The 109,795-nt window shown below is 40.9% G+C and overlaps 8 protein-coding genes and 2 pseudogenes across 9 annotated transcripts; 7 read left to right on the top strand and 3 right to left on the bottom strand.

The window, feature by feature from the left end:
- Window positions 1-7,608: 7,608 nt before the first annotated feature.
- LOC115798447 (proton channel OTOP3-like) lies at window positions 7,609-13,212 on the top strand. The gene is made up of 7 exons (XM_030755293.1): window positions 7,609-7,987; window positions 8,073-8,209; window positions 11,232-11,290; window positions 11,391-11,530; window positions 11,641-12,311; window positions 12,487-12,657; window positions 12,740-13,212. Exons 1-7 carry the CDS (start codon window positions 7,609-7,611, stop codon window positions 12,908-12,910), a joined length of 1,728 nt encoding a protein of 575 aa, XP_030611153.1. The 3' UTR covers window positions 12,911-13,212.
- Window positions 13,213-13,309: 97 nt separating this feature from the next.
- On the bottom strand, window positions 13,310-28,073 carry LOC115798187 (protein HID1-like). Its single transcript, XM_030754939.1, has 19 exons — window positions 27,941-28,073; window positions 25,412-25,561; window positions 23,210-23,374; window positions 22,028-22,147; window positions 19,692-19,795; window positions 18,898-19,014; window positions 18,557-18,788; window positions 18,415-18,471; window positions 18,188-18,328; window positions 17,385-17,475; window positions 17,117-17,268; window positions 16,670-16,748; window positions 16,419-16,583; window positions 16,111-16,332; window positions 14,528-14,676; window positions 14,345-14,428; window positions 14,171-14,262; window positions 13,610-13,768; window positions 13,310-13,490 (listed from the first exon to the last, which is right to left on the bottom strand). The coding sequence occupies exons 1-19, from the start codon at window positions 28,004-28,006 to the stop codon at window positions 13,427-13,429; spliced, it is 2,409 nt and encodes an 802-aa protein (XP_030610799.1). The 5' UTR covers window positions 28,007-28,073; the 3' UTR covers window positions 13,310-13,426.
- A 2,158-nt stretch (window positions 28,074-30,231) lies between these two features.
- Window positions 30,232-37,176, top strand: plaub (plasminogen activator, urokinase b). The gene is made up of 11 exons (XM_030755390.1): window positions 30,232-30,339; window positions 30,416-30,512; window positions 32,088-32,192; window positions 32,279-32,432; window positions 32,802-32,899; window positions 33,155-33,196; window positions 33,269-33,470; window positions 33,556-33,707; window positions 34,771-34,911; window positions 35,287-35,435; window positions 35,518-37,176. The coding sequence occupies exons 1-11, from the start codon at window positions 30,247-30,249 to the stop codon at window positions 35,710-35,712; spliced, it is 1,428 nt and encodes a 475-aa protein (XP_030611250.1). The 5' UTR covers window positions 30,232-30,246; the 3' UTR covers window positions 35,713-37,176.
- Window positions 37,177-42,958: 5,782 nt separating this feature from the next.
- LOC115798663 (DELTA-sagatoxin-Srs1a-like) lies at window positions 42,959-44,746 on the top strand. Its single transcript, XM_030755589.1, has 3 exons — window positions 42,959-43,050; window positions 43,332-43,456; window positions 44,191-44,746. Exons 2-3 carry the CDS (start codon window positions 43,353-43,355, stop codon window positions 44,615-44,617), a joined length of 531 nt encoding a protein of 176 aa, XP_030611449.1. The 5' UTR covers window positions 42,959-43,050; window positions 43,332-43,352; the 3' UTR covers window positions 44,618-44,746.
- Window positions 44,747-46,043: 1,297 nt separating this feature from the next.
- Window positions 46,044-47,128, top strand: LOC115798712 (DELTA-stichotoxin-Hcr4a-like). Of its 2 annotated transcripts, XM_030755659.1 has the most exons (3): window positions 46,044-46,128; window positions 46,274-46,387; window positions 46,561-47,128. In XM_030755659.1, exons 2-3 carry the CDS (start codon window positions 46,290-46,292, stop codon window positions 47,009-47,011), a joined length of 549 nt encoding a protein of 182 aa, XP_030611519.1. In that variant the 5' UTR covers window positions 46,044-46,128; window positions 46,274-46,289; the 3' UTR covers window positions 47,012-47,128. The 2 variants fall into 2 exon arrangements, with proteins under 2 accessions (XP_030611519.1, XP_030611520.1); XM_030755660.1 differs by lacking the exon at window positions 46,044-46,128 and having other exon boundaries at window positions 46,255-46,387.
- A 363-nt stretch (window positions 47,129-47,491) lies between these two features.
- Window positions 47,492-52,024, bottom strand: LOC115798731 (endonuclease domain-containing 1 protein-like). Its single transcript, XM_030755682.1, has 2 exons — window positions 51,673-52,024; window positions 47,492-48,919 (listed from the first exon to the last, which is right to left on the bottom strand). The coding sequence occupies exons 1-2, from the start codon at window positions 51,994-51,996 to the stop codon at window positions 48,299-48,301; spliced, it is 945 nt and encodes a 314-aa protein (XP_030611542.1). The 5' UTR covers window positions 51,997-52,024; the 3' UTR covers window positions 47,492-48,298.
- Window positions 52,025-55,137: 3,113 nt separating this feature from the next.
- On the top strand, window positions 55,138-58,600 carry LOC115798730 (UDP-glucuronosyltransferase 2B15 pseudogene; annotated as a pseudogene).
- A 3,098-nt stretch (window positions 58,601-61,698) lies between these two features.
- Window positions 61,699-68,910, top strand: LOC115798557 (UDP-glucuronosyltransferase 2B15 pseudogene; annotated as a pseudogene).
- Window positions 68,911-74,765: 5,855 nt separating this feature from the next.
- On the bottom strand, window positions 74,766-80,814 carry LOC115798670 (receptor activity-modifying protein 3). Its single transcript, XM_030755598.1, has 5 exons — window positions 80,685-80,814; window positions 80,370-80,444; window positions 78,518-78,622; window positions 78,080-78,233; window positions 74,766-75,324 (listed from the first exon to the last, which is right to left on the bottom strand). Exons 1-5 carry the CDS (start codon window positions 80,719-80,721, stop codon window positions 75,090-75,092), a joined length of 606 nt encoding a protein of 201 aa, XP_030611458.1. The 5' UTR covers window positions 80,722-80,814; the 3' UTR covers window positions 74,766-75,089.
- A 14,760-nt stretch (window positions 80,815-95,574) lies between these two features.
- Window positions 95,575-97,217, top strand: LOC115798754 (C-C chemokine receptor type 7). Its single transcript, XM_075074456.1, is given in 1 exon segment — window positions 95,575-97,217. A coding segment is annotated over 1 exon segment (1,131 nt). The 3' UTR covers window positions 96,706-97,217.
- The last annotated feature ends 12,578 nt before the right edge of the window (window positions 97,218-109,795 follow it).

Below are 109,795 nucleotides of genomic sequence, written 5' to 3'. Positions count from 1 at the left end.
TAGAGATAACTCCTAATATCCACAGCATGAAGAATGGTGTGTGAGAATTGACTTTTATACCATGAAACATGACGAGTAGTGACATTTGTGCAGCAAAGTCTAAAGAGTTTTGTCTATTCTAGAGTCGCGCCGTAAGCGGTGGCGTGCTGAAACCGCTGCAGACAAAATAGAGCTAATCTTTATGTCGGGCTTGACCGGGAGCATGATGCCGGATTAAAGACTTGAGAACAATGACTTGCTTGTTTGATACAGACTCATGGCTGTTTTTAGATAAAATTGAACGTAACAAATATTTCGGGCGATCTTTTCGTTGGCAGAAAATAAAAATTCTAACAAAAGTGTTGTGAATCAGAATCAGAATCAGAATCAGAATCTTTATTGTCATTGTACACAGAAGTTGCACAACGAAATTTAAAATGCATTCCTTTCTAGGTGCCTCAGACAATAAGTAATAAAATAATAAAAATATGAGTGATAAAAATGATTACTAAAATACTGTGCACAATAGTAAATTAACAGACGAATCTAGCCCCAATACACACACCAACGCACGCACACAGTCAGCACTACCACCCCACATCACTGTCCAAACCACACAGAGTTCAGTTCAATGATAGCCCTGGCATAAAAGCTGTTCCTCAGTCTGTTTGTTCTGGCCTTCATTGTCCTGAAACGTCTGCCTGATGGCAGTAGCTGAAACAAGGAGTGTCCAGGGTGTGAGGGGTCCTGGAGGATGTTCTGTGCCCTCCTCTGGCAGCGGGCATTGAACAGTTCCTGGAGGGAGGGCAGGGGACAGCCTATGATCTTTTGAGCCGTGTTGATGATTCGCTGGAGTGTTTTCCTGTCTGCTGCTGTGCAGCTGTTGAACCACACGCACAGACAGTAGGTCAGGATGCTCTCTACAGAGCAACGGTAGAAGGACACCAGCAGATTCTGGGTCAGATGGTTGCTCCTAAGAACCCTCAGGAAATGCAGTCTCTGTTGGGCCTTCCTGACAATGCTGGTCGTATTGATACTCCAGGTCAAATCATCCTGCAGATGTACTCCCAGGAACCTAAAATCTGAAACCAGCTCCACTTCATCCCCCTCGATGAACAGAGGTTGAATGACATGTGTTGTCCTCCTAAAGTCTACTACCATCTCCTTTGTCTTAGTGGTGTTCAGGATCAAGTTATTCTCACTGCACCACCTTGACAGCCGCTGCACCTCGTCCCGGTATGCTGACTCATCCCCGCCTGATATGAGCCCCACCACAGTGGTGTCATCCGCAAACTTAATGATGCAGTTACTGGCATGTATGGAGGTGCAGTCATGTGTGTAGAGGGTGAAGAGTAGGGGACTCAGCACACAGCCCTGTGGAGAGCCGGTGCTGAGGCTGATGGCTGAAGAGAGGTGGGGACCTACTCTTACCCTCTGGGAACGGTCTGTCAGGAAGTCCTTGATCCAAAGACAGGTGGAGCGTGGTATCCCCAGATCTGACAGTTTAGTCACCAGTCTGCCAGGAAGGATGGTGTTAAACGCCGAGCTGAAGTCCACAAAGAGCAGCCGAGCGTAGTTCCCCCCCTGCTCCAGGTGAGAGAAGGCAGAGTGGAGGGCCGTGGCTATGGCGTCCTCTGTGGACCGGTTGGCTCTGTAGGCAAACTGGTGGGGGTCTAGTCTGGGGGAGAGACTGGAGATGACGTGAGCCCGGACAAGCTTTTCAAAGCACTTCATAACAATTGGTGTGAGTGCTACTGGCCTGTAGTCATTCAAACCTCTATAGAATAAATAGAGACTAATAAATTGGCATGAAATTGTTAGTAAAAGTTGCGACTAAAAGTGTGAATGAAGAGGCCTCTGTGTGTATATGTGTGTATCTGTGTATGGGGGAACAAGTGGGCTGGAACTGCAGTGAAAAAAAAGGGGATGAAATCCTAAAGAAACCGGTGAAGACAAAATTAAGGGTGAATAAAGTCCAGAGGACAAATATCAAGGTTGCAGTAAATATAAACAATTATGAGGGAGACGTCCCCCGCTAATTTATTAGATAAAGCAAAAGCTTAAATAAACTCTTTGTTTTAAACTATGCAACTGAAAAACAAAAAGTCAGGAATCTGGGAAAAACTCTAAAGCTGAATCACACAGGAAAAGGAAACATGTGTCTGTTACTATCTGTCTGTGTGTGTATCTGAGTCAGTGTGTGTGCACCTTGCAGAGAAAGAAAACAACTGGAGTCGGTGTGTGAGAACGGGACGCAGAGAGTTGCTGTGTGTTTGTATTTGCATCTGTGTGAGTGTGTGTGGCTCAGAGACAGACACAGAGAGAAAGAGAGAAAGGAAAAATGATTGTAATGTTTAGCAACTGAAGTGTGTGTGCGTCTCTCTGAGCAGTGCGGTATGTGTGCAGTATGTGTGAGTGTCACTTACAGCGTTGCTGTGTGTGCGTGCGTGTGAATCTAAGTTTGTGTGTCAGAGAGACACAGAGCTTGTGTGTGTCTGTGAGAGACAAATGAGTTATGAGTGCTATAAATTGTTGTTTTGTTTTTCCCTTTTTGTTTTTGTTTGTTTGTTTGTTTTTGGCATGGATGGTAGAGTTAGGGAGTGGGAGTCAAGAGCACTCAGGGATAAGGTTTACCCCTGATACAAAGTGAATATTGCCTACCATTGAAGGAAAAAAAAGGGGGGGGCAGTCAGGAGTTCATTGTTTTTAGAGAATATCATATACTTATTTTATTTTTTAAAAAATTTCATTTTCAGTTTTATTTTTATTCCTTTTTCTCTCTTGATTTTTGGGTTGTCTAGGGCTTTGCTTAGTTATTTTGTTCCCCTGGGGAGCAAAATATTATTATTTCACCCTCATTGCTTTTCTTTTTATTTTTTGCACATTCTTAACAGAGTAGTTTGATAAATAATCCTGAATAAAATTTGGGGTGGGGATATATATATATATATATATATATATATATATATATATATATATATATATATATATATATATATATATATATATATATATATATATATATATATATATATATGTGTGTGTGTGTGTGTGTGTGTGTGCCTACATAAACATATGTGTGTCTACATGCATATATGCACATAAATATATAGAACAATGATCTCATTGATTGCAAGCATTGACATAAACCCCTTATAAACATGGATAAGCAGATATTTTTTCCCTTTATTTTTCCTTTATTTAATTATTTCTTCTTATTGTTTTATTTGACTTAATTTCAACGTTACTCTATAAATTTTATTTCTTTTATTTTAAAGGGGAAGCACACTCGTGGGTCCCTGGCTCTATCAGATTAGAGACAATTAGTGGAGAAAAGCTAAACTTAATTGCTTTTCCTAAAATAAAAGCCAGTATAACAGATTAATGCCTTAGTCATCCCAAATTGAGGTATTTTATGTTAAGTTGTTGTTAAATTTCAAGAAACAGTTTCCATGAGGAACACAGTTTTAGTGAAAGCTTAAGAAGAAAGGTTAAACAAATCAGTGCGTGTGAACACTTTGTGACACACAGCTGAATCAAAGACGCAAAACAAAGTGCCAAACCTTGAGCTGCCGCTCTGTTACAAAGCAAAACACAGAGAACTAAAAAACCTATTTATGAAAATTTAGGATAAAATAAAATCACCCGATTTACACTTTTGTGCATTTACATTTATTTGTTTGGCAGATTTGTTTAAAGCTAAGATTATAAGAGAGAAGCAGAGAATATTTGGATTTTGAATGTCTGAACAATTTGATATTAAATCAAGCATTAAAGAAAAAAATCCAAAAAGCTAATAATATAAAAATCAGTATGCCCTTTAGATAAATAAGGTAAATTAAGGTAAATTATTGAGACACAAACAGAGTTTATGTCTCAAAAGGAGGGATATAGACTGGGAGAAAATTAAAGATTTAACTAATAAAGTTTTCTCAGTTTCATTGTAACAGGAGATTGGACTGATCAGTTACCAATAAAGAAACTGGTGCAGATCGAGGTGTTCAAGATCATACCAAGCTCTCCTGAACAGCCTGACAGCTCTAAAGACTCAGGAAAAAGGCTCCTGGTTCCACACGACCTCAATAAGAAGGCCCAACATCAGACGAACAGGTAAACTGTAAGTTCCTTGACCCATGACCTCTGTGTAAAGTCTGAGCCCAGGAGGAGGATCATCAACAGGAGACCTCTTTGACGTGGGGAGCGTTAGGCCTTAAGCACGCTCAGTCACAGGTCTCAGTGAAGAACTAAAACACATTAGTGGTCAAAGGTCAAGGAACTGCAGGAAAAATAACAACTGACTGCAATGTTTCAATTCCAGTCTGAACATTCTCAGTAGTCTGACTCATAATTTGTTTCAATAATTTATCATTGGAAGGCCACAGGAATATAATCTGCTTTGTTTCTGGTAACACTAATGATTGTTTTTTCTTGACATGAAGTCTAAGGAGGGACACGTCTTGATTTCAGTTAGATGATCAAAGAAAATAATTTTGCTGTGAGCTCTGTGTAAAAGATCGACAAAGGAGGGAAGTGTGAGTATGACCTCTGACCCGAGAATTACCATAACATTTCAGACTCACCTGACTTTGATTTTGCCTGACTGCACTACATGGTGTTATATTCAGAACAAGACCAATAAAGATACACAAATTACACAAAATACAAAATAAACAAATGAATGAAGTTATGAAAGTAAAATGATAAATGGACTAGTTCTTACATAGCGCTTTTCTACTCTGTTTTGAGCACTCAAAGTGCTTATACAACATGTTTACATTTACCCCATTCACACAAGCACTTCCATGATTAACTGAGCTAAGTGCTTTTTATTATCTAACATTCACTACTAATGTTGCTTTCCAACGCTTGCGTCAGAGAGCAACTTGAGGTTAAGTATCTTGCCCAAGGATACATTGGCATGCAGTCTGGAGTAGCCAGAAATCGAACCGCCGATCTTCTGATCAGTGGGTGACCTGCTCTACCTCCTGAGCTACAGCCACCCCAGTCAAATAAATACCAGGCATGTTTTCCAAGTTATGACAGCTGAACAACAAGATTATTGCATCATTGGGGTCTGGGTCTGTCAAGGTTCTTGTTTAGGACATATTTTCACGGCTGAGCGCCGAGATTAATGCCTCTTTTTGTAGCTGTGAGAACATTCTGACCTCTGGAACACTTGTTTATGTGCGATGGGAAAAATGTCGTTATATCTGGTCATTGAATGCTGCTTTTTCAGGTGCTCAGTGACAGATATGACAGCGTTTTCCTAAATTATGCAATGCCCCCTCCATGGTTGTCTCATACACTTAATTTAAATTTCAATCACCCAGTCAAAAAGACGAAGTTCAGACCACACTAATTCATCACAGATTCACTTGCAAAGTGATTGCTTGATTTGGCCTGCATTATGATCTATTCTGTAGTTATCCTTGCCACAGTCTTTACTTATGTATTAATCCCACTATGCATTTTGACATTTTTCTAAGTATAATAAAGAAAACAAAATACTGAGCACTCTAGGTCAGATAATGTAGGTCAGAAGTTATAAAATTAATAATACTGTTTCTTGGTTATGTCCAGATGACTTCTTTCTGAAATGGGCTACAGTGTGTATTATCTTGACAAAATTATAACACAGTGAACCCTTCAATGTGATGTAGTGGAGGAGTACAAGTATGCAGGCACCCACATACACATACACAACAGATTGAACTGGATGATCAAAACAGAGGCAGTATATAAAAAAAAGGTCAAGACTTTGGAGGTTTTCTTCGGTCAGCTGATCAGGAAAGCCGGCTCTGTGATTGGCTGCACTGCTGAAGCTGCGGTGGAGAGGAAGGCACTGAACAAACTGTCACCCATCATGGATACTCCTGACCACCTTCTGCAGCACTTAATTCTCTAGCAGACTGATTCAGCTCTGCAGCCACAGAAAAAGACACCGGAAAGCTTTCATGCGATCACCCTCTATAATCCAAACCCAGGTCTGAAAACGTTGGACTGCTGTGAAAAACATAACAACAGAGTTGATTTGTAAATTTAATAAACTCGTATTTTATTCACAGCAGAACACAGAAAACATAAAATGTTTAATGTCACAATGATCACAGTCTAACACAAGTTTAGTGAATGATGGTGCAGTCAGTCTCTTTCAGTTTTCTTCAGTCATGAGTTGTCTAAAATTATTATATATTTTTTAATAGATGTTTACCAGTGTGCCATTATATTATGTATGAATTACTCCTAACGTGCATTTTAATTATCAAACACAAGGAATTATTTCAAGCACAGAAATCATCCAATGTTGCTCCACACACGCGTCAGTAGATGGCAGCACAGGACTGTGGATTAACTTTGTAAGGTCACGCAGAAGCACGTGCTCCTGGGCGTTCTGTCAGGTCATGGATAATTCGACACAGGTGCGCCCATCTCCCCATCGCTGAAAACAGGACGTCTTCTTCATGTCCTGCTTATCTATAAATTTCAGTTAGTTTTATAAACTCACAATACAGTTTTAGTTAGTTAGTTTTTTCCTTTTAAATATGGTTTTCATTTATTTCAGTTAACGAAAATGTTTCAATTTCAGTTTTCGGTATTTTGTTCGTTTTCGTTAACTATAATAACCCTGATGTCTGCTTACCTGTTCCTCATGGATCACAGGCTGCTACACCTGTTTGATTTCTAATAATACTTTTCTTTGTCTCGTTCACTCACCCACTGAGGTATTATAGTCAGACTCACTTATGTTCTTTGGGTTGAGTTAAATGCCTTCTGCTCACGTTGGATTCTCCGTGTTCCAGGTTCCTTGATAATTTAAGTGGGAAGAAAATTAACTCACCTTTAGCTGCTTCAAGTAAAGAGTGGGAGGGAGTGCAGTCCTTATGTGTGACAGGTGCATTAAGGGAAAAGGGCCAAATAAAATATATCTATTGACCAGTCATGGCCATTCTATGCACTCAAGTTTCAATTGAGTACACTAGTTGACATGTGGGTGTCTTCTAGAAACTAAGAAATATACATCGCTCATGCAGGTCTGATATCAAACTGTATAGCTGCTATTTACATGTGCATGTGGAAAGAGAATACAGAATAGATAAATTCAGATCAATTTGAAGCGACTTGCTCATGATTTTGTTTTTTTCTTGCTCGTGACCTTTGGCAAAAATATAATACCTGACAGCAGCAGCAGGTTACCACGTCTCACTGAACTACTTGCTGCTACTCAAAGCAGAGAAGTGAAAAGAACAATTTCATGCTTAAGTTCCTGTTGCAACTTGTTTGTAAATTGGGATATTTCCTGATACCTTTAAGCTAAAGTAAAATAACTCTGGTGATTTCAGTGCTGCAGGCTGACATACACTCCTTAGAGGCTTATAGTGTGTTTGTTTTTTTTAAATTAAGCAGACTTTGACCGATTAGTGGTGAATAAAAGGTCAAATTGCAAACATGATGCATTTCCCGTGAAGGTGTGTTATATTAATAGCCACACCTACAGCAGCGTGGGAAGGCAGATCAGACAAGTGCCAGGGCTTTTCAGACACTGAACTTAGGGATTTCAACTAAAAGGAAAGAAAAAGTGAGTAAAAAAGACAGAAAAAAAGGGAACTAAAAAAAAGAAAAAGCATGAACATGGATACTGATGTTAGACTCTCAGTGCTGGACTCTTCCTGTGAGACCCCTCAAAATCCCACTACTGAAGAACCGCTCAGCAGTTCAGAGCATCATCAGATCCATGACCAGGAGGTGGAACCAGTGCTGGTGTGGGTTCCCAGTGGGAGACGCATAATGTCTGGTTTACTGGGTCTCAATGTGATGGTGCTGGGGGCCGCTCTGGTGGCCGGCCAAGCCTTCAACCCAGAGGGCCTGACCCACCAGGAGCCTGAGGTGTTCCTGCTGGTGCTGATGGGGGTCAGCCTGGTCTGGATGCTCTGGTACCTGCTGTGGGCCAGGAAACAGTCGGGTATATCCCCACATAAAGACCATCATGCTGGGGGAATCCCTGTCATCTGTAAGTTCCTGTGCTTGATCATTAAAGCCGACTGTTCACGGGGTTTGTTTGTTTCTAACATCTTCATCTTCATGCTGTGTCACAGTGGCCCTCGTGCTCTTTTCTGCCTTCAGCCTGCTGCTGTTCATCTGCAGGGTTGGTTATTTGATGAGTATGAAGGAGTGCAAGCCAGCTGTCACACTGCTTTCTCCGTTCATAGAGGCTCTTTTTCTCACTGTACAGGTAACGCTATTTGATTTCTGGTAAATTGTCACACACCGTAAAGTCTGAAGGTAGAGTAGAGAACTATTTAACAAAATTGTAAAACTCTAAATTTATTGCCATTTTGTAGTCTCACCTCACAGTACCAAAGAGTACTGCAGTTACTACACCATAAGAGAGTGCAGGAAAATGCTGGATCTAAAACACAAAATGTAGTTTTCATTTAGGCTTTTGAATGAACAAACTTATTAACTTATACTAAGACAAGAGACTGCAGCTCCTTCAGTGAGCAGATGGAAATGTGTGTCAAAGACAGCAGATATTGGCAGTAACTATCTGTCATCTCATAATTTCCACGTTCCCAGTTATACCAGTGAATATTTATTTGAATACTATCCTGAGACCTATCCTGTTCATTTCTAGCTCCATATTTTCATTCTTGAATCCTACTATAGTAGCTTTGCATGATTCTAGGTTCAAAATAATCCTTATATGTCTTATAATGAGCCATATAATGAGCTATATTAGGGATATCTGCAGTCACTGACATCACAGAGAGCCAAGAGCTGGATGAACTGTCACACACTGAGTATTTAGGGCTGTCATGGTCCTGGGCCGTGTGCCCAGCATTTTGTGTTTAGTTCTGTTTTCACTGAGTTTTATTATTTCCTAGTTTATTTGGGTTTTCATTGTTCATCTTAGTTCTGGCTGTGTTATCAGTTGTGCTTTTCTAGTTCCCTTTGTCCCCGTCTCCCCTGCGTCTGTGTTCTTGTGTCTGTTTTGTCCTTTTGTCAGGTCCCGGACCTCCTGTGTTTTCGTATTCTCAGTCTTGTGACTAGTCGGCATCTCTGTCCTGTGTGTGTGTTTCTCTTTGTTTCCCTGTGCCTTGGTCCCTGTTTAGTTTTCTCTGTGTGCCAGTCCCCTGTGTTAAGTCTGCGTGTACCTTGTTAGGTGTTTCCTGTTTTATTTTGACAGTCTCGTGTTCCCTGTACTTTGTGTTTAGTTTTGCTTCCCCTGTGTTATTAGTTTCATTTGTTCCACCTGTCATGTCCTGCTGTTTCCTCTTGCCCTGATTACCTGATGTGTATTTAAGCCTTCAGTTTTCTTCTGTTCTTTGTTGTGTTGTCGTCTATGATTTCTGCTGTGTGTCTATCTAGTTCATGTGTCCCTTAGTTTTGACACCTGACCAGCCCAGTTATATGTATTCTCTGTCACACTGCTCAATAAACCACCCTTTGTTCAGTTTGTTTGTAAGTCCTGTGTTTTGGGGTCTGCCTTCATTTGCCACACAGCACACCATGACAGGAGCAGCCTGAAACCTGAGCTTTTAGCACACAGGGATTGCTTGTACATACATGGACTTATTATTTGAAACTTTGAGCATCAGAGCAGGACAAACAGGAAATAAGGAAAAGCATTTAGGTTCACTCAGGACTCAAGAAGACAGATTTGACTTTGACAGGAGGCATTTTTAATAAAGCCTGATAGAGAGCCTTGCATACTGTCACTTAAGTACACAGCTGTGCCTTCAGTGACCGCTGATTTACAGAATCACTGGTTATTGATGAAGATACAGATTTACAAAAGCAACCTTAACAGGTTACACCACAAATTAAATGATAAACAGCATCCTTCATGGCACACTAGCAATGCATAGTTACACAGTTATGTTCGCTCAGCCAGAACATGATAAAAACACAAACAATACCTCTGTTTGAACAGCGTACTGTAAAAAGTGGGTGTGGCACTTTTTCCGGGTGTACAAGAGGTTTTCTGAACTCACCACACACACGTGAGCACAAAGACTCCTCATCACAACATCTTTCTTTGGCATTCTTCCTCATAATTTTTTAAGCTTATGATTTACCTAGTTAATCCCAAATTTGTCTTTAGTATACATTACTAATGGCCTTAAAACTGATTAGTAAAACTACTCTAACCCTTATATAGACTTTTCTACTAGCACTCAAAGCGCTTTATACAACATGCCTCATTCACCCATTCACAATCCAATGAACGCATCAGAGAACAACTTAGGGTTCAGTATCTTGCACACTGGAACGGCCAGGGATTGAACCACCAACCTTCTGATTAGTAGGTGACCTACCACCTGAACTACAGGAGGTAGGTCAACTGACATGTATCTCTTTGGGCTGTGTGAGGAACATTCAAACTCCACACAGGGCCAGGATGTGAACCAGAAATTTTCTTGCTGTGAGCCGACAGCCTTAAATTCCCCACCACCTATTTTCTGATCGTGTGTCTGTGTCAAGGCAGCATCTAACCTCACACAGAGGTATTATTTCTTATTTGCACCATATAAGATCACTGATATGCTGTTTTACTCTCAGACTCTGGAGGTTCGCTCACGATCCTTCAAACACCAGCAGGAGCTTCTCTCTGCAGGAACCTGAGCAAATGTGATGTGAACACGGATGGTTCTTGTGACAGTGTCAGAGTTCCCCTTGAACTCCGTCACCACTGCCCCATAAAAAAAACACACAGACATGGCACGTACAGTTTCCTAGTTTCAAGATTCCTTAAAACCACCATTTTCCTTGATTAGACCCCCACTGGTGGATCTAAACATCATCTCAATACATTTGAGTCAAATTTGACGTGGAATAGCCTCAGAGTAGTAAAATCTGTACAACAGTGTAAAAATTTTTAAATATTTTCATTTTTGTGTATATTGGGACACTTTAGAAAAAGTCAAATTTGAAGCTAAATTAATGAAATTTATGATATTTTTGCTCCTGTCAAACATCAAAACATGTCAAATTTGACCCGAGCAGAATGGAAGGGTTTAGGAAGTCAAAATAAACTTTTCACCTTAAAAGTTTCTTCCACTCTAAATGAGGTGCTTTTCCTCAACCTGATCACGGTTGCTTTTACTCCAAGATTTCAGATCATATGTCAGCTATGTTAAATAACTTTACCTCTCCTCCTCAGTCTCCGCCCTCTCCACTCTACCTGACTTAAAAACAGGCTTGTAATGTTTCAGGTGTGTCCTCATTGAATAACACTTTTGTTCCTTTTGTAGACATATTTAGTGTGGAGTCACTCCAAAGACTGCATTCACACACACAAGATATCCACCAGGTGCACACTGCTATATTATATATTATATAGTTCATGCATGACTTTCATGCATAAATACATGTTGTTTTTTAGAAAGAGATCTCTAACTTCAGCTTTGCAGGTCTGGGTTGATGGCGATCCTCTCCACTGACCTGCTGCTGTGGCTGAATGTGGTGACAGAGGACAGCATCCACATGGAGATTGAGATGGAAAAAACAAACACCACAAGCTCATCTGAAGATGACAGCTTGGAGTTAATCGGTAGGTACTGCAAGAAACACTCACTGAACATCCTGAGGTTTTATGTTTGAGCTCGTTCTCCTGCAGCAGGAGGAATTTAAAGAATACTGTATTTATTTTCCTTCCTGCAGGGAATTTAACTTTGTGTCGGTGCAGTGTGAGTACAGCCTGCCTCGCCTTCAGGAAGGGCTTTGAGATCCTTTATCCCTTCAACATTGAGTACTACCTGATGGCAGGCGGGATGATCTATGTGATGTGGAAGAACGTGGGCCGCAGGATAAGTCCAGGTCACCACCACGCTGCTCAGAAGCTGACTCTACGCATCTTCTACAGAGGTGGGATCACATTCGGCCTCGTGTTTGGGGGCCTGGTCCTTGTTGCAGGAGTGACTGCCTTCATTCTCTATCAGGTCTGGGTGACCCAGCCGGACCTTCGCCTCACCGCCTTCCTCGTATTTTATGGCTACCATGTAGTGGTCATGCCCCTCATGTCTCTTTGCTGTCTGATCGGGATACTAATTTACAGACTAGAGGCGAGGGCACACGAAGGGGGGCACAACCCCACCCGTAGTCTGGATGTGATCCTCCTGTTGGCAGCGTCCCTGGGCCAGCTTGTACTGTCCTATTTTTCCCTTGTAGCGGGTCTAGCTATGGGAAACCACGATCTTCTGGGGGACCTGGATCTGTCCTACTCCCTCTTGAGCCTGCTGGAGGTCGTCCTCCAGAACATCTTCATCATCGATGGCCTCCACAGGCACCCGAACCTCATCAGGAAGGAAAAGCATTGGAGCAGGAATGTAAAGGTACCTGCATCTCTTCTCGTGCAGTTTCAATGAGATGCAAAACACAATCCAGAAATACTGTCGTTTTCTGAAATATTGTTGCCTTGTGCTAAATAAAAGTATTGCACTGTATATATATGAATGGTGTGCAAAGAGACATTAAAAAGTTTTGTTTACATTAAAAACTGCTCAACAGCTGAAGATGAAGGTCGCTGTGCCAGCGCAAGAGAACAAGAAGCCAGAGATTTCATTCCTGGAGATCAAAACATCAGCATCCCCCACTGTTGAAGAGCATGATGGGAAGAATTCCTGGACCAGAAGAGCAACACAAGAGATCTGTGCTTTCCTCATTCTCTCAAACATCATGGTAGTACCGTGAGTTTGTTTTGAAGGAATATTCATAGCTGATCTGTATTTATATAATGTGTAACTGTTCCCTCTTCTTACAGCTGTGGGTGATTCCTGCGTTCGGAGTCCATCCACAGTTCGAGAACAGCCCGGGAAAACAGTTTTTCGGCTTCAGCGCTTGGCTCGTTATGGTGAATCTGGGTCAGCCGCTCGGTGTCTTCTACAGGATGCACTCTGTGGGAGCTTTAATGGAGCTGCTCATCTCTGCATAAAGAGCACAGACTCATCCCGGTTACACTAGACTGGTTCACATTAAAAAAGTGGATTTAATGTGAAGTTATTTTTAGGTCAGACCTTTTTGATAATGTTCCAGGAGACTGGTGATGTATGTGTGTGTAAGGATTTTTAAAAAAGTGTGAGCATTTGACATCTTCTGGATGAACTGGAATCAAGTCACCATCAGTGAGGCTCTTGCAGCCATCATCCGAGCAGTGTGAGCGGCAGATTAAGGTCCAAAGTGTCTATGATGACACTTTCCCTGCGGTCACTCACTGGAGCACCAAACACTGATATTTTTGGGCAAAATGAATAAATGTTCAATAAAAAAAATAAGTATGAATAAATCAGATTTTGGCATTTTCCTTTTTATGGACACATTTAAAGATTCTCCATCTTTATACAATTTGGCATTAAGACTGAGCTGTCCTCTGATTTTCAAGCACAGTTCAGGTGTGAGGAGGATAAAGTGTCAGAGCCTTTTTGTTGTTGTTGGATCCTCAGCAGCTCCTCTAAATCCTCTGGATCTCAAACAGCCGTATGTCAGTGTCGTACCAGATTGGAGGATCGATGTTGCTGAAGTAAGAAGAAAAAAAACAAAAAGCCCAAAGATGAACCCACCGAATGAAAAGATGTTCACATGTTTAGCTATGTGCACACTTCATGCTCCAAATAATAAAGACGGGTTTATTTACCGTAAGTAGATGACGCCCCAGATATAGGTGCGGAACCACATGGCCGTGCCGGCGTTGGCTTGGTACTTCCTGATGAGGATGGGGTGAGGGACGGGCAGGAGGCCCACAAGTGTGCCGTGCTGCAGGAACTTGAGGATTTCAGACTCGTCAGTCAGACCCCTGAGGACGACAACAACTCTCAATACCCAATAAACTGAGTCCCACTGAAGTCTGAGTTATTAAACCTGTATGCTACAAATATTGCTGTTTTTTAATTATTAAAAGTGTATTTCAGTCCATTTTTTTCCAGAGAAATTTTTGTCCTGTTTGCACTATTAAAATTTTATTTAACTTTTTTGGAAACTACCATTTTTTTGTTTTCAGGAAACGTTTTACTAATCTGGACCTGCAGTGTGAGATTCCCAAAACATTCCAGGTCACAGATCAGGACTTTGCATTAAGAAACCATGTTTAGTCGTGTTTTTAATTGATGAAAATTAACCCTGCCTGGTGTTGCTTATTGCCTAACACAGACCATCATTAATTAATTATTTTGAGTTTAAAATTTGCATGATTTCCTACTTGTCAATGCAAATCTTCTCCACCTGAGGAACCAGCACCTGCAGCAGCCGCATGATTGTCTGCAGAGGAAGTTTGGCCTTCCAGGAAGAGATCTGAGAGCAGGTAGATGATGTCACATGTCAGAAAACAGAGAACAGATGGTAGAAGGTAAACAGATCAAAGACTTGTTCTGACCCAGTCTGAGTTAGCGCTCCACGCAGCCATCGATGAAACACTCGACAGTCGGCTCCTCGCTGACTCTGATTGTGTGCGGTTGGCCTGATGACAGAATAATAAAACACTTTAACTGCAGCAGGAAACAACTAAATTTGTGTGTTTGTGTGCTGTGTGTGTGTGTGAGACAAGCCATCTGCTCACCTCCTTATCTCTCTCTGAGTGAGACTCAGTGTCGCTGGCTCCAGCTGTGCTGCAGCTTTCAGTCGGCGTCTGTGGAGAGTCTGAATGTGGCACAGCAACCATCGTTCCATCCTGACTCACCTGAGACTTCTCGGTGATCTTATCGATTCCTACAGCACACAACACAATCTCACTTTACAAGGATGAATTTCACTGGAAGCACTGAAGCACAATGAAGTGATGAACAGGTTTAAAGGAATATTTTGATGTTTTTGGGAAATTTGTATTTCACTTTCCCACTGAGAGTTAAATGAAGGCACTCACAGTATTTTCACATCTGTATTGTAGACATGAACTATAGATATAGAGTGGTAATAAGTCCATAACACTCCAAAGGGGGAAAAACAAACTCATTCATTTAGACAGACTTTGTATTGTATGAAAAAGTCAGTGTTAGTCTCCTATATAACACCTATATAACATAAAAATTCCTGGATAATCCAGGAAGTAATGAGTCAGCCTATATAGATGAAAGTATTGGGCCATACAGTCTGTTTACAGTCCCGCTGCCACAGGTGTATAAATCCAGCACTTGGCCATGCAGTCTGTGGAAAGCAGGTCGTTCTAAACAGCTCACTGAAATTGAGTGTGGCCTGTAACAGGAAACCACTGTTGCAACAGTGTCACTTTATGCAATGCCTTCCCTCCAAGATATTCCAGCATTAACTGTAAGTGGTATTATTGCAAAGTGGAAGCATTTAGGAACCACTGCAACACAGCCAGTCACAGAGCAGGGTTGCTGAGGGCTGAGGCGATGCTCTGGAAGCTTCATGGCATGGATTTCCATGGCTGAGCTGCTCCTGTAGGTATAACAAGTACGTGACCCAGTGCTTTTGTCCATATACTGTATGTTATTATGTTTGCAAGCAGAGGCTTGCCACCATGCAGGGCAGGCAGCTCAAGAGCCCGCAGTCACCGTCCTATCCGAATGTGCTAACTATTACTGCATTCCTTTGGAAGCAGATATCCTGGCTTCCCAGTCTGAATTTTTAGCTGCAACAGCACCTGAAGTCAGACTTCCTGCACAGGAAGTCGGACCACCAAAACCAATCGTGTCTTCGCAAATCAAGATGGCAGCAGCTCGTGTAAAGAGCAGTAAGGCTGTTGAATCTGTTTTACCACTGTTGTGTATTTGTGAAAGAGCACTGAATAGGCACCATATGTGGAGATGCAGTATGTTTTAGGTGCAAACAGGTAGTACTGCAATGTACTGCAGGTATTGCCAGTGATGCATGAATGACTCCACCTGGCTAGGGAGCAAACCACTGCTTCTTTATCCAACTCCAAGCAGTCAACTTGGGTGTGATGTCATTCCCAGCTCCAAAATCCAACTTCAGAGGTAAAAGGAACACATGAATATAAAGATTTGAGGCAGAGTGAAACAGCCTGCCTGTTTCAGGTAATAGAAGCAGAGGGCCCTGGACTCCAACATGCAGAAGAGCAAAAGAGCCACATCTACTTAACATCTACTAAAAAGCAAAAATAAAATGAGTTAGAGTTCCATCATGAACCCTTTGCTGGTTTGCAGTAATCTTACTTCCTACCTGGAGTGGCCTCTAAGCTGGCTTTAAGTGTGCCGGGCTCAGCAGGCACAGCAGGTCTGGAGCCCTCCATGGACTCATGCTCTATAGAGTTAGTCCTGGAGATCCCGGTCTTCTTCTTGTTTTGCAGGACCTTCGGAATAGACGCCGTGTCAGACGGCAGGTTGGCCAGCTGGTGGAAGATATTTCGCTTACGGATGACGGCGTAAACCAGGTTGTAGTTACCTGTAAAAGGAGATTTCAGATTTTCCTTTGGGCAAAGTAATGGCCTGCAAAGTGTTAAGTTGATGAGCTGATATCTGCATTCTCACCATCAAACTGATACTGAATGATGTTGTTGAAGACCTCCAGCAGGAAGAAGACCAGGTGGTGGTTCTGAGGGGAGGAGAAGAGGAACCAGGGTGTGGAGAAAGCCTCCAGAAGGTGGAGCAGTTTGCTGGCAGCCACCATGGACAGGCTCTTCAGGTAAGGTGAAACTGTGAACGTGTGAAAGGTAAGTCCAAGGCTCGAGCAGCTCTCCTGCTCTTCCACCAGGGGGCAGCATTTGAGCTGTAATACTCACTGTTCACGATGATGGTGAGCAGGCAGTCAAACAGAGGCTGGAGACGCTGGTGTCCACTGGAGATGATTTTGTGGAAGATCTAAAAATGATGAAGTACAAGGAGTGGACTGAGTGAAAGCTGCTGATGTGAAGAAACAAATGAGTGAATTTAGTATCTTATTATTCTGTTAATTATCACCAACTAAATATCTGCAAATGTACACTTTTTGGATGCTTCTTGCCAACTGGGCAGTGGCCAAAACGCTGTAAATGTCTGACCAGTTTACTGAAGTGTTATTGCATGCTTTCCCCATAATGACATGAATCACATTGATGCTCTAAAATAACTACCAAACATAGATACCTACACACAGAATTTTGTGTATTCATTTGCCCGTAAATTTAAAGAAAAGAAAATAAGATTAAAATACAGCTACTGAGCATTTGCTTCACCCTCTAACTTCTCACCACTATGAGCAGGTCAGCGTGGGTTCCCGTGAACACAGGAATGTCCATGGGGACACGGAGGGCGTACGGTTTGTTCAGGCGAACGCCGAAGTTTCTTTCTCCGCTTAACAGCAGCAGGATGAAGACACCGATGTGCATGAGGCCCAGCCGAGCTGCAGACGGACACAGGTGGAGAGGGAACGATGTTGTAAGTGTGGATCTGTGACCGTTTACTCACGGATTTATATTTAATCTGTCACCTACACATACACATGCCGAAGTGACTCACACTGATCTGCTCGGGCATCGTTCAAGTAAAAGAGGATGGGAACCAACATGTCCAAGACGTCGCTGCTCTTCAGGACAAAGAAGAGGAATTTCTAAACCGCAGAAACACAATGAAGTCAGATTTAACTCGTTTGATCCACTTCACTCAATCACACAGATCATTTAATCAGTGTTTGCTCTTCTTTTAAGCCTACAAAACATGCATTTACTATGTGGTTTCCTGCAGCCACTGTCTGTTGTCTTATCTGCTGATTCAAATTACAAATGACTGCATTTATGTAAAACCCACAAATGAGCATTCTGCATTTGAAAGCTAAAAATAGAAATCATATTTATGGTGACATGCACATTAATGATTAAATAATTACGATCCAATAGCATAATAATAACATGTAATTACATATTTATGACTAAGTGGCAATTCTAAATATTTGTTTTACCACTTTTTATTCAATGCAAAATCACTTTCAGGCTCTTGTGCAGGGCCAGTTTTCATGTAACACATTGGTAACAGGGCTGCACACAGGTTGAGCAGGTTTTCCACTTTATGTGGGACCGTGCCTCAGAACAAACTTCTATTAAAAAGGTATTTTTGTAAAGTTTAGCTAAAACATTCACCACCAGGGGGCAGCCTGCCACCATGCCTAATATTTTCTACTCTTAATTTTCTTCACTTTTTTTTTTATTGATTAAATATTCTCACTTCCTGTGGGTCCCTTGGCTTCCTCTCGATCCTCCCTGCTCCATCCCACTTTTAAAAATAAACAAATAAAATCCTGGAGTCGCTGCACTCTGTGCTCGCACCTTGTTGTAGTCGCAGCATTTCCAGAAGAGGATCAGCAGCTCCTGGTGGAACTGGATCTTCTTGGTAGATCGAGGCAGATAAGTCTGAATCAAAGGGTTGTTGAGCAGCCGAGCCAGACCTTTAAGGACGAAGCTCAAGTCCTGAGGAGCAAACAAAGAAAAGACACACTTAAAAACATCCCACAGTATCACTCTCCTGCTGATTGCCTGTCTGTGTCTCAGAGTACCTCCTCTCTGTGTATCCTGGAGAGATAATTCACAAACAGGTTGTCAGGTCCACCAGGCTGCAAAACAAATCACCATCAGTTTTGCTATCATAAATTTAAAAAATATACAATTGTTCATTTATTAATTACCCACTGTATGTACCTCTTGGTCCTCCTCAGCTGAGGGGGATACAGAGGGGTCCAGGGCCTGGAGGGCGATGCTGGCGGCCGAGCCAGCCTCGTGCTCCAGGGTGACGATAAGGATCTGGACCGCCTGCTCCACCAGCTGCTCCCGGTAGTCTGAGAACAGCAGGTGGTTGTACGGGATGCCGTAGCCCACGGGGTCATAGGCACACACCACATTGAGCAGGGAGGTGAACAGGGGCAGAGCGTGTCTGTGAAAAACAGGTGGAGGTGAGTTCACATGAGCTGCTATCTTCACCGACAAATAAACACTGTTAAATAAATGGAGCGAAGTAAAAGTGCTGTGAAGCATAAAGTCACCTGTTCTCTGTGGAGCAGAAGAAGGAGATCCATGGATTGAGGACTTTGCTTTCAGGGGAAGGAGGAAGGTACATGGCTTCAGAGAAGCAGGTGAGGAGTAACTTCAGCAGCTCCGTCCTGGAAACGGCATCGGCACAGCATCAATAAAAGAGTTCATTCAATTCAGTTTGAAACAGAAAAAAATCTGAATGACTAAGAAGGAGTTCAAATTAGGAATGTACGCAGCCAATAAGGTTACTGGTTTCAAAAAATAAGTTCACATCTGTTTATTACTGCATATAAAAGGCAAGCAAATCATTTCATCTATAAACAGTGACTAATAAAACCTCCGCAGAGGCCGATCTACCAGCTAAACATAAAACAGCTGTTAGGAATGAACTTTGTACCCGTTTCTGAATCACCGAGCATGCATCAGCGCTCAATTCAAATCAGATTTGATTTTTCTTATTTGGCTGGTCACATTAATCTTTTCAATTTATGTTTATGGGCTGCTGAATCCAATAAATCTGGAGCAGATGGCAGAAAAAGAGTATAAATATGGATTTTTTTTTCTTTTTCAAAGCAATGGTATCTACTGCTGTTCAGGTGAATGTGGATGCAGAGGTGGAGCTCAGTGGGATGTGAGTGGGTCACTGGAAAACATTTCATCCAAAATGTCATCAAACTGCTCCCAGCTGAACTAAGACACTCGGGTCAGGCAGGTAAAAAGTCTTTTACTTTTTTTCCCTGGCAGCGCAAATGCATCCTCAGATAACTCTCCAATAAACAGCACTGAAAAGATGCTGCAGTCTCACCTGTTCAGGTCGTGGATATAGTTCAGAGGAGGCGCCTGAGCGAAGCCCACGCCGGCCTCCCAGATGTACTCACAGCTGTCTATGGCTCTCATGTCATCTGTATCCTGCAGCAGAGGGAGCAGGTGAATAATTCACTGATTCACCTCTAGAACTGAAATTAGTATTAAGTTGAAAAGTTTGATAACCGATTCATGGCTGAGACCTTTTTATTTAAGTTCTCTGGTATCAGCTTTTCAAACGTGACCTCTGCAGGAATCTTTCTTTCTTTAGGTGGAGCTTTACTTATAGGAATGTATTGTCTCAGTGTGTGTTTGTGACACCAAGGAAGTAAAGAGTTTCTCTCACACACTCAGCATTCCTCCCCCCCTCCTTAGGCCTGGAGGGAGAGGTGTGTTAGCCTTATTTACTCTCAGAGGTGGATACTTGTGCACAGCTGAAGCTAGAGGTCTAAACAGAGCACCGGGACTGTGGTCACACCTCCTTCTACCACGTGATTCAACAAATGGATTAAGCTGAGTACTCCGCTGACAATATCTGCATTCAACACCTCCACAAAGATAATGACAGCTTTATGAATAGCTGATACAAGGTGCTACCATCGTTCCTCATAAATAAACTGACAGCAAAGGGCACCGTGCCACGGACGCCAAGCAGCAAAGTTCACTGGGGTCAAACCCCAGCTTTAATGCGCTGTTTCAAGCCTGACACACTCTTTAAAAGCAAAACCTTCTCACAGCCTTTCAGCACAGATGATATTCTCTATTTTAGATCTTTGAAGAAAGTATGTGACATGGAGCGGACCACAGCAGAGATGATTAATCATGCTAAATCCAAACACTCCAAACATCTGAAAGTGTAACAAAGGTGAAGCTTTCCCTCTGATAAGCAGAGGGTACACCAGACTGTATCTAAAAGATGGATGTGGCAACCGTGACATCACCCACTGATTAGTGAGTTTTGTTGAAGCCTTAAGCTAAGGATTTCTGCCATCACCATCTTGTTGAAACCAGACAGTGAAACCGAGGAAAACTGCATGCTCATTGGCTAACAGCTTGTCAATGAGACATTAACACATATCCTCCGTTATTGCCTTTATTTACTCTAAATGGGACCAAGAAACATTAAGCTTTAATAAATAAAACTTAAATCTAGTGATCGAGTCCATTAACTCATCAGGAAAGTTTATACTGAGGTAATAAATCAAGTGAGGAGAAGGGACATTTTCCTATAGACATCTGTACAATTTCTGCAACCACAGGTGTCTCCCCCTGCAGGCCATTAAACAAAATGCAGGTCTTCTGCATTGGTTTCACTTTCAAACCTGAAAGTAGTGAAAGCAGTCGGCCTACAGGAAAATCTTAACATGCACTGGAACCAAAATCCACCAGCATTAGTTGTAATTCTTACAAAGCTTCAAATAAAAGCTTTCTGCATGACTAGACCTTCTACAGAGGCATCATTTGAAAGCTGTGCAGATTTCATACAGTTACAGTTATACCCTCATCGTTACATTTAACAGTAAGCATTCTCCAACATGCTTCAGGCATGTCAAACTATAGCCACTTGTAGATCATATCAAATCATCCGATAAAACATTAGAATCAGGAGATAATACTTGATGAGGTGTTACTGTGCAGCCAGCCATGTCACCAAAGGAGGTGCCGTAGATGCCAGCAGGGGGAGGGTAATATATATTTTGTATGTCAACAAAGACAGCTTTCAGATTCAGATTTTGACCTCCACATCACTAAATCCTTACCAGGAAGTGAAAGCTGAAATTTAAAGTCTGAATGAGGTTTCCCTCCAGTCATGTGTTCCTTTGTGCACATGCCTGCTTCACGCTTCAGAGGTCACAGAGGCAGGTGGGAACAAACAGCAGCCTCTGGCTATTTTCCACCTTCTCCTGCACAATTTCCCCGACTTTAACGTTTCCTCATGTGGTAGTGGGGCATAAGGAGTCATCTGATCAGATCACCTCCTAGTCTCTCAAGTGTTTGAGTGTTTGCTGAGCACAATAAAGACGTGTCCACCCTTTTCAAACAGGGCCTCTCCCCATGTCCCACAGAGTCACTCATTAACTCGAGCTACTGCCCGAGAAGGTTGTGTGAAGAGATAACGGAGCTAAGTGGTGCTGCCACAGGGCCAAATAACAGGCTCTTTTATTTGAGCTGTAAAGTGTTGATGCTGCTGTAGTTTAAGGGGTAAAACAAAGCAAACACTGCACTATGTTTTCCTTCAAACCGTGACTCTTTAAGGCATAACTCCAATACTTTAGCAAGCAGGAGCTGATCCCAGCTCCCATCGGGTCAATACCTGCAATCTTCCGACAGACTCACCGGGCTGCTTTTCTTGTGGCTCTGGATGGTGAAATCTGGACAGAAGAGCAGGTCAGCGATGGCCAGCAGCAGGGACTCAGCCAGAGGACGGCCTTCATCATCAGCATCTTTGTCCAGATGCTGGGAAGAGAAGAGCTGTGGTTTTAAATTGTATAAGACATTTATTGTATCATTGTTGGTAAGTTGATCTGTTGTCTTTGTGTTGCTCTGTATCCCTTTCAGCATTGATTTTTATGTATTTTGGGTCCTATTGAGTAGCTGTAAATCACAGACTGTATATGCATGTGGCTTCTGGGTCTTTGAAGCCAATATGTCATCACTTTAAATCTGATTTTAAATGATGACTACTACAACTCGCTGGATTATCCTCAAATACAAAGCTGTATCCAGTCAACTGCTGGCTTATGCACACCACCCAAAAGAAACAAAAAGTCTTTATTACACTTCATTTTGTGCCCTTGCAAGCAAAAGTATGAGTGAACCTGGTGATTTCCCCTTGTTTCCAGTCTTTATCCAGGGCAAATCTACTCAGCTGCTGGTTTTAGCTTCATACTGAGCAAAAAGACAAGAAAATGACATTAAATGATCATTTAACTCTGCACTAAAACAAATACGTGTGCTTCCCCAAACTCTCCCAACTGTATCTTTAAACATTACTAGCCCAAGTATCAAGTATAAGAGCTCAACCACCCATCAGCCATACACCTATCCAAGTCATACAATACAAACTAATCAGCCTGCTCCAAACTGTGCCTGCTCTGCACTTTATTTCAGTCCCACACTTTCATTAAGAGACATTCAATCCCTTCTAAATTCAGTCACTGGCCAGAAGGAGCAGGAGATACAATATGGGCAGTGTTTGGACCGTGGTCCCCTGCCGACCAGGTAACCAGAGACCCAGCAGCTCCAGATGGGAAAGAGGGGGAGAGATATCTGCAGAGCTGACAGATTAAACTCAAACTGTCTGTAGACTGATAGATTTCCAAACTTTCAGCTTTTTTCCTCTCTAACCACAAATCGCAGTCCTCCTTTGAAACAGATAACAGCCCTCAGAAGCTCTTTCAGCAGCTTCAGTGTGACATAATCAGCGAACTGATGCTGATTCTTGCTTCGCGCTGTCTGAGCAGAAGGAGGCGGACCGAGTGTCGGGACCTCCTGTGACAGGCTGTGCCAGAGTCATACCCCTGCTCTGCCGGGGACGGTGGACCAGAAGAAGCCCCTCCAGTCGGCATCCTCAAAGATGTAGGGCAGGATGCGGGTGAGCAGGCGCGTGCAGTTCAGCACGATCTGACGCTCCTTCTCTGAGGGGCAGCCGGAGTCTGCTCCCTGGACCAGCCTCTCCACTGCCTGGGGGAGAAAAAAGCAACACAACTATAATGCAAATATGAGATTAAATTATTAAAACAGAAAAATAAATCGGTATGTTCTCATTTATTTATCAGAAGTGCTGATTTTTTTCCCCCTTTGCCAATAACAATTTTATTTTGTGTGGCAACTAAAGACCACAAAAAGTGTTGGAAAATTGTTCAGTATTCACCAGCCTGGTGCAAAGTCTTCCTTTAATACCACAAACTGTCCAAAACCCCAAAATATGAATGGTAAAAATAGGGTTTTTATAATCTCAAAGTGCCACACTACAAGCCACATTCATCCAGTGTCTTTACTATCATAGGACTTCACCCAAAGACCCCTCAACGTGGGGACTGGAGGAACTGGGGATTGAATCATCAATCTTCTGATTAGTGAAAGACCCATTCTACCATCTGAGCTACAGTCGCCCAGAAATATGCTCTTTGCCATCATCAGAATTGGCACAAAAGCACAAAGCTTGGACGAGCAGCAAATGTTAACAGTGTGATTTGGCTCCCTGCACGTTGCAGTTTCATAAAACAAATAAACTATCAGAGCAGCAACAATCAAACTGCCCACAAACCAGAGCTCAGACCCTGAGGTGCACATTATCGAAGCTCAACTGCAAGATGCAGCTCCCTGTAATAAATAAACCTGTAAGCAGGGACACGTTTACAGGCTACACAACAAATTCAAGAACAAACAACCTGCTGCAAACCACTTCATGAGGAGATGTAGGGAAAATTACACAAGAGCAAACAACACCTGTCTGAGAAAGCAGGAGAGACAGTTTCCTAAGGTGCACAGTGGATTCATGAACTCCCTGCACAGTGGGGGTGGCTGCATTCACCAGCTGTGAAGGCACAAGCTGATCACTTCTAGGTCCAAAAAAAGATGTGAGAGATATTTCCCATAAATGGCTCAGGCTCATCTGCTCCAAATTCATCGAGCTAGACCTCAAACTCCATCACTGCAGATGCACCAGGCCACTGCTATGGAAATCAGAAGTCTGAGCTTTGCTGTTGTTGCAGCGGCTTATTGCTAAACGCTTTTATTACCAACCTATGTGACGTCATTTTAAACTGGGTCTGGATCCCAACCCTAACCAGTGATCAGTCTATGACAAAATAAATGAGTAAAATTGTCACCAATAACCAGATAATATGATGAGCTTTATAGCACTTTTACATAAAAAAAAGATCCACAAAATCAATCAAAATGTATTTTTTCTGACCAGCTGAACTGTATACATTTATATTTGCAGCCATTTCTGTCCAGCAGCATATAAGCAGGAGCTTATCATGTCACAGTGGGGGTAAAAACACTGCTCTACAGCACCACAAGCAGGGGTATGCAGACTTCTCTACTGCAGACAAAAACCACCTGCATGGATAAACAGCACTACAGTCCAAACATATACCTGTGATTTTAAGTAGAACTGTCCCTTTAAGATAAAAGCCACATTTAGCTGCTTTCAGGTTGTAGTGAGAAGGATGGAGGCAACTTTTTTAAATAAACTTAAAAAAAAAAGACAAAAGTTTGACTGAAACTAAAACACTTCAAAAAATACAATAAAATCAAATTATGTTCAGACTTCGTTTCTCACTTCTTCTGTTCTGGCTTTTTATAAATGACATTTAACCTTTGCTGGCACATTGTGGGAACAACAAACAGCTGCATTCCTTTGTCTCTGACTGTAACCAGGATGAACAAAAGCTGCTCTAAAGTAATGCACAGGAGTCCTTGCTGTCTGTGGCAACTAACACCAGACACAAGATGTCCTATGGAGCCTTAATCATGAGACAAGGCCAACACAGAGCAGTGTGATTTAGTTTTTCCAATCCATTTAGGAGTAAAACTGATTCACACAGACGAAGACTCAGACACAGAAACTCCAGAGCAAAAACCCTAAACTGACTCAGAAACAAGAAGGTTACGCTCAGACCTGATGCTGATCTAAAAAAAAAAAAAAAAACAGAGTGATGAGTCATGTTTGACTTTCTCAACTGCCCAGTCCTGAGGAAGTCAGGTTACCTTGTAGCAGAGGGTTGCCAGGTTTGATGGAGACTCCTCTCTGACGGCTCTGATCTCTGCTGCCGGCACCAGAGCGAAAACATCTTGAACGGTGGTGGAGGAGTCCACCCAGAACTGATCCCAGAACACGTCATCTGAGGCTTCAACAGGCTGCGGGACAGGAAACACACCAACATCAGCACGTGTGTGTTTTTAATGTGATGAGAAAACCGCCACTGGGTTAAGGTTACCCTAACCCTAACCCTAATCCAGCTACAGCCATGAGGGTTAGGGTTATCCAGCTGTTTCACATATGATTCACCTGTTGCTAAACACGTTGAATGAAAGCAGGATGCATCACAGGCCAAAAAAATTACCTAAGAGCCTTACTACTCCACGGGCCACACTTTAAAACCTTGGCTTCAAAATCTTATTTAATTGAACTGAATTTAATCTTATTTAATCCTCAGTTTTTTAAATCTTTAAATGGCAAGTTTGATGAAAAAAAAAAAAGCACCAAATATTCATTAATATGAAAGTATTATCAATAGTTTTGATTGAAAACAAATCAGTCATTCACACAACACTTTTAATTTTCTGTTCATCAACTGAATAATAAACTAATCATTCAGATTTAAATACATTGCTTAAAAATGAAAGGAAAACCTTTTAATCAGAGTTTAGCATCAAGTTGATCAAACTTCTGTGATATTGATCTGGTCAGCAAGTAGCGGAGGGGGCTGTTAATCAGTTTCACCTGCTTTGGTGCTCATGAAATTAATAACAGGTGCACTAGAGGGGCAAAAATGAGACAACCCCCCCAAACAGGAATGGTTTTGTAGGTGGCGGCCACTCACATTTTTCCCCTCCTCATCTTTTCTGACTGTTTCTCACTAGTCCTGCATTTGGCTAGGGTCAGTGTCACTGCTGGTAGCATGAGTCCATACCTGGACCCTACAGAGGTTGCACAGAAGGTTCTTAACCCATCAGCAGGACCGCTATCTGCTCCTTTGTGCAAGGAGGAACAGGATGAGCACTGCCAGAGCTACAAAATGACCTCCAGGAGCCACTGGTGTGAATGTCTCTAACCAAACAATCAGAACCAGACTTCATGAGGGTGGCCTGAGGACCCGATGTCCTCTAGTGGGCCCTGTGCTCACTGCCCAGCACCGTGGAGCCTGATTGGCATTTGCCATAGAATAGCAGAATTGGCAGATCCACCACTGGCGCCCTGTGCTTTTCACAGATGAGAGCAGGTTCACCCTGAGCACACGTGACAGATGTGAAAGGGTCTGGAGAAGCTGTGGAGAAGGTTACGCTGCCTGTAACATTGTTCAGCATGACCGGTTTGATGGTGGGTCAGTGATGGTCTGGGGAGGCGAATCCATGGAGGGATGCACAGATTTCTACAGGCTAGGCAACGGCACCCTGACTGCCATTAGGTATCAGATCCCACTCTGGTGCAGTGGGTCATGGGTTCCTCCTGGTGCACGACAATGCCCGGCCTTGTAAAATTGTAGAATACAAAAAATAAATCCACATTTGTGCTGTGGCTTACTATTACTTTCATTATTGATTACATCGTCATTTAGTAACTCAGTCAGTTAGAGTGAAACTTTAAGTAAACCTGCCCAAAGTTACTTTAAATACCTTGTTTGATCCAACTGAAGATCACATTTATAGTCATATAAAAGTCTTCAATCTTTATTATTTTAAAATCACAAAGGTATCAAACATTAATCTTTTTTTTACTTATTAACTGATTAATCAGGTAGATCTGAAAGTCACATACGAAAACCTGCTCCAATGTCAACATAAAAAGTTTAAATATGACATAAAAGCTCAGGGCTGCAGCTATCGCCTACTTCTGTTATTGAATCACGTGCGTCTGAATGTATCTTGTTTGATATGTGCAATAGTGAAAACTAAAACAAAGAAAACAGGTTTATCGTCATAAACGCATGCTAAATGTTGTTGAAAATTGATTCTAATGTGTCGATTTATTTATCAGTTAATTATCTAATTTCGGGTTCAAATATAAGAGTCTACGCCCGATATGAGCCCATTAAAACACAGATTTCAACATAAAGAATCAGCTATACCAGCTGCTGACCTAACATCTGTTTCATGCAGCACAGCAGCTGGTCCAGTGACTCCTGCTGTGACTCTCGGCAGCACTGAGGCGACACCTGTCCTGTTACTTCCAGCTTAAACACACTTTCCAGCCAGAGAAACGGCTGCTGCCCCCAAACTGGCGCAAAGTTTAATATTTCCATGTTCAGGGTTCGTCGTCCCCAAAATTGCATAAATTGAAAAGAAAAAATAAATATTTTGAAAGGCATGTTTGTGTTTCGTTTGTAAACCCTCATTCATTAAAGTTTTTTAAAATTCCTACATGTTTTTCTCTCCACTTTGTAGGATCCGGGGTGCACTGCACGCTGCCATCTGGCGCTCCAACTTATCTTCTCATCTCCACTAACATTACGTTTAACGCTCAGCGGAAGTTTCCTCATGTCACCTCTAACCGTAAAAAACAGAACAACCCCTGACCTGAGTTTTGGTTGTCAGCTGAACCACCGCTTTCCTGAAGTGAAGTTTGCTGGCTGCGTTTCCCATTTTCTGTCTCCAGCCACCTGCTACCTGCCTGGATCCAGAGGGAGGATGACCTGCCTCATCCACGGCGCTGCGGGGCCGCTGCGTTCAGGCGCTGCCCGGAAAACTCATACTGTGCGCGACACGTAAATGTACAATTTCATGGTCCTCTTCCAAATATTTAATAAACCATCTAAAAAGGAGAGCTTGTGTAGGACAAGAAGCCAAAATCTTTTAAAAGTCATCTCGAAAAAAACTTGGAAAATTAAATTCAATGAAAAAAAAAAAACACATAAAAATGATAATGAAAAGGTGTTTTGTGGTGAAAAAATGAAAAGGCTACGAAAGCGTTTTAAGCACAATAATAATAATTATTATTATAAAAAAATAACTAAATGGTATTACACTAAGAAAAAAACGAGAATAAAATAACAGAAAACCAACAAAATATCACAAAATCAAATAACAGCAGACAAAAAATATTAAACAACACTGGAAAAAATATAAATGTGTAAAATCAAATTATTGTTTATTATTTCCATAGTGAATAATAAGACAAATAATGATCTCTTTAAATTAATACGTCTCAACAGGAAATCTAGCAATTACCCTAAGGTACGTGAAGGCATCAGCAGCACAACAGGATCCTGACTGGGACACTTCCGGGATCCTAATGTACATATTTGCTATCGTGCTTTTCACATTGTTCTTCAGTCTGCTTTCATTTACATACAAGGCAAAGATTCAGGTGCGGGTATGACCAATGAAACACGTCACCCTGATGTAACAATCACCTGTGTCTTCATATCACCTGAAGTCAGTAAAATGATGCTTGTTAATGTGCAAAGTTAGAGAGCCCTTCAGTTCCAGTCAGGATAAATGAGCTCTGGGGCAACAGTGACATCCAGTGACTTCACTGCGAAAAGATGGCAATTACACACTCAGAATGAATCTCAGTGCCTATTATATATTTCTTGATTTATGTTAAGTTAAAGTAAATCATAAACAAATAAAAATGATTACGTTTCAGAACAAAAATATGCGTTTCTTGAATTATTTGTCCAAAATTAAAGTTGTTTTAGCTTTTGAGCAAATCTGTCCTAAAAAGCCATCACATTTCCAAATAATGACGTCAGTGGTCTAAATGATTAACAAACTAGCTGAAGGTTGCACTGGAGCCTTTTATGGTTCTAGTTTATTTGAACCCAGAACCTGCTGGTTCAGTGTCAGCCTCTGTGGCACTTTTTAATCTGCTTTTAATATTTTTTTCCTGTCTATATGAGGGCATTTTATCATGTGTATTTTGTGTTTTTATAAATGGCTTTGCAGCGCTAGTTTTGTTAAGTGCTACATAAGTAAAATTTATTCATTTAACAGGAGTCACCACCTGCTGGCCACTAGAAATAATGCAGGTTTTAACTTTGTAACATGGGGCAAAGTTGAGCATTTTGCATGATCTGTGGCCCTGAGCTGCACAGTGGCTATGTCCATCTTTTACATACAGTCTGTGGTATGCACCAAGGGTTCCTGATGAAAGTCATGCAGCTGATTTTCTCTTTCAAATAAAGGAAGGAGCATAAAAACTATCAAACATCAGCCTGTTCATGCACATAGAGTACTCAAAATAAAGTCTTGAGCCACACTTTATTTCTTTATATTTTTCTAGGAAACTGGAAGAAGTTATTAAAACAAACATACACAGAAATACAGTATATGAGGCAGAGTGGCCACCTTTATGACCTCCTTGATTCTTCAGTACAGCCTGACTATTTCTCCAGGCTTCTCGAAGGACGTTCGGAGCTCTTCTTTGGATGTTTCTTCCTTTTGTTCCATTCTGTCAAAATGATCTCCAACAGTACTGGCTGAAATGTATCCTCAAACCATGACGGAGCTGAGACAGAGCGGCTGTAGACACGCACTGTTGTGCCTCTCTCCTGACCTGTATTTGTATTAATGACGATTTGAACCAGACAAATATGAACAGGTTTAATGTGATCACTCATTCTCATTAACGCAAATCCAAACTAGGTCAAATACAGCAACCTGTGGTTCTACAGTGGCTGACATACTCGAGTTGGTATTGGTATGATTCCTGAAAATGAATGGTGTGGATTACCTGTGATGATTCAGTCACACGCACTGTAAACAGCTATTTCTTCACCTTAAATCCAGTAGGTCAGCCAGCCAGCTGTCAGCCAATCAGGACTCCTCCCTCCACAGACCAGAATAAACCCGGAGGAGGCTTCCACTGTGCAAGCACACTCATGCAGAGTCTTCAAACCGAGCAGAGAAGCAACACGAAAACAATGAGAAGCTTTTTCATCTGCACGCTGGCCTTCCTGTCAGCAGCTCAGGCTGTAAGCACATTTTATCTTAAATTTTATATTTATCTTCTTTCATGGGAGTTTATTTGACTTTTTGAAATTTTTCCAGGGCCTGCAGGATGAAAGAAGAAGCCACGAATTAACTTTCCACCCCTCCTCCTCCTCCTCCTCCTCATCTTCGTTCTCCTCGTCCCTTGAACGTTCAGGTGAGAGGCCTCAATTTCTTTATATTTTTCTAGGATAATGAGAAATAGATGTATTCAATCCTGTGCTAACACAAATGGAAATACAGTATATGCAATACTAACGAGCTTGAAAATCAATATTTGGTATGACCATCTTTATTCTTCAGCACAGCCTAAGCTCTCTGAGGCTGCTTCCTGTCCTTTCCTTATGTATTCTTCAGGAAAAGTTTTCTCTTGAAGGACATTCAAAGCTTTTCTTTGGATGCTGGCTGCCTTTTGTTGCATTCTCTGTCAAGATGATCCCACACTGCTTCAACAATGTTACTGATTCATAGATTAGCTTCAGAAACAAAAGGATTCCTGTGAAAACTGGTCAGGTTCAAGGACTGGACTGAAAATGAGTTAAAAAACAGCCAAAGTCCAAAGAAAAACTTTGAAAGAGCTTCAGAAAGGTTGAAGAACTTTTGCTTAAGATCACTTAGAAAATGACAAGAAGGTGTGGCTCCTTGGAAACAAAGTATAAAGATATGAGGGGTGGCTCAAGACTTTTGCACAGTACTGTATGTAAATAAATAAATTATTAAAATAATTAAGAAAAACAATCACTGATAAAAACAAACAAAAAGGTAACAATAGGATAGTAAAAAAAACAAAACAAAACAGTAAAATCCACCAATTAAATCCATTGAAGACTGAAAAATTCAATAATGTAATTATGAAAACCACCAATAATTCAGTAAAATTGAGAACCAAGAAGTAAAAGCAGTAAAATGCATGGAAATAAAAAAGCCGAATAAAACTGAAATAAAACAAAACTTCAGCGTAATAAAATGATCATTCAGACCATAAACCAGACCGCTGAAAGCTGTCGGTCCACAGGAATGTTTTTAGCTCGGTTTAAACACTTCTAATCTTGGAGCGTGTCTGAGTCACCAGGTTGTTCCTGCGGTTTGGAGCATAAAGCAGCTTCACCTGTATTTACCTGGGAATATCCCGGCAGCCTGTTCCAGATTACCGCTTACTCATGTCAGAGAGATATTAACATCCACCAGGTCACGCCCTGAGTCAGGTTAGGGTTACCCCCCCTCTATGAAACACTCAGCTGGCACTTTATCAGGTACACCGTGAGGCTGCCGACAAAGTGCTGGGTCCATGTTCCGCCACAACGGTGGTGTATTGGATTGAGATCTGGTGACTGTGGCAGCTATTTGAGTACAGTGAGCTCACTGTTCCAGAAACCAGTTTGAGATGATTTAAGCTTTGTGACACAGCTGGATCCTGCTGGAAGCATCCATAGGAAGATGGTCTACCCAGGAAGGCTGTGGCACTTAAATGATGCTCAGTTGCACTGATTTGATATTCTCTCAAAGAGCAGTTGAGCAGATGTACCCAATAAAGAATAATATCAATACCTTGTAGCAATGTTAGACTTTTTTTTTTCGTCAGTTCATGAAACCAACCAACAAAAAAATAAAAGGATGGACGAGTCGGGATAAAAAGGCTCCTAACCTTTACAACATTCTTCAAATGATAGAAACTGTGTTATGTTGCTGATGTGCGTCTGGAAAGTGACGTCAGCTTCCACTTTGTTTGTAGGTGAGATCTGTCTCAATGGAGGCAGCTCTATCCGAGCGCTGATCTCCGGCCAGCACATGTTCTGTCTCTGTGCTGACGGCTTTGAGGGGACACACTGTGAAACAGGTGAGCAGCTCAACAAAAAAAAAAAAACAAACTTCACTGATATTTTTTGGATTTTTAATCACCCTCACATCGTGCTGTTGTCCCAGTCAAACAAAGTCACTGCTACGAGGGCATTGGATTGTACTACAAAGGCACGGCGTCTAAAACAGTCAGCGGGCAAACGTGTGCGGAGTGGGACGAGGAGACCAGAAAGCAGTACCTGTCCTCAGACATCAACTCAGGGAGGCACAACTACTGCAGGTCTGTTGAAGTGAAGAGCAGCGGTTCTGATTCCTGTTGCTACAGATTTGCATCCTGGATGATTAGAAAAAAAACTTATGTGAAACCAGAGTTTAGTAATCAGCTGCTTCAGCACGCTCGGGATCACATTTTTAACGGATTTTCCCACAGCTCAATTTTTCTTTTCATCTCTGGAAAACATAAATAAAAACTGTGGAAAAAAAAAAAAATTCAGGCAGGCATGTTAGAGTAATTTACATTATACAAGAGCGATTTAGAAAATGTTTTCAGTTTTGTTTCATCCAGTAATCATTTGCATGTTGTTTCATGTCAAATGCAGTGAGCTGGACTGTTTGTTTACTTGGGTGAGTGGGCTGTTTCTTTCTGCAGAAATCTTCACTACAGACGCCACCCGTGGTGTCGTGTTTGGAAAAACCAGCAGCTTGTGTGGGAATACTGTGATATGCCACTTTGCACCTTTAAGCCATGTAAGTGCATTCTGTGGTGTGACTGTTATTAAAGTCAGTAGAACATTTTTGAGCCTCTTTTCTTTTGCATCAAAAGATGCATTTGAGAAGTGCTGTGAGTCCATGTTTGTTCTCATAGCTGTGGAGTGTTTGCTGACTGGATTTGGGGAATTTTTTTTTTACTGCTGGAAACTAAAAAAAAAAAAAACCCAAAGGGGTTAAATGTTCCTGTGAAATCTAATCCAGTGTGCTTAAAAAAATATTTCTGTCTTGTAGCTCCACCTGCACCTTCAACTGGCTCCACAGAGTCAGAGCCAGGTGAGTCCTCACTAACAGCCTTGTTATTCCTTCTCCCTGCCACACCTTTCAGCTTGTTTTCTTTCCCCCCAGCTGCAGAGACGATGGCATGTGGCCATCGCAGCAGAAGAAAGCAGATGAAGATTGTGGGTGGAAGAGTTGCCACTGTCGAATCCCACCCGTGGATCGCCACCATATTTTGGCATAGCAAATCCCAAGAGGAAGTTTTCCGCTGCGGGGGCAGCCTGATCTCCGCCTGCTGGGTCCTCACAGCCGCCCACTGCTTCCCTGATGGGTAAGAAGAGAGATGACTTACAGGAGCCACAGCAGGTGCTGAGAAATAGCTGTGACTAAACTTATTTTGTGAACTTTTGTTTCAGAAGTAAGAGCGATGCGCAGCGCTTCTCCGTCATCTTGGGGAAAAATGCCCTGAATGAGAGCGACCCCACTGTGGAGCAAAAATTCAGGGTGGAAAAAATCTTCATCCATGAAGGGTTTGATGACAGCGAGGGGAACTTCAACAATGATATTGGTGCGAGCACTAAATCTTTTGTAACTAAGTTTTTAATCGAGCAGAGCGTTACTTAAAGCTCAGTGTTTAAACCGCTTTAGCCTGCACACAGTCACTGTACATCTGCAAGCCTCTTTACAACCCACCTCCACCCCAGCTGGTGTTCTGTACTGGGATTTCCCACCAGGACCCAGAACATACATATGCGAACTCCTACATTTACAGCAAACAGCAGAAAACACTCATTACCTCCTTTTTACATTCACTCTTCTTACTTTAGCAAGAAAAAACAAGGAAAACAAAATGAGATCTTGTACTAAATCTGCTAAATTAAACAAAAGAAGAAGAAGAAAGGGGCTCTGCAAAGACCTGACCAATTAGAGGGTCAAAACCAAATCACTGGGCTCCTCATTCACACACCTTCCTTCTTCTATCTGTGTTCTGTCTCTCTGCCTGTTGAAAGTTGAGCATCTGTAACATCAGTGTCTGTCTGTGTCTGCCACAGTTATGACCATATTTTTAAAAAATTCTTTGAAATCTCCAATCAGATCAAAATTGAGTACGTTTTCTTGAAAATCTGGGAAGGAAAGCTCAGATTTGAGCATGTGTAGCTCTGTAAGCAATCGGGTAACAAAAATTCAAGACAAAGATGTTTGAAACTGAATGTAAAAAACTTGGTTTCATCGCCCATAAGTTGGTTGAGGGTGAATATTTCAGGTTGTGGCTGTGTAGGTAAATCTCTGTCATGTCTTTTTACAGCCTCACTTCCTGTTAAAAGGGCGATCTTCCTCCCCACTCTCACTAAACACCGCTCACAGGGGATCATGTGATCACTGGGATTTTCTCTCTAATATTGTATCAAAAAGCACCTTGAGGCAACTATTGTTGTGAATTCACCAACAAAACTACATTGAACCGAAACCGCTGAATAACCTTGAATCCAGTCAGTGAAGAATGTTAAACTTGTTAATTTAACTCGCCTGACAAACTGAATCATCCTGTAATAAGATTTGAGGAGTTTCTTGAATTTCAGTCATAAAGCTGTAATCAATCAAAGCAGTGATTCTTGTTAACTGTCTTGCAGCCCTGGTGAAGCTGAAGCCCAAACTTGGGAAGTGTGCCACGGAGAGCGACTCGGTGAAGACGGTCTGCCTGCCGCCGCCTCAGCAGAGCCTCCAGCCAGGATTCACCTGCGAGATCGCTGGATACGGGAAAGAAAGTCACGGTGAGGAGAATCCTCTGAGTAATGTTGTTACATCTGACTAAAGGAGATGTTTATCAAGTATGTCCACACTGAAAAATTACAACCTGTAAGTGAAAACTGAACCCAAACCATGAGCATTAACAGGTACCATATTCATAAGAACTTCCTGTCATCACAGTGGAAGCTGACTACATGCAAAATAATCCTTTTGATCAAATAATTATATTTCTTCTGTTTCAGAGAAGTTCAGCTAATCTTTTACATGCCGACCACAAAGCTGGGAATCACTGACACACTGAACTTTGTGCTCATTTTGTTTCCTTTTGTTATGATATCTGAAACATCTCCATCTCCACGTTCAGCCTTCAGGGGTCTAACGGCCTTTCTTCTCTCCAGCTTTGTGGTACAGGTCTCAGTACCTCAGAGAGGCTCAGGTGAGCCTCCTCGCTGACGACGTGTGCCGACAGAAGGATTATTATGAAAACATGATTACTGATAACATGTTTTGTGCTGCTCGTCCAGACTGGAGTCAGGATGCTTGTGAGGTATTTGCACATGTCCGGGCTCGACTTCACTCCCACAGATCGGTTTGTCCTTCAGCGCTGCTCGTCTTTTCTTTCCCTGCAGGGAGACTCAGGAGGACCTCTGGTGTGCGAGGTCGGCAACAGGCTCTTCCTGTTTGGAATAATCAGCTGGGGCGAAGACTGCGCGAAAAAGTTGCGCCCCGGTGTTTACACCAGAGTGACCAACTACAACAAATGGATAGAAAAGAAGACTGGCTTGGAGTCCATCACTGCTGGAGCCATGTTCCCTCATAAATGACCTTTGAGGCCTGCACACGTGGAGAACCATTTGCTCATCACTCATACTGTAGGCTGGTTGCTGGTTGTTTTGTGTTGGTAAACCTCTGTAAAGTCATGCTGTGTATCCTCTGGTATTTGTGTAATTTCATTTTCATTCCACATCCTCCGGCCGCTACACTGCTTCTTGTTACTGGTGCTGTTTTTTTATTGCTGCAGTGGCTGCAAAGGAAAGATATTTTTATTTTTTATTATCTTAACAAATCCCAAGACAGGAACAAAAGCTGGCAGTGATTGTAGCACACAGTGTGTGCATTTAAGCCTGACATATGGCAGAAAGCCACAATATTAGAACAACAGTGAAGCACAGAATCTGTGAAGCCATCATTTGTTATCAGGCCCTGAGGTGCATAGCAGCAGATTTTTAATCCCAGAAGTTGTGAGATTGGGCCTCATGGACTGAATCTGTTTTTCCATCTCACACACGTTCAGTCAGAATGAGATCTGGCAAACTCAGAGGACCAGCCAGCAGCTTGAATTCTTTGTTTTCTTTTTCAAACCGTACTTGTGAGTCATCTCAAAATGAATTTCTGTTATTACTGACGCTCTTCTGCCCATTGGAGGTGCATTCTTTGGTGAACAGGAGTCAAGCTTACTTCTGAATTTATGTAACAGCACTTTGAGCCCCCATTACGAATTCAAAACAGCTGAGCGCTGGCACACATTCAGCGGTGCTCTTGTTCTTATATCAAACAACTGGCTCTTTACCTTTTACCTGGTATATTCCTCCTCTTCAAAGGTGCTAAGATAATCGATACGCAACATTACTTATTCAACAGTGTTATTCTTGTCTTAAGGACCATATAGCATCAGTGATTTTGCCATTTTTATCATCTTCCAGTCAGGTTTACTTTAGCTCAAAGTTAAAGCCGCTCTCATGTTTGTGCTATTAAAGGTAGACACACTGAGATTGTACAGGACTTATTTTTTCTTATTTTTTTTTGCAGAAACTTTCAAGAATAAAAGTATTGTGCTTAGCTGAAATGTTGATATTCTTACATACAGAATAATGTGTGTCATGCTGTGTGATAGTTACTTCTATCTGGTCTCCATGCAGTCACGTCCACACCTACTTATTCACCGGTTTCACTGTGAAAATTAAGAAAACAAAACGATGAAATCACACACATACCTGTGACAGATTGGGACATCATCATCAGTTTCATGAGGTCATACCTGGGATGATTTTTTAACAAATCATCCCAGGTATGTTTACAGTTTATTGCAGGCTGCATTCATATTTTATACTTTATAGTTCCAAAATTTTCAGTTTTGTTCCACACGAGCCTGGAATAAGCTGGTGTGTCCAAACTTGTGACTAGTACGGTATCATTGTGAGACCTTTTTTTTTTTTTTTTATATATTTTTGTGGATTATTCTGTAGCTTTTCTTCAGATGTTTTCTTCTTTAAATGAAATAAACTTTATTTTACTGGCTTTATAACTTTATTCATTGGATGTTTGTATTGGAGGGTCCATGGTCAGGGAGGAGGCCACAAATCAGTGTACTGATAAATGAGGAGGGTTATGTCAGAAAGATTTCCATTCCAGATTGGTTGGAGCCCGGTTTAACATCGACCACCTCCAGTGTTGTTGGCCAACAGGCTGCCGGTGAAAACTGTGCTACTGTTGTCTTAAGGCAAAGGAAGAGGAGAGGGGGAAGATGTATTTGGAACCAGACAGAAGAAAGGGAAGGCAGGAGTGAGAAGGTGAGAGCAGGGACTGGCAGAGCTGGCTGATATGGAGAGGAGGACGGTAGATACATCTGTGTTAGGGAAGGTGGGAGGGAAGGGCAGCATGGCCAGGAGCACTGGAAGCATGAAGATGCTAAGATTTGTGATCAGGATTTTACAGTGGATGCTCTTCCTGATGCAACTCTTCCCATTTATCCCATCTCAGGACTGGCATTAGAGTACACTGATTGTAGTGTGTAGAAAAAGCTGATGAAAGAATGTATAAATGTGAGTTGTAGTCTGAAGCACTTTGAGTGGTGTTACAGTGGATTGCCATTTCAGTGTAGCCCTTCATCAGTGGATGACCGGGACATGTGCCACTTATCATGGCAGCCTTTTAACGACTTCAGTCAGACTTTATGCTCGGATCAAAACAAGACAGATCAACAAAGACAATAAATCAATTTTCAGTACTTTAAAATAAGAAAGTCAAGGTCAAACTGGACAGCACAGTGGCATGGTGGTTAGCACTGGTGCCTCACAGTTAGAATAACATCTAGGAGGTCTGGGTTTGATTCCACCTTGGCCCAGGCCTCTCTCTCTTTCTGTGTGGAGTTTGCATGTTCTCCCCGTGTCTGCGTGGGTTTCCTCCAGGTACTCCGGTTTCCTCCCACAGTCCAAAAACATGCACTTACTGGGGTTAGGTTGATTGGCCACTCTAAATCGCCCATAGGTGTGAATGAGAGTGTGGATGGTTGTCTGTCTCTCTGTGTTGGTCCTGTGACAGGCTGGATGTACCCTGCCTCTCGCCCTATGATAGCTGGGATGGGATAGGCTGTTGGAACCATGTGTCTTCAGGAACACAAGTGAAGCTGTCAGAAAGTGATTGTAAACACAATAAAAATATCATTAAAATATCCAAACATGCTTCAGGACTTTTAAATTTTATACACACAGTGACCACAGGAGGGTGCTACACACACACACACACACACACACACACACACTCAAACATACACACAGAGGTGAGAAAATGAGACCTTGCATAGTCTTTTTATTATATAGTTTCAGTGGTTTCCAAACCATTACTGATCTTAATAGAGAGCTCTATTTTAGTAGTTTCGTTATAACTTCTTCTTTGGGAGTACTAAAACTGGGAAAGGAGCAACAAAGCTGCTTTTATTTGACCACTATCTGTGTAGATTCTCAGTCATCCAGGTCATAGTAGTCTCTGGAGCTTGAAAAAGGCGACTGGACTTCTTTTTGTTTCTTGAAGACGTTTCACCTCTCATCCGAAAGGCTTCTTCAGTTCTCAACCAAATGGTGGAGAGACCCAGGTATTTAAACCCCTGTGGGCGTAGTCCCCTGGAGGTGGTTATGACCCTCTATTGATCATGTGCTTGAACACATGTGCCCAGGTGTGAAGGGGGCGTGGGTCATATTTAATCAGTGGTTTCAGTTGAAACCAATTTAGGACTCCGCTCCATTGTTTCCTGTGGCCTATTGAGGTCACTGGAACAAAGGTGTGAACGGGGGTTGAGACGTCTGGGAAGGGAGCTCAGGACAGCACTGTAAGCGGGGGAAAGTTGGTGACGTAATCCACCTCCTCTGTTCAATGATGGTTGTTCACAGTGGACATAGATGGCTTCTTTCACTCCTCTTTCAAACCATCTGTTTTCCCTGTCCAAAATGTGAACATTGGCATCCTCAAAAGAGTGCCCTTTTTCCTTCAGATGCAGATGTACTGCTGAATCTTGTCCTGTCGAGGTGGCTCTTCTATGTTGTGCCATTCGTTTGTGAAGAGGCTGTTTGGTTTCACCAATGTAGAGGTCCGAGCACTCTTCACTGCACTGAACAGCATACACTACATCGCTGATCTTGTGTTTGGCGGGTTTGTCCTTGGGATGAACCAGTTTTTGTCTTAGGGTGTGACTTGGTTTGAAGTATACTGAGATGTCATGCTTGGAGAAAATTCTTCTGAGTTTCTCTGACAAGCCTGACACATATGGGATGACAATGTTGTTCCTCTTGTCCTTCCTATTCTCTGTAGTTTGTGTTTGGCCTTCATTCCTGTGCTGATTTGATGAAGGCCCAGTTCACACCTGGGCACATGTGTTCACACACATGATCAATAGAGGGTCATAACCACCTTCAGGGGACTACGCCTGGGTCTCTCCACCAATTGGTTGAGAACTGAAGAAGCCTTTCGGATGAGAGGTGAAACGTCTTCAAGAAACAAAAAGAAGTCCAGTCGCCTTTTTCAAGCTCCAGAGACTATTTGACCACTAGATGGTGCTAAAGTGATAAAAGACCAATACACATATGACTACTGGATCCTGATATGATAAGACATGGTTTAAAGTTCAGTGGTCGGGTAGGATGCCTTGTGCACATCATAAACTAAAATGTAGATAAAAAAAGGGTTTCTAACATAAAATAAGGTCCATAAAACTGCTCGTCCCTGGGTGGAGTTTGTCATGATCACTAGTCTGACCTCTCCTTTAGGGTATGTTTGTATCCTCCTTGTTCAGTGCCTGCATGTTGGGGTTTTTCCCAGTGGAAAAGTGGGTTGCTTCCCTGCACCTTTAGACCCTGATGTTCAGAGGTCACTGCCTTTTTTGTGTTCCTGAGTGGGGTACACAAAAAAGGCAGTGACCTCTGAAATAACAAAACCTGAAATTAAAAAAAACATTTTTGTTAACTATAATAAAGAAAAACAATAATTAAAAGGAAAAAGCGATAAGTAGAACTATATGGTGAGTTTACAAAACTAACTAAAACCAAATGAAATTTTAGATAAAATGCGCTTCATTTTCATGTTTTTCAGTTTATTTTAAAGCCTTGTAGATTGATATGAAATTATTTTTTTCCACCCTCGCAGTTTTAGCTGGGGGCATTCGGCACACGTGCACACTGTTGCACCTCTGTAGAAATATAGCTACTTGCCCGGTCTACGCACCTCCCAACGATTGTGATCAACCTGTTTAGCACTGTTGAGTCCACTTGTGCGTTTTTGGTGACTTCACCACAGTGTTTGAATTTATCAGTGAGAGAACAATCAGGAATAATAATCAAGACATCAATATAATTCCTGGAGGGAGATTGCTCAAACTATTAGAATGGACGTGAGGGACTGAACAAAGTGAAAAATAGAGGGACAAATATGTTTGCAGCAAAAAACTAATCACAAAGAGCGAGGACCAAAAATAAGTCCCAGCCAGCACCACATATAAACACGAGCACATGACCGGAAGATAATTAGCACACACAATCCAGCCACACAAGCATAAATGCAGACATGAGGTCGGCCACTTGTGTAGGTTGTGTACAGAGGCCACAAAGACCCAGCACTGAAGTCTAAAGCCGAGTTTCAATTAGTACCTACGCAGCGGGGGTCGACTCAACTCAGCACTACTCGCCACCTCAATGTGGGTGGAGTCAATATAGCAACACGGGCAGAAGTCTCCTGACATAATTTGTGTGCTACTTGAAACACAACACAATAACAAATGAGATAGAGGCAAGCTAACATAGCTAATGGCAGTTTACTATTGTCATCATGCATAAGTCTCCCATACAATGTTTTAATGGATGTTATCATTGTTGAGTATTAACCCTATACCACTGAACATGTTGTAATCAGCTTAGTGTACTTCAAAAGTGCTGCCATTCACCTCATGCTGAGGTGGATTTATTGCTTGTGTCAACGGGCCAAAAATAGCACATGTATGGGCTTGCAGGACTTTTGCAGCTATATAAATGATCACAAATAATGGTATATCTCTTACAGTTTACAACCATTTGTTACAGTGTGCATACAGTCAGGAAAATAAGGATGTTTCAATCACTTCCATGGCCACAGGTGTATAAACCAAACACCTAGGCATGCAGACTGCTTCTACAAACATTTGTATAGAGAATGAGTCGCCCTCAGGAGCTCAGTGAATTCCAGCATGGTACTGTGATAGGATGCCACCAGTGCAACAAGTCCAGTTGTGAGACTACTGAATATTCCACAGTCAGCTGTTAGTGATATTATAACAAAGTGGAAGTGATTGGGAATGACAACAACTCAGCCATGCAGTGATAGGCCACGTAAAATCACAGAGTGGGGTCAGTGGATGCTAAGGGTCATAGTGTGCAGAGATCACCAGCTTTCTGCAGAATCAATCACTACAGACCTCCAAACTTCATGTGGTCTTCATGTGGCTGTTAGAGCTGCAAAAGGTGGGTCGACGTCATGTTAAACCCCATGGATTGAGAATGGGATGTCACTCAAGTTTGTTAGCAAATACTTTTAGCAGTAGTATAGTGTATAATCTCTCCAGCGTGTCTGGATCTGCCTCGGGATGTCCTTCCAGTAGGACATGCCCGGAACACCTTATCCGAGAAGCACCCAGGAGGAAATAAGGATATATATATTCCACTGACTCAGTAATTAAATTAGTCAAACAAATGTGTTTGCAGGAAGCACTCGAAGTCTTTACTGAAGTCAAGGTACCACCCTACAGATGAAAGCTGTCCGTTGTTTGCTCCACCTTAACACTCAGTCTCAGTCACGCAAGACACTGGAACCCACCTCACTCGTTCACAGCAAATGCAAGATAACTGGAAAAAAAACCCCACAAATTAGAATTCTAAATTAACAATCTAAAATTATTTTAAAAATATATAGGCATCTTTTTGTGGTCATTGCATATTTTTCAACATGTTGCGCCTCTTTCCCCTTGTATGCAATTAGTAAACTTTGCCTCTGATTCACTCGTGCAGCGCTGTGGCTCAGTGGTCCTGTAAGCAAGCTGAACATCAGTCTGCATGAATAACTCTGCAAAGAGATGAAAGCATTTATTGAAAGTTTACTAATTAATTAATGAATTAACTAATGCTTAAGTTAAAAATAAGATAAAATAAAAAAAAAACAAAAAATCATTTTGTAGAATATGTTCTTGATCGTACTGGATTCAAAGAATTTCATCTTTAATGTGCCTATAAATTTAATATGTAATCTATCTATCCATCTATCCATCTATCCATCTATCTATCCTCTCTTGCTCTCGGACAGAGACGAACACATTTTTCTTCTCTCCCTAACCCTTCCTTATTTACCCTGCTTGCTGCTTTGCTGCTTTAGAGCCTCTCTTGACACATCTTCCGAATCATGAATCATGAAACTATTACAAAACTGTTAAGCCCTTTGTGAACAGAGGGATTGTGCAAGTAGGAAAAAAACTGAAAACCAGAATTTAACAGCAGCTGCAATGATGGACCGGTTTCGGTGGTTTAGGCATCGTGGGACGTTTTTGGGTCCAGCCCTAGTTACCAGACTTTCACATACTTTCACCTGGTATCTGTCACATGCTGTCTCTGAGTTGTTTCAAATGTCCTTGGAGGAAATATCAAATATTTCCACCCTCCAGTTGTAGAGTTAAAGTGATCATGTACTCTTTAAGTGACATCACCTGTGCATTGGTGCAAATGCCTGAAAACAGAGCAGAGGCACACCCACTTCCTTTATGCTCAGGTGTGAGGTGTGACTGAGTGGGTGTGACTTTAAACTTGTCTCTAAATCAAAGTTCAGCCTGTTTCCAGAGGACTCTCTGCCAGCCTGTGCGTGTCACCTAAAGCGAAGTAAGTGCTCTAATTTGGAGATACTTCTGCAAGTGTTTTTGTCAGTTTGTTGATTTTAGTCTATAAACATATTTAATAATGGCTGCTAGAGACAACTTTAAATCCTTTCTTTGGTTATATGTAATGTTTACTTTGCTTCATCCTCATATCAAATCCTCAAATGAGCATCTAGCAGCATTTTTCAGGTGTTTATTTCAGCTGGGAGTTAAATGCATTTCCTGGCAGAGCTTCAGAACACTTTGCATGGTTCACATCTGGTTTTCCTCATCCCTGTCTCGCAGCCATTTCCAGCAGCTGCCACCATGCCTGAGAACGCAGAGGCACACTCCGCCACGCTCACCACCAACCGCAACTGCACCATTGAGATCACCAATGTCAGCTCTGTCTACTGCCTCGTCAACCCAAAGTAACGGACGTCAAACTGTTCCTGTTGTATTTCAGTATTTCTCTCTGATGTAACTGTGAAGAAGTTCATATTTTGCTTCATTGCACGTGTTTTCATGCTGTGCCATGTAGGAAAGCATTTGTTGTTAGCAGTCAAACCAAAAAAGACATTTATCTTCTAAAATGCCCGTGAGATGCACAATTATCAAAAATTAGACAAAAGCTCTTGTGTATTTTTTTTCTGTGTTCTTCCACCCCCACCCCCCCCCACCCCACCCCACCCAACACCCCAGATCCATCTAACACCTGAGATTAGACTGAATTAGTTCTGAAACAATGGGCCCACATATCTTTGTTCATTCATCCTTTTTCAGCAGACTAAAGCTACGGGAAACGCAGCTGTTTCTTTTTGGATTTTAATTATTGTGAATTATTGTGTCTATTAGTACTATTTTTTTAATTTTTGTGTCACCTTTTAGTTGTATTTAATACTTTATTTAATACTTGATGTTTTGTGGTTCTTTTTGGTCACTAGACAAAAAGACATTTCCATTTCTATTGATATTTAATCCTGTTGAGTCTGATTTAAGAGACATTACAGTGGCTCTGACCTAGTCACCTCTAACCCCTTTGGACCCTATGTTCTAATCTAGCTCAACCTCCAGCAGGGCCAGTATTAAATATCTAATAACATAATCAGTCAGGGGGATATTATAAGTTGACTAAGTGCACTGACTTCCTCCCCCCGTCTTTCAGGATCCACATGGAAAGTGGCTTCTCCCACAGCCCTCCGCAGCCCACCGTGCGCACCAATAAGACAGAGGTGTGCTCTTTCACCAAGGATGACAACACAGCATCAGGCGCTGTGGGTGTCCTGACCTACGAGCTGTTCGACATGCGCAACCGCCGCTGCGATGGCATCATGGCCGTCATGTTCTCTGTGCCATTCGACTACAACTTCTACAAGAACTGGCTGGGTGTGGGCATCTTTGAGCAGTCACGAGCTGTCGACAGTAAGCTGTTCAACTACATGTACAACGACAAGAACTGCAGCGACTTTGTTCGCTACGAGGCCAACGGCTCAGGGGTGGCGTACAGGGGGAAGGCGCTGGACGTGAGGGCCTGCATGTCTGATGAGGGCAAGGCTATCGTTAAACTGGAGCTGTACGACAGGATGGGCTGAAGAGTCTGTTTGTGTTGGGTGTGAGAACAAAATGCTCAGAAATGATTGAGTGTATTTGCAGATATTCCTGAAAACTAAAGTGCAAGTTGTCATCCTTGTCCACATGTAGGTGAATAAAAAAAACAGTTCAACTGCTTTCTCGTCTTCTGTGTTTCTTTGTTTGATCTAAAAATAAAACTTCAGACATGACTGCAAATGCAGAAGTAAATGAAAAACTTCATTATTAATCATATTAGAAGTACTTAGCACTTCAGCATAAAGCCTGTGACTTATTCAGTTTTGCCATATAATATTTTTCTGAGTTTGGGCTTCAATTTTCACTACCTAAAATACTTTCTAGTTACTAATGGCACACTGGAACAAAAGAGTACAAACTTGCAATTTGGGAATCAAAGAGAAACAAATAAGTTTAAAAATAAGTATTTTAAAAATATTTAGTGTCTTTGGAGTATTTGAAAAGAAATGAAAAGGGAGTTCTTTCTCCCATGCTCACCAAATGCTGCAAACAGGGGATCATGTAAACTTAATATATAACATGGCTTTGGATCCTGCAGTTGTTGGGAGCTGTTGCTCTGAAGCAAATAGAAAAGCTTTGAAATTTAATGAAACGGAATCCGTGCACTCTCCTTCTAAGTGTTAGGGGTGCATACTGTATTATTAAGCACTCTAATCTCTAACTATTGCCGACTTATTTTTTTGGAGGTCACATCAAACTTTGCAGAGCAGATGACAGAAACAGCATGTCAGAAATACTTAGAAGGTAATCTTTGTCATAATTGTGTTTAATGCTTTGGTTGCTGTTTTTACAGCACAGTGTCTCATATTTTTTCTTATATTGAAAATCATAAAACTCTTCTTCTTCTTCCAGTATAATAACACAATACTATTACAGGTGCAGGATCACTTATAACACATCCGGACCTCCCCTTCTTCTTCTTCTTCTTCTTCTTCTTTTTTAGGTTTAATGTTCCTTCTCTTGTTTTTTAGTTTGGTGTGGGTTGTTAATTGCTCAAGACACTTTGTCCATTCATTTTTAGTTTTTCAGACCATAAGTAATTATCTGTTTATTAACCTTTTATTGATCATCAACCTTTCAATAGACATGACCTTAACCCTAAGAGTGTCTAAACCCTCAACAGAGGTGCTGTGTATTCCTTTCTCCGTGCAGGCAATGAAAAAGAAAATCACAGACCCAGAAACTGAAGGTGTGGCGCACACAAAATCCCTAAAGCTCAAACCAGTTCCCATCTTGACAAATATCCAGCAGAGGGAGAACAAAAGACTACAGTTACTCTGTTCTGTTAGCTGCACCCTCCGAGCTACGCCTCTGCACACATGCTTGAGGCAAAGATGGCACAGCACACAGGGAGTGACAGAGAATTGGGTGGATGGATATGGGTGGAGACACCTTTGGGTGCCACACATTCCCCAACAAGTCCCGTGTGAAGGTTGAACTCAGTGTCTCAAATCTGCCCAAGCACGAGCCAGCAACACACAGGTGATCCACACAGGTAAGCTGCTCCTTTCCTGCTCTGTTATTTAAGAGTTTGCAGACAAATATTTTTGTTGTAGATGTGGATTTAGCTCTAAGCATTTTTATTACAGTCTGTTAAACTCATTAACGGAGCTGCAGGTTGCATTTCTGCTCTGTTGCAGCTTTACAAGTGCCACTATGAGTGAATCCGCAGAGGCTCTGGCCGTCGAAAGCCGAAGGAATGTCACCATTGAGATCACCAACCTCACTAGCAACTACTGTCTGGTTGACCCTAAGTAAGTCCAAAATGAGTACATGTCTGTTCCCTTTGTCTGTACAGATTGAAGTTCAAATGTTCTGCAGGTACTGCTTGACAAATAATAATTGCTTGACAATTTATCTTCTAATTTTTCTTCCTTCTACCTTCTTTATTTTTCTTGTCTTTGTTACTGTGGGGGAAAAAAAAAAGGGTTTTCCTGGAAAGCGGCAACTGCCACAGCCCCCCCCAACCTACTGTGCGCCCACAAAACACTGAAGTGTGCAACTTCAGCAAAGGCAAAGGCAAAGCCAAAGGTGCAGTGGGCGTGCTGACCTATGATCTGTTTAAGAGGGAAAATAACAGAGCTGACGAAACCCTCGCTATCATGTTCTCCGTGCCATTTGACTATAACATGTACAAGAACTCATTTGCCTTGGGAATCTACAAGAAGGGCAAAGAGTGCAATGAGAGTCTGTACAAGGAGATGTATTACAACAAAGAGAAGGTGGGATTCGTGCGGGAGGAACCCAAGGGCAGCGGCCTCACCTTTGAGGGCTCGTGCCTGGACATCAAGGGAACCATGTGCCCACTGGGCAGGGCCATCATGAAGGTGGAGATCTGGGACAAGCTCTTCAGTCCCCAGATGCAGCAATCTTACTGAGCTATTGATTTATATCTGTCAAATTCATCCTTTCTGACACATCATTGTGTAGCCATGTGTACAACTGTGCTGCCGCATTACCTCTAAATGCAATAAATTCTTAAAAGTCTGATGTGACAAAATATGAGTGTTTGTGATCATTTGAAATGAAAAACATAAACCAAGAAATTTTAACTTGTGGAGTAAGATTGTGAGTCTTTCCTATGTTTCATCAGTTTGTTCTGGGTATTAAGAACAAAACTAGGAGGCGTGGAAAGTAATTAACTGCAATAACTCAAGAACTGTATTAGAATATATTTTCAAGATTCAGAATTTAAATATTTAATCACCTGTAGAAATTGTGTTTGTGCTTTCTGATCATTTTACATCATTTTGATTCAGAGAGTAGAGACCATTTTATGATACACACACAACGGCAACTGTAGATCTTTTATTCATTTTGCAACTTATGTCATTTGTCGGTTCACATATTGAATCACTGTGCTGTAGAATAAGACAAAATATCCTTTATTCAGCCCAAAAGTGCATTACAGCAGCCAAAACACAGTCTATTAGAAAATACCTCAACCAGCAATACAATCAAGTCAAATTTAAAAAGACTAAACAGCTCAGTAGTAAAAATATAACAGAAGGCTCTGTAAGAATATGTCTATAAGGTGTAAAAGTCAGAATCATTGTCACTCATAATTCATTTAATGTTCAGAGGCAAAATTAGATTGTCAACATTAAAAAAAAAAACAGATAATAGATTTTTTTTCCTTACTAACATGCAGTCACTGCAGGACCCCCCTCTATCCAGGGATCCTCTACTACAGGAAGTAGTAGGACTAATTTACCTGCATATAAAGTAGTTAAAACTAGATATTAAGCAGCTACAATTCTGTTCACTTTTCTGGAGAAAAAAAAATGATTTGACTCTTCCACTATATTTAGCTAGGCATCATTTGGTTACATATTTAGTGAATCAACAAAATAAAAATAAAAAAGATGTTTCTTTGAATCAGTATATACAGATACAGCTTCAGCTGAAATGTGCAATTAAGAACACCCGTTTCCTACCTGCTACATTCATTGCACAAGGTCACCACCTAGTGGTTCACAGTGTTTGTACTTCAACTCAGTGGCAGCATTTCTGTAGTGGTCATAAATATTTCATCTTTTTGGGTGGGAGGCAGCACACAAACTGTTGCACATGTTGCATCATTCTCCTCACAGAAGTGTTGTCATATGTTTTGTCCTGAATTTAATATGTATTTATTATGCATTCACAGTGAGGTCAGTGCGGGATCAGTCTGATCCACTGCACTGCTCATTAAACACACTGATGACAGTACTGAGCCTGTCCTTCAGGTACATCTCAAGTGTTTGCAGGGACATCTTTCTCACATCGTATCCCCTGAATTGTTTCTTAGCCGTCTTATTCACAGGCACAATCTCCTCGCTGCTGTTGGGATCATTGCGTCCGATGGCGGCGTATGTGGGAAAGGTGTTCTCCAGCTCTTTCGGAAGACTTTGATTGTATTTTGGGCAGCAGTAGGCAGACCACAGGTACTCTGGCACTGCTACGCGGTGATTGTTGAGCCAGTGATCGTCACTCTGGTAAGGGATGATGCCAGTCACTACGTAGGCCTCTCCGAGACAGTAGGTTGCCAAGGTATGGTTCACACTCTGCTCCAGGAACACCCAAGGCCCGTCGTTAGAGCCCGTCTTTTGGGGGACCACGTTGGTGAGGGTGAAGGTGGCATCGCGGGTGTCGTGGCTCTTGTGGTGAAGGCTGGGGTTCAAGTGACCGCGGGAATAGGTGGAGTTGATGTAGTCATGCTCCACAGCCTGGCTCTCCACGATGTTCTGGTCCAGGGGGGGTCTAGGGAAGGGTTTCATGGTGCCATCTGCTTGTGGGTAGGCTAACTGTTTATAAGCAGAGGAAGAAACCAGGAAGGAAGTTTATTACAGATTTTGCACTTCACTGAGTCAATAAATGAAAGTTCTTTAAACTGTATGGCCAAAGTTCTGTGGAAACTCCTAAAGATGGATTGATACTATTATTAGCACAGCTCCAATGGGGGTACCTGGTGGGGAGTATAAGAACACCACCAGGTCATCACCAACCCATGTAGGGTTATGGGATTTGTTTAAGCCTCAAGCAAAATAAGGAAATTTCATACAATAAAATATGTTAGTTTTCAGATGAAGTTTATTTTGGCGTTACAGTTTTTCTCTGAAAGAAGTGCTGAATGTTGACCTGTCCAAAGTCACCCATGACTTGGTGGACAAAAAATATAATGCCAACATGCACAAGAAGCTTCCGCTGTGGTTTTACTAAACGTCTAGGGCCAGTAAGCCTAGTTCAAGACTATAAATGTGTTTTCAGGGGAGACCTTCATTTTAGTCTGGGACATCAAGGAAGCATGACCTGTGCCAATCAGTGCTTCTGTACTTAATAAGAGAAACTAAAGGATGAATAAGAGAACTAAAGTGCTGCCTTATTTCACCTCGGACACAAATTAGGCAAATGAAGTCATTATTTATTTTCCCCCTTTGTTAAAGAGAGGAGCAGGGGCTTTCCGCTGGGAGGAGGGGGGCAGTGGGGCATCCCCTGTTGCAGTGGCAGGGGAAACCATGTACACTGTAAACCCGGATAAGTTGAATCTACTTAAAAAAACCAAGGTAACTCGTTGCCTTAAATTTTTTAAGTAATGAAACAGTTTATTTAACTCAGCCTGTTAAGTAAGCACTACTCCATTTCCAATTGAACCAAATTGTATGTTCTAATTGACCAAACTTATCTTTTATAGTTCATGAAAAAATAAAATGTCTTTTGATCAATCAATCCCCCTATCCTTTTCATGGTTGTGTGGGGGTGGGGGGGGCTGGAGCCTATCCCAGCTGACAAGGCAGTAAGATGCAGGTTACACCCCATACAGGTCACCAGCCTGTTGCAGGGCTGACACAGACAACCATTCACACCTGTGGGCAATTTAGAGAGACCAATTAACCTAACCCCAGTAACTGGATGTCTTCAGATTGTGGGAGGAAACCCACACAGACACAGGGAGAACATACAAACTCCACACAGCAAGAGTCCCAGGCTAAAGTGGAATTGAACCCAGACTATCAGATAGCTATTCTAGCTGTGAGGCAGCATTGCTAACCATCATATCCATGCAGCTGCGCATTAATCCAGTCTGTTAAAACTGGTATAACTGGTATATTTAGCAGGTGCAAAACTTGATGATATTAAGTTGTTTGAACTCAAACACATGATTACAATAAGATAGACCATCAAAAAGTACAGTCTACTCAGCATTAACAAGTAATGTTCACATTCTAGGCCATTTTAAGTAATATGAACTCAATATTTTTAAGTGGAATCAAAATGTGGGTTTACAGTGTATACACGTGCTGCATACTACACTGATCATTCAAAGAAATGCCAGGTTTTGCAGGGGTTCAGATACTACAGTATTTTGTTGGAATCTTAAACCTTTATTTTTTTTAACTCATGGCCTTTAACAGGATGTTGTGGACAGATTTCTTGATAGAATCAGTTAAATAATAAACTCCTACCTTGAACCTGTGCAGCTCATACACACTCAAAACTACTTTCTGTCCTCACTTTAGCCTCAGGGTGACCGGATTGCGCAGCATTTCTACCCCCTCAAAAAGAGTCCCCACTGAAGCCCAAAGATGCTGACTGGACAGAAAAGAAGCTGACTTGATGGTTAACATGTCTGAAAGTTTTGGCAGTGGCACAAACTCTGAGTTTCATACACTTTGATGCTTCAGTTTTTATTTAATTTTTTTAAAGTTTAAGTTTCAATGACTTCACACCGTTTGTGGGCTGCGATCAGTCTGGAGCACTGATAAGGCAGGAATGGATCGCCAAAAATCAGAATTTGGCCCAGAAGCCGATATAAGAGAAGTGCATACGCTAAAAAAGAAAAGTCAACACTGTAAATGTTCCCTCCTTGCCTACATTTGATTTGCCAATAAAAGTCTTTGAAACACAAAGTTTGTGCCGGGACTGTACACAAAGACCATCTCATACAACCATAAAACAACTTAGGAAGAAGAAGTTCACAAAAGTTGAATTCAGATAAAGTACTCTGTCTCTGTGTGTGTGTGTGTGTGTGTGTGTGTGTGTGTGTGTGTGTGTGTGTGTCACCTGTAAATTGGCCCATGGAAACAAACTCTTTGGCCTGTTGGTTGGGATGCGCTCACTCTAACTCTACCAAACAGCACCAGTCATAATTTCGCTTTTACCGTTTAATATGTCTTATTCTTACATTTGAAACATTACTGTGTGCATTCCAGTAAATTTCCCATGTAACACGTGATCTATTATCGCTGACAGTGCTATGGATCAGTTACTGTAGGCTGCGCTGCAGTATTTGTGTTAACCGTGAACTTCCTCTTACATGCCAGATTCCTCTTGCTGCGCAGAGATTTGCACCGGCGTGCTCGACAATCACATGATTTTGTTCTTGACGTCCGCGCGCTTTGAGCGGCGAACAGTGCTGAGGCTGTGCGGCGTCTCTGCACGCAGAGCCGACTCGGCACAAACCAAGTCCTCAAAGTTCTGCTCTACTTGGCCTTCTTTTCTTACCTGCTCTGTTTCCATACCAGTCTCAACAATGCAGACAATATTCAAACATCCTCACCTGTGGCTCATATTTCCAGCTTGCTGAGGGTCTCTTTCCGGCGGGTACTGTGTACAAATAGGCGGAGAACCAAGGCGAGCGACGGGGCCGACTGTACAGCGTAGCAAAGTGGTAGCTGTTGTTAAAATGCTGGCAGATCGGGGTCCCTGCCAGACCCTTAGGAGGCCAAGACCTGTAGAAGAACTGCAAGCACGGGGTGAAGTCCCCGACATCCGCCGCACACAGCGAGCAGCCGGCGGCGAAGAGCAGAACGAGCAGGGCGCAGGAGCGACGCATCTCTCCGGTGCTGAAATGCGTCTCTGTGGACTCCAAGAGCCTTTTCATACCTTCACGCAAACACGCGGTGCTAGGAATCCACGCGTGGCTTTTCCCTTTACATCAACACGTGACCCAGTTTCAGTTAAAAGGGGAAAAAGGGGAACTAAGATACCGCCTACTGTGTACATTTCACTTGAAGCAGAACATTTTTAAACCAAGTCAGCGTTTTTTTCTTTTGGTTTGTTTTTTCGGAGTGGGGGGTTGTTATTTCATGAAAAGTACAAACACATCAACATAAAATAAGAACAAGAAATAATTCACTTCAGCATTAATAGCAGAGGTGTTTGGAGGTATGGGGTGAAACATGATTAGCTCATAATCAGATTTACCCGAGGGTCCGAGGCATGTAAATGTAATCAGACCACGTGGATGCTCCTGTAACTGTTGTCATATTTTTGTTGCATAATTTGGATCATTTCTTTACAAGGCCCGTGTCATTCTATTTAATTCACATCTATTATGTGTACGTCGTGGTTTTAGTCTTAATTTCAAGCTTGCTTACATGTCTGCTTACTTCGCTCTTCTGCAAACAAGCAGCAAGTGTGAGCATCTAGTGCAGCAAGAGTGGAAAATTTTATGTGACCCTTCAGACATGTGCTTAACCTCCTTAGACCCTGCTTCCTCATATGGGGATGTTACATTTTGGCCTTGCTGCACCATGTACTTCATACTGCTCAATAATGTTTTATGCTTTGTTAAGCCATGTTGACTGTTGTGTTATCCTGTAAAATAAATTCTTCCCCGCCTGAGGACATTGTTTTCACAGGAGTATATAACAACCATGTAATGTTAGTTTAGATACACATCTGATCACAAATATCTAGAAGAAATTAGAAATGCATCACAAACAGGAGCTCAGGTCTCAAGATCACCGGAATGACAGCTCATCCATGATGTCTGCAGCTTTTTTTTTTTCTTTTTGGCCCTGTTTGAGTAAAATCACCATTTTAACTCCCAACATCACTGAATAAGAGAGAATGGATGCTTACTAAAGTAGAGCATGCTATCCACCCTGTACCCCCTCATTCTGACTCATCTGGAAAGCAAACACTCATATGACAGGATCTCGCAGCAGCTGGAGGAGAAGCTGCAGCTGCCAAATGTGGAGCCTGAAACTTCACTTTATTACACAGAGCCTGCAGGTGGTCTTTTGACATAAATATAATTTCATATGGTTTGCCTTTTTGAGTCTGGAGAGGAGGTGAAGACGCTGTTGGGTCTTTTTGCTGACTCAAAGTCATATCATCAGTTAGATATTCCCCCAAGAACCCTCTCTACCACAGGACCATTGATGATCGAACGGTGATGGCTGCACATGACCAGTGCTATTATATTTATGTCAAAAGTCATGAGTGAGAAAAAAATGATGATGAGCAGACAGTTATGCAACAGTTATTTTATGCTGTGCAGCAGAGGAAATGCTAACAACTGTCACTGGACTAAAAACCCACAGTGACACTGGTGTCACAGTTTTGCATGTCAAGGACATTTCCTTAAATACGTTTGTAGTTTAAAAGATTGTTTTGAAAATCTGTATAAATTTTCCTCGAAAGAGAAATGTGTGGAGGCCCTTATGAGTTAATGCTCAAGAAATCTCGTAACTGGATCAATGCTTCAAAACGTGCCTCAGAATACTGCAGTTTTTATGATTTTGTTCAGTTTCAAAGTTCAATGTTGCGCACACACATTAGTTAAACTGGCAAACTTCACTTTGCAAAATGTCAACAAATCCTCGAGACAGCAGCTTACTGATGTGCAGCACACACCAACTCTCATTAGTAAAAATACACGACACAAAGGCAAATATTTTACTTTCAACTCCATTTAAAGTTTAAATCCTTTAATGACTCAGCAATTATACAGAGTTGAAAGTGTATTTTAATGCAGAATGTTTGTGCTTTTACTTCAGTAAAATGTTATAATTTACAGAATAGTACATATACTATAATATTATCACTTTTCTATAAGTATAGGGTTTAGTCCAGGATACTTCTACAACTGCAAAAAGTTAAAAGTCAATCAGCATTTGATCAGAGACAGTGATGATTCATAAAAAAAAAACAGAATTTATCAAAGTACCAAAAACAGCTCTTTGATATTGTTCTTCCTGGTTTCTTTATGAACACAATTAACATGTGCAAATAAATAAATATTTAACTTATCAAAGTAAAATTAAAAAAAATTGAAAGTAATATTTTAACAGTGACACAGACAACAGACGGCTATTGATGTGTTGTGTTTCCCTGTGTCTGCAGAACCTTCAGATTTACACAGACTGACAGCAACAACCTTCACTGTTTCTCACACACTGGTTCACTCAGCTGTCAGGTTGTGTTGTACACAGGCAGCCTGTCACAGCCTCTTCTCCTGCCCACTCCACAGACTGCCTGCTCACAGAAGCTGTAATATTATCTGGATGTACTATTAGAGTGGAGCTGAACCCACAGTGAGTGGACATCTGCAGCCAGATGTGTACAACTGTTTCACTGAGTGACATGTGGCAGCAACATAAACATTTGTTCACATTTTAGAAAAGTCTTGCCTTATTTTCCTGTGTTCCTCATTATAATTAAAAAAAAAAAAAAAGCATAAATGTGATACCGTACAGCAGAGCGCAGAGGCTTCAGAACCTGCAGGTTGGTTTTTTAGTTTTCTTGAGCTTTAAAGTGCGGCTGTGACAGTTATTTTTACTGCTACACAGAAAATAATAACTGTTGATGGTTCATTCGGCCATCTTCGTTGCCCAAATTACGAACAAATATGATTAAAAGCAGCGGTTGTGTTGCTGCCTCGGTGTAACTCGGTGTAACTCGCGGTAACATGAACGGTCCGTCACAGAGGCTTTGGCGTCACTGATGTGAACCTGACCAATCACATTAGGATCCTTATTCCTTTGGGCTCCGCCCCCCAAACTTACCTGCCAGAACTTGAACACCTGCCGGTGAAATGAAATTAGGAACCTTCTCACTCCAGCCGGGATTTCTATCGAGAAACAAAAGAAAAGAAAAAAAAGTTTATTTTTGAGATGGCTGTGATTGCAAACTAAAATCAGGAATATATTTAACATTACATCTTACACTCCTCCCACCTTATGCAACACAATAATCAGGATTTGGGGTTTTTTTTCTGCTGCACTCTGAGGCTGAGCTCCCCTTTTCCAGGCCGATCTGAAAGTACTTTTCTCCACAATCTCAGGGATTTAAGGTAGGTTACCACACTTTCTCTGTGACACATTAATAATAATTAAATAACTATAAATGCACTTCTGAAATGAACTCAGCAACAGGCATACAGAAAGAAAACTGAATGCAAGTGCATATTTCTTCTTCTTTTGTGTTTTTAGTTTGTTAGAAAGTCTTTGCTAAATGCAGATGGTGAGATTAGAGACTGCAGGCATTAATCAGGATGTACACACCACTGGACTTTGATTAGCAACATTTCACATTAACCTTTGAGAATAGTGTAGCTGAGTGTGTGTGCATGTGTCTTATTAAGGCAAAAAAAATCCATAAGAGAGCTCCTGCAGCAGGAACTATGTCAAAAAAAAAAAAAAAAAATTGGAGTACTTTGCAAGTATTATATGTTTTGTCTGTGGACAGATTATGTTAAAGCAGCAAAGTCCAAAGTGTAGAGTAACGCAGTCCTGCAACTTTACAGGGGTACTGATTAGAGTCAAGGAAATCTGAGTTCAAAGAGGGCCAGATGTGTTCTGTAATGTAGTAATAAATAGAGCATAGGTTGGACATTTAGTGATTTCAGTGCAGTTTCATTTACAGAGCCTTAGAAACCAATAGGAATAGGAAATAAGAAATGGGGCTTTAGAGGACTGTGGGAATTCATGCCACCTGGAAAAAACTTCTCTAAGAGACTTTATCAGGACAGCTTTGGCAGAGATCTCCCCAACTTTGAGATTTAGTTGAAATGTTAAAAATGAAATATGATCTTTTCAAGATCTTGGAAAAATATATTAAAAAAATACAATTCTTTACATAGAAAACCACTGATTCTTGATTGCATTATCTGAGTAAGTTACTGTGCTTACAAAAATGAAAGGAGGGACATCCTTTGCTTTTTCAAACACATTTAGACAGTCCTTCTCAATCAATAATGCTGTAATTCAGTAGGTCCTGCAACCTAGTCAGGACAACAGCTTGATAAATTAAGTTGGAAGAATTTATGCATTAGTTGTAGGATCATACATAGAAAGATAACTGCAAAATTAACAGTTAATTTTTTGGTGTTTTATTGTCTTCCTCAGACTGAATCCATGGGGAGCATTGCAGGAGTTTGTCTCTTTCTTATGGGGGTGAGTTTGTCCCTACTTGCAAGTCCTGTCCAGGGTGGAAAGATTCTAGTGTTTCCCGTTGACGGCAGCCATTGGGTGAACATGAACCTGCTGATCCAGAGCCTCCACACCAAGGGCCATGAGATCACTGTGGTCCGCACAGCCACCAGCTGGTATGTCAAAGAAGAGGCACCACATTACAGCTCTATCACTGTCACCTTACCAGAAGCTGTCTGCATTGAGGAACAGGACTTCTTTGTAACGTTCCTGGCCAAGATGCTGGAGATCCAAAAACAGGGGGCGTCATTGATAGGTATCGTGAAGTTCTACTGGGAAGTGCTTGGTTCACTGTCCAAAATCTACCAACAGGCCAGTCTGTTAGGGGTAGAAATATTTGAGAACAAGACTCTAATGTCAAAGATTCGTGATTCTAATTTTGACGTGGTTCTTTTGGACCCTGGACTTCCTGTTGGAGTTATAGTGGCTCATGAACTGAAGCTTCCAGTTGTTTTTAATGTGAAATGGATGACCAGTGGGGATGGCCATTTTGTGATAGCTCCATCTCCAACATCATATGTCCCAACTTCTGGAAATGCTGTGTCTGACAAGATGACCTTTTTGGAAAGGGTCCAAAACACATTCCACTATTTCGTCAACATCTGCATTGATAAGTTCATAGCGTGTCCTCCCTATGATAGAATGGTAGAGAAGTACTTTGGTCCAGATGTGAACTTCTATCAGCTTCTTCAAGGAGCAGACCTGTGGCTCATGAGGGTGGACTTTGTCTTTGAATTCCCCAGGCCTACCATGCCGAACATCGTCTACATTGGAGGATTTCAGTGTAAGCCTGCTGAGGCCTTACCTTCAGACTTGGAGGAGTTTGTTGAAAGTTCAGGAGAAAATGGATTCATCCTGATGTCTCTGGGGACGCTGGTCAGTGGTCTGCCAGTAGAAATAACTTCAGAAATCGCAGCTGCCTTTGCCCAGCTTCCTCAAAAGGTCATATGGAGGCATGCTGGTGAGCGACCCAACAACGTGGGGAACAATACAGTTCTGGTGAAATGGATGCCCCAGAATGACCTGCTGGGTCACCCCAAGATAAAAGCCTTTGTGGCCCATGGTGGCACTAATGGGATCTATGAGTCCATGTACCACGGAGTGCCAATTATAGGCATTCCCCTCCTGTTTGACCAATTTGAAAACATTTTGAGAATGGAAGCTCGAGGAGCTGCTAAAATGGTGGATGTAACAAAAATCAGCCAGCAGAATTTCCTCAAAGTCCTACAAGAAGTTCTTAACAATCCGTCCTACAGGAACAACATGAAGCGTCTGTCTGCTCTCCATCGAGATAGACCAATGCATCCTCTGGACACTGCGGTTTACTGGATTGAGTTTGTCATGAGGCACAAAGGAGCTGCACATTTACGCACTGAGTCTTATAAGATGCCTTGGTATGCATATCATTCTGTGGATGTTATATGCTTTCTGTTGGCCATCTTGTTGATGCTGACAGCCATTGTAGTCGGAGTCATACGATTCCTGTGCCTTCGAATGTGCAGGAGGAAGAAAGCAAAGCAGGAGTGATCCTCAAATGAAAGTAGATCTAATTCAAATGTAGTAACAGTGTTAAAGATTCCTCTTATTGTCAGCCAATCACATAAAAATACCAACCCCCGGAGCCTTAGAGTGCCACTGTTGTCCAAAAACCTTTAAACACAGTGGGCCACATTGTTGTGATCCTACATTCCTACAAAAAAAAGGAAAGCGTTCCACTTGGTTTGGGGCAATGAACTGAAAGAAAATCAGGAAATACTGGGTGGCCACCTTTCCAAATACTAATCCTTTACTCATGCCCAGAAGAAGGAACAAATTATAAACAAAGGAGAAAAAATGTATATAAACATGCAATATAATGAAAATAACTGAGGCCAGAGCCCTTGAATGGTGAGACTTGCATCAGCGTGGATTCATGTAGATTTCAGGCAGTTCCCGGAAGTTCTAAGCAGAGAGTTGGAATATATGAATACAGAGAAAAAGCACTGTTATCAGTAATTAGTAGTTCTCATACCACAGTGAAATGAATGTAGATACATTTGCATATATATTTATAAGTAAAATATTTAAGGATTTGTGTTCACAGCAAGCCTTACCTGCCTTCCTGACATATGTAAGCTTATATTACCATGATGCATGATGCTGTTGTTGATTTGTTTTATTATTTAATGTTGTATGCTAATCAATAGCAATCAAAACTTTTATTTTTTTTTGATATTCGTTGGGCCATTTTGCCATTTCTGGATAGCAAACTGTGAAGATAGACAGGAAAGTGAATGCGAATAAGTTGCCAAAATGACTTCTTCTTCTTCTGAATAAATATTTCAGAATACATTATTTGTCTTTTACCTTGCAAGTAGTTACCACAAGGAATTGATGAAGTAAATCTCTAATAAACTAGGAGAAATGGACAGCATATGACATAGTTTGTGTGTCCTTTCCCTGCTGATGACCCTGTATACATTCTCTGCTGTTGTGTGCTGTTCTGCATGGGGATGCTGCACTCAGAGGAAAAGAGTATGCATGTACAGTCATCCCACTGGTGTAATGTTTGGTTAATTAAAAATAAGAAGGGGCTTGAAAAACCCAGGGGGATGAGTCTCGGGGTCAGGGTGCTGCCTCAGGGTCAGGGTGCTGCCTCAGGGTGAGGTGTGCTGCCTCACTGCAGAGTCTTCAGGCAGAGCCCTCCTGTGGTTCCTGTGCTGACAGAGAGTGAGGACAGCGAAAAAGACAGAAAATGTTAGACATGTCTGTACAGGCTTGGACAGGTGATCACTTTAGGAGGTGAGGTGCAGTGTTTATTATCCAGCTTCAATTATGGGACTTGTTGTTAGTTAGAGAGCATTTGCTGTTCATATCAAACCCTCAGAAGGCTGCCAGGTTGTGTTCTGAAGGAATGTGCAGAGCAACTGAAGGATGTTTGTACATTTTCAACTTCTCCCTCAGACAAGTCAAGGTTCCCACCTGTGAACAAAACTTTGCCTTATTTTGCTGGTTCATTCTGTTTGTTGCATATGAAACTCTGGCTGTTTAATACTGCTGATGGTGCCCTGCAGTTTCAAGACAAAAATCCTTAGCAGTGGTGCTGACTGCTCATTTGTGGGCTGTGATTTGAATTTAAAATGAGATATCTTTTAGATTTAATCAGTGGGCACACATTTGTATCATAGCAATTAGCACAATAATTGATATGGGTGTGTGGGGGCATTTTTCAAAAATGAATGAGGAAGTGTTTGCATGTGCAACTTCTGGTGTCACCAAAAGGGAGCCACTCCCCACAAACTCTCATTTTAAAATGTCCGGCTTTATAACAGAAATAAACCTGTTTCAGTCCTGGAGTTATATATTTTGCAGGTATGTGAAAATTCACACTCTTCAGCTTTAGGTGCATTCAGCGCTTTGCATTGTGGTTGGTGATGTAAGGCTTGGATGCAGCTGCTCGGCCATGGAAACCCATTCCATGAAGCTCTCTACGCACCGTTCTTGAGCTAATCTGAGGGCCACATGAAGTTTGGAGGTCTGTAGTGATTGACCCTGCAGAAAGCTGGTGACCTCTATGCGCTATGCACCTCAGCATCCACTGACCCCACTCTGTAATTTTACATGGCCTACCACTCCATGGCTAAGTTGTCGTTCCCAGTCCCTTCCACATTGTTATAATCCCACTAACAGCTGACTGTGGAATATTTAGTAGTGAGGGAATTTCACCACTGGACTTGTTGCACAGGTGGTGGTGGTACCTATCACTGTACCACACTGGGATTCACTGAGAGCAACCCTTTCACTAATGTTTGTAGAAGCAGTCTGCATGCCTAGGTGCTTGGTTTATACACCTGTGGCCATGGAAGTAATTGGAACACCTGAATTCAATGATTTGGATGGTGAATGAATACTTCTGGCAATATAAGTGTACGGTGGCGTGCTCATTCAGCATGATCGCTGATTGCTGGTGGGGTTTTCCCATTCATAGTAGTATATTCCTGCTTCATAACAACTGCATCGTGGAAGAAGGTTTCTATAACTCATCCATGTAATTTTTTTAAGGCTCAATTCAGACGGTGGCTGTTTTGATCGACAGGTGTACCAACATAGGTAGCTGTAGCCACTAGCTATCTGCTGGACCTCTACTAATTTAAGTAAAAGAAACTGAGCTGTTGATCAGTTTGTGCTGCTGGAGCCTTTTGGGGCATTTTTGAGGGAAATTTGGCTTCCTGTGTGGTATGGCACATCCAGGAAGTTTGCGCTTCAGTTTGGATCAGTGAAATTCTACTTTTAGTCTGTTTCTTGGCACTAATTAGTAGATATCTGTATCTGTGCTCTGCACGAGTACAGTTTATGGATGCATGCTTGCTAACCAAGCTAGCTAGTCTTAGCTAATAACAGAGCACTTGTCCATAAGGTCACTTCTGGTTCCCAAAAACTAACAAAGTAATGGCTAATATTAGTCTACAATTACACATGAATTTTTTTAACCCCTGCTGCTTGTGTCATACCAAGAAAAAAGCTTTATGTGCCTCTCATATAATGCACACACAAACAATTACATTTACGCCTATAAGTTTTATGGTATAGGTGTCTTCCTCAGTTTGACACATTAGCGGTGGTTCTGACTATTTGTGAGAAATTTTTAGAATTAAATAGAAGTTTGTAAACTGCAGGTAGAGTCTATATGAATATAAACTCAAGCTCTTTTCTGTCTTATTGTTTTGAGGGCTAAAAGGTCCACACATTCCCAAATAGTAAAATAAACATATTTACAGATTCAAAAGGTATGAATTTTCATTTGTGTTAAATTAAAAGAATTTAATGCTTTGAGTTTTCTGACAACCGCCATTCTGTATTTATCTAACAGGTCAGCAGCACAGTGGTGCAGGGGTTAGTACTAATTACTATACAAATATAAATGCATTGAAAAGTGTGTGAATGAAGAGTAAAATAAACTAATGGGTCCCAATTTTGCACCTTTTTTTTTAAAAAAAATCCTTTTTGTACTATTGCAATGAGGTCACACGTTTGAACCTGCTCTTTGTACAGTCACACTGACCTGCCATTGGTCCTCTCAAGGTTATTTTCTGAGAGCCCAGAGAGCTTTCACAACTTTCCAGTTTCTGGAAACTTAGTTTTTTTTTTTGTTTGTTTTTTGTTTTTTTTACTTTATTTCTTACTTCCTAATCTAGGAATAGGACTGTCTGGGCGGATGGGCTCATGCAGGTCAGTGCAGACTGTCTTCATGATTCGGTTTTGAGAAAATATTGTGTTATCCCACAGTTTCTGTGTTTGTCACAGAGGTTGGGCTCTGTGAGAAAACCATTTCCCTTTCCTCCCCCCACCCCTAAACTGCAGAAGCCCACTGGTTACACACTCCTCCCACCTTATGCAACACAATAATTAGGATTGGAGTTCTTTTCTTCTGCTCTCTGAGGCTGAGCTCCCCTCATCCAGAGAGGATTGAAAGTACTTTTCCCAACACTCAAGGATTTAAGGTAGGTTACAACACCTTCTCTGCTACACATTTACAGTTAAATACTTACTCAGCACTTCTGGAATGAACTCAGGAGACTCCTCTTATAGTTTTCTCAGCAGCAGGCATGCAGTAAGGAAACTGAATATCAATGCATGTTTCTTTTGTGGTCTTTGCTTGCTGGAAAGTCCCTGCTAAATGCAGATGGTGAAATTAGAGACTGCAGGCATTAGTCAGGACATACACTCCACTGGACTTTGATTTGTTGCAACATTTCACATTCACCATGATGACAGTGTTGCTGGAGTAAGCCTGAGTGTGTGCATGTGTCTTATTATGGCAAAATCTCATCCTCAGGAGAGCTCCTTCCTGCAGTAGGAACTACACCAAAAGGTTTTGGGTACTTTGCAAGTATTATGTTTCTGTCAAAGCAACAAAGTCCAAACTAAACAGTATGGAGTCATATAACTTTACAAGGGTGTTGTTACGATTCAATGAAGAGTTATAAAAGGGCTGTATGTGATCTTACATGTAGTGATTTCAACATGGTTACATTTAGAAATCCTGACCTAGCAAAAGGGGCTTTTGTCAAGCTTGGCTGTGTGGCAGGTAGGACACAAACCCAAAACGGAGGACTCAGAAGACCAGATGTAAGCACAAAAATCAGCTTTGTTGCTGAGCTTTAACAAAATACTAAGAAATGCAGGTCAGCAGCAAACAATCTGATAACTGGGACTCTTCAACGAACAAACTATGAGGAGGGAGTGCACCACAAAGAACAAGGGGAGACTGAGACAATCTGTACACACACAGAATAATGAGGGAACAGGCAACAGGTGGGAGAGCAGCTGAAACTAATCACACCTAAGGAGTCATCTACTTAAACTAGATACAAAACTCAATGCGTGGACACATTGGACCACAGATGTGGCTATGTGGCCGGCAGAGTTGTACCCAAGGCTGAACGCCAAACAGCTTTAATGCCGATTAAGTTTAACAATAAATATCCCAAAATGCAAAAGCTCAAATCCAAGGAAGGACATTAGTTCATAATGCAAGAACCCTCGGTTTTGAATTTTCCTTTTGAATTCCAGCAATAAACCTGAGTTTACGTTTATTCCCCGTCTTCCAAGTCCTGCGTTCTGGGTCCATATTCTGCCGACCACACAGCTGAACCATGACAGAATAAATGGAATCAATCAAACCACACCTACTTCTGAAGTCAGCTTACATTTAGATATCAGCTTCACACCTCTAAAATTTCATGAGTTTATGTCACACGGGTGTCTCTACAGAAAATGACTGGCCATGCACACAGACAGCTCGAGTCCTAAAGCAGTCACACACACACAAAGTGTAAAAAAACAGCACCACACTGTCACATTTGGTACCAATTATGTTCTTGTTTGTTGCTGGTAGTCAGAGCTGATGACCAGTTTGCCAAAACCATAAATTAGAGCTTGAATAATATAATAATAATAGTAGTAAATAATAATAGTAAAGAGTAAGTGAAACTAATGTTATGTAAACCTTTCTAAATCACATAATCTGCATCTCTATCAAATTAGAGGCAGTAGAAATGTAGCACAACAATGACACTTTAGGTGGTCTGTACACTGAATCCAGCCTTTGAAAAATATTATGGGGTTGTGAGTTAATCACAAATAGAGCATTGTTCTAAATCAACAAACACCAATTGTCCATGGATGTTGTTTTCTCAGCCAAATGTGGTGTTTAGTCCATCTGATTTGTACTCATCTGGCCAAAGCTGGACTTTTTGGAGCCTCTGTAGCACTAATACAGCCATGAAAGTCAAACACATGGACAAAAACCTGTCTAAGACTTTACAGAGTGAGCTTTGCCAGATATCTCAATGAATGTTCATTGAGTTGTTTGGGTAAACTTTGACCCTAGGTGACCCTAACTGTGAATGTGAAAGGAAGGAACATCCTTTCCTTTTCAAACACATTTAGACATAAAGGAGTGTCTTTTTCCAGACAACCTGAAGAACTATTTTCAGTGAGTTTTACAGGGTGAGAAAGTGTTACTTCAATCCAGTATTCTGTTCTTTAAGGTGACACATTCGGATTTCCCACATTCATTGCTCTCTTTTTGAAAAAGAGAAAAAAGAAACACACTAACTGTGTTGAAAAGTAACTTGAGGGCAGCCGTCAAGTTTATTGCTCATGTAGATTTGCTAACATTTCCACTTAGCCAAGAGTGTACAGCTGAAAATAAACACAGATAGATGCAGTGGCCCCTCTCTGTCCCATTAATACAGTGTCTTTATGTTTAATTTTGTGTTTCTTAGGTAATAATTTCTCATGTAATAGTTCATTGAGTTTGTCTTTGCTGAGGCAAGAGTACAGTTGTCGGCCTCTCTCTGTGTAATTAGCTGCTGGACTTCCTCTCTGAGTGACCACAAGCAGTTCAGGTCAGCAGGAACACATCAAGCATCATCCTGCCCAGCACTGAATCACCCTAAGGATGTGTGCTGAACCCGCTGCTCTTCACTCTGCTGACCCATGATGGCACTCCACACTACAACAATAAAGTTATCATCAGGTTTGTGGATGATACAACTGTCGTGGGTTTCATGACCAACAACGAGAAACACTGTAGGAGTTAGGTATACCTAGTGGACATGGTGCAGTGACAACAATCTTTCCTTAAATGTGGAGAACACTGAGGAGCTCATCGATTTCTGGAGCGCGCCCAGAGAGGATCTATCCTGGACACACAAGAAACCACAGAAACGCTTTTACTTCGTCCACAAACTGAGGAGAGCGAGGGCCCTGGTATCATTTGCACCACCTGCTGAGGCACCATTGAAAGCATCCTAACCAGCTGTGTAGGTTGGAGCAGGAAAGATCTCAGGTGTTTCACTCCGCAACTTCCTGGATAGCTATGACACCTGTCTAGCCTGCATATCTGTCAGTATTGTGGACGACCCCACTCACCCTCACTGCTTTTTCAGGTGCCTTAAATAAAGGAATTGACTCCTGCTGTTGTGTACAGAAGGCAATATTGCTTCAATACATTCAGTCTCATTCTGGTGATTCCTCGCTTGAATTGAAATATACAGAGACTTGCTCGATTTTTATTCAAAGAACTGCAATAAAATCTATAGCTTTAAGAATCCTTATACACCTCATATATTTATTATACATGAAAAGCAATAAAACTATTAATATAATGTGTATTTCATATTTATACTTTGATACCACATGTTTATTTTCATATCTACACTGGTCTCTGTATCTTATAGGTTACTATTTTATTTTATTTTATTTAGTTTAATTCTAATTGAACACCATGGATTGGGCGAAATGCTATTTTGATCGTGTGTATGTCCTGTACAAGTGCAAAAATGACAATAATGTTGACTATAACCTGTTGGGTTTTAGGCAATTACAGTTACCTAGTCAGGGTTAGGAAAAGGCTGAGGTTATGGAAGCAGATCCCATCAAAACAGAAACTCTTTGAATAAAAAATGAGAAGTTGGGCGTGACACTTTACTCTCAATAATGCTGTAATGTAGTGGGTCCTGCAATGCAGCCAAGAATGAAAAACAGCCTATTTAAATATGTTTGTCAGTTGTAAGACATTCAAGATGCAGTTTATGCATTAGTTGTAGGATCATACATAGAAAGATAACTGCAAAATTAACAGTTAAATTTTTGGTGTTTTATTGTCTTCCTCAGACTGAATCCATGGGGAGCATTGCAGGAGTTTGTCTCTTTCTTCTGTGGGTGAGTTTGTCTCTACTTTCAAGTCCTGTCCAGGGTGGAAAGATTCTGGTGTTCCCCGTTGATGGCAGCCATTGGGTGAACATGAACCTGCTGATCCAGAGCCTCCACACCAAGGGCCATGACATCACCGTGGTCCGCACAGCCACCAGCTGGTATGTCAAAGAAGAGGCACCACATTACAGCTCTATCACTGTCACCTTACCAGAAGCTGTCTGCATAGAGGAACAGGACTTCTTTGTGACTTTCCTGGTCAAGATGCTGGAGATCCAAAAACAGGGGGCATCTTTTTTGGCCTTCGTGAAGTTCTACTGGGAAATGCTTGGTTCACTGTCAAAAATCCATCAACAGGCCAGTCTGTTAGGGGTAGAAATATTTGAGAACAAGACTCTAATGTCAAAGATTCGTGATTCTAATTTTGACGTGGTTCTTTTGGACCCTGGACTTCCTGTTGGAGTTATAGTGGCTCATGAACTGAAGCTTCCAGTTGTCTTTAATGTGAAATGGATCACCAGCGGGGAAGGTCATTTTGTGATAGCTCCATCTCCAACATCATATGTCCCAACTTCTGGACATGCTGTGTCAGACAAGATGACCTTTTTGGAAAGAGTCCAAAACACATTCCACTATTTCCTCAACACCTGCTTTGACAGGTTTATAGTGTGTCCTCCCTATGATAGAATGGTAGAGAAGTACTTTGGTCCAGATGTGAACTTCTATCAGCTTCTTCAAGGAGCAGACCTGTGGCTCATGAGGGTGGACTTTGTCTTTGAATTCCCCAGGCCTACCATGCCGAACATCATCTACATTGGAGGATTTCAGTGTAAGCCTGCTGAGGCCTTACCTTCAGACTTGGAGGAGTTTGTTGAAAGTTCAGGAGAAAATGGATTCATCCTGATGTCTCTGGGGACACTGGTCAGTGGTCTGCCAGTAGAAATAACTTCAGAAATCGCAGCTGCCTTTGCCCAGCTTCCTCAAAAGGTCATATGGAGGCATGCTGGTGAGCGACCCAACAACGTGGGGAACAATACCCTTCTGGTGAAATGGATGCCCCAGAATGACCTGCTGGGTCACCCCAAGATAAAAGCCTTTGTGGCCCATGGTGGCACTAATGGGATCTATGAGTCCATGTACCACGGAGTGCCAATTATAGGCATTCCCCTCCTGTTTGACCAATTTGAAAACATTTTGAGAATGGAAGCTCGAGGAGCTGCTAAAATGGTGGATGTAACAAAAATCAGCCAGCAGAATTTCCTCAAAGTCCTACAAGAAGTTCTTAACAATCCGTCCTACAGGAACAACATGAAGCGTCTGTCTGCTCTCCATCGAGATAGACCAATGCATCCTCTGGACACTGCGGTTTACTGGATTGAGTTTGTCATGAGGCACAAAGGAGCTGCACATTTACGCACTGAGTCTTATAAGATGCCTTGGTATGCATATCATTCTGTGGATGTTATATGCTTTCTGTTGGCTATCATGTTGATGCTGACAGCCATTGTAGTCGGAGTCGTAAAATTCCTGTGCCTTCGAATGTGCAGGAGGAAGAAAGCAAAGCAGGAGTGATCCTCAAATGAAAGTAGATCTAATTCAAATGTAGTAACAGTGTTAAAGATTCCTCTTATTTTCAGCCAATCACATAAAAATACCAAACCTCCGAGCCTTATACTGCCATTGTTGTCCGAAAACCTTTAAAACAGCCGGCCACATTGTTGTGAAGGGGATCAAGATCCTACATTCCTACAAAAAAGAAACACCTCAATTTAGATTGGCCCAATGAACCAAAATAAAATAAAATAAAATAAAATAAATAAATAAAATAATAAAATAAATAAATAAAAAGTAACAAAATAAAATAAAATAAAATAAAATAAAATAAAATAAAAATCAGGAAATACTTTGTGGCCCTCTTCCTAATAATAGTCCGGTATTGATGCTCAAAAAGAGGAACAAGTACTGAACAAAATAAAAACAATTTTAAACACATTAACACTGAGACTAGTTGGTCCTTCTGAGACCCTGCATCCTCATATTGAGGCATTGCATTTGGCTTTTCTGCATCGGAGGCTTCCGTCTGTTCAAATAGACTTGTTACATCTCAAAAGAAAGGCGCCCATCTCAGGAGGTTGGCCGTTTTTTGGTTGAACCAGATGATTTGGTGTGAACTGTGACTCAATGCTAACACAAAGTAAGGAAAGCAATATTAAACTATCAATATCTTTTTTGCAAATTCAGGTAAAGCAATGCCAACAAATCAAATAAAGCTAACAAAATCTAAAGATACAATTTAAAATTGTTCTTTGCTAAGTTGTCTGTTTTGTATACTCACAACACTGGTTCACAGCTCAGTGTCTACATGGCTTAACAGCCAAATGAGTGAAAAATACTCAGGACATTCGCACAGTATTGTAGCAACATACAAAGAAAATCATATGTGAATGTGAAAAAAATTGACATTTATGGGCCTCACTGATGTTGCCACAATGTTGTTTTCAATAAGACTTGAACCAGGCATTTCGGACCATTAACTCAGCATGAAAGACTTTAAAGGGCCAGTGGCTGTTTCCCCACAGACCTCTTACAATCAGACTTCTTTTAGAAAAAAACGCAGTTTTTATGCACTTCTGCATTGGCTGCATCCTTCTTCAGTCTGTGGTTATGAAACAAATGCACTTTTTCTGATGTTTAAGTAATTTTGCTGTACATTATAGTTCTCAGCTGTTTTAGTAGGTCACCAAGCCTCTTCTAGAATACATAAGAATTTAGGTTACATAACCAATTTACATATTTCTCCCACTGTAGTGCTATTTATCCATTTACAATACAGTAGGTTGTATCGGTGTGAGATATCCACGTTAGCTCCATGGGATTTTTGGGGCTTTTAAGTGGGCCGCAGCACTCTTTACTTTGGGAACCACTGCTATAAACCATGGTGCAGTTACTCACAAACAAACAAATAAACAATAACAATATTATCACTTTGGGTAGATAGACACAAGATTTGTGGATTAGTTTCAGTAAATGGGTCATACATGTACCTTACTGCTGTTTTCAAATGTATTCTCTTTTGTTCTATTGTACTGAGGGTAAACAGATAAACAACACCGTAGGAACAAATATGTGCATTTGATTTTTGTACTGCACTGTTAACTTGTGATTGATGCACGTGACACATTTATGTATTCAGTACATGTGAGGAAGCTAAAGATATTCAGTCATTTCATCTGAAAAATGTGGAATTTTGCTATAAACAGTGAGTACGTGCTTTATAAGCCATGAGTGTATTTTCAGCACTGTAACTAAGTGAATTTATGTTTTGTAATGTCCCTTGAATATAAAATACTTGATTAAAATAAAAAAGATCAACTTTTTGTCAGAACATTATTTGTTCCCCAAAGGTCAGTATCGGATAAATAATAAATAAATCTCTTGAGATGTTAATCATGCAAAACTATGCTAGTAGAATCTGAAAATAAAAAATATGGAGCTGGGAATGTATTTCTTTGCTTCTCATTAATGTTCATGTTTCGCTGCATTGCTGAAAAGTCTGATAAGCTCCGTCTGAGTCATACTGACCAGGTGTGGGGCGCTGTGTTTGTCTGAGCTGAGGATTTATTAGAAACATGAATGCCCTACTTATTTTTCATCAGCAGCCCACACACTCTCGCTCAGACACATGTTTTGCGCGTCTAGACATCAAATATATTCAGAACACAGGAGAAGAAAAATAATTTAAAGGCTTCCTAACCCACAGACAGAGTGTGTGTGGTTTTCCTGTTATGTATCACAAAGCAGTCTCTCTTTAGCATCGTTTTATACTCAGCTCGACACACACGCACAGCCAGGCTGAAACAGGTATGTTTGGAAGGTGGATAAAGGACATGTTTACTGGGATTTGGGGCCTTTTTTTTTTTTTTGCAGCATTAGAGGAAATATCTCACTTTTATCTTCATTTATCTGTTTATATTTGCATATTAGACAATAAATATTTTAAATATTAGACATTAATTCTAAATTATTTTTAAATTAGAACCAAAAGATGAAAAACCCTAAATTTGTTTTTAATAAAAAGTATTTAATTCATCTGGTGTTAACATGATAGTAACATATTGCAATACATCATTCACTCAAACATTAAGTTTAAAAAATAAAAAAAATTTTTCTTCTTCTGTGGTTTAAAAAAAAAAAAATTGTACCCAATAAATGTTATTTTGTTTGTACAGTTTGTGGTTCATGAGCTCCTTTGTGCATCAAAATAATAAACCATTACAACATTTTAAAATGTGTGTCACAAGAGTAGGCAGATGAAACTGCGGGTCTGACAAAGACAAAGAGAGCCATAAACATTCCTGTACAAAATATTTATGTGTAACCACACTGGGCAGCTTGTTCACTCGAATTTAGGAAAAAACTATGTCTCACTGTCTGACTTGTAAACAACTCACAGGGTTCATAAAAATAATGACTTATTAATTAATTGATTTATAAAATTTTATAATATAATCCTTTTGCACAAATACCCAATTTGATCCACAAGGTGGCAGTGCACCCTTTCATCCTTTTGCACAATGTTCATGACAATTTGGCACACACACACACACACACACACACACACACACACACACACACACACACACACACACACACACACACACACACTAATACAGGAATACTTTAAAAGGCTGTTTGCATTTATCATACCTTTACTGTTTACTTTTTGCATGACAGATATTAAAAAATGTTCATAAATTGTGTTTTTTAGTCATTTTTAACCTGCCACAGTCAGTTGAGCTGTTTTCCTTGTTACTTTGGGCACCATGTTTTTATGTCTCATGGCTTCTGCAGCAGGAAATCCTGGTGCTGTAGGTCTGTTAGGCAAAACATCACAACGCAGTGACCAAAAGTGGAAAACTCCAATCATATCTTAAAAATTTGAAACAACAACGACTCTCCATAACCCTCATCACACCAATGGGCCAATTCCTTTAATGAAAGGTTGTAGGAGAAGTAGATCAACAAATTCAAACCATTACGGTACAGGAATTTACAGCTGGGTCAGAATCAGCTCACTCAGTCACTTAAAGGGTGTAAATTAGTTACACCACTAAACTCTAAAGAGATAAATAAAACCAATAATGCATTTTTAGGTAAATATTTTAAATATGAGCAGATCTGTCCCCAAATGTTTCATGGTACGCCTCGTTTTAGAAGCTGATATCGGTTCATTTTCCTTTTTTTTATCCATCAATAAGGCAAAAAAAAAAAGATCAAAGTTGATATTCAGTGAAGTAATGATCAGCATGAGAGGATCAGCAAACTCTTACTTCCAAAGATCACTCGTTCAGCTCTGGTTCAATCCATTTTTCTGCAAACTGGGTTCATTTTATGGACACACACATACCCTAAAAAACAGAGAAGCCCAGACCCTCCATCTCCCCAGGCACCTCCTCCAACTCATCCGGGGGTACACTGAGCTGTTCCCAGGCAAGCTGAGAGATCTCTCCAGCGTGTCCTGAGCCTCCTCCCAGTACGACCTGCCCCGAACACCTCACCCAAGAGGCGCCCAGGAGGCATCCTAGTCAGATGCTCAAACCACCTTAACTGGCTCCTTTTGATGTGGAGGAGTGGTGGTTATCTGAGCTTTGTGACATGGTGTGTTATTCTGCTGGAAGCAGCAATCCACAGATGTGTACACTGTGGTCATAAAGGGATGGGCATGGCCAACAACAATACTCAGGTAGACTGTTGGGTTGAAGCAATGCTTTTGACCTATCATCCAAATGTTGCAGCAGAAATGTTCTGCAGTCTAATTTTGGTGAGCCACTGCCAACTGTAGCTTCAGTTTCCTGTTCTTAGCTGACAGGCATGGCACCCGGGGTGGTCTTCTGCTGAGTGTTTTTCTTTTTTGAGTTACTGTGGCCTTCCTATCAGCTCCAAGCAGTCTTGTCATTCTCCTCTGACCTTATGGCATCAGCAAGACGTCCCTCAGAGAACTGCTGCTCACTGGATATGTTCTTTTTTCCTGACTGTTCTCTGAAAATCCTGGAGTGGGAAAATGCCATTAGCTCAGCAGTTTCTGAAGTACTCCGGGACCAAGAACCACGGCACATTCCAAATCATTTAAAACACCATCCCGATGCTTAGTTTGAACTTCAGCAGGTCATCTTGAGCACGTCATCATGCCTGAATACACTGAGTTGCTGCCATGTGACTGGCTCATTTTAGGATGAACAACCAGTTGAATCTAACAAAGCGGCTGAAGAGCAAATGAAAGCAATTTTTGCCAGGCTGACATTCACAAAGGAGGGAATAACAGAAAGTAAAACTCGAATGAGACAACAGAAAATAAACCACCAAAACAAAAAAGGAAATAACAAAAAGATAACACAGAAGCAAGAAGACGTCACACTACACATGAAAATAGGCATGAGAACAAGCACTGGTGGATGGATGAAACACAGGGAGGAACATCTGGGGAGCTCTGAGTGAATATAAAACACAAGAAGAAATACAAAATAGGAACGAAAGCACAAAAAGAACTCAAAAACACCAAAACAGCAACGAAACCTCGATACAAACCAAAACACAAAAATATTAAACAAGAATCTAAAACACAAGAATACCACAAAAGCCTGAGAGCATGACACAGAAGCGGTTGCAGAATGATTAAGCCTCCTCATTTCTTATGGGTAGAAATGTTTCAGATCAGTTTTCAATATTACTTCACCCTAAAAGCTTGTGTCATATAGTCGTCATGAATGGCCTCTTTGTGTCTAATCTCCAGGCATGAATATAACATCTGTGTTTCTTCTATAAATTGCTTAAATATTTGTTATTACTTAAAATAGAATTTTAGCCAGGTTCCACAATCTGGTAGGGAAGACTGAAAATAAAGCAGTGGAGGCCAGCTCATTCAAAAATCTGCTGTAACTTTAAGTGTTGATCCCATTTAATGTGCTTTGAAGATGCAGTAAATTGCTGCTATCAGCAGGACATCAAGAACCAACAGTATGTGCAACAGAGGCCAGAAGATAAGAGGCTCCTTCCCTGCTGGAGGGATCAGCCCCGGGAGGCTGCAGAGATCGGCTCTGAACACTGATATTAAGACAAAAATGTGTGATAAAGGAAGTGCAAAGCATTCTGTCTGATGAACTAAATCAGAACACGCTGATTTGGCAGCTTAATATAGCTGCAAACAGGGTATCAATGTTGTAATCAGTGATGTTGTGCAGTTTTAACTCACTGCAAAGCCAATGGGCCATACAGGACAATGTAGCAGGCCAATTTTGGCCCCTGGGAATTATGTTTGACACCCTTGACACTAAGCTGAACTTTCTGTAGATGGGCAGGAGGGTATCACTGAACTTAACGTAAACTTTCGTGACAATTGATTTGTGTGAACAGAAAGGGGTGGGCTGCCTCGGTGTGTGGTTTTGGGTGGTGTAGGTGTGCAAAAGGAAACTGCGGCTTTCCTTTAAGATGACCTGGATTAAGTTCAATAAAAATTATGAAAGAGAAATTGTTCTTTATGACCTCTTATCTTTTACTTAACTGTGGGAACCAACAGCTTCTCAGGCGTTGCTCCATCTGAACTTTTGCATATGTGGTCAATGGTGGTTTTGAATATTTGAAGATGTTCATATTTTTTAGACCTTTTTGATTCAGTGATGTTTGCACTCGTTTCTCAGTTTGATTATGCATGCGAAGATGAGAACATGTAAGTAATATAAATAACATCCCATGTTATTATTATTTTTAAGGCCTGCCAACACAGGAAACTTGCTGCATGTCACTTTGTAGCTGACACTTGGTCACATGTGGACATTTTAAATTTTAGATTCTTTGTTGAGATAGGATGATATTTTGGAGCAATCAGAACTGTTTGCAGCTTATAATTACAAAATATTGCCAAAGTATTCATCCGTCTGCCTTCACACACATATGAACTTGAGTAACATCCATTCTTAATCCATAGGGTTTAATATGATGTCAGCTGCACAGGGTGGTGCAGCTAAAAACAGCTTCAACTCTTTTGGGAAGTCTTTCCTCAATGTTTAGGAGTGTTTATGGGAATTTTTGACCATTCTTTCAGAAGCACATTTGTGAGGTCAGACACTGATGTTGGACGAGAAGGCCTGGATCACAGTCTCCACTCTAATTCATCCCAAAGGTGTTCTATCAGGTTGAGGCCAGTCAAGTTCTTCCACACCAAACTGGCTCATCCATGTCTTTATGGGCCTGCTTTGTGCACTGGTATGCAGTCATCAAAATGAAATGACACTAGTTTCATGAACCCTTGCTGTGGTGTTCTCTCAGATACCTCACACACCAATGAAGTATTTCCTTTTTCTCCCATAAAAGTAAAACAAATCAGATACAAATCAAGATTTTCTCTTCTGTTCTGTCAGACAGTGCTGTCCAACATGCTTGTAGCCTACGTAGGCAGCATCCTTCGAAGGATTCAGCCCCTGAATGTGGACCACAGCGAGTATCTGAGTTCATCTATTCCTGCTTATATGCATTTAGTCTGTGTCTCGTTTTCTAGCTCTCAGTGTTTCTGGATTTATCTTATTTGCCTGTTTGAGATGTTTTTTCCTGCCACTCCTGTGCTTCATGTTCCTTAAAGTTAGTAGCGAAAGTGCCTTATTTTCTTGCTGGAAGTTTGAACAATCTCGTCAGTGTGTGACAAAGATGATATGTTGGACCAGTGGTACCCAGGCTGTGGGCCTGGAGGACCCCAACAAAGAAGTCTGTATTTGAAAGAAGCAGATGAATTTAATTTTATGTTTGAGGTTTCCACTCAGTGAGCACCTAAACAGTTGTTTTAACCGTTTATAGGCTTCTATGAACAGTAAATAATAAATGCGCTGACAACTCTTCTCAGAGGAAACAGCTCATGGAATCAGATCCCCGATTAGATCTACGAATCACCGCCTTATCGTGGTGGAGAGGTTTGCATGGCCATGTGATCTCACGGGATATGTTGTTCAGGGTAATTCAGAGGAGCCACAGAGGTCTGGTGCTCTGCGGATTGGTTAGTCGGTGGAAAGCGGAGGCCTTGGTGGTTTTAAAAAGGTCTATAAATAAAATATTTGGTCCTGCCTTTCGCCCCATGACAGCTGGGATACACAGTTACACGGTTAGAAATACATAAATCAATACGGAGACTCAAAAAAGATGTATAGGCTTGTTATTTCAGTTTAATTGAATATAAATTTTACATCGATATAGATTACATAATCAAACTACATGACTTCATATGATGCATATTTGTCAGTGACACAAAAATTAAACAAAATAAACTCAATGGTGTCATTTTTTTCAAATCTCCTGCTTGTTAAAGATCACCTTTTCAGGTGCTTGTGTTAAGTGGCTGATATTTACCACACAAAAGTGAAAGTGTTACAATACTCGTGAAAACACACGAACACTGAACAAAGCATATTTTTTAACCGCATTTAAATGTATGACTCATACAGTATCTTGTAGAGACAAACAAAAAAGTACACCGATGTAGTAACTTCTTGTGTACAGCGTGTACTGTGCACGTCTAACTCCGAGCCACCAGATAAACCAGGATGGGGATGAAGCTCACAGAAAGGAGAGTGAGGCCGATCACCAGCCCCTGAGGCGCGTCTTCGAGCACCTGAACATGTTCGTTGGTGCAGTTCTGGAAGAAAGTGGAGTGGATGTAGATAAAAAAGTCTTGAATGTCAGGGTTTGGGAAGAAGCAGCGGGTCACTTTAGCCACGAGCTCCAGGCATGTTGTTAAGTTACTGTAAGGTCTGCAATAAATGGAGAAAAGTGAATGATAGGGTGAAAGATGTGCTCTGCTAATGAAAAAAAAGGGCTTAAATGTGTCAATTTGCTTTGTTTTAACAGGGTTTTTGATTTTTTTTTTTTTAACTCCATGTTTTAATGATACTGTAGCTACAATTTGGTTTCTCAGATTAGTGACTGAAGTTTTGTTTCAAAGCCTCAAGGTGAGTCTTTTCACCTCAACGCACGACAGATGTGACTGAGAGACGCTCCCGGCTCACTGAGACTTTTCAAAGGTCACAAGATAAAACACAACCTGCCTTTCCTCTCTTTTGATTCTAATGCTGTATTAAAAGTAAAAGTAACCATTGTTAGTCCAACACGAGCTCAGTTTGACTCATGACTGCAGAGCTGTGCAAACACCAGAACAGTGTCCACCTGATGGACCTGCTGGACCTGCTGAGAAGGAATGAGGGTTTAAGACACGTCTGCTTAGATTTTTTACAACTGGAAATTATTATAAATTTTTTTTTAGTCTGTGAAATACACAGGCAGCTAATTTTTGAGGGTCTTCTTTCACTGCAGTGCTTGGTTGTGTGCAGACAACACCGTCTACAGTCTACTTATTAAGCAAACTGCTTTTCAACCAAAACAAAAGTCTGTATCATTTCAAACCACACCTCAGATTTCTGAACAATTTATACAATAAAAATCTGTGAAATTAAAAGTTTTGCAATTAATAAAAGACTCTTCTGAATGCATGAAAAGTGAGTGAACCCTGTGGCTATTTAAAAGCATTTTAAAATGTTAAAACTGATGATTTTCTTTCACCATAAACAACAACAACCAAACAAACAAAAACCTCCTTGATCTCACAGTTCTCACCACAAATATGCACCAATAACTTGTTTAATTAGAGAAGCTCCGTGCATGTGATGACTGCATAATTTATAAGAAATAACTCTAAGCTCATAGGAAAACACTGATTTTGAGAAAACGAGGTGAAACTCTTCAGCTGGAGCCCAGGCACTGAAACTGCAAAACATCAGCTCTGAGAAAAACTGTTGCGGTTAAACTGCTTCCTGTTTGAAAATAAACAGAGCACAGGGTGGGCTGAAGGGAGAGACCACCCTTCATGTTAACCCTGCAGCAGGAGAGGCCCTCATTCTACTTAGGCCAGTTTTGATGATGGCTATTTCCCTCTGTGATGTGCTGTTGTTGTGGACCTAATTAACCCTTTGACTGCTTTACTACATACTTTGTAATTTAGATGATAAGATCAATGTTCTGCACTAAAAGAACAAAGCTAACACCGCACAATACAAAGTAATTTGTACATTTACTCAATTATTACATTAAAGTTTAGGCATTAGATAAACACCTGGAGGAAGATGTTGGTAAGAGCTCAGCTGCAAAGTAAAAACTCACGTTTTCATTTCAGTAAATCTTCAAATGAGCCAAAATCTTACCAAAATTCAAAGATCTATAAAATCCCCAAAAAATTAAAAAAAAAAAAAAAAAATCAGCAAGTTGTTTTTTTTATTCTCCATAATAATTAGACAACCCCTTAGATTTACCCTGTACCAAAAATAAATAGTTACTGTGGAGGTGAATTTAATTGAAATATACCCTTTTTAAGTATCATATATATCATGTATCAGCCAGAGGGTACTTTAACAAAGGGCACTTTGTTAAACTTTTGCTTTAATAAAAGGCTTAAAAAATAAGAATATACAATGTGATAAAAACTGGGAGGAGTAATGAGGCTTTGTAACGGAGCCCTTGCTTTTGCACGTTGATTTGTTTTCAACGAGAGAAACAGCGCCCCCTGATTGCACCGGCTGGTTAATGTGAGCCAATCTGTGGTCAAAAGGGGTACTGCAGTGTCTCGTCCGTCATGTCGAATGAACTGGAAAGGAAAGTAGGGGAAGTTTATCAAATAAGCATTTTTAATTACTCGTTTAGTTAACGTCATGAAAACCTTGAACGGACGGGCGTCTGACAGAGGAGTTATTATGGAAACTATGGAGCCCTTAAGAGGAAATAAATAAAGTGAGTGCTCTGTTGTCCTCGCTGCAGGTGTGCAGTGATGGCCTGCTGACGCTAAACGTTACTGGCAGTGGCGGAAGCGGTACTTTCAACACTGTGAGTGACTTTTTGTTGTTGTTGTTGTTGTTCAGCTTTACTGATATATTACGTCTACATATGCAAATGCGGGTATTATTTATGTAAATCAGGGACGTGAAATTCTTGTGAATAGAATAGAACAGAACTTTATTGATCCCTTGCAGGAAATTGCTTTGTTACAGCAGCGGCAATTAACACTAATATAAAGACACAATATAAATACTATAAATAATACTTACTTTATACCCAATATAAATACTATGTGACTAAGAATGTTATATACACAATATAAGAGCTATATACACAACATACATATAAATACCATATACAACTGTGCGTTCTGGTTAGTGGTTTGCGTTAAAGAGTCTGATTGCTGCTGGCAGGAACTTCCTACTAATAAAATAACAATAAAATAACACTTACTGTAGCCAAAATAACAGCTTCTCACGTTTCACGTCATCTCTTAAGATTCAATCAGCCAAAATGGATTTGCCGCAGCTTATTCTTGTTCCCATAAGTAACTTACACTCTCCGGAATTTCTTTAAGAAAATCGTGTTTTTAAAAGCATAACAAGAGGACGCTTCAGTGTGTTAAAGTTGTTGAAAGCAGGTTATGAAAGGAGGGCCCACATAACTGTGGATTTCCTCACTTACCTGATGACATGTTCCAGGACACACCAGTTATCTCTGCCGATGCTCAGCATTTCCTGGTGAAACGTTTCACCACAGTACCCGTGACTGTACCATATCAAGTTCTCCTGGTCACAGTTTTGGCCGGTAATTTTATTTTCCTCATCCTGGAAACTCTCTGCAAAGTAATGCAAGGCATTTCTGACACACATGAACTAACAGGGAGACGCACAAATACAATGGAGCTCAAACTTGAGTCAATAACATTATTGGGTTTTTTGCATGATGACCACAGAGTGTTTCTTTATTTTGACCTGAAGGTGAAACTAGAGTGCTGATGCCTGACCACTTCTTTTGTGTTTCAACTGCACAATATGCGCAGTATGGGATTTAAAGCCACTGATCAGCACGCAGGCCAGAGAGCTTCCTGTCCAACTGCTGAGTAAGTAACTTTCTACTTGCCGTCATCTTCTGTGATAAGAGACGTTTGGTTTCTTTGGAGTTCATCCTCAATCTTCTTGTTATGTTCATAAAACTTGGATGTCACAGCCTCTGGTTTCATAGTACCTGCACACAAAATATTTATTTACACTGAACAAAATTGTCATATCTTTACATAAGCACTAAAATATTAAATATTAAGCGGAAATATCACTTTCTTAAACTGTGTGCAGGTGCAAACAGAATTCATGAGCCCACTCATAGTGCTTGTTTAAAGTGGAAAATGCTTGATTTAAAAAAAAACAAACAAAAAAAAAAAACGTCCTGTTTATTGTTGCATAGAAGCAGAGATGAGATAGGTGGACTTAGATTCTGGGTTTGAAAAGTGAAGACAGTGTAGAAATGCTTCAAACCTGTATTATTTCTCACGGTCAGGAGGGGGCGACACCTTCAGTTGTGAAAAGACTTCGCGATGTGTAGAAGTCAATGAAAAAACAAAACTGCAACACATATTAGCCCGGCAGACCTTTCTGAGGACGGTTGAACGTCATGTCACTCTGATAGTTGTTTGAGTTTATCTGAACTGGACTCTACAAACTGAGATGGAACGTGAGAAGGACGGAGGCAGGGGCTGAGTGATAATATAGCTATAAATATAAAGATTTGATATTCTCTTTTTGGTTCAGACAAAAGAAGATATTAAAATAATCATTTAATATACAACTAGTGGACAATTTTTACAATGTATTTACCAGTAGCCAGGTTTGGCAACCAGGAATCAGAGGGTCCAGTCTACAGTGCACTAACCCCCTCTGGCCCCTCGTGCATGGTGGGCCCACAGGAGGGTGGCTCGATGTGGCTCTTTTGGGCTGGGTTGGCTTCGCCCCATGGTCTAAACCCTCACCACCAGGTGCTCACCCTTGAGCCCCTACACCAGGCCTGGCTGCAGGGTTGGACCCCTGTAACCCTGTTCTGGGTAGGGTGAACTGGTCCTGTGATTTTTGTAGCCATCATTGGAGTTTTCTGAATCGCTCTTAGTCTCACATAAACCCCACCCCTGCAATAAAGTGGGGGAATCAGTTGTTACGATCTCTGCTACCCTATTGGCCAATCACTTGAAAATGTTTTTTTTATCTTAGTGCCACTTTTACCTGGATAAATAAAGGATTATAAATATATTCCATGTCTTGTACAGTACGTTGGTCTGTTACACAGAAATCACTCAACAAATCTTCATATTAAATGTCCTGGATGTGAGTTACATGTCTTGGATATGTGCATAAAGTACACAAATGTATGAAGTTTGTGTAGACGCTATGTTTTTACTCAAGGTACACCAAGATATGCCACGACAGATCAGTCACCTTCTGCAGCCACGTCAGCTCTGCCCACAAACACATCATCAGTATTTACAAACACCAAAAAGTGTCTTTAGTTATGTTTCATATACTGAAGGATTAGTCGGTCAAAAATTATCAGTGAGATAATGAATTTCTCATGTTATGACTGATCCATTTAGAAGATGGATGATGAACAGCCTAAGATGTCTTAAGATACATAATTGCAATTTTAAAAACACATCAAATCCAGCCATCATTGAGACGGCTGTCAGTACACGTACATTACAATTTACAGATCACAGTGGAAAGGCGTGAAACTATGGCAACAAAGGAATTTTTCTATGTGACTCAAGATCAAGAAATATTTTCAAGACAGAATTAGTCCCATGTAGCATCAGCACGCGAGGAGCAGGAAAAACAGGAGCAGGCCCTCCAGTGGGGCTAAATGGACCCTATTGCTGGTCTGCCTCTGGTCTCCAGGCTGCATGTTTGTCACCCTTGTACTGAACTGCTGAAGTAAGAAATTAACTTACTGTTGAATGCTTGGTTCCTCCCAACTTCATCTTGCTTTTCCACTTCATGGTCAGCTGGTTGTGGTTCCACAATACCTGCAAACAACAGACTTAAAACTGTTATTTAAGGTCACACATGCCAGTCGGACCCATTTTAAAAGGAATGCCCTCCTTCTGGCTTTTGATTGCTGCTGCTATTTCCTTCATTATGCCCACACACACACACACACACACACACACACACGGAAAACAGTTCATGGAAATATAACAGCAAATCCAAAAGGCAGGAAATGTGAGCAATCTCTGAAAACCCCACACATGAAGGCAAACACGTACCGAGAATGAGCGCAGGGAAGAGCAGGTAGAGGATCATTGTGGACAGCAGTCGAGGCTGTTTTGTGACCCGAAGTGCCGTCAGAGGCTAAACTTTCAGACCTGGAGCTCAGTGGGTTAGGAAGGAAGCCCAGCCCTCCCTATCTCCACTTGCTGTAGACGCACACGAGTGTGTCCGGTGTCGGTGAAAGATCCTTGGTAAACATGCTGAATGACAGAAGGAGAGCAATGAGGGAAGGATGCCGGTCTGACAATAACATGATAAGACGGAGGGAACAAAAGTGAGAAAGAGGTTAAAGAAGGGATTCAATGTAAAATAAGGCACCATTTAGTCCAATTGTCTCACTGACAAAGTGCAAAAATTTCAGCACTACTAATGCTGGCGTAAGATGTCCTCATACATTAGAAATGATGTTTTTAGACTTGAGTATTGAGAAATAATGAAAAAGGAAGCAAATTTTACAGCTCAGTATGTTTAGTTCAGTGGTTTTGTTGGTGGGAGCCACTGCTGTGTGGTGTGGTGAACAGGGTGAAACATGAAGTGGAAATAAACAAGAAAATACTAATGCTACAGAGGCTGGACAAATATTCAAACTGGGTCTTAATTTCTTGTTAATGATGGGTCAAAATGGGGGAGATAGTCTTTGTTGAGCTTCTAAAGAGCAGCATAGCAGAAACTCTGCTTTAGTTCTGTCAGCGTTTAGTCAACACAATCCAGATAGAAAAAGTTTGTTGTAAAAGGTTTTCATTGGTAGACCTTTGAGAAGAATCAGGTGACTGTTGCAGCTGATTTTGTCTCTGCATCACAGACACTTTCTTATTAATGCATCATTAAATGCTAATTGTGTAACCTTTATGGGAATTTTGGAAGAAAGGGGTATAATTATGTGCCATTTTTAGAGGATTTAGAGTTAGAAACTGAGGGTTTCTCACAGACATGGTATAAAAGATGGACGTTAGCGAAGTCCTGTCATGAAAACTCAAGATTTTTTTGTGGTCTCCATCTTGGTGTTTTGAAACTGGATGTGATGAATGAGGGATGGGTCAGGCTGGTAAACTTCATGCTCATTGATGGCTAATCCTCCTTTCTGACTCTGGGAAGGACCAAAATTTACTTCACTTTTTTATTCAGTATGACGTGAAATGAGTGACTGAGCCCATCAACTGATCAGGAAAGTGTTTACAGAGGTCAGGACCAAGGGGTGTTTTCACGTAGACCTCTACAGGACTGGAAGTCTTTGAACTACTGCCACCTGCTGGCACTAATAAGAATTTAATTTTAAAGCACTTCCACATTGGCTTCACTTTTCAGACCCTCAAGGTCACCTGGTCTGCTTTCAGTGGTGAACAACCAAGATGCTGGTTGGCTGATGGTTCTCCATCACTCTGTGCCTAGATACAATGCAGTTCTCTTGAGACGCATGAGTCTGCAGCTTTCTGAGCATCTTGTTGCCACTGCAGACATCCTGCAGGAACCACCAGTTGCCCTTGTAGAAAGGCTTTTTGTGTCCCTATTCCGAGCCTTTTGTTAAAGAAATTAATTTTGTGAGCAGCAACACCGACAGTGCTGGAGAAGATTGCAAATAGACAAATGCGCTGGAACGGTGAGTATAAATAGATGTGGTTGTGTAATGACTTCACTGTTGCGTGCAAAGTGACCAATGGGGTGGGGCCATTAAGCTTGACCACATATGAAGCGATTAGCAGTGGACCTTTTAAAGCTGCAGTTCCAGATATCTAATGAATTTGCTGCCATGTGTCAGTCAGTGGTACCCTTCGCTCCCATTGGTTGTAGCAGAATTCGCTCACCTCCAAGCTTGATTTCACTAACATTCAGTGTCTCTGGTCACTATACCCTTTCAAAAGTTATGGACCCACTCCTAAAATGTTTAGCTTAATAATCATGTTAAATAATTAAATTATCAAAATTAGATTAGATTAGATTAGATTAGAATCAACATTATTGTCACTGAACACAGTAACAAGTACTTGAACAACGAAATGCAGTTTTGCATCTAACCAGAAGTGCAGAATAGTAAAGTGCAAGGTATGTACTTGCATTGCAGATATGAACTGAATATACTATATAGTATATGCTAATATATATATATATATATATATATATATATATATATATATATATATATGTGTGTGTGTGTGTGTGTGTGTGTACACAGTGTATTACTGCAGGAATGAATTGAATATACTATATAATAAACTATAGAATATACAGAAGATGAATATACTTACATGTATGTACAATATACACAGTTATGAACAGTTGTTAAATATAAAGTTTGGTAAATATCTATATACAGATAAAGCTGAGAGTAATTAGTTGTAGGTGTGGGGGGTGTTCAGTCAGTTGGGGGGGGGTCACCTCTGTGTAGAGTTTAGCAGCTGAGGGGAAAAAGCTGTTCCTTAACCTGCTGGTTCTGGAACGTAGGGACCTGTAGTGCCTCCTGGAGGGGAGAAGGGTAAACAGCTGTCCCTGGCAATGCTGCGTGCCCTCTGCAAGCACCGCTTACTGTGAATAGCCTCGATGGTGGGGAGTGATAGACCGGTTATGCGCTGGGCAGTTTTCACCACCTGCTGCAGAGCCTTCCGGTCCATGATGGAGCAGTTACCATACCAGACTGTGATGGAGCTAGTAAGGATGCTCTCGATGGTGCTGCATTAGAAGTTCACCAGGATCTGAGGAGACAGATGGGGCTTCTTTAGTTTCCTCAGGAAGAAGAGCCTCTGGTGAGCCTTCTCGACCAGGATGGAGGTGTTGACTGACCAAGAAAGATCCTCGGAATGATGGACCCCCAGAAACTTGAAACTGGGCTCCACCTCAGCTCCATGGATTTGGATGGGTGTATGTGTGCCTCCAGCAGTTCTCCTGAAGTCCACAATAATCTCCTTGGTCTTTTTGGTGTTGATGGATAGATTGTTGTCGGCGCACCATGATGCCAAGTGCTGGACCTCCTCCCTGTAGTCTGTCTCATTGTTGTTGGTGATGAGGCTGATCACTGTCGTGTCATCTGTGAACTTGATGATGGTGTTGGAACAGGTCCCCACCGGTTCGCAGTCATGTGTAAAGAGAGAGTAGAGGAGAGGGCTCAGCACATAGCCCTGTGGAACGCCAGTGTTTAGGAGGAGGTGAGGTTGTCTGACTCAACGGACTGGGGTCTGTTGGTCAGAAAGTCCAGGATCCAGTTACAGAGGGAAGGGTTGATGCCAAGGTTGCTCAGTTTGGTGATGAGACTGGAGGGGATGATGGTGCTGAATGCTGAGCTGAAGTCGATGAACAGCATTCTCACATATTTGTTGTTGTTGTCCAGGTGGAAGAGGGCGGAGTGAAGCGCTGTGGAGATGGCATCATCAGTACTCCTATTCTGGCAGGAGGCGAACTGGAAAGGGTCCAGGGTGGGAGGTAGGCTGGTTTTGAGTTGAGCCAGGACCAGCCCCTCGAAGCACTTCATGATGGTAGGGGTGACTGCAACAAGGCGGAAGTCATTGTGACATGTGTCAGGTGAGTGTTTCCGCACTGGCACAATGGACGTGGTCTTGAAGTGTGTGGGGACAACTGCTTGGGCCAGAGAGAGATTGAAAATGTCAGTCAGGACCCCAGTTAGTTGTCCTGCACAGGCCTTAAGCACACGTACGGGGATGCCATCAGGGCCAGCAGCCTTACGTGCGTTGGTCCTGCTCAGTGCAGCACACATGTCGGTGGGGGAGAGTGTGATTGGTTGGTGGTCTGCAGGGAGTACTGCCTTGGTGGCTGCCTCCTGGTTCTCCCTGTCAAAACATGCATAGAAGTTGTTGAGCTCGTCTAACAGGGAGATGTCGTTGGTTTGTGGGGTGGTGATGGTAGGTTTGTAGTCAGAAATGGCCTGGATGCCTTGCCACATGCGTCGGGGGTCGGAGTTACTGAAGTGCTCCTCAATCCTTAGCTTGTGGCTGTTCTTGGCCTCCCTGATGCCCCTCTTCAGGTTAGCTCTGGATGCACTGTAGGCCTGGGCGTCACCAGATCTAAAAGCAGTGTCACGTGCCTTCAGTAGGAGGTGGACCTCACGGTTCATCCATGGCTTCTGATTAGGGAATGTTATGAGCTGTCTGAGGGTGGTGACACTATCAATGTTGGTACTTATAAAATCCAAAACAGAAGAGGCATAGGTGTCAATGTCCGTGTGTGAGTCCACGGTGGCCTGAGCGGCAAACACTCCAGTCTGTGTTCTGGAACCGCTGCTGTAGTGTAGAGTCAGTGCTAAACTACAGCAGTCAAGTGGCCATGTGACTGAGCTGTTGTCATAGTGACATGTTTTTAGGAGGTCAGAAAGTATTGAAAATGTCTGACAGTTAGTTTTAATCTTCCTCCTGTCATTTACTGAGAGTAAGTGGATAGAATAAAAAAAAAAATCCAAAAGGCCTGAGAGAGACTACAGCTTCATGTTATTGTGCTGCACAGTAAGTAATGGGATGTACTTATAAATATAAATACATGATACTCCAGTGACAAAGCTTCTAAATGTAGTGGGACTAACCTGGTGTAAGTGAATGGGCATGCCCAGTTTTCTGTTCCTTCAAAAATAACAGACAAAAACACTCTTAAGGGATTTCCTCCTTTGTTTAGCAGCAGCAGCAGCAAAGGCAACACAAGGAATCAGGAAGTGTGTGCAGAATGGAAGACAGGCAGAAAACCCATAAACAATGTATAATCTGGTCCTATTTACTAACAGCGTGTGGTGGGAATAATAATTCAGCCAACGCTTTCCTCATATTTTCATAATTTCATGATAACTTAACCAGATGTTGGGAAAAAGAGGTGGCCTGAAAGTAAGTTTGCATTTCACACAAATAAACTTTTACCCGCTATACATGTAGGTACACACAGAGGTATGAAAACAACAACTTCCTGTGTTTTGTGGCATTAAATGTACAGGATGTCAAGAGTTTTTTCAACTGGCTTGTGTTCACCTCAGCCTGCGGAGACAGGAAACTAATCTGGCATTCAGGGGCTGCTGCACACTGGCAGACATTGATCGAATGGGTTTAAATGGACATCTGCATCCTGGCTACAGTCAGGTTTCTAAACTACTCTGTTTTTGTATTTCAGAAACCTGAGTTTGAGGTATACGGTAGGCAAGCATGGGGGAAAAAAGTGTGGTTGTTATTTAGGTGTATAAATACTGCAGAAAACCTGCAAAGGTGCATTTCCAGCCAAGTGACAGTGAGTGAAATTCAGATGGAGGAAACATGAACAAGAGTGCAGCTGACAGATTACAGGATGCAAGTTTATTAATCCAGCATTGCAATATTAAAACTTCATTTACTCATGCATAAATTACATTTTTGTTTATCAAAAGGCTCAAAAATATCAGGAAGAAGACCAGATTTCTGTTCAGTTAGGCGACACACGCAGAAATCTGTGCTTACACTCACGTGTTAAAGGCACATTAGAAACCAGGAGAAAGTAAGCTGGCCTGAGCAAAGATACGCAGAACAGATGTGTAAGCTAATGTAAACAGTGAAATTCAGGATAAAGTTGTAACACGTTAACCACGTTCATGTAGACTTCATCCACATCTCGTCACACGACAGGCCTCCTGTCTGCTGGATGACAGTCTGAGATGAGGTGAAGCTGTTTTTTTCTTTTTTTCTTTGTTTTTTCTTCTCTAAGAAACCACTTAAATGCAAGTGAGACAGTCGGGTCTGTTTTTCCCACGTCACTCTTCACATGCATGAAATCTTTGAACCTTAAAATCAGCCTTTGGTGGCTGGCTGACGGGCCTGAGCGCAGCGAAAGCAAACACTCTGCAAACACTTTAATTATTCCAGCAGGGGAGAGGATTTGAAGTGCCGTTTAATCACTTTGGCGACTCTTTCAGGTCAGGGGAAAAACTCCAGTCGTGCAGTTCTGCGGCCACCTGAAGAGTTACAGGTGTAACCCACTAACTTAAAAAAAAGTATCTGCTTGCAAAACCATTAAAGGGGCTATGGTGCTGGTGTGTTTACAGGCAGGCACACAAATGCTACCAAAATATAACCTAGAGATGATTATCTTAAAGGGGGAGGAGGGGGAGGATAGGCTGTTTCAGCAGAGATAAATAAAGAACAGTGAATCATGCTAAAATACTTTAGCAGAGTCCAAAATGAACACACAGAGCTGGAAATGAGTTTAAATGTTTATATAACTTTGTTCAAGTAAACAATAACAACAGTTAAAAAAAAAAATCAAGTGTGTGTATTCTTTAATATTATGTTACAGGCAGCTTCATCTGTAGCATAGTTATATAGCATTGTTTCACAGATGGCTGATTTCCAGTTTCTTTATAAATGAACACATTAAAAAGACTGACAGAGAACATCTGCAGGTGAGAAACACTGACTCAAAAAACACATGTGAGGGTTTAGAAAAAACTACCTGTAAAGTTTCCACACATCAAATAAACCACTGCAGAGCACTACACAGCAGGAGAGGGCACGACGAACATTTCTTCTATTTATAGAAGAAATGTTACAGAATCTCTATGTTTTACTGTTTGTATTAGTTACACATTAAAATCAGAGCGCTCTGTCATTGGGCAGAATTTTAAAGCATTTTAGCTGCTGGATTCATTTTAGAAGTGCGCTGGTTAAAGGAGGCATAATAATAGTTAGTTTGGAGACATCGTGTCCACACCGGGATAAAGTTAGACGCTGCTCAACAGCAGCCGCTTTGCATTTTTCACAGATGGCTGGCTTTGTGGTTTTGCTCCTTTTTCCTCTCCCTTTTCTTTGCAACGTGCTGTTTAACTCGTCTCCACGTCTCACCAGAACCTGCTGCGTAGCTGGAGGCAGCACTGACCTGTCAGAGCACTGGGAGGGGGGGGGGGGCTGGTTTCTTGGTCTCCCTATTTACCTAACAGACAGAAAAAGAAAAGCATTAAACACCTCATAGCAATTCATGCTAATGTTTCATATTATAGTGCCAGATTTGTGTAACACCTTTCCAGCTTTAGGTCATTTTTCTTTTTGTTTGTTTCGAGGGTTCCTCTCATAACAGCTCCACTTGACCAACGTCTAAATAAAATGAGCTCATAAACACTGTTTCAGTATTTGAGTTGTGCTGATGCTAAAGTGACTGCTTCACTTTACATTCCAGTGGTTAAAATAAGGTGGTCATTAATATTTCACATAAGAACCTTATCTGAAACTAGTGTCTAGGACTAAAGACACCCCCCTACCCCCACCCCTAACCCAACCCCGGTCTCTCTTCACACCTTCGCCTGTTTATGTAGTTTCAGAGTTACGTTTTCAAACCAAAGGAAGCTCAGGCGCGCTGCGTGGCTGTTTTCTAATGAAGCCGTCGTTCAGGCGCAGCGCTGAAACATTAATTTTTAGAATAACTGACATCAATGTTTCAGCAAAAGTTCTTAGGAAAAAAAAAGAATTAAATATATCAGATTAAAAACAAGCATACAAAGCTGAAAGAGTTTGGGTAATTTAGCTCTTCTTTCTTTTTGCTTGGTGGAACCGCACAGTAATGCAATATGCAGAGCAGAAGATGCTGCATCAGTATTTGTTGCCTGCTGCGTTATACCATCTAACAGAAATCATAGATAATACTGTCCTCTATATTAATATTAGTTTTATGTGTGCTTAAACACTCAGTGGTTCTTCATCAGGGGCACCTGTAAAAGTGCATTCAAGTCAATAAAACAGCTGCATGATAAAGTTATACAGTGTTTTAGTGACATCAAAAATATGACTAAATTAAATTATTGGCAGACTTAATTGTTCCTTGTGTGCTTGCATGAAGCGTAAACACAAACAAAAAGTGATTCATAATAAAATTAAAAACTAAAAAGATAAAATGCAAAGAAAGCAGAAAAAGAAAATGAATTTCTTTCTTTTTTAAAAAAAAAAAAAAAAATGATTTGAAGGATACGTATTTGCAGCCCCGATGTGAACGTCACACGAGGCCCAGACTGTAAACGTTCATTACCCCGTGGATCCGGCGAGTCGTCTTAGTGCAGAATGTAACAGATGTGATAACGTGGCCAAGTTCTCAAAATAATCACAAGTACAAACTTGTACACTTCTGTAAAAATGGTCCTGTTTCTTTACCTTAGATTTATTTTCTTTGCATAAAATTGCCTAATCTTTGAAATATTTGGCAGATGATAAAAGCAGGATTAACTCATTAACTCTTTTTTTTTTTTTTGCATGCCAATTCTTAATAAACTAAAAATGAAGTTATTTTGAACTATCAGTATGAATTACACATATTTACCTGCAGGAATTTTTAAGGCATTTTAGCAGCACAACAGTGTTATTTACAGGGTCAGAGCATATTTATTTATATTTTATAAATGTGTAAATCAGGTCAGTTCAGCAGTGCCACTAACAGCCAGAGTTATGTTTTTATTTTTTATTTTTTCCTCTTTAGTCCTTTAGTTTCCAGAGTGGGTTTGCTTGTTTCACTGTAGTTTAAAAAAATCAGTTTGAGTGTTTGCTTTGGTCTTTTTAACTACAGAGAGAGTTGTGTTGTTCAAAAGTTCAGTAATTCAGAATAAATATTACAATAAAAACAGTAGATTCAGTCATAGAGACATCCTTAATCTCAATAAACAAATGCACACATTCCTCATCTGGCCACTTAGGACCATTAATTTGACTAAATGAAGACATTTACTGTCCATTTTTATTTTATTCTAGAATTTTTTTTTTCATAAGCCCAGTTTTTATTTTCATTTTAGTTTTAGTTAGCTGTAACAGCCCTGCTACCGGCTATCACAGATTAACACCTCGTACAGGGGCGGACTGGCATACATTACTACCGGGGATTTCCCCGGTGGGCCGGTTAGTGGGCCGCCGGCTGTTTAACTCAGTCCGTGGAGGAGCCATTGCCGCGCACTGTGGCCCCGGCCCATAGTCACGCTGCTGTTTAACGGTGCCTATTACCTCTCCCCCGCTCCAGACAGACAAATCTGCTTTGCGCGCGGCCGCGGAATGAGCCTGTAAACACATGAACGAGCATGCCGGCCAGCTGATGCGGGCTGACGGCATGCAGCGGAGATCAGAAATAAAAAAAAACTTGTCCCAGAAAATCCGGGCTGGACTACGAAAACATACAGCAGCTGTGTCACTTATTAATACAAGTAATCACGAACTGGAAAAGCCTTGTCCATACTAATGCCACATTAATTACATCTCCCTGTTTGTATCCCATGAGTGACAAGTCAAGAGAGAGACGCCAGTTGCACACTGTCACTGCTGAGGGGGTCTAACTCATCATGTGATCCCTCCGCGACACTGTTGACACTACTGAAACGTGAAAAAATAAGTCCGCATTGCCATAAAGATGGAGCAGTCTAAGCCAGGGTCTAAACAAACGACGAAACGTAAAGGTGGCGCTGAAAAGCTGAGAGAGAAAAAAAGAAAATGGTGTATGATACAGCACCATAGGGCTTGCATACAAGTTTCTGCTAACCCTGTCTGTAACACAGGTAGCTTGTGAAAGAAGCTTTTCCACTCTAAGGTTCATCAAAAACAGGATTAGGAGCTCTCTTTCACAACAGCACCTTGAGGCTTTCATGCTCCTGGCTACCAGACAGATGTCCTAAAGATGCTGGAGAGTGATAAAATTATAGATGGTGTAGCAGAAAAGAGTGGGTTGCTGCAGAGGTTACTCACTGAGTGAACAATGTAGGTTTCAGTAGCTTTCCAGTTGTTTTTCCCCTGTATTTTGTCAGGGTCAAGTTGTTAAGTTTGTTAGTTATTTTGTTATGCCATATTATTGTATTATTGTAATCATATTATTGCTAGAAGTAATATTGTCCATATGACAATAAAAGTCATATACACTACGTGCCATGTATAGATTCATATACAGTATACACACACACACACACACACACACACATACAGATATATATATATATATATATATATATATATATATATATATATATATATATATATATATATATATATATATATATATATATATATATATATATAGTGGGCCAGTCTGTCAGGAACTCCCGGGCCACTTTTTCTCCCCAGTCCGCCCCTGACCTCGTACGTTTGCTGTATGAACCTGAACAACATGAAAGCAAATTTCAGACAACAGCACATTTAATGCAGCACAGCTCATCAGCGCACACGCACCAGTGCAAAATATAAACAGCTGTGCAGCTGTGCAGAGAAAAAGTAGAGAAGGATGTAATAAATCAAATGTAAAGTTTTTCTAGTTTGCTTTGAATATGTGCACAGCTGCATGGATCTGTTATGAAATAACCACCTGACGTTCTGCTGAGGTCAGAGGTCAGAAACGATCTATTGATTTGAACCATTAAATGCTTTAAAGACTTAAAAACTGAACATTATACCTGCTAAAAGCTATTACTTCATTAGTAAAATGATTATTTGGCTAACCACAATTTCATGTTGGACAAAGCAAAAATATCAGGGGACACTGGACTTTATCACTTACGGTCTTATGTCACAGTTTTCATCCAATAATCATCCAATAACATTTTCTAGACTCAGGCCTGTTGTTAACATTATTTAGTTAACAAAACAATGTAAATTGCATAAATTACATATTTACTTTGTACATGTCTTAATAAAATGCAATAAGATATGTGCATGTTCACATTTTCAAAGTGAGACTTTTTCCATTCATTCTTTACATGTCAGGTAGTTATTGATCATTTATTGGCCTTTATCGATATACCAGCAATCACTTCCAGCCCCAACTTTCTAAAACATCTTTAGGCAAAAGTTAAAACAGAAGATGTTTAAAATTACTGGCTGGTGTAAAAGATATAAAAGTCTTCAGAAATGCAAAATTAAAAGTGGGGAGTGAATAAAAACGAGTCTGACTATTTTGCACAGGTTGACTAGTAGGTCACCACTTTCACATTGTTCTGCATCAACCACACGTACAAACAAGCATGGAGGTTTGCAATCAGAAGGTAACTAAACCACACTGGGGATTAAGGATCGTCAGTCTGCAAGCTGAGCTGTCAACATGCCAAAGAGTTCCCATCAGCAAAAACATTGCAGAGAAACTTGTTGTATGACTTTCTCATGGCCTGCAAACCCGACGCTGTGGTCTAATCATTCTTAACGCCCCCACTGCGATCAGACAACAAGTTTTCAATTGACATACCCAGCATAAACACACATTCATGCACATGAAATCAGTTTATCTGACCCATTTATCGAACAGCAGGAAGAGTGATAATTAAACTGGCAATGCTGCTGACTCCAGAGCAGCTCGAGCCCCGAGTGGAGGCAATGACATTGCAGCCTGATGTCATTTGGCATGTGTTGGTCAACTGAATGCATGCAAGCACGCATTAGTGGTTATTTTGTAATGTAAATATTGTTTTAAGTTGCCATAATTCTGTGGCTTTATGAATGTCACAAGAGCACAGGCCTTTTGAGTTTCTTCATTCAAATTGATACAATACAGCTTCATGAAAACTTCTGCATTTGGCTTACAAAACCTCCACTGAAATCTTGCTATCCAAAACCACCATATACTGTCAACGCTGAAATAAATGGTAGAGGTTAAGCAGTGTAAAAGGCATGAGCAGGGTGACCAGTTTACAACACATTAAATGTGGGTCATGTTTGGGTGGGACTGATGGTTCTTATACAGATTTCATTCAAATTATTATGTTTCACAGTAAAAATCTACTGAGTTCCTCTTCTGTTTTCAAACCTTTTAGCATAAATAGTAATTAAATAGAAGTTAAGGTTTGTTTTTATGGTCTTTGCTCTGATGTTTACTTTTGCAAAGTAGAGTCAAGAAAAAATGTGGCACATTGTCTCAGTATGAGTAGGCAGGCCTAAACAAACCAGATAGCATATCTCCATTAGTGTTCACAATAACATGGAACAGCTGCGAGTTGCATAACTTATTTTATTATTGGTGCTTTCATGGCTAAAATGTGAATATGTAACTCATATGAAACCACCGGGAGCAACAACTTTCAAAAAACAGAAAACCTCATTTCGTAGAGAGAAGTTCATTTTGAAAGCCAGAGTGTGCCAACAAACCACTGCAGGAGGAACATCACTACAAAAACAGGGTTTTGGGCCAGATTTTTGTCATTTAACTTGAATCAAAATTTTATACATATATATATATAAAACATGAATAAGGAATGTGATGCTCCTTTGTCATCATAAGAGAGTTAAATTCGGAGTAAGCGTCATCCAAACTTGCAAACTTTATGTTAAACTCTAGTTTACGAGTACTGCAAGATAATCTTTTAAGACCTTTATTTCCGCACCACAGGAAAAAATGCGTTCGCTGGTACAAATCCGAGTGCAGAAAGGTGTGTTGAATTTTTCTCATATTATTTAATTGCACATGAAAAAGTTATTAAAGCGTTTTTTTTTTTTTCTTAAATGAATCCTGTAGCTACCTGCCAGTTTTTGAATACACATTCGCTCGATTTATATTTGGAATACAGGGCAACAAATATTTCCCCATTTTTTTTGTTTGTTAGATTTCTCACTTTTCTAATAAGGGAGATTTTGTGTTAAATTAACTTTTACTAACTCTAGTTTTGAAAACCTTCCCTCCATGCTGACAGACTCCATATTTAACTGCAACCCTAACCCGAGAAGTTACACTACTCCACTTGAAGAGTAGAAAATTACAATCACACCAAACCCTGTCTAAGGAATGTTCTGCTTTTCCTCTTACCTTAATGTGTGTCCCCACCATCAGGTAGACAAGTTAAGAAATGTTTGCTGTCATAAATGTAACATCGTGAGCAGCTTGTTCGAACGCTCACATTGTTAAAGATGAAATGATAATGGGTGCTTGTGGAAACTGCCTATAAAAGCTGTTAGCACGCGACACTGACTGATCTGTAAACCTTCAAGCTACCCACGATTTCCCCTGTGCCAACGACCTGATGCCAGTGTCACGCAACATTCTTCAAAATGACTAAAATATCACAGCTGCATAGTCAAACTGAGGAGCTCAGCTACAGATCTCTCACTTTCAACCTGATTCAAAGGGGTTGGTATTTCCTGATATCGTGACGCGCAGTGCAAAACACTACTCAAAATCAGCCCTGGTTGCATGTAAAAGGAGCACTGCACTTTTTTTAACAATAATAGGTCCTCACGCAAGCTGGTCTTTCTGTGGCATTTTGCATAAGTACAGAATGACTCAAGATATACACTACAGACGTGTCAGAACAGCGGGAGGATTTTATCTGTGCAGTCTGGGCAGCTATTTGCCCACAACAGACTGCTTGAACTTTATGCTATATATAAAAACTAAAAACCAAAGTCTGTGCAGAAAACAAGCTGCACTCTTTAGTTACATGTTTCATTGATGTTGAACTCCATGTAGATTATTGCTTCCTTTTTTCTTTTTAAAGTTTAATAAATGTGCCATGAAATGAGGTGGCATTGCAGTGGTTAGTGTGTTATCGGTGAATGGTTGAGATAAGCTATCTACTATACAAAAAAAAAAAAAAAAAAAGCAGAAGAACATACCTCAAATAATCATAAAAAATATGCTATTCCTCAAACTCATGATGAAGGTCATTTCTAGCCCTTTCTGGCAGTACAGTGACTCAGCGGTTAGCACTGTGGCCTCACAAGAGGGTCCTGGATCAAAACTGGACATTGTGTGTGCAGGTTTTCTCCTGAAGTTCTGTTTTCTCCTACCATTGAAAAGGTTGATGCAGCCTGTCTGGGCCCAAGACCCTCTTCACTTCCAGCTTAAGTAAATGTTAATAAATGTTGCGGTTGACAAAAGTCCAGAACTCAGGTTTAACATAGCTCTGGATTTTTGCTAACTTTACGTTAGCATGCTGTCTGTGCAGACGCTTGCAAAGAGCTGAGGTTTTGTTAACAGTATGATGCAGTTCTTTATGTCTTGGATGTGTTTTTCCCATTAGCATCACACTCTTGTCCTTTCATTCGATAAAAATAAAAGTAATGTCCATATCACCACTCCTCCAAAGATCTAGACCAGCCGTGCCCAATGCATTGATCGCGATCTACTGGTCGATCGCAAGAGGCGTGCAGGTAGATCGCACGGAACCCCCAGTGGAGTTGGGGGGAAAATGTAGATTGCACGGCATTAAAAGAAGTAGAAGATGATTGATGAACTGTCATCCATCCGTTTCGTTACCACCCTACACACGCGCATTTAACCATGCTAGCTTTGCTTGTAGCTCGCGAGCTGAAAAAGTGTGGGCTCCCCTGATCTAGACCATTGCACCATTTTCCTCCTGAAATTACCTGATTGTAGCCTGAGTGTACAGGAAGAAAAAGGCTTTTTTCGTTGTATCTGCCCACCATGCAGATAACCGAAGAACCTTTGCAACACAAGTAACGACATAATTGTAACTGTAATGTGATTACTGAATTTAGCACACAGCACTGGTCACAAACCAAAGATCTGGTGGCTGCTTGAGTGTGGGTCGGTACTCAGCTTAATCCCGCCTATCCACTAGTTTTCAAGTTAATTTACTGAAAGGCAAAAATATCAGCCTCTTTTCACCCCTAAAGCACAGGGCCAAATGAATTTTCCCAAGGAACCACATGAGAAACTGGGACTGTTGTGGAGGGCCACGCCAATAAGCTGAACTCAATTCTGCTCACTATTTTTTTTCCTTTATAAACTGCTACTGCTGAGAGCAGATGTTACAATTAGGCCCAAATTGTAGCCTCTTGGGAAAGTTAATTGTCCACACCTCCACTAAAGGGAATGTTGAGGATCAACAAAGTCTTTAAGATTTATCTTCCGTGGTGTTTAAATTAATAAAAAAGCAGAATTGCTAACACTGATTACAGACATGGTATTTATCTTCATTATTTTAATCATTCTTATTGGAAGATAAATGATTGACAAGTCTTTTTGTTTCCCCCATCAGAAATGGATTGCCAGGAACACACAGATGTTTACTTGAACTACTCATGGAATGGAAGCAACGACTGGTATCTCTATGATTACAATGACAGTAACTCTGACTGGTGTGATGCTGATAAGGACCAGACTCGCATCATCAAAACCTTCCAAACTTGTGTTTTCTGCATCATCTTCCTGCTGGGCATTGCAGGAAACTGCCTGGTGATCGCCACCTTTGCTCTCTACCGCCGCCTCCGGCTTCGCTCCATGACCGATGTCTTCCTGTTCCACCTGGCGGTGGCTGACTTCCTCCTGCTCCTCACACTCCCATTGCAGGCCATTGACACTCTTCTTGGATCTTGGATCTTCTCTGAGCCTCTCTGCAAGGCCACACGTGCAACCTATGCCATCAACACATACAGTTGATGTATGCTCCTGCTGGCGTGCATCAGCATCGATCGCTACATGGTAGTAGCACGAGCACAGGAGATGCTCAGACTGCGCAGTCAAATTCTAACAGGTGGGAAGGTCACTGCTGTGGGGGTGTGGCTTGTTGCAGTGGTCCTAAGCCTACCTGAAATCCTCTTTTCTGGGGTGTCATGCAATGGCAGCGAGGCGTACTGTGGCATGCAAGTAAGTGGACAAATAAGACTGGTCCCCAGTGGCGCAATCATTGCTGTCTTCTGCCTGTCCCTCTTCATTATGGTGGCATGCTACGCTTCAATTGCTCATGTGCTGTGGGAAGGACACGCACACCGGCGAGGGAAGCAGTGGCAACGGCAGCGTACCCTGAAGCTGATGGTGGCCCTAGTGCTGGTTTTTCTGGTATTCCAGCTGCCGTACACTGCTGTGCTGTCCCGCAAAATGTTTGGCCCGTTTTGCAATCTGTTGTTGGAGTACATCACCTGCACCTTGGCATTTACCCGCTGTTGCCTCAACCCTGTCCTGTATGCTCTGGTGGGTGTACGCTTCCGTAAGGATGTGCTGAGGCTCCTCTACGATTCAGGGTGCAGATGCGGACACCAGCTTGTGCCGCAGACGGTGAGCTCCGCCTCAATCTCCGCCTCCTCACCTGCTCTCACCGTGCTTTCAGCATGTTCTCCAACATCTCCTGATGCTACACTTCCCATTAAGTTTCAGTTTCCAGGAACCAAATAAACTCTGAGTGGGCAATAAATTGTTTTGTATATACAGATGCATTTTCTTGTATTTTATATTTTCCTTTCTGCATACAGAGGCGTTTGACCTCCAAAAATATTCATAGTGTGAAGCTAAAATTTAACCTTGCATAATTACTGTAAATTGCTGAATTACTGAAATTCAGCTTACTTAAAAATTGACCACACATTTCTTATATTTGATATTATTCACCACATACACTGAGGTTGCTTTTATAAATGTATAAATATACTGCGTGTGTCATTAAGTCTTACTATAAGAATCCAGATTATGTATCCAGTTGTTTTTTAAAATATTTTTTGTCTTCTTGGATAATTTACAGTAAATGTTCATATTATTAATGTTCATATAATTTTATAGATATATGTACTAAAACTTGCTTTTTTGAATACATACTTTAAGGTGTTTTAAGCGCTAGAGTTTTAAGAGCTATAGCTGATCTATAAAAAATGTAATTACAGAATGAAAATTTTGAAGATGTATGAATTTTATCACCCTCATTTTGTCTATTGTGTTAAAATGTAGCTTATCTCAAATAAATGGACTCATTCTTATATAGTGCTTTTCTACTTTGCCTTGAATACTCAAGAGCTTCATACAACATGCCTCATTCACTCATTCATACAGCAACACATTCATACTCCAACGGTTGCATCGGAGAGCGACTTGGGAATCTTCAGTATCTTGCCCAAGGATACTTTGGCACGCAGACTGGAGTAGCCAGGAATTGAATCACCAACCTTCCAATTAGTAGGTGACCTGCTCTACCTCCTGAGCTACAGCCATCCCCAGCCACAGCCCATATGAGATGCTGCAGTGATATTTAAACATGTGGGGAGTGAAACGAGGTGAGTGGAGAAGAAGGGATGGTTCAGAGTCACCTGATCCAGCCCAAACTACAAGCTTGACCAAAAAAATAAAGCTTTAAGCCTAATCTTAAAAATAGAGAAGGTGTCTGTCTCCTGAATCCAAACTGGGGCCTGAAAGCTGAAGGCTCTGCCTCCCATTCTACTCTTAATTCTTCTAGGAACCACAAGTAAGCCAGCAGTCCGAGTGCAAAGTGCACTCTGTGCTCTCTCTTTCTAGTCCCTGTCAGTACTCTTGCTGCAGCATTTTGGATTAACTCAAGGCTTTTTAGGGAGCTTTTAGAACAACCTGATAATAATGAATTACAATGCATCAGCCTAGAAGTAATAAGTGCATGAACTAGTTTTTCTAGTTTTAAGTGGATGAGACTGGATGGATGGACTCTCAGACAGGATGCTTCTAATTTTAGAGATACTGCACAGAAAAGCGGTCGTACATATTTGCTTAATATGTGCATTGAAGGACATATCCTGGTCAAAAATGACCAGAGAATCCTTACAGTGTGACTGGAGACTGAGGTAATGCCATCCAGAATGAGTATCTAGACACCATGTTTCTAAGATTTGTAAGGCCAAATGTAATAATCTCAGTCTTGTCTGAATTGAGGAGAAGAAAATTAGAGGTCATCCAGGCCTTTATGTCTTTAAGACATTCCTGCAGTTTAACTAATTGATTTGTATCATCTGACGTCATAGATAAATATATCTTATAATCTGCACAGCTGTGATGCTGCCTAAGGGAAGCATGTAGAATGTAAATAGAATTGGTCCCAGCACAGAACCCTGTGGAACTCTGTGACTAACGTTTGTGTGTGAAGCAGACTCAAACCATTACAGCACAGCTCCTTTAATACCAACAGCGCCTTCTAGTATCTGTATTTAAATGTTGATGTTGATCAGCAGGATGGAACGCTGCACTGAGGTCTGACAGGACAAGCAGAGATGAGTTCACTGTCAGAGACCATAAGAAGATCATTTGTAACCTTCATTAATGCCGTTTCTGTACTGTGATGAATTCTGAAACCTGATTGAAACTTCAAATAACTTCCTCTGGGGATGATCATCCAGCTGTTTTCTTCGATCAGTGATGAACAGTAAGATGTCTGAACTATTTTTATAGGCCAAACAAAGATCTTCTGGTTTAGTGCAACACCATTTCCTCTCCAGTTACGAGAGATCTGTGTTAAGGCTTATGCTTGTGAGTTTTACCATGGAATTAAACCTCTCTGATTTGTTGCTTTTTCTTTCAGAGGAGCCACAGTCTTCATAGTTTTACGCAATGACGATGTAACATTATTAACAAAATAATCGACTTCTGTGAGAGCAGAGTTTAGGTAGCTGCTCTGCATTGTGCTGGCACATGGCACTGAAGAACACAGCAGTCGAGGAATCACTTCCTTAAACTTAGTTACAGCACTTTCAGAAAGACGTCTAGTGCTCTGAAAGAAGAGTTTTCAGTTTCTATGCCATCTGCCAGGACAAGATCTAGAGCAGGGGTAGGGAACTCCAGGCCTCGAGAGCCGGTGTCCTGCAGGTTTTAGATGTGTCCCTGATCCAGCACACCTGAATCACATATAGAAGTCATTAGCAGGACTCTGGAGAACTTGACTGCAGACTGAGGAGGTAATTCAGTCATTTGATTCAGGTGTGTTGGATCAGAGACACATCTAAAACCTGCAGGACACTGGCTCTCGAGGCCTGGAGTTCCCTGCCAGTGATCTAGAGTGTGATTAAAAGGGTGGTTTGGCTCATTTACATTTTGAGAAAAACGAATTTAGTCTAAATAGTAAATGAATAGGTTTACAGTAAAAGGTAAGTAACGTATTGCTGATATAAAGATTAGATTGGTTAACAGGAGATCTTTATCTATATGTACTAAAATAATAGCTTAAAATTCAAGACTGAAGAGGTGAAGCTTATTTACCTTCCTGGTCTTCGTCAGCGTCGCTGTCGTTGACTGATTCATCCCTGTTTCAGCTGCGAAGTCGTCTTTGCAAATTTGCTCTCTGTTTCACTGGGAATTTTATGCAGAACGAAACGTGGTCAAAATAAATGCACATGACTTTCTCAGCCAGCAACAAATGCCACCAATGTGCTAAAAGCCTCCTGATTGGTCAATCCTCTTTCATTATTTGATTGTCTGGCACTCGTGGCCCATTGTGCTGAGAGGGTTAATGTCACTAACACGTTACCCTGAGGCTCCCTGACTGTAAAGCCCAGTGCTATAATTGTAATAATTAACATGTTCATTGATCACAAGTTGAAAAAAGAAACACTATGAAGCCCACATTAATTTATTTCAATTCAGTTCAATTTTATTTATATAGCGCCAAATCACAACAAACAGTCGTCTCAAGGAGCTTTAAATAAATTAAATTTTAATTAACATTAAAACAACAAGTTGTCAGTAGCTTCCCTGTGAGCTGCATTAGAAAAATGGAGTGACAAACTCTTAACTGTGTGTAACTATTTCACACAAGGCTAACTGTAGTCATTCCTGGAAGCACTTTTTACATTTGCTATCTTGATGAAGAATTAATCCTTGACATTTCTTGTGTATGTGTAATTATAGATTCATTTCACAAATCCCCAGTTACCAGACTCACAAATACACACAAATGCACATGCAGTCAACTTTGTGCCTTTTCAGATAGCATTATCTTGGTTTTCACGACTTTAATCTCAAACTGAGCCTTCTTATCAGGATTTTTTTCTTTTCCAAAAAAGAGAGGCAGCTTGATGCAACGGAACTCAAACAAACACAAAGTAATAAAAGTACACACATGCACCCACACGTTACTGTGGCCCTCATCAAAGCTTGTTGAGGCTCCATTTTAGTCACAGAAACTGCACACATATTTTGGCCTGTTTCTCATTTCCAGCTCTGTATTGTATGCAGGCTACACGTTATGCTGCAGTCAGATGGTTTTACCTTTTTCGTGGATTCCTGTACCTCGCATCTGTTTGTGCCAACACGTCACGTTATCGTTAATGTTATAATCTGCAATACCTGCATGTTTTTCAGAGGGAGGTTTGGTGGTTTTACCACCAGCAGCTGCTGAAGCATCTCTTTACAAACATGTTAACGCTGCAGCTCGTAAGGCCGCTCAGCTCCGGTGACAAGAAAAACACAAACATCACGAGCATAAAAGTCATCAGCTCACACTGAATTCGCCACAGAGGTCTGAAAGAGGTTGTGAATCATGTGGGGTGGTCACAGGATCCCCACCTCTGTTCGGTGATGGTTATTCTGGGTGGACATAGTTGGCCTCCTTTATTCCTCCTTTGAAAACCTGTGTTTTCTGTCCAAAGTACATGCACTGGTGTCCTCAAAAGAGTGTCCCTTCTCCTTGAAATGCAGATGTGCATCACCGAACAGAGGTGATGGCCTATGACACCAGCTATCAGTCATCTATAGTACTGTGCAAACGGTTTGAGGCACCTTAATTTCTTTATATTTTACTAGAGAAATTGGGAAATAGGTACAGCAATTTCTTGAAAAATGTGCTTAGGAGTTCAAAAACAGAGTCTGTACTATTCTAACAAGCTTGTAAGTCAATTCAAAGCTCTTCTTTGGATGTTGGCTGCCTTTTTTCCGTTCTCTGTCAGGATGATCCCACACTGCTTCAGGAATGTTGGTGCCTCGGCTCTGGGCAGGACAATCCATAACTGATATGTGTTTTTTTTTTTTTTATTACGGCATGAGTTTACTGTATTAGCAGTAAGTGCATTATGCTGAAAAATGAAACCAATCAGACACTTTCCAGATGCTATTTCAAGGTGGATGAAACTCTGATGGTACTTTTCTGCATTCATAATGCCAACAGTTTTGACCCAACACCAGTGACAAAGCTACTGCTGCCCCCCCGCCCACACACACACACACACACTTCTTCCTGTTTCTTAAGAACACGACTCTGCTGTCATTTTTTAGGACTGCCACTTCATGTCAACATTTTTAAGGATGCACTGTCCTCCATGCAGGGATATGCCAGGATTTTGGCTAATAGCTGTTTGGGAGTCACCTTGTTGGTGCATTTAAAGATACAATTTAAAATTGGTTATTTCCTAACTTGTCTGTTATGTGTAGACACAACATTGGATCATCTCTTGGGTCAGGTGCCTTTTATTTTGCTTGAATTATTAATAATAAATAGACAAAGAAAAATCATTCCTCTGAAAATGGTCAGGTACAAGGACTGGACTGAAAATGGGTGAAAAAAGCAGCAAAAAATTAAATAAATACATTTTTAAAAAAAAGTCTGAAAGGCCTCCAGAAAGTCTGGGGAACTGTTGGTCAAGATCCTGTAAAAAAAAAAAAAAAAAAAAAAAACAATTACAAGAACTTCTGGCTCCAATGAAGCAAGGCTCAAGACTTTTGCATAATTCTGTAAAACACAGGCCTATTTAGGCAGTAAATACCTGGAACTCCCCAGCAGCTGTCAGAACTGAAGAAGCCTTTCATATCAGAGGTGAAACCTAAACATGAAGTCCAGTTACCTTCAACTCGAGCACTTTCAGCTGCCACGACCTGGATGACTAAGAACCCGTAATTATTGTGATTAAGATATGACTAACTATGAGGCAAGGCATGAAAAATGTTCTGGGCAATAAAAGCTGAATAAGCTTAGGATGTGTTTTACCTACATGCTAAACAATCCCATTTTCAGAAACTAGAAAACATGGTGTGTTTAAAATGAAGTACCATAGCAGGTATAAGCTTTTTAATTTAGACATATAGGTGAAAATTCAGTAAAATAGGTAGCTGATAAGAGTCTTAATTAACCTGTAATATGATGTATCATAATCCTGGTTAAGACAGTCTAAAGTGCTTTGTGTGAGGGATGAATTTAAATAATGTCCTTTTGTTTTAGCTACCATTGTGAAACGTAAATTTATGTCTTAGATTAAAACATATCTGATCAAACAACACATTTATGGTTGACCTGCAAAAGGACTCAGAAGTCTTGTGCTTTGATAACAATCCATTGTTAGTCATGGTGATCACACCTTCAGATGACAAAAAGCAGAAGGCTGGAGTCACGACAATGTTGAAACTCATCTGCATTACGTGGGAAAGTTGAAAAGAAGAAGCGGAAGATTTTCTTTTTTCTTTTTTCATTTCAAGCAGCTGAAATTGTGCAGAATGCTTTCATAGTGTGCGCTGAGTTTAACAGATGGATTTTTATATTCTTACCTGCATTTGTCTTTTAAGTGCAAATGTGCGCATATTGTACATTTACTCAGATCAGGCCATGAATATTTTAGTTTCTAAATGCAATTTTTATTTATCACATGAGGTGATATTCATAAAAGTATGAGCAACAGCCAGCTGTGGTTAGAAGATGCAACATCGCTCTGGCCGATATCCTGACAGCTTCTTAATCAGGTTAAAAAAAAAATGAATGCACAAATTAGTACTGTAAATATATTTTGATGAAACTTTTGTATTATTACACAGAGTCTCTTGTCTTTTACAAAATGTATTTATCATGAACCAGTCTTTAAATTCTTGTGTATAGTGCAACTTTTTATGTAATACATCTGCCAGCCAGGCTAACATCTGTGAGTTCATTTAAGATGCATCTTAAACTTGAATGAAGATGTCAGTGCTAAGCATCGTCCTGCATATGCAAAATGTTGGCATCCATCAGAGAGGTTTTGGCCTTCCCCCAAACAAACAAACAAACAAACAAACAAATACAATATTTATAACCATTAAGCAATGGTTATAAATGGTTATAAACAAACTGTCAGTACAGGCAGTGCTGATGGTTTGTTTAAAACATTTTCAGCCTGTAAACCACCAGCAGTTTCAGGCGTCTGTGGGCATACACAGGCTCAAAGGCTGCTACTCATGCAGTGTAGCGCAGTTGTGCTTATGTGTGTAGTCATCTCCTCAACCAGAAAACATTTTGCCCAACAAATCCTCCATGTTCATTCATTGTATTGATGTTTAAAATAAGATCTGTTGGTCCAGGTCAGAGGACACGTCTTTGAATAAAAGTCAGTTTGCGGTTTCTTGTCTGCTTTCCTATAAGTGGAAGGAGGCGTTGGTGGCGTTACTGACCCCAGAAGTTCAAAGATGTCAATTTCTTTCCAACCCAAAATAAAATGAAAGCGATGTGGTTCCTCACATTAATAACAGCTGTTTTCTTGTTAATTTTACTTTTTGATTTTATTTTCTCATAAAAAGCTATTATTTTTTTTTTTTTTAGCTCATCCTGGTCAAGAACCAATTAGCTTACAAGTATGCCCTCATCCATCGGACTAGATTCCATAAAAGCGTCTTTCCTGCCACAGTCAGACTGATGGCATTAATAAACGGCTGTTCACAACCAAAAGCCACTGTTTCTCATACAACTCAAAACGAATGTGAAACTTTTTTTTTCTTAAAATAACCTTCATTGGTGCAATATCTGTTTGATCTACACGTGCAATATACACCTATGAACTTTTCTCACTCTCTTACTACAGCTTGAATGATGAAGATGATGAATTATGTAGCTGTGCAGTACTGATGGCGATGGTGGTGCAACATCTTCGCCCTCGGTCGTTACTTCTATTTCCACTAAAGGCGCAGGAGTGACTTATATCTTCGTGAGTGATGAACATAGTTATGGAGTGTTACAGAAATACCCATATACCGCAAAAGTCCCGCAATACAGTGAAAACTCCATGAAACAGAATTAGTAATGTTTAAAAAAACTAAATAAATACGATACAGTGAAGCCACAATAAGTGAACCGCAGTGAGGGACCACTGTATACTTATTAGGAGCACCGGGTAAGAAATTCTCATCCTTTTTATACTTAATTAACCTTTCCCCCCCTAGTTCTATGTTTTCATAGCTTGCACCTGCACCTTCCTACTTTTATAGTAATATATATATATATATATATATATATATATATATATATATATATATATATATATATATATATATATATATATATATATATATATATATATATATATATATATATGTATATGAAATAGCAGGTGCAATAATAACACTGTCACTCAAAAGCTCTGCACAAAAGTTGCTATGTACCCAAACATGCATGCGAGTACAAATGGCACATAAAGTCTGTGGTCAAGGTCACATTAGCTGTTTTAGAGGCACAGTCCTGCAAACAGCGGCGGATCATGTGTCAGATAAGCTACTACACAACTGACATTCTCTTTCTCATATATTTGCTGTTGTTTTTCTGATATATATTAAGTTTTGATCTATAAAGTTGCATCTTTTTTTTTTTTAAAGAAATATGTTTTTTCTTTCAGATATGTGAAGATCTTTGTCCTAAAAAAAAAAAAATAAAATAAATCCTTGCATCCTTGTGAGGTGCATTTTTTTTTTCTTTTAAATTTGTGCTTTGTCTTGTAAATGAGCTGTTTGTGTTTTATCACTGTACTCGCCGGTCCCCGCTCTTTCTGTAAAACCTTCGGTCTGCCATTATTTCCTGTTTTGGGCCATGAGGGACTTTCAGCTCTTCATCCTGCAGAATAAGAAGAAAAACGTGATTTCCGTCACATATTGGTTTGTTTCTAATATTATTACGAAACATACAAAGTGAATTTAGAACATTTCAGTTAAATTGTTCTTTCGGGCAGTTTTTGCATTTGTTCCCTCTGTGATCTTTGAAATTTTCATAGATCCCCAGTACCACCACCCCCCACCCCCCCCCCCCCCCCCACACACACACACACACACACACACACGCAGAGTTGCATTTCAGTCAGTGTGATCATTGCTGTATAGACTTAAACCCCTACTTGCTCAATTCTAACCTCAGACTCAGCTTCCATACTATAAATGAATGATATATCTGGTTTATGTCCCCAGAACAGAGCCAAGTGCAGAATTGTACTAAAAAAAAACTTGTTTATGTACCCACAACATGTGTAATACATTTGCACATCCACACACACACGCACACACGCTACCGCGGCTACCATCAAAGCTTGTGGATGCTCCAGTTTAGTCACAGAAACCAGTTTGAACCCATTTCTGATCTTCATCTCTTCATCAGGCTCCACATTCTGCAGCAGTCAGAGGAGTGTAACTTTTCATTGCATTCGTATGTCTCGGATCTGTTTGCGCCAACATGTTTTAATCGCATGTTGTTTCAGAGAACTTCGGTGGTTTTAGCACCCAGCTGCTGAGGCGTCGCTTGGTGAACACGTCTGAGCTGCAGCTGCTTGGTTCCGCTGAGGAGAAGAGCCTCTGAATGTTTGCAGCTGCACTGCTGCATGGTGTTTCTTATTTACTAATGTGGTTGTAGTGGAGAACTGACCTGCCAAAGAAAAACAGAATGAATTCATAGAGATATTTCGATGACCGAACTGATTAATCGTGAAGGTAAAAAAATCAAAAATAATGCAACTGTAAACACAAAAATCCAGGTGTTTTTCTCTTTCATCCAAATAATCTGCTCATAATTTGAAAAAAATTAAATTTTGGACAAAACTAGACCAAGCTCTGAAAGCGTGAAGTCTCTTTTTCACACTTGTGTGACTTTAAGTAGACCAAAATGTAATTAAGATAATAATTAACAAAAGAGTTTGTTGTGAAAATTGCAGCTTTTCAGCCTGGAAAGGGAAGTGAGTGATTTCCACATCAGCTAAAAGTATGAAGATGGTGAAAAAGTACAATTCAAAAAAGATGCCAGCATCTTCTCACAACCCGGCGGCTCTTAGTTCCTCTGTCATACACGTGAGCTGAGGGTGAAACAGCAAAAATAAAAACCTGTTTTAAAGTAAATAAAATCCTGATTCAGTTCTCAGAGTTTCATCATGCTCAGGGAAACCAAACTAAACCAAAATGGTTGACCTAAAAAATTTCTACATACAACAGCTGAGTGATTTGGATTTCTGCTTATTCAGCCTCAGTGATTCAAGCTCAACCCTCCACAATACCCAAACCGCCTGCACACACAAAGGAACACACTGAATATCAAGGTCACGTTCAGCCTGTTGGCCGTTTTCTTACTTCCTCCTTTGACTTGTTATTGGTACTTGAGACTTTATGATTTATTCATAGCAAAACTATTAAAAGTGCAATATTTTCAGCAGATGACTGTTCTCTTTTTAAGAGCAGGCGTTTTTTTTTTTTACTATAATTAAAACCCAGAAAAAAAAGAAAAAGTTATTTTAACTGCTAGTTTTCCACAGAAAATTACTGGGTTTTTTTTCAACATAAATATTAAAACAAATGACACAATTTTTTTTTTAACTTTTATAGCTGCACTGTTAAATGCCAAGTGCTTTTACTGTCTTTATTTCATTATGTGTGTTACTAAGTGGGTTCACAGTAAAAACCCAAAATAAATATAAACAAAAACAAGCAAAAAATGGGACTTTTTATTTAAAATAAATAGAACCTTTCTGTTTTTAATTACAGAAAGAAGCGTCGAAGTTTTCCGAACCTTTTCAGTAATTTTATGTATTTACTGAGAGTGTAGTCTTATAAGGTGACTTAATTTATTTATGGTCAGAAAAATCCCACAAAGACCAAAACCAAGTGAGAGAAAATATCCGTCTTACTGTAGGAAACACTGTCAATAAAACTTCTCTCCTGGAGTCCGTTATTCACTAATATCATATTAATATATTAATAATATCATAACATAATATCATTATAACATAATAGAATATTAATTTGAAGTCCATCAATCACCGCCATGCAGTGCGATTCAAAATGTGGGTATGCGCTATATGCAATGCATAGGGGCGCCGCACAAGACGGGGGTCGCCAAAGCGATGCGACTTTCTGTATCTAACAGCTGTGCATATGATATGATCAATAACAGAGGCACAGCGCTGATTAGGCGCCCCTGTGCTCCTTCACCTCCCCTCCTCCTGCCCCCACACCACCACACGCGCAAAAGGCGCTTTCGAGAACGCTTTATCGCGACTTCTTTTCATTTGAATCCTGTTATCATCAGACAACAGGTAGCTAAAGATAGGCAAAAAAAAAAAAAAAAAGAAAGCTCCCCGGAGCACAAAATAGAAAACGGAAGAGGGAGAAGGATAAAAATGTTGTTGCTCAAAGTGGTTTAAAGACAGTCGGCAAGTTATGTCAGTGTATCAAGAAGAGGCTTTTTCTGTGTGCAGTGGTTACAATATAACAGATCATAATCAGAAAAAAAAATCAATAAAATGAAATAAAAAAAAGAAAACGCCTAGGTAGGGTCTCCATACTTAGGCTGCTGCCCCCGCGAACCGACCCCAGATAAGCGGAAGAAAATGGATGGATGAATGGAAAATAAAAGCCTGTAATAGAAGTCTTGTATTTTTTAAGTCCATGAATAAGTGAGATCTGCACACATGAACACAGTAAACCTTGATAGGGTGCGTTGTGTGTGTGTGTGTGTGTGTGTGTGTGTGTGTGTGTGTGTGTGTGTGTGTGTGTGCGTGTGCGCGCGCGCGCGCGCGTGGGTTTGAGGTGGGGTGCCTAAAAATGTCCCTGCCGCCATGTTTCAAAGGAAAACATTTCCTGCTGTAATGCAGAGTTTCGGCCACTAGATGTCAGCCTGATGCAGAGTCTGGATTTTCCAACGTCTTGAAAGCGTGATCGGTGAATCTCGCAGCAACAATGTTACAATATTACTGTAATCTTAGCGCCCTTAGTACACCTGTACAGGTGAACCCTCCTGTACCCTGGATGGTGCCCCCATCCCACCCTACTGAAAAAATCCTGGAAATTATGCATAAAGTATATATGTTCATGTTGGATGTCTGAATAAATCATGTATAAAACACTGGGCTTCTATCTGGAAGGACACATTTATAAGACAAATGAACAAATCTCAGATTAATGAGGTTCATGTGTTTAATGAGAATTTTTTGGTTTCTTCTGTAACCCCCCCCCCCCCCCCCCCCCCTTGAACTATTTATTAATGGATTAATAGTTCATTTAGAAAAGTTAATTTATAATTCCTTACTATTGTCCATTGGAGGGTTTTTAAACTGTTTAGTCTTTACAGACATTTTTAAATGCAGTCCTGCATTTCCAGAGGCTCCAAAATAATTGAACAAACTAAAATAATTGTAAATATAAGGATTTTCTTTAATCCTTTTGCAGTGAATGCCTGAAGTCCAGAACGACTGGACTTCGGCAAATGCTGTTTCCTCCACTGAGACGCTCTGCTGGGCCTTCACTGCAGCTGCCTTCAGCTGCTGCTTGTTGGCGTTCATGAAGGTTTCTGTTGATTGGAACCTTCACAATGATCATTTTACCTCCTGCAGAGCGCTCTGGGCTTGGTTAGATGTTGTGAAATTGTTCCTCTTCACCATGGAAATCATTTTTAATTATCTTCTGTGGGCTTTCAGGGCCTCCAGTGTTGCTGAGCTGGCCAGTGTGCTCCTCATTTTTAAGTATGCACCAGTTTTTGGTTTCCTTTGGGTTTTCAGCCTAATGATGGTCTGCTTCACTTGCGCTGATATCTCTACAAGTTCAACACTTGGAATCTGCTTGAGATCTTTTTTCTGCTTGTCATGGGATAATGAGGGAAGTTTAATTAATTTTAAATCAGAGATATGGTAATATATGCTCCCTGAGCTCAAGGAAACTATGAAAGCCATTTTTCACTTTTTACTTTTAAATGGGACCCATTACGTTCATCTTGAACTTGGTTTTATTTTTGGACTCTACTAGCATAGCTTTACATGATAAACAGTGAAAAATCATTATTTATCTCATATCTTGGTGCAGCCTATCATTTTGTCATTTTAGACAGCTTTTTTGTGATTGGCTACCCCCCTTAAACAGAAAGTTTGAACAGGAGGTGGGTGGAGCTTATGTGCTCTCAGCCAGAGTCGTTTGTTTGAGATGATCTTATTAGGTATTTGCATTTAAACTGAGCATTTAAAGCAGCCTGAAGCTTTTTGACTGTCAGGGATCGCATATGCCTGTTTAACATGAACATGCAGAAGTATCTACAGTACTGTGCAAAAGTCTTGAGTCACACTCTTGTTGCATTCTGTGTCAAAGTGACCCCACAGTGCTCTAGTAATAAAACCTATGGAACAAAACTGCTTTTATAACACTTGGTTTTACATTTGGGTGTTTTACATCTGCGTGGAACTGTCAGTGCAAAGGGTGAGCCGCGTCCTTTAAGATTGATGCAGGTATCCTCTGTACCTGTCTGCAGCACAGAGACTCTGGGTTTAACTGCAGCTGTCCTGGCAGCTCACTGGAC

This window comes from Archocentrus centrarchus, chromosome 19, assembly GCF_007364275.1.
Source record: "Archocentrus centrarchus isolate MPI-CPG fArcCen1 chromosome 19, fArcCen1, whole genome shotgun sequence".
NCBI classification, from domain to species: Eukaryota; Metazoa; Chordata; class Actinopteri; order Cichliformes; family Cichlidae; genus Archocentrus; species Archocentrus centrarchus.
This window is presented reverse-complemented; position numbering and strand designations above follow the sequence as displayed.

Excerpts from the sequence above, each read along its gene's own strand:
- LOC115798447 (XM_030755293.1), top strand. The coding sequence starts at position 7,609 with ATGGATACTGATGTTAGACTCTCAGTGCTGGACTCTTCCTGTGAGACC. Across the intron at positions 12,312-12,486 it reads ATTGGAGCAGGAATGTAAAG|CTGAAGATGAAGGTCGCTGT; the intron begins GTACCTGCATCT and ends ACTGCTCAACAG. Across the intron at positions 12,658-12,739 it reads TCATTCTCTCAAACATCATG|CTGTGGGTGATTCCTGCGTT; the intron begins GTAGTACCGTGA and ends CTCTTCTTACAG.
- LOC115798187 (XM_030754939.1), bottom strand. The coding sequence starts at position 28,006 with ATGGGAAACGCAGCCAGCAAACTTCACTTCAGGAAAGCGGTGGTTCAG. Across the intron at positions 25,562-27,940 it reads AGCTGACAACCAAAACTCAG|CCTGTTGAAGCCTCAGATGA; the intron begins GTCAGGGGTTGT and ends CCTGTCCCGCAG. Across the intron at positions 13,769-14,170 it reads GAGAAGATTTGCATTGACAA|GGGTCTGACTGACGAGTCTG; the intron begins GTAGGAAATCAT and ends TGTCGTCCTCAG.
- plaub (XM_030755390.1), top strand. The coding sequence starts at position 30,247 with ATGCAGAGTCTTCAAACCGAGCAGAGAAGCAACACGAAAACAATGAGA. Across the intron at positions 33,708-34,770 it reads GAACTTCAACAATGATATTG|CCCTGGTGAAGCTGAAGCCC; the intron begins GTGCGAGCACTA and ends ACTGTCTTGCAG. Across the intron at positions 34,912-35,286 it reads ATACGGGAAAGAAAGTCACG|CTTTGTGGTACAGGTCTCAG; the intron begins GTGAGGAGAATC and ends TCTTCTCTCCAG.
- LOC115798663 (XM_030755589.1), top strand. The coding sequence starts at position 43,353 with ATGCCTGAGAACGCAGAGGCACACTCCGCCACGCTCACCACCAACCGC. Across the intron at positions 43,457-44,190 it reads TACTGCCTCGTCAACCCAAA|GATCCACATGGAAAGTGGCT; the intron begins GTAACGGACGTC and ends CCCGTCTTTCAG.
- LOC115798712 (XM_030755659.1), top strand. The coding sequence starts at position 46,290 with ATGAGTGAATCCGCAGAGGCTCTGGCCGTCGAAAGCCGAAGGAATGTC. Across the intron at positions 46,388-46,560 it reads TACTGTCTGGTTGACCCTAA|GGTTTTCCTGGAAAGCGGCA; the intron begins GTAAGTCCAAAA and ends GAAAAAAAAAAG.
- LOC115798731 (XM_030755682.1), bottom strand. The coding sequence starts at position 51,996 with ATGAAAAGGCTCTTGGAGTCCACAGAGACGCATTTCAGCACCGGAGAG. Across the intron at positions 48,920-51,672 it reads GCTGGAAATATGAGCCACAG|TTAGCCTACCCACAAGCAGA; the intron begins GTGAGGATGTTT and ends GCTTATAAACAG.
- LOC115798670 (XM_030755598.1), bottom strand. The coding sequence starts at position 80,721 with ATGATCCTCTACCTGCTCTTCCCTGCGCTCATTCTCG. Across the intron at positions 80,445-80,684 it reads CTTCCCTGCGCTCATTCTCG|GTATTGTGGAACCACAACCA; the intron begins GTACGTGTTTGC and ends TGTTGTTTGCAG. Across the intron at positions 75,325-78,079 it reads GTCCTGGAACATGTCATCAG|ACCTTACAGTAACTTAACAA; the intron begins GTAAGTGAGGAA and ends CATTTATTGCAG.